At 43.5% G+C, this 136746-nt stretch overlaps 3 long non-coding RNA genes across 3 annotated transcripts; 2 read left to right on the forward strand and 1 right to left on the reverse strand.

The window, feature by feature from the left end:
* The first annotated feature begins 75989 nt into the window (after nucleotides 1-75989).
* LOC311428728 lies at nucleotides 75990-78419 on the forward strand. Its single transcript, XR_014687842.1, has 2 exons — nucleotides 75990-76108; nucleotides 77912-78419. It is a non-coding gene; the product is annotated as an uncharacterized lncRNA (long non-coding RNA).
* A 25547-nt stretch (nucleotides 78420-103966) lies between these two features.
* LOC311428727 lies at nucleotides 103967-104553 on the forward strand. Its single transcript, XR_014687841.1, has 2 exons — nucleotides 103967-104041; nucleotides 104169-104553. It is a non-coding gene; the product is annotated as an uncharacterized lncRNA (long non-coding RNA).
* Nucleotides 104554-110243: 5690 nt separating this feature from the next.
* Nucleotides 110244-110904, reverse strand: LOC311428729. Its single transcript, XR_014687843.1, has 2 exons — nucleotides 110756-110904; nucleotides 110244-110628 (listed from the first exon to the last, which is right to left on the reverse strand). It is a non-coding gene; the product is annotated as an uncharacterized lncRNA (long non-coding RNA).
* Nucleotides 110905-136746: the final 25842 nt, after the last annotated feature.

Consider the following 136746-nt stretch of genomic DNA (forward strand, 5'->3'; position numbering starts at 1 on the left):
AGTATTTACTTAACCGTTCATGATTTTCAGGATGATTCGGGTCTTAGTGGGGGTCGGTCAGGGGAATGCAATTGTCCACAGTTCCCTGAACGGTCCCATCAGCAATCTGAGCTCGCACATGAACTCAGGTTGTTTTAAGAGTGTACCTCTTTTCTGTTTCTGTGACAACTCTCTCGGACCGATCATGGTCCCTTTGCCCTAAAGGGCTAACACCCATGATTTTAAGATCTCTGCCTCGGGCAGAGGCAGAACTATTAACATTCCTACATCCTCTTTCCCTGCTCATTCAACTTCAAACACCTTTAACACTTTCAACAACCCTTTTAACACTTCCTTTATCTTTCTCCAGCCTGTACTTCTCTAATGCCAACATCAAAGGTTCAGTCAGGGGCCAACTTAATTCCCTACCTTTTCCCACCAAGATGCTGAAACATCAGTATACAACATTTCATCCTGTTCTGCTTCTCAAAAAACAACATTAACTGTAGCAAAATATTATAGTTTAAAGTTCCATTTAGGGGCCACTTTTCTCCACATTCCAGCTTATAAAGCGGCCACCACTGATTACGATATTTTATCAATGTTTTCCTGTTCACACTTCCACCGGCAGATCCTCCAATATCCTTCCAGTGACTTAAAACACATCCTAACACACTTTTCTTTAAAATTTCACTGCTTGTTTGCCCCCCCAGTTTCCAGTTTACACTTTCAGAATACACATGTTACTTACAAAAGCGTATCACAAAACGTATCACTCACAAAAATACGGGCACGCAATATCTTTCAGTAGCGATGCCACAAAACTACTATTACCAGCAATATTGCCAAAATCACAGTAACAATAGTCAGAGTCAAATTCCACATGCGATAAGTCAGAAAACCGAACTGTGTAACACCGTAACGATATCTTTCTTATAACAATGCCACGAACCTACTATTACCACCAGGAAAATAGCCAAAATCGCAGTAACAATAACCAGAGTTAAATACCATACTCCATGAGTCAGAAAACCGAAATAGACAACACAATTCCAGATGGACCTTAAAGCGAGCTCCTTCCTTAAGGTCCCCAAACATGTACTTATGGTGCTAACCACAAAGTATATACCAAACACTGCCTCGCAGAAGATCACCTTCTGACTTACAGACAGTTCCAGATGACCGGTCTACCAGAAAACCAAACCAGAATAAAGAATATACTCACTTACAATGATGGGGTCCTTGTCTGCCTCCGCAGTGATCCGGTGAGTCGAGGAGTCCCTCCGGGAAATCCCGGGGGTACCCTAGGGAGTCCTGTTCCCAGCAGGTCCTGCAGTCCGGCAGAGAGGTTGTCCCATCTGGGTCGCCAAATTGATTCAAAGATCGAAGCCGAAATTCCTTTAAGTGGTATATTCTTTATTGCAGCGCTGGATGCACGGGGGATCTCTCCACCTATCGTGCATACCCAAAGCAGAAAGCAGTCTTGAATTTATACAATCAATCTATCAATATTCTACAAGCACCTATACATATGCATTACCTATCCCCGCCTTCCCTCGCTTCTCATGCTAATTAGCCTTTTGGCACCTTGCGCCTGCGCAGAGCCTTCCAAGAATTGTGGGCAGGGGTCTTTGGGACGTGGGCAGGGGTCTTTGGGAGGAAGACCCCGAGTCTTCCTCACAGTGTACTTTTCACCTTTGGTCAGGAATCTGCTGAATTGGCATGTTTCTTAATTGCAAGAGCTGGTTGTTGCCAATTCTCCCGTTTGTTGTATCTTTATAATGAATTCCAATGTCCAGTTTCGAGAGTTATAGTCCTTACATTCGTTTCTCTGTCCGCCTGCCGCTTCCTTATCATGAGTTCCAGTGTCTTGTTTCGAGATATACAGTCCTTGTCTGGGGATTGCCCTTGCCTCCCCAATACCTCCTTAATCAATCCCCCCTTTTCTTTTCCCATGCAAATTCTTTTGCATCAGATACTTTCTTTATTTACAGTAACACAACAAAGCAGGCATCTAAACAACATGCACACAAATATTCCTAACACTACTAATACGATTAGAGCAATGAATACTTGTTTCAACCATTGGAAATTGGGCAACCAGGAGGTTAACTTAGTCCATAGTTCACTAAAACTCCATGAAAGATCATCTTTACTGATCTCATGTAGGATCCTGGTCTGCTTCCATATTTCTTCCAGGTCGGTAGAGATCCTTCCACTCTGATCTACATACATACAACAACTTGTGTTTATTACTGTACAGACTCCCCCTTGAGTGGCCAGTAACAAGTCTAGGGCCATCCGATTTTGGAATACTACCTGTGATAAACTAGATATCTCTTCTTGTTGAGCCTTTATAGCATCCAGAATTTTGTTTTCTAACTTCTCTATAATTGCAGAAATATTAACTATTGCCTTTTCCAATTCACTCACTCCTAACCATGGGATAAACCATCGCACAAAACTATGAAAAGGGGTGTGTCTCTCTACCAATGGATTGTTAATTTTTCATCTGATTCTCCGGATATGATTTCTCAAGTAACCTCGAGGCACTACATCATGTACTGTCATATTGGGGACTACCGCTCCAAGAGTGCAAGTTCCCTTCCAATTCTCAGGCAAGACCTTACGGGCTGTATCATTGCATAGCCAATACCACCCTTTTCCTTCTGGAACCGTCCAGCTGGTTGAATTTGCCCAGCCGCTAGTCGTACTAATATCAATTGTTCAATTACAAGATGTCTGATTTCCCACATAAGTAGTATCCGTATTTATACAATGCTGTTTTCCTATACCCTTAGGCGGGTTACACCTTTGTACACACACATAATAGGATTCTAACGGCAAGAAGCTACTCACTTCTAGTTCCAAAACTGCTTAATATTTTCGACCCCAAGATGTGTTTTCCCACAAATTAGTCCAAGATAAGTTTGCAGGCAAGGGAATCCCAATTAACGATACACCCTTATTCCCATGCTGTGGCAGATGGGTGCATACCCAACAGTTCGTCTTATTAGTTACTTGAGAAATTGTTTGTATTAAGGTCAGGTGTAAGTTCTCATCCCAAGTTGCCCACCCCAAATCCGAGAACCGCACCCCTGCAATCATTAGGATCTGGAAAACCGTAATTTTGTTGGTCCAGTTGGAGTGGTGGTCCATATCCTCGCCGGGGCCTTCTTCACCCTTGAATTGTGGATCCAAGCTGCTTGCTTCTTAATCTTAATGGCGGTGTGTGTTGTCAGTAATACTTGGTGTGGTCCCATCCACTTTCCTTCCATTTTTCCTGCACGGGTTGTCCTGAAAAAGTCTTTATATATATATAATCCCCGAGCTTAAAGGGGTGGATTGGTTGATCCAACCCTCTAGCCCTGGTCCCTAAAACAAATGTATGTACTTTATTTAATTGTTTCTGAAGTTCAGTTATATAAGCATATAAATATTCTGATCCTAACTGCGTTAGGTCCTCTCCACTAAATAGAAATTGCTATGGCCTTCCATATAAGATTTTGAAGGGACTCAAATTTCCTTTTATTCTAGGTTTAACTCTAATTCCAAGTAATGCTAAAGGGAGGGATTGAGGCCATGACAAATTAGCTTCTTATCCAATTTTAGCTATTTATTGTTTAATTAAATGGTTCATTTTTTCTACCTGTCCACTTGCCTGTGGTCTATAAGGAGTATGCAGTTGCCAATCTATCTTTAGAATCTTACTTATCTGGTCTACCACTTGTGCACAAAAATGTGAAACTCTATCAGAAGACATTGCTACTAGAATCCCAAAGCATGGTATTATTTCATTTAACAAGACTTTAACCACTTCTCTTGCTTTGGTTGTTCGACAGGGAAAGGCTTCAGGCCTTCCTGAAAACGTGTCAGTCAGAACCAGTAAATAATGATACCCCCCTTTTCTAGGGAGTTCTGAAAAATCAATTTGCCACTGTTGCCCCGAATAATTTCCTTTACCGATTATTCCAAATTTTATTCTATCCTTGGTATTGGGGTTATTGTGTAAGCAAATGCTACATTGTTGAGTTACTTGTTTTATCATATCGTCCCACTAATGTCTGACTCAGGCTCTTATGCAGTGTGCCAGCTCCCCAATGCGTTTTATTGTGTTCTGTAAGAACTATGGGCCATGTCAAACTAGAGGGTATTACTATGTGGTTATCTTTTAAATATACTCATCCATCTGGTTTCATTTTACCTTTCAAATCTTCAATTAATTTTAAGTCTTCTTTTGTATAATTTGGATATAGTTTGGATTTTACCGTCTGGTATCAAAGACAATGCCTTCACCTCAGTTATTTCAGCTGCCTGCTTAGCCTCTGCCAATCGATTTTCCAATTTCAAAATCGGTGTTCCCCTTTTGGTGTCCCTGACAATGCATGATAGCTACCTTTTCTGGTTGTTTTACAGCCTCTAACAATTTTAAAATTTCTTCAGCATACTTTGTGTTTTCACTGAGCGGTCAGCAATCCATGTTCTTTCCAAATTGCTCCATGAGCATGTACCACGCCGAATGTATATTTAGAATCTGTCCAAATATTTACCCTTTTTCCCGCTGCCAGTTCCAATGCTCTCGTGAGAGCAACTATCTCCGCCTTTTGAGCTGATGTTCCAGGGGGTAAAGGCTTAGACTCGATTACCTGCTGAGTAGTTGTTATAGCATATCCAGCTTTACGTTGTCTTTGCGTAACAAAACTGCTCCCATCCGTGAACCAAGTTTCTTCCGCGTCTTCCATGGGCTCCTCCTTAAGGTCTGGTCGGCTGGAATACACAGTCTCTAGAGTTTCTAAACAATCGTGAATCACAGCTTGTGCCGGAGCATCACTAAGAAAAGAGGCTAGATTCACAATATGAATTATCACAATTTCCACGTCGTCCTGTTCTACCAATATTGCTTGATATTTCAAAATCATCAATTCTTGTTTAAGTTGTTTAAAGACTTTTTGTGCTTCTCCAGTCCAGACTAACTTTGACTGGTTAATCTTTATCAATTCACATAGAGGCTTTACCAATAGTCCATAATTATAAATCCAAAGGCGACACCAACCTGTCATTCCTAAAAAGCTTTGTAGCTCCTTTACCATTTGAGGTTCTGGAGTCCGGCAAATGACTTCCTTATGTTCAGTTCCTAGTTCTCGTTGTCCTTCCGAAATGTCAAATCCCAGATAGGTCACACTTTGTTGAGCCAGCTGGACTTTCTGTCAAGAGACTTGATATCCATTTAAACCCAGAAAATTAAGACGACTTATAGTCCATTGAATCCAACTCCCTTTAGTCTCGGTAGCTATTAAGAGATCATCTACATATTGTAACAAAGCACCTTCAGTGTCCGGAGGTATCCATGTTTCGAGTTCCCTTGCTAATTGGTTTCCAAAATTAGTGGGGCTATTCTTGAATCCTTGAGGTAGTAATGTCCACGTAAGCTGCGTCTTTCTGCCTGAATCGGGATTTTCCCATTCAAAGGCGAATAGGTTTTGGCTTTCTGTGGCTAAGCCTAGGCAGAAGAAGGCATCTTTTAAATCCAGTACGGTAAACCAGACTTGACTATTCTTTAATTTAGTCAGCAAAGTATAAGGGTTTGCCACTACTGGATGTATATCCTCAGTGATTTTATTTATGGCCCTCAAATCCTGAACTAGCCTATAGCTTTTTCATCTGCCTTTTTAATTGGCAATATGGGTGCATTGGATTCTGATTCGCATTCAATCAATAATCCATACTGTAAAAATTGATCAATTATCTCTTTAATTCCTTTCCTATCTTCTGTCCTCAAAGGATATTACTTAACCTTAACGGGTTTCTCTCCTGGCTTTAATTTAATAATTATTAAGGTCACATTTTTAGCTCTTCCAGGGACTTCGGTAGCCCAAACTCCTGGACATACTTGATCTGTGATCTCTAAAGGTATTTCACTTTTAGGGTCAGTTTGTATTAGTGCCAAGCTTAACACATTTATTAGTTGTTCTTCTCCTGTTCTTAATTCCATTTTCCCTTTTTCAAAGACAATTTCTGCTCCTACTTGCTCTAATAAATCTCTACCTAAGAGTGCCCATGAGGAGCTAGGCATAGATAAAAATCTGTGTATGCCCCATTGTTTCCCTAACTTGTACTTCAAAGGTTCACAAAAATAAGCCTTTTCGGTTACACCTTGTCCTGGTTTCAGTTAGAACAGAGTTAATTTTCTTCCTAGTAGCTGGGAGAATGCTATGTTTTGGCTTAGGATGAGAAGAGTGCTGATAACACCCCGATGTTTCAATTGTTGCAGAGCAATGCTTATACCAAGCCAAGGACATCTCAGCTTCTTGCTCTGTCCTGCCAACAGGCAGGCTGGGGGTGCAGTAAGAGCTGGGAGGGGACAGACCCAGGACAGGTGACCCAAACTAGCCAAAGGGGTATTCCATAGCATCTGACGTCAGGCTAAACAATACATAGGGGTGGCTAGCCAGGGGGAGGGGGCCGGACTGCTCGGGGTTAGGCTGGGCATCGGTCAGCGGGTGGTGAGCAATTGCATTGTGCATCACTTGTTTGTACACATTATTAGTAGTGGTACTATTATCATCATTGTATTATTATTATTATTATTATTATTATTATTATTATTATTATTATTATTATTTTGTCTTATTAAACTGTCTTTATCTCAACTCACAGGCTTCACTTTCCATTTCTCTCCCCCGTCCCAGAGAGGGAGGGGGAGGGGGAGCAAACAGCTGCGTGGTGTTTAGCTGCCGGCCGGGTTAAACCACGACACACCTTTTACCCTAACATAATAATTCTGTGAAGGCATTACTGCTTGATTTAGAACTGAATACGTTGCCCCATAGCAATAAGAAATTTCACTTCCATTCCTCCCCTAGCTTCATTATAACCAGTGGAGGATCCGCTAGGGTAGATTCCCCAGGTCCCCGTTATTCCTGTTGAAATCAGGGGTTGATTACCCTAGGAAAAGGCTAGTCAATTTGTCCTCCAAAGCCAGGTCCAAACCGTTTTGTTTGTTTTATTTATTTATTTATTTATTTTCATTACATTTCAGAGTTGGTCCAAAAATTCCATAGGGCTTTCTTTTAGACCTTGTTGGAAGCATATTCTCAATTCCCAATTCATCCAGGTTTTAGTATTTACTTAACCGTTCATGATTTTCAGGATGATTCGGGTCTTAGTGGGGGTCGGTCAGGGGAATGCAGTTGTCCACAGTTCCCTGAACGGTCCCATCAGCAATCTGAGCTCGCACATGAACTTGGTTCAGGTTGTTTTAAGAGTGTACCTCTTTTCTGTTTCTGTGACAACTCTCTCGGACCGATCATGGTCCCTTTGCCCTAAAGGGCTAACACCCATGATTTTAAGATCTCTGCCTCGGGCAGAGGCAGAACTATTAACATTCCTACATCCTCTTTCCCTGCTCATTCAACTTCAAACACCTTTAACACTTTCAACAACCCTTTTAACACTTCCTTTATCTTTCTCCAGCCTGTACTTCTCTAATGCCAACATCAAAGGTTCAGTCAGGGGCCAACTTAATTCCCTACCTTTTCCCACCAAGATGCTGAAACATCAGTATACAACATTTCATCCTGTTCTGCTTCTCAAAAAACAACATTAACTGTAGCAAAATATTATAGTTTAAAGTTCCATTTAGGGGCCACTTTTCTCCACATTCCAGCTTATAAAGCGGCCACCACTGATTACGATATTTTATCAATGTTTTCCTGTTCACACTTCCACCGGCAGATCCTCCAATATCCTTCCAGTGACTTAAAACACATCCTAACACACTTTTCTTTAAAATTTCACTGCTTGTTTGCCCCCCCCAGTTTCCAGTTTACACTTTCAGAATACACATGTTACTTACAAAAGCGTATCACAAAACGTATCACTCACAAAAATACGGGCACGCAATATCTTTCAGTAGCGATGCCACAAAACTACTATTACCAGCAATATTGCCAAAATCACAGTAACAATAGTCAGAGTCAAATTCCACATGCGATAAGTCAGAAAACCGAACTGTGTAACACCGTAACAATATCTTTCTTATAACAATGCCACGAACCTACTATTACCACCAGGAAAATAGCCAAAATCGCAGTAACAATAACCAGAGTTAAATACCATACTCCATGAGTCAGAAAACCGAAATAGACAACACAATTCCAGATGGACCTTAAAGCGAGCTCCTTCCTTAAGGTCCCCAAACATGTACTTATGGTGCTAACCACAAAGTATATACCAAACACTGCCTCGCAGAAGATCACCTTCTGACTTACAGACAGTTCCAGATGACCGGTCTACCAGAAAACCAAACCAGAATAAAGAATATACTCACTTACAATGATGGGGTCCTTGTCTGCCTCCGCAGTGATCCGGTGAGTCGAGGAGTCCCTCCGGGAAATCCCGGGGGTACCCTAGGGAGTCCTGTTCCCAGCAGGTCCTGCAGTCCGGCAGAGAGGTTGTCCCATCTGGGTCGCCAAATTGATTCAAAGATCGAAGCCGAAATTCCTTTAAGTGGTATATTCTTTATTGCAGCGCTGGATGCACGGGGGATCTCTCCACCTATCGTGCATACCCAAAGCAGAAAGCAGTCTTGAATTTATACAATCAATCTATCAATATTCTACAAGCACCTATACATATGCATTACCTATCCCCGCCTTCCCTCGCTTCTCATGCTAATTAGCCTTTTGGCACCTTGCGCCTGCGCAGAGCCTTCCAAGAATTGTGGGCAGGGGTCTTTGGGACGTGGGCAGGGGTCTTTGGGAGGAAGACCCCGAGTCTTCCTCACAGTGTACTTTTCACCTTTGGTCAGGAATCTGCTGAATTGGCATGTTTCTTAATTGCAAGAGCTGGTTGTTGCCAATTCTCCCGTTTGTTGTATCTTTATAATGAATTCCAATGTCCAGTTTCGAGAGTTATAGTCCTTACATTCGTTTCTCTGTCCGCCTGCCGCTTCCTTATCATGAGTTCCAGTGTCTTGTTTCGAGATATACAGTCCTTGTCTGGGGATTGTCCTTGCCTCCCCAATACCTCCTTAATCAATCCCCCCTTTTCTTTTCCCATGCAAATTCTTTTGCATCAGATACTTTCTTTATTTACAGTAACACAACAAAGCAGGCATCTAAACAACATGCACACAAATATTCCTAACACTACTAATACGATTAGAGCAATGAATACTTGTTTCAACCATTGGAAATTGGGCAACCAGGAGGTTAACTTAGTCCATAGTTCACTAAAACTCCATGAAAGATCATCTTTACTGATCTCATGTAGGATCCTGGTCTGCTTCCATATTTCTTCCAGGTCGGTAGAGATCCTTCCACTCTGATCTACATACATACAACAACTTGTGTTTATTACTGTACAGACTCCCCCTTGAGTGGCCAGTAACAAGTCTAGGGCCATCCGATTTTGGAATACTACCTGTGATAAACTAGATATCTCTTCTTGTTGAGCCTTTATAGCATCCAGAATTTTGTTTTCTAACTTCTCTATAATTGCAGAAATATTAACTATTGCCTTTTCCAATTCACTCACTCCTAACCATGGGATAAACCATCGCACAAAACTATGAAAAGGGGTGTGTCTCTCTACCAATGGATTGTTAATTTTTCATCTGATTCTCCGGATATGATTTCTCAAGTAACCTCGAGGCACTACATCATGTACTGTCATATTGGGGACTACCGCTCCAAGAGTGCAAGTTCCCTTCCAATTCTCAGGCAAGACCTTACGGGCTGTATCATTGCATAGCCAATACCACCCTTTTCCTTCTGGAACCATCCAGCTGGTTGAATTTGCCCAGCCGCTAGTCGTACTAATATCAATTGTTCAATTACAAGATGTCTGATTTCCCACATAAGTAGTATCCGTATTCATACAATGCTGTTTTCCTATACCCTTAGGCGGGTTACACCTTTGTACACACACATAATAGGATTCTAACGGCAAGAAGCTACTCACTTCTAGTTCCAGAACTGCTTAATATTTTCGACCCCAAGATGTGTTTTCCCACAAATTAGTCCAAGATAAGTTTGCAGGCAAGGGAATCCCAATTAACGATACACCCTTATTCCCATGCTGTGGCAGATGGGTGCATACCCAACAGTTCGTCTTATTAGTTACTTGAGAAATTGTTTGTATTAAGGTCAGGTGTAAGTTCTCATCCCAAGTTGCCCACCCCAAATCCGAGAACCGCACCCCTGCAATCATTAGGATCTGGAAAACCGTGATTTTGTTGGTCCAATTGGAGTGGTGGTCCATATCCTCGCCGGGGCCTTCTTCACCCTTGAATTGTGGATCCAAGCTGCTTGCTTCTTAATCTTAATGGCGGTGTGTGTTGTCAGTAATACTTGGTGTGGTCCCATCCACTTTCCTTCCATTTTTCCTGCACGGGTTGTCCTGAAAAAGTCTTTATATATATATAATCCCCGAGCTTAAAGGGGTGGATTGGTTGATCCAACCCTCTAGCCCTGGTCCCTAAAACAAATGTATGTACTTTATTTAATTGTTTCTGAAGTTCAGTTATATAAGCATATAAATATTCTGATCCTAACTGCGTTAGGTCCTCTCCACTAAATAGAAATTGCTATGGCCTTCCATATAAGATTTTGAAGGGACTCAAATTTCCTTTTATTCTAGGTTTAACTCTAATTCCAAGTAATGCTAAAGGGAGGGATTGAGGCCATGACAAATTAGCTTCTTATCCAATTTTAGCTATTTATTGTTTAATTAAATGGTTCATTTTTTCTACCTGTCCACTTGCCTGTGGTCTATAAGGAGTATGCAGTTGCCAATCTATCTTTAGAATCTTACTTATCTGGTCTACCACTTGTGCACAAAAATGTGAAACTCTATCAGAAGACATTGCTACTAGAATCCCAAAGCATGGTATTATTTCATTTAACAAGACTTTAACCACTTCTCTTGCTTTGGTTGTTCGACAGGGAAAGGCTTCAGGCCTTCCTGAAAACGTGTCAGTCAGAACCAGTAAATAATGATACCCCCCTTTTCTAGGGAGTTCTGAAAAATCAATTTGCCACTGTTGCCCCGAATAATTTCCTTTACCGATTATTCCAAATTTTATTCTATCCTTGGTATTGGGGTTATTGTGTAAGCAAATGCTACATTGTTGAGTTACTTGTTTTATCATATCGTCCCACTAATGTCTGACTCAGGCTCTTATGCAGTGTGCCAGCTCCCCAATGCGTTTTATTGTGTTCTGTAAGAACTATGGGCCATGTCAAACTAGAGGGTATTACTATGGGGTTATCTTTTAAATATACTCATCCATCTGGTTTCATTTTACCTTTCAAATCTTCAATTAATTTTAAGTCTTCTTTTGTATAATTTGGATATAGTTTGGATTTTACCGTCTGGTATCAAAGACAATGCCTTCACCTCAGTTATTTCAGCTGCCTGCTTAGCCTCTGCCAATCGATTTTCCAATTTCAAAATCGGTGTTCCCCTTTTGGTGTCCCTGACAATGCATGATAGCTACCTTTTCTGGTTGTTTTACAGCCTCTAACAATTTTAAAATTTCTTCAGCATACTTTGTGTTTTCACTGAGCGGTCAGCAATCCATGTTCTTTCCAAATTGCTCCATGAGCATGTACCACGCCGAATGTATATTTAGAATCTGTCCAAATATTTACCCTTTTTCCCGCTGCCAGTTCCAATGCTCTCATGAGAGCAACTATCTCCGCCTTTTGAGCTGATGTTCCAGGGGGTAAAGGCTTAGACTCGATTACCTGCTGAGTAGTTGTTATAGCATATCCAGCTTTACGTTGTCTTTGCGTAACAAAACTGCTCCCATCCGTGAACCAAGTTTCTTCCGCGTCTTCCATGGGCTCCTCCTTAAGGTCTGGTCGGCTGGAATACACAGTCTCTAGAGTTTCTAAACAATCGTGAATCACAGCTTGTGCCGGAGCATCACTAAGAAAAGAGGCTAGATTCACAATATGAATTATCACAATTTCCACGTCGTCCTGTTCTACCAATATTGCTTGATATTTCAAAATCATCAATTCTTGTTTAAGTTGTTTAAAGACTTTTTGTGCTTCTCCAGTCCAGACTAACTTTGACTGGTTAATCTTTATCAATTCACATAGAGGCTTTACCAATAGTCCATAATTATAAATCCAAAGGCGACACCAACCTGTCATTCCTAAAAAGCTTTGTAGCTCCTTTACCATTTGAGGTTCTGGAGTCCGGCAAATGACTTCCTTATGTTCAGTTCCTAGTTCTCGTTGTCCTTCCGAAATGTCAAATCCCAGATAGGTCACACTTTGTTGAGCCAGCTGGACTTTCTGTCAAGAGACTTGATATCCATTTAAACCCAGAAAATTAAGACGACTTATAGTCCATTGAATCCAACTCCCTTTAGTCTCGGTAGCTATTAAGAGATCATCTACATATTGTAACAAAGCACCTTCAGTGTCCGGAGGTATCCATGTTTCGAGTTCCCTTGCTAATTGGTTTCCAAAAATAGTGGGGCTATTCTTGAATCCTTGAGGTAGTAATGTCCACGTAAGCTGCGTCTTTCTGCCTGAATCGGGATTTTCCCATTCAAAGGCGAATAGGTTTTGGCTTTCTGTGGCTAAGCCTAGGCAGAAGAAGGCATCTTTTAAATCCAGTACGGTAAACCAGACTTGACTATTCTTTAATTTAGTCAGCAAAGTATAAGGGTTTGCCACTACTGGATGTATATCCTCAGTGATTTTATTTATGGCCCTCAAATCCTGAACTAGCCTATAGCTTTTTCATCTGCCTTTTTAATTGGCAATATGGGTGCATTGGATTCTGATTCGCATTCAATCAATAATCCATACTGTAAAAACTGATCAATTATCTCTTTAATTCCTTTCCTATCTTCTATCCTCAAAGGATATTACTTAACCTTAATGGGTTTCTCTCCTGGCTTTAATTTAATAATTATTAAGGTCACATTTTTAGCTCTTCCAGGGACTTCGGTAGCCCAAACTCCTGGACATACTTGATCTGTGATCTCTAAAGGTATTTCACTTTTAGGGTCAGTTTGTATTAGTGCCAAGCTTAACACATTTATTAGTTGTTCTTCTCCTGTTCTTAATTCCATTTTCCCTTTTTCAAAGACAATTTCTGCTCCTACTTGCTCTAATAAATCTCTACCTAAGAGTGCCCATGAGGAGCTAGGCATAGATAAAAATCTGTGTATGCCCCATTGTTTCCCTAATTTGTACTTCAAAGGTTCACAAAAATAAGCCTTTTCGGTTACACCTTGTCCTGGTTTCAGTTAGAACAGAGTTAATTTTCTTCCTAGTAGCTGGGAGAATGCTATGTTTTGGCTTAGGATGAGAAGAGTGCTGATAACACCCCGATGTTTCAAGTGTTGCAGAGCAATGCTTATACCAAGCCAAGGACATCTCAGCTTCTTGCTCTGTCCTGCCAACAGGCAGGCTGGGGGTGCAGTAAGAGCTGGGAGGGGACAGACCCAGGACAGGTGACCCAAACTAGCCAAAGGGGTATTCCATAGCATCTGACGTCAGGCTAAACAATACATAGGGGTGGCTAGCCAGGGGGAGGGGGCCGGACTGCTCGGGGTTAGGCTGGGCATCGGTCAGCGGGTGGTGAGCAATTGCATTGTGCATCACTTGTTTGTACACATTATTAGTAGTGGTACTATTATCATCATTGTATTATTATTATTGTTATTATTATTATTATTATTATTATTATTATTATTTTGTCTTATTAAACTGTCTTTATCTCAACTCACAGGCTTCACTTTCCATTTCTCTCCCCCGTCCCAGAGAGGGAGGGGGAGGGGGAGCGAACAGCTGCGTGGTGTTTAGCTGCCGGCCGGGTTAAACCATGACACACCTTTTACCCTAACATAATAATTCTGTGAAGGCATTAATGCTTGATTTAGAACTGAATACGTTGCCCCATAGCAATAAGAAATTTCACTTCCATTCCTCCCCTAGCTTCATTATAACCAGTGGAGGATCCGCTAGGGTAGATTCCCCAGGTCCCCGTTATTCCTGTTGAAATCAGGGGTTGATTACCCTAGGAAAAGGCTAGTCAATTTGTCCTCCAAAGCCAGGTCCAAACCGTTTTGTTTTATTTATTTATTTATTTATTTATTTATTTATTTATTTATTTTCATTACATTTCAGAGTTGGTCCAAAAATTCCATAGGGCTTTCTTTTAGACCTTGTTGGAAGCATATTCTCAATTCCCAATTCATCCAGGTTTTAGTATTTACTTAACCATTCATGATTTTCAGGATGATTCGGGTCTTAGTGGGGGTCGGTCAGGGGAATGCAATTGTCCACAGTTCCCTGAACGGTCCCATCAGCAATCTGAGCTCGCACATGAACTCAGGTTGTTTTAAGAGTGTACCTCTTTTCTGTTTCTGTGACAACTCTCTCGGACCGATCATGGTCCCTTTGCCCTAAAGGGCTAACACCCATGATTTTAAGATCTCTGCCTCGGGCAGAGGCAGAACTATTAACATTCCTACATCCTCTTTCCCTGCTCATTCAACTTCAAACACCTTTAACACTTTCAACAACCCTTTTAACACTTCCTTTATCTTTCTCCAGCCTGTACTTCTCTAATGCCAACATCAAAGGTTCAGTCAGGGGCCAACTTAATTCCCTACCTTTTCCCACCAAGATGCTGAAACATCAGTATACAACATTTCATCCTGTTCTGCTTCTCAAAAAACAACATTAACTGTAGCAAAATATTATAGTTTAAAGTTCCATTTAGGGGCCACTTTTCTCCACATTCCAGCTTATAAAGCGGCCACCACTGATTACGATATTTTATCAATGTTTTCCTGTTCACACTTCCACCGGCAGATCCTCCAATATCCTTCCAGTGACTTAAAACACATCCTAACACACTTTTCTTTAAAATTTCACTGCTTGTTTGCCCCCCCAGTTTCCAGTTTACACTTTCAGAATACACATGTTACTTACAAAAGCGTATCACAAAACGTATCACTCACAAAAATACGGGCACGCAATATCTTTCAGTAGCGATGCCACAAAACTACTATTACCAGCAATATTGCCAAAATCACAGTAACAATAGTCAGAGTCAAATTCCACATGCGATTAGTCAGAAAACCGAACTGTGTAACACCGTAACGATATCTTTCTTATAACAATGCCACGAACCTACTATTACCACCAGGAAAATAGCCAAAATCGCAGTAACAATAACCAGAGTTAAATACCATACTCCATGAGTCAGAAAACCGAAATAGACAACACAATTCCAGATGGACCTTAAAGCGAGCTCCTTCCTTAAGGTCCCCAAACATGTACTTATGGTGCTAACCACAAAGTATATACCAAACACTGCCTCGCAGAAGATCACCTTCTGACTTACAGACAGTTCCAGATGACCGGTCTACCAGAAAACCAAACCAGAATAAAGAATATACTCACTTACAATGATGGGGTCCTTGTCTGCCTCCGCAGTGATCCGGTGAGTCGAGGAGTCCCTCCGGGAAATCCCGGGGGTACCCTAGGGAGTCCTGTTCCCAGCAGGTCCTGCAGTCCGGCAGAGAGGTTGTCCCATCTGGGTCGCCAAATTGATTCAAAGATCGAAGCCGAAATTCCTTTAAGTGGTATATTCTTTATTGCAGCGCTGGATGCACGGGGGATCTCTCCACCTATCGTGCATACCCAAAGCAGAAAGCAGTCTTGAATTTATACAATCAATCTATCAATATTCTACAAGCACCTATACATATGCATTACCTATCCCCGCCTTCCCTCGCTTCTCATGCTAATTAGCCTTTTGGCACCTTGCGCCTGCGCAGAGCCTTCCAAGAATTGTGGGCAGGGGTCTTTGGGACGTGGGCAGGGGTCTTTGGGAGGAAGACCCCGAGTCTTCCTCACAGTGTACTTTTCACCTTTGGTCAGGAATCTGCTGAATTGGCATGTTTCTTAATTGCAAGAGCTGGTTGTTGCCAATTCTCCCGTTTGTTGTATCTTTATAATGAATTCCAATGTCCAGTTTCGAGAGTTATAGTCCTTACATTCGTTTCTCTGTCCGCCTGCCGCTTCCTTATCATGAGTTCCAGTGTCTTGTTTCGAGATATACAGTCCTTGTCTGGGGATTGTCCTTGCCTCCCCAATACCTCCTTAATCAATCCCCCCTTTTCTTTTCCCATGCAAATTCTTTTGCATCAGATACTTTCTTTATTTACAGTAACACAACAAAGCAGGCATCTAAACAACATGCACACAAATATTCCTAACACTACTAATACGATTAGAGCAATGAATACTTGTTTCAACCATTGGAAATTGGGCAACCAGGAGGTTAACTTAGTCCATAGTTCACTAAAACTCCATGAAAGATCATCTTTACTGATCTCATGTAGGATCCTGGTCTGCTTCCATATTTCTTCCAGGTCGGTAGAGATCCTTCCACTCTGATCTACATACATACAACAACTTGTGTTTATTACTGTACAGACTCCCCCTTGAGTGGCCAGTAACAAGTCTAGGGCCATCCGATTTTGGAATACTACCTGTGATAAACTAGATATCTCTTCTTGTTGAGCCTTTATAGCATCCAGAATTTTGTTTTCTAACTTCTCTATAATTGCAGAAATATTAACTATTGCCTTTTCCAATTCACTCACTCCTAACCATGGGATAAACCATCGCACAAAACTATGAAAAGGGGTGTGTCTCTCTACCAATGGATTGTTAATTTTTCATCTGATTCTCCGGATATGATTTCTCAAGTAACCTCGAGGCACTACATCATGTACTGTCATATTGGGGACTACCGCTCCAAGAGTGCAAGTTCCCTTCCAATTCTCAGGCAAGACCTTACGGGCTGTATCATTGCATAGCCAATACCACCCTTTTCCTTCTGGAACCGTCCAGCTGGTTGAATTTGCCCAGCCGCTAGTCGTACTAATATCAATTGTTCAATTACAAGATGTCTGATTTCCCACATAAGTAGTATCCGTATTCATACAATGCTGTTTTCCTATACCCTTAGGCGGGTTACACCTTTGTACACACACATAATAGGATTCTAATGGCAAGAAGCTACTCACTTCTAGTTCCAGAACTGCTTAATATTTTCGACCCCAAGATGTGTTTTCCCACAAATTAGTCCAAGATAAGTTTGCAGGCAAGGGAATCCCAATTAACGATACACCCTTATTCCCATGCTGTGGCAGATGGGTGCATACCCAACAGTTCGTCTTATTAGTTACTTGAGAAATTGTTTGTATTAAGGTCAGGTGTAAGTTCTCATCCCAAGTTGCCCACCCCAAATCCGAGAACCGCACCCCTGCAATCATTAGGATCTGGAAAACCGTGATTTTGTTGGTCCAATTGGAGTGGTGGTCCATATCCTCGCCGGGGCCTTCTTCACCCTTGAATTGTGGATCCAAGCTGCTTGCTTCTTAATCTTAATGGCGGTGTGTGTTGTCAGTAATACTTGGTGTGGTCCCATCCACTTTCCTTCCATTTTTCCTGCACGGGTTGTCCTGAAAAAGTCTTTATATATATATAATCCCCGAGCTTAAAGGGGTGGATTGGTTGATCCAACCCTCTAGCCCTGGTCCCTAAAACAAATGTATGTACTTTATTTAATTGTTTCTGAAGTTCAGTTATATAAGCATATAAATATTCTGATCCTAACTGCGTTAGGTCCTCTCCACTAAATAGAAATTGCTATGGCCTTCCATATAAGATTTTGAAGGGACTCAAATTTCCTTTTATTCTAGGTTTAACTCTAATTCCAAGTAATGCTAAAGGGAGGGATTGAGGCCATGACAAATTAGCTTCTTATCCAATTTTAGCTATTTATTGTTTAATTAAATGGTTCATTTTTTCTACCTGTCCACTTGCCTGTGGTCTATAAGGAGTATGCAGTTGCCAATCTATCTTTAGAATCTTACTTATCTGGTCTACCACTTGTGCACAAAAATGTGAAACTCTATCAGAAGACATTGCTACTAGAATCCCAAAGCATGGTATTATTTCATTTAACAAGACTTTAACCACTTCTCTTGCTTTGGTTGTTCGACAGGGAAAGGCTTCAGGCCTTCCTGAAAACGTGTCAGTCAGAACCAGTAAATAATGATACCCCCCTTTTCTAGGGAGTTCTGAAAAATCAATTTGCCACTGTTGCCCCGAATAATTTCCTTTACCGATTATTCCAAATTTTATTCTATCCTTGGTATTGGGGTTATTGTGTAAGCAAATGCTACATTGTTGAGTTACTTGTTTTATCATATCGTCCCACTAATGTCTGACTCAGGCTCTTATGCAGTGTGCCAGCTCCCCAATGCGTTTTATTGTGTTCTGTAAGAACTATGGGCCATGTCAAACTAGAGGGTATTACTATGGGGTTATCTTTTAAATATACTCATCCATCTGGTTTCATTTTACCTTTCAAATCTTCAATTAATTTTAAGTCTTCTTTTGTATAATTTGGATATAGTTTGGATTTTACCGTCTGGTATCAAAGACAATGCCTTCACCTCAGTTATTTCAGCTGCCTGCTTAGCCTCTGCCAATCGATTTTCCAATTTCAAAATCGGTGTTCCCCTTTTGGTGTCCCTGACAATGCATGATAGCTACCTTTTCTGGTTGTTTTACAGCCTCTAACAATTTTAAAATTTCTTCAGCATACTTTGTGTTTTCACTGAGCGGTCAGCAATCCATGTTCTTTCCAAATTGCTCCATGAGCATGTACCACGCCGAATGTATATTTAGAATCTGTCCAAATATTTACCCTTTTTCCCGCTGCCAGTTCCAATGCTCTCATGAGAGCAACTATCTCCGCCTTTTGAGCTGATGTTCCAGGGGGTAAAGGCTTAGACTCGATTACCTGCTGAGTAGTTGTTATAGCATATCCAGCTTTACGTTGTCTTTGCGTAACAAAACTGCTCCCATCCGTGAACCAAGTTTCTTCCGCGTCTTCCATGGGCTCCTCCTTAAGGTCTGGTCGGCTGGAATACACAGTCTCTAGAGTTTCTAAACAATCGTGAATCACAGCTTGTGCCGGAGCATCACTAAGAAAAGAGGCTAGATTCACAATATGAATTATCACAATTTCCACGTCGTCCTGTTCTACCAATATTGCTTGATATTTCAAAATCATCAATTCTTGTTTAAGTTGTTTAAAGACTTTTTGTGCTTCTCCAGTCCAGACTAACTTTGACTGGTTAATCTTTATCAATTCACATAGAGGCTTTACCAATAGTCCATAATTATAAATCCAAAGGCGACACCAACCTGTCATTCCTAAAAAGCTTTGTAGCTCCTTTACCATTTGAGGTTCTGGAGTCCGGCAAATGACTTCCTTATGTTCAGTTCCTAGTTCTCGTTGTCCTTCCGAAATGTCAAATCCCAGATAGGTCACACTTTGTTGAGCCAGCTGGACTTTCTGTCAAGAGACTTGATATCCATTTAAACCCAGAAAATTAAGACGACTTATAGTCCATTGAATCCAACTCCCTTTAGTCTCGGTAGCTATTAAGAGATCATCTACATATTGTAACAAAGCACCTTCAGTGTCCGGAGGTATCCATGTTTCGAGTTCCCTTGCTAATTGGTTTCCAAAAATAGTGGGGCTATTCTTGAATCCTTGAGGTAGTAATGTCCACGTAAGCTGCGTCTTTCTGCCTGAATCGGGATTTTCCCATTCAAAGGCGAATAGGTTTTGGCTTTCTGTGGCTAAGCCTAGGCAGAAGAAGGCATCTTTTAAATCCAGTACGGTAAACCAGACTTGACTATTCTTTAATTTAGTCAGCAAAGTATAAGGGTTTGCCACTACTGGATGTATATCCTCAGTGATTTTATTTATGGCCCTCAAATCCTGAACTAGCCTATAGCTTTTTCATCTGCCTTTTTAATTGGCAATATGGGTGCATTGGATTCTGATTCGCATTCAATCAATAATCCATACTGTAAAAACTGATCAATTATCTCTTTAATTCCTTTCCTATCTTCTATCCTCAAAGGATATTACTTAACCTTAATGGGTTTCTCTCCTGGCTTTAATTTAATAATTATTAAGGTCACATTTTTAGCTCTTCCAGGGACTTCGGTAGCCCAAACTCCTGGACATACTTGATCTGTGATCTCTAAAGGTATTTCACTTTTAGGGTCAGTTTGTATTAGTGCCAAGCTTAACACATTTATTAGTTGTTCTTCTCCTGTTCTTAATTCCATTTTCCCTTTTTCAAAGACAATTTCTGCTCCTACTTGCTCTAATAAATCTCTACCTAAGAGTGCCCATGAGGAGCTAGGCATAGATAAAAATCTGTGTATGCCCCATTGTTTCCCTAATTTGTACTTCAAAGGTTCACAAAAATAAGCCTTTTCGGTTACACCTTGTCCTGGTTTCAGTTAGAACAGAGTTAATTTTCTTCCTAGTAGCTGGGAGAATGCTATGTTTTGGCTTAGGATGAGAAGAGTGCTGATAACACCCCGATGTTTCAAGTGTTGCAGAGCAATGCTTATACCAAGCCAAGGACATCTCAGCTTCTTGCTCTGTCCTGCCAACAGGCAGGCTGGGGGTGCAGTAAGAGCTGGGAGGGGACAGACCCAGGACAGGTGACCCAAACTAGCCAAAGGGGTATTCCATAGCATCTGACGTCAGGCTAAACAATACATAGGGGTGGCTAGCCAGGGGGAGGGGGCCGGACTGCTCGGGGTTAGGCTGGGCATCGGTCAGCGGGTGGTGAGCAATTGCATTGTGCATCACTTGTTTGTACACATTATTAGTAGTGGTACTATTATCATCATTGTATTATTATTATTGTTATTATTATTATTATTATTATTATTATTATTATTTTGTCTTATTAAACTGTCTTTATCTCAACTCACAGGCTTCACTTTCCATTTCTCTCCCCCGTCCCAGAGAGGGAGGGGGAGGGGGAGCGAACAGCTGCGTGGTGTTTAGCTGCCGGCCGGGTTAAACCATGACACACCTTTTACCCTAACATAATAATTCTGTGAAGGCATTAATGCTTGATTTAGAACTGAATACGTTGCCCCATAGCAATAAGAAATTTCACTTCCATTCCTCCCCTAGCTTCATTATAACCAGTGGAGGATCCGCTAGGGTAGATTCCCCAGGTCCCCGTTATTCCTGTTGAAATCAGGGGTTGATTACCCTAGGAAAAGGCTAGTCAATTTGTCCTCCAAAGCCAGGTCCAAACCGTTTTGTTTGTTTTATTTATTTATTTATTTATTTATTTATTTATTTATTTTCATTACATTTCAGAGTTGGTCCAAAAATTCCATAGGGCTTTCTTTTAGACCTTGTTGGAAGCATATTCTCAATTCCCAATTCATCCAGGTTTTAGTATTTACTTAACCGTTCATGATTTTCAGGATGATTCGGGTCTTAGTGGGGGTCGGTCAGGGGAATGCAATTGTCCACAGTTCCCTGAACGGTCCCATCAGCAATCTGAGCTCGCACATGAACTCAGGTTGTTTTAAGAGTGTACCTCTTTTCTGTTTCTGTGACAACTCTCTCGGACCGATCATGGTCCCTTTGCCCTAAAGGGCTAACACCCATGATTTTAAGATCTCTGCCTCGGGCAGAGGCAGAACTATTAACATTCCTACATCCTCTTTCCCTGCTCATTCAACTTCAAACACCTTTAACACTTTCAACAACCCTTTTAACACTTCCTTTATCTTTCTCCAGCCTGTACTTCTCTAATGCCAACATCAAAGGTTCAGTCAGGGGCCAACTTAATTCCCTACCTTTTCCCACCAAGATGCTGAAACATCAGTATACAACATTTCATCCTGTTCTGCTTCTCAAAAAACAACATTAACTGTAGCAAAATATTATAGTTTAAAGTTCCATTTAGGGGCCACTTTTCTCCACATTCCAGCTTATAAAGCGGCCACCACTGATTACGATATTTTATCAATGTTTTCCTGTTCACACTTCCACCGGCAGATCCTCCAATATCCTTCCAGTGACTTAAAACACATCCTAACACACTTTTCTTTAAAATTTCACTGCTTGTTTGCCCCCCCAGTTTCCAGTTTACACTTTCAGAATACACATGTTACTTACAAAAGCGTATCACAAAACGTATCACTCACAAAAATACGGGCACGCAATATCTTTCAGTAGCGATGCCACAAAACTACTATTACCAGCAATATTGCCAAAATCACAGTAACAATAGTCAGAGTCAAATTCCACATGCGATAAGTCAGAAAACCGAACTGTGTAACACCGTAACAATATCTTTCTTATAACAATGCCACGAACCTACTATTACCACCAGGAAAATAGCCAAAATCGCAGTAACAATAACCAGAGTTAAATACCATACTCCATGAGTCAGAAAACCGAAATAGACAACACAATTCCAGATGGACCTTAAAGCGAGCTCCTTCCTTAAGGTCCCCAAACATGTACTTATGGTGCTAACCACAAAGTATATACCAAACACTGCCTCGCAGAAGATCACCTTCTGACTTACAGACAGTTCCAGATGACCGGTCTACCAGAAAACCAAACCAGAATAAAGAATATACTCACTTACAATGATGGGGTCCTTGTCTGCCTCCGCAGTGATCCGGTGAGTCGAGGAGTCCCTCCGGGAAATCCCGGGGGTACCCTAGGGAGTCCTGTTCCCAGCAGGTCCTGCAGTCCGGCAGAGAGGTTGTCCCATCTGGGTCGCCAAATTGATTCAAAGATCGAAGCCGAAATTCCTTTAAGTGGTATATTCTTTATTGCAGCGCTGGATGCACGGGGGATCTCTCCACCTATCGTGCATACTCAAAGCAGAAAGCAGTCTTGAATTTATACAATCAATCTATCAATATTCTACAAGCACCTATACATATGCATTACCTATCCCCGCCTTCCCTCGCTTCTCATGCTAATTAGCCTTTTGGCACCTTGCGCCTGCGCAGAGCCTTCCAAGAATTGTGGGCAGGGGTCTTTGGGACGTGGGCAGGGGTCTTTGGGAGGAAGACCCCGAGTCTTCCTCACAGTGTACTTTTCACCTTTGGTCAGGAATCTGCTGAATTGGCATGTTTCTTAATTGCAAGAGCTGGTTGTTGCCAATTCTCCCGTTTGTTGTATCTTTATAATGAATTCCAATGTCCAGTTTCGAGAGTTATAGTCCTTACATTCGTTTCTCTGTCCGCCTGCCGCTTCCTTATCATGAGTTCCAGTGTCTTGTTTCGAGATATACAGTCCTTGTCTGGGGATTGTCCTTGCCTCCCCAATACCTCCTTAATCAATCCCCCCTTTTCTTTTCCCATGCAAATTCTTTTGCATCAGATACTTTCTTTATTTACAGTAACACAACAAAGCAGGCATCTAAACAACATGCACACAAATATTCCTAACACTACTAATACGATTAGAGCAATGAATACTTGTTTCAACCATTGGAAATTGGGCAACCAGGAGGTTAACTTAGTCCATAGTTCACTAAAACTCCATGAAAGATCATCTTTACTGATCTCATGTAGGATCCTGGTCTGCTTCCATATTTCTTCCAGGTCGGTAGAGATCCTTCCACTCTGATCTACATACATACAACAACTTGTGTTTATTACTGTACAGACTCCCCCTTGAGTGGCCAGTAACAAGTCTAGGGCCATCCGATTTTGGAATACTACCTGTGATAAACTAGATATCTCTTCTTGTTGAGCCTTTATAGCATCCAGAATTTTGTTTTCTAACTTCTCTATAATTGCAGAAATATTAACTATTGCCTTTTCCAATTCACTCACTCCTAACCATGGGATAAACCATCGCACAAAACTATGAAAAGGGGTGTGTCTCTCTACCAATGGATTGTTAATTTTTCATCTGATTCTCCGGATATGATTTCTCAAGTAACCTCGAGGCACTACATCATGTACTGTCATATTGGGGACTACCGCTCCAAGAGTGCAAGTTCCCTTCCAATTCTCAGGCAAGACCTTACGGGCTGTATCATTGCATAGCCAATACCACCCTTTTCCTTCTGGAACCGTCCAGCTGGTTGAATTTGCCCAGCCGCTAGTCGTACTAATATCAATTGTTCAATTACAAGATGTCTGATTTCCCACATAAGTAGTATCCGTATTCATACAATGCTGTTTTCCTATACCCTTAGGCGGGTTACACCTTTGTACACACACATAATAGGATTCTAACGGCAAGAAGCTACTCACTTCTAGTTCCAGAACTGCTTAATATTTTCGACCCCAAGATGTGTTTTCCCACAAATTAGTCCAAGATAAGTTTGCAGGCAAGGGAATCCCAATTAACGATACACCCTTATTCCCATGCTGTGGCAGATGGGTGCATACCCAACAGTTCGTCTTATTAGTTACTTGAGAAATTGTTTGTATTAAGGTCAGGTGTAAGTTCTCATCCCAAGTTGCCCACCCCAAATCCGAGAACCGCACCCCTGCAATCATTAGGATCTGGAAAACCGTGATTTTGTTGGTCCAATTGGAGTGGTGGTCCATATCCTCGCCGGGGCCTTCTTCACCCTTGAATTGTGGATCCAAGCTGCTTGCTTCTTAATCTTAATGGCGGTGTGTGTTGTCAGTAATACTTGGTGTGGTCCCATCCACTTTCCTTCCATTTTTCCTGTACGGGTTGTCCTGAAAAAGTCTTTATATATATATAATCCCCGAGCTTAAAGGGGTGGATTGGTTGATCCAACCCTCTAGCCCTGGTCCCTAAAACAAATGTATGTACTTTATTTAATTGTTTCTGAAGTTCAGTCACATAAGCATATAAATATTCTGATCCTAACTGCGTTAGGTCCTCTCCACTAAATAGAAATTGCTATGGCCTTCCATATAAGATTTTGAAGGGACTCAAATTTCCTTTTATTCTAGGTTTAACTCTAATTCCAAGTAATGCTAAAGGGAGGGATTGAGGCCATGACAAATTAGCTTCTTATCCAATTTTAGCTATTTATTGTTTAATTAAATGGTTCATTTTTTCTACCTGTCCACTTGCCTGTGGTCTATAAGGAGTATGCAGCTGCCAATCTATCTTTAGAATCTTACTTATCTGGTCTACCACTTGTGCACAAAAATGTGAAACTCTATCAGAAGACATTGCTACTAGAATCCCAAAGCATGGTATTATTTCATTTAACAAGACTTTAACCACTTCTCTTGCTTTGGTTGTTCGACAGGGAAAGGCTTCAGGCCTTCCTGAAAACGTGTCAGTCAGAACCAGTAAATAATGATACCCCCCTTTTCTAGGGAGTTCTGAAAAATCAATTTGCCACTGTTGCCCCGAATAATTTCCTTTACCGATTATTCCAAATTTTATTCTATCCTTGGTATTGGGGTTATTGTGTAAGCAAATGCTACATTGTTGAGTTACTTGTTTTATCATATCGTCCCACTAATGTCTGACTCAGGCTCTTATGCAGTGTGCCAGCTCCCCAATGCGTTTTATTGTGTTCTGTAAGAACTATGGGCCATGTCAAACTAGAGGGTATTACTATGGGGTTATCTTTTAAATATACTCATCCATCTGGTTTCATTTTACCTTTCAAATCTTCAATTAATTTTAAGTCTTCTTTTGTATAATTTGGATATAGTTTGGATTTTACCGTCTGGTATCAAAGACAATGCCTTCACCTCAGTTATTTCAGCTGCCTGCTTAGCCTCTGCCAATCGATTTTCCAATTTCAAAATCGGTGTTCCCCTTTTGGTGTCCCTGACAATGCATGATAGCTACCTTTTCTGGTTGTTTTACAGCCTCTAACAATTTTAAAATTTCTTCAGCATACTTTGTGTTTTCACTGAGCGGTCAGCAATCCATGTTCTTTCCAAATTGCTCCATGAGCATGTACCACGCCGAATGTATATTTAGAATCTGTCCAAATATTTACCCTTTTTCCCGCTGCCAGTTCCAATGCTCTCGTGAGAGCAACTATCTCCGCCTTTTGAGCTGATGTTCCAGGGGGTAAAGGCTTAGACTCGATTACCTGCTGAGTAGTTGTTATAGCATATCCAGCTTTACGTTGTCTTTGCGTAACAAAACTGCTCCCATCCGTGAACCAAGTTTCTTCCGCGTCTTCCATGGGCTCCTCCTTAAGGTCTGGTCGGCTGGAATACACAGTCTCTAGAGTTTCTAAACAATCGTGAATCACAGCTTGTGCCGGAGCATCACTAAGAAAAGAGGCTAGATTCACAATATGAATTATCACAATTTCCACGTCGTCCTGTTCTACCAATATTGCTTGATATTTCAAAATCATCAATTCTTGTTTAAGTTGTTTAAAGACTTTTTGTGCTTCTCCAGTCCAGACTAACTTTGACTGGTTAATCTTTATCAATTCACATAGAGGCTTTACCAATAGTCCATAATTATAAATCCAAAGGCGACACCAACCTGTCGTTCCTAAAAAGCTTTGTAGCTCCTTTACCATTTGAGGTTCTGGAGTCCGGCAAATGACTTCCTTATGTTCAGTTCCTAGTTCTCGTTGTCCTTCCGAAATGTCAAATCCCAGATAGGTCACACTTTGTTGAGCCAGCTGGACTTTCTGTCAAGAGACTTGATATCCATTTAAACCCAGAAAATTAAGACGACTTATAGTCCATTGAATCCAACTCCCTTTAGTCTCGGTAGCTATTAAGAGATCATCTACATATTGTAACAAAGCACCTTCAGTGCCCGGAGGTATCCATGTTTCGAGTTCCCTTGCTAATTGGTTTCCAAAAATAGTGGGGCTATTCTTGAATCCTTGAGGTAGTAATGTCCACGTAAGCTGCGTCTTTCTGCCTGAATCGGGATTTTCCCATTCAAAGGCGAATAGGTTTTGGCTTTCTGTGGCTAAGCCTAGGCAGAAGAAGGCATCTTTTAAATCCAGTACGGTAAACCAGACTTGACTATTCTTTAATTTAGTCAGCAAAGTATAAGGGTTTGCCACTACTGGATGTATATCCTCAGTGATTTTATTTATGGCCCTCAAATCCTGAACTAGCCTATAGCTTTTTCATCTGCCTTTTTAATTGGCAATATGGGTGCATTGGATTCTGATTCGCATTCAATCAATAATCCATACTGTAAAAATTGATCAATTATCTCTTTAATTCCTTTCCTATCTTCTATCCTCAAAGGATATTACTTAACCTTAACGGGTTTCTCTCCTGCTTTAATTTAATAATTATTAAGGTCACATTTTTAGCTCTTCCAGGGACTTCGGTAGCCCAAACTCCTGGACATACTTGATCTGTGATCTCTAAAGGTATTTCACTTTTAGGGTCAGTTTGTATTAGTGCCAAGCTTAACACATTTATTAGTTGTTCTTCTCCTGTTCTTAATTCCATTTTCCCTTTTTCAAAGACAATTTCTGCTCCTACTTGCTCTAATAAATCTCTACCTAAGAGTGCCCATGAGGAGCTAGGCATAGATAAAAATCTGTGTATGCCCCATTGTTTCCCTAATTTGTACTTCAAAGGTTCACAAAAATAAGCCTTTTCGGTTACACCTTGTCCTGGTTTCAGTTAGAACAGAGTTAATTTTCTTCCTAGTAGCTGGGAGAATGCTATGTTTTGGCTTAGGATGAGAAGAGTGCTGATAACACCCCGATGTTTCAAGTGTTGCAGAGCAATGCTTATACCAAGCCAAGGACATCTCAGCTTCTTGCTCTGTCCTGCCAACAGGCAGGCTGGGGGTGCAGTAAGAGCTGGGAGGGGACAGACCCAGGACAGGTGACCCAAACTAGCCAAAGGGGTATTCCATAGCATCTGACGTCAGGCTAAACAATACATAGGGGTGGCTAGCCAGGGGGAGGGGGCCGGACTGCTCGGGGTTAGGCTGGGCATCGGTCAGCGGGTGGTGAGCAATTGCATTGTGCATCACTTGTTTGTACACATTATTAGTAGTGGTACTATTATCATCATTGTATTATTATTATTGTTATTATTATTGTTATTATTATTATTATTATTATTATTATTATTATTATTATTATTATTATTATTATTATTATTATTATTTTGTCTTATTAAACTGTCTTTATCTCAACTCACAGGCTTCACTTTCCATTTCTCTCCCCCGTCCCAGAGAGGGAGGGGGAGGGGGAGCGAACAGCTGCGTGGTGTTTAGCTGCCGGCCGGGTTAAACCATGACACACCTTTTACCCTAACATAATAATTCTGTGAAGGCATTAATGCTTGATTTAGAACTGAATACGTTGCCCCATAGCAATAAGAAATTTCACTTCCATTCCTCCCCTAGCTTCATTATAACCAGTGGAGGATCCGCTAGGGTAGATTCCCCAGGTCCCCGTTATTCCTGTTGAAATCAGGGGTTGATTACCCTAGGAAAAGGCTAGTCAATTTGTCCTCCAAAGCCAGGTCCAAACCGTTTTGTTTGTTTTATTTATTTATTTATTTATTTATTTATTTATTTATTTTCATTACATTTCAGAGTTGGTCCAAAAATTCCATAGGGCTTTCTTTTAGACCTTGTTGGAAGCATATTCTCAATTCCCAATTCATCCAGGTTTTAGTATTTACTTAACCGTTCATGATTTTCAGGATGATTCGGGTCTTAGTGGGGGTCGGTCAGGGGAATGCAATTGTCCACAGTTCCCTGAACGGTCCCATCAGCAATCTGAGCTCGCACATGAACTCAGGTTGTTTTAAGAGTGTACCTCTTTTCTGTTTCTGTGACAACTCTCTCGGACCGATCATGGTCCCTTTGCCCTAAAGGGCTAACACCCATGATTTTAAGATCTCTGCCTCGGGCAGAGGCAGAACTATTAACATTCCTACATCCTCTTTCCCTGCTCATTCAACTTCAAACACCTTTAACACTTTCAACAACCCTTTTAACACTTCCTTTATCTTTCTCCAGCCTGTACTTCTCTAATGCCAACATCAAAGGTTCAGTCAGGGGCCAACTTAATTCCCTACCTTTTCCCACCAAGATGCTGAAACATCAGTATACAACATTTCATCCTGTTCTGCTTCTCAAAAAACAACATTAACTGTAGCAAAATATTATAGTTTAAAGTTCCATTTAGGGGCCACTTTTCTCCACATTCCAGCTTATAAAGCGGCCACCACTGATTACGATATTTTATCAATGTTTTCCTGTTCACACTTCCACCGGCAGATCCTCCAATATCCTTCCAGTGACTTAAAACACATCCTAACACACTTTTCTTTAAAATTTCACTGCTTGTTTGCCCCCCCAGTTTCCAGTTTACACTTTCAGAATACACATGTTACTTACAAAAGCGTATCACAAAACGTATCACTCACAAAAATACGGGCACGCAATATCTTTCAGTAGCGATGCCACAAAACTACTATTACCAGCAATATTGCCAAAATCACAGTAACAATAGTCAGAGTCAAATTCCACATGCGATTAGTCAGAAAACCGAACTGTGTAACACCGTAACGATATCTTTCTTATAACAATGCCACGAACCTACTATTACCACCAGGAAAATAGCCAAAATCGCAGTAACAATAACCAGAGTTAAATACCATACTCCATGAGTCAGAAAACCGAAATAGACAACACAATTCCAGATGGACCTTAAAGCGAGCTCCTTCCTTAAGGTCCCCAAACATGTACTTATGGTGCTAACCACAAAGTATATACCAAACACTGCCTCGCAGAAGATCACCTTCTGACTTACAGACAGTTCCAGATGACCGGTCTACCAGAAAACCAAACCAGAATAAAGAATATACTCACTTACAATGATGGGGTCCTTGTCTGCCTCCGCAGTGATCCGGTGAGTCGAGGAGTCCCTCCGGGAAATCCCGGGGGTACCCTAGGGAGTCCTGTTCCCAGCAGGTCCTGCAGTCCGGCAGAGAGGTTGTCCCATCTGGGTCGCCAAATTGATTCAAAGATCGAAGCCGAAATTCCTTTAAGTGGTATATTCTTTATTGCAGCGCTGGATGCACGGGGGATCTCTCCACCTATCGTGCATACCCAAAGCAGAAAGCAGTCTTGAATTTATACAATCAATCTATCAATATTCTACAAGCACCTATACATATGCATTACCTATCCCCGCCTTCCCTCGCTTCTCATGCTAATTAGCCTTTTGGCACCTTGCGCCTGCGCAGAGCCTTCCAAGAATTGTGGGCAGGGGTCTTTGGGACGTGGGCAGGGGTCTTTGGGAGGAAGACCCCGAGTCTTCCTCACAGTGTACTTTTCACCTTTGGTCAGGAATCTGCTGAATTGGCATGTTTCTTAATTGCAAGAGCTGGTTGTTGCCAATTCTCCCGTTTGTTGTATCTTTATAATGAATTCCAATGTCCAGTTTCGAGAGTTATAGTCCTTACATTCGTTTCTCTGTCCGCCTGCCGCTTCCTTATCATGAGTTCCAGTGTCTTGTTTCGAGATATACAGTCCTTGTCTGGGGATTGTCCTTGCCTCCCCAATACCTCCTTAATCAATCCCCCCTTTTCTTTTCCCATGCAAATTCTTTTGCATCAGATACTTTCTTTATTTACAGTAACACAACAAAGCAGGCATCTAAACAACATGCACACAAATATTCCTAACACTACTAATACGATTAGAGCAATGAATACTTGTTTCAACCATTGGAAATTGGGCAACCAGGAGGTTAACTTAGTCCATAGTTCACTAAAACTCCATGAAAGATCATCTTTACTGATCTCATGTAGGATCCTGGTCTGCTTCCATATTTCTTCCAGGTCGGTAGAGATCCTTCCACTCTGATCTACATACATACAACAACTTGTGTTTATTACTGTACAGACTCCCCCTTGAGTGGCCAGTAACAAGTCTAGGGCCATCCGATTTTGGAATACTACCTGTGATAAACTAGATATCTCTTCTTGTTGAGCCTTTATAGCATCCAGAATTTTGTTTTCTAACTTCTCTATAATTGCAGAAATATTAACTATTGCCTTTTCCAATTCACTCACTCCTAACCATGGGATAAACCATCGCACAAAACTATGAAAAGGGGTGTGTCTCTCTACCAATGGATTGTTAATTTTTCATCTGATTCTCCGGATATGATTTCTCAAGTAACCTCGAGGCACTACATCATGTACTGTCATATTGGGGACTACCGCTCCAAGAGTGCAAGTTCCCTTCCAATTCTCAGGCAAGACCTTACGGGCTGTATCATTGCATAGCCAATACCACCCTTTTCCTTCTGGAACCATCCAGCTGGTTGAATTTGCCCAGCCGCTAGTCGTACTAATATCAATTGTTCAATTACAAGATGTCTGATTTCCCACATAAGTAGTATCCGTATTCATACAATGCTGTTTTCCTATACCCTTAGGCGGGTTACACCTTTGTACACACACATAATAGGATTCTAACGGCAAGAAGCTACTCACTTCTAGTTCCAGAACTGCTTAATATTTTCGACCCCAAGATGTGTTTTCCCACAAATTAGTCCAAGATAAGTTTGCAGGCAAGGGAATCCCAATTAACGATACACCCTTATTCCCATGCTGTGGCAGATGGGTGCATACCCAACAGTTCGTCTTATTAGTTACTTGAGAAATTGTTTGTATTAAGGTCAGGTGTAAGTTCTCATCCCAAGTTGCCCACCCCAAATCCGAGAACCGCACCCCTGCAATCATTAGGATCTGGAAAACCGTGATTTTGTTGGTCCAATTGGAGTGGTGGTCCATATCCTCGCCGGGGCCTTCTTCACCCTTGAATTGTGGATCCAAGCTGCTTGCTTCTTAATCTTAATGGCGGTGTGTGTTGTCAGTAATACTTGGTGTGGTCCCATCCACTTTCCTTCCATTTTTCCTGTACGGGTTGTCCTGAAAAAGTCTTTATATATATATAATCCCCGAGCTTAAAGGGGTGGATTGGTTGATCCAACCCTCTAGCCCTGGTCCCTAAAACAAATGTATGTACTTTATTTAATTGTTTCTGAAGTTCAGTCACATAAGCATATAAATATTCTGATCCTAACTGCGTTAGGTCCTCTCCACTAAATAGAAATTGCTATGGCCTTCCATATAAGATTTTGAAGGGACTCAAATTTCCTTTTATTCTAGGTTTAACTCTAATTCCAAGTAATGCTAAAGGGAGGGATTGAGGCCATGACAAATTAGCTTCTTATCCAATTTTAGCTATTTATTGTTTAATTAAATGGTTCATTTTTTCTACCTGTCCACTTGCCTGTGGTCTATAAGGAGTATGCAGCTGCCAATCTATCTTTAGAATCTTACTTATCTGGTCTACCACTTGTGCACAAAAATGTGAAACTCTATCAGAAGACATTGCTACTAGAATCCCAAAGCATGGTATTATTTCATTTAACAAGACTTTAACCACTTCTCTTGCTTTGGTTGTTCGACAGGGAAAGGCTTCAGGCCTTCCTGAAAACGTGTCAGTCAGAACCAGTAAATAATGATACCCCCCTTTTCTAGGGAGTTCTGAAAAATCAATTTGCCACTGTTGCCCCGAATAATTTCCTTTACCGATTATTCCAAATTTTATTCTATCCTTGGTATTGGGGTTATTGTGTAAGCAAATGCTACATTGTTGAGTTACTTGTTTTATCATATCGTCCCACTAATGTCTGACTCAGGCTCTTATGCAGTGTGCCAGCTCCCCAATGCGTTTTATTGTGTTCTGTAAGAACTATGGGCCATGTCAAACTAGAGGGTATTACTATGGGGTTATCTTTTAAATATACTCATCCATCTGGTTTCATTTTACCTTTCAAATCTTCAATTAATTTTAAGTCTTCTTTTGTATAATTTGGATATAGTTTGGATTTTACCGTCTGGTATCAAAGACAATGCCTTCACCTCAGTTATTTCAGCTGCCTGCTTAGCCTCTGCCAATCGATTTTCCAATTTCAAAATCGGTGTTCCCCTTTTGGTGTCCCTGACAATGCATGATAGCTACCTTTTCTGGTTGTTTTACAGCCTCTAACAATTTTAAAATTTCTTCAGCATACTTTGTGTTTTCACTGAGCGGTCAGCAATCCATGTTCTTTCCAAATTGCTCCATGAGCATGTACCACGCCGAATGTATATTTAGAATCTGTCCAAATATTTACCCTTTTTCCCGCTGCCAGTTCCAATGCTCTCGTGAGAGCAACTATCTCCGCCTTTTGAGCTGATGTTCCAGGGGGTAAAGGCTTAGACTCGATTACCTGCTGAGTAGTTGTTATAGCATATCCAGCTTTACGTTGTCTTTGCGTAACAAAACTGCTCCCATCCGTGAACCAAGTTTCTTCCGCGTCTTCCATGGGCTCCTCCTTAAGGTCTGGTCGGCTGGAATACACAGTCTCTAGAGTTTCTAAACAATCGTGAATCACAGCTTGTGCCGGAGCATCACTAAGAAAAGAGGCTAGATTCACAATATGAATTATCACAATTTCCACGTCGTCCTGTTCTACCAATATTGCTTGATATTTCAAAATCATCAATTCTTGTTTAAGTTGTTTAAAGACTTTTTGTGCTTCTCCAGTCCAGACTAACTTTGACTGGTTAATCTTTATCAATTCACATAGAGGCTTTACCAATAGTCCATAATTATAAATCCAAAGGCGACACCAACCTGTCATTCCTAAAAAGCTTTGTAGCTCCTTTACCATTTGAGGTTCTGGAGTCCGGCAAATGACTTCCTTATGTTCAGTTCCTAGTTCTCGTTGTCCTTCCGAAATGTCAAATCCCAGATAGGTCACACTTTGTTGAGCCAGCTGGACTTTCTGTCAAGAGACTTGATATCCATTTAAACCCAGAAAATTAAGACGACTTATAGTCCATTGAATCCAACTCCCTTTAGTCTCGGTAGCTATTAAGAGATCATCTACATATTGTAACAAAGCACCTTCAGTGTCCGGAGGTATCCATGTTTCGAGTTCCCTTGCTAATTGGTTTCCAAAAATAGTGGGGCTATTCTTGAATCCTTGAGGTAGTAATGTCCACGTAAGCTGCGTCTTTCTGCCTGAATCGGGATTTTCCCATTCAAAGGCGAATAGGTTTTGGCTTTCTGTGGCTAAGCCTAGGCAGAAGAAGGCATCTTTTAAATCCAGTACGGTAAACCAGACTTGACTATTCTTTAATTTAGTCAGCAAAGTATAAGGGTTTGCCACTACTGGATGTATATCCTCAGTGATTTTATTTATGGCCCTCAAATCCTGAACTAGCCTATAGCTTTTTCATCTGCCTTTTTAATTGGCAATATGGGTGCATTGGATTCTGATTCGCATTCAATCAATAATCCATACTGTAAAAATTGATCAATTATCTCTTTAATTCCTTTCCTATCTTCTATCCTCAAAGGATATTACTTAACCTTAACGGGTTTCTCTCCTGCTTTAATTTAATAATTATTAAGGTCACATTTTTAGCTCTTCCAGGGACTTCGGTAGCCCAAACTCCTGGACATACTTGATCTGTGATCTCTAAAGGTATTTCACTTTTAGGGTCAGTTTGTATTAGTGCCAAGCTTAACACATTTATTAGTTGTTCTTCTCCTGTTCTTAATTCCATTTTCCCTTTTTCAAAGACAATTTCTGCTCCTACTTGCTCTAATAAATCTCTACCTAAGAGTGCCCATGAGGAGCTAGGCATAGATAAAAATCTGTGTATGCCCCATTGTTTCCCTAATTTGTACTTCAAAGGTTCACAAAAATAAGCCTTTTCGGTTACACCTTGTCCTGGTTTCAGTTAGAACAGAGTTAATTTTCTTCCTAGTAGCTGGGAGAATGCTATGTTTTGGCTTAGGATGAGAAGAGTGCTGATAACACCCCGATGTTTCAAGTGTTGCAGAGCAATGCTTATACCAAGCCAAGGACATCTCAGCTTCTTGCTCTGTCCTGCCAACAGGCAGGCTGGGGGTGCAGTAAGAGCTGGGAGGGGACAGACCCAGGACAGGTGACCCAAACTAGCCAAAGGGGTATTCCATAGCATCTGACGTCAGGCTAAACAATACATAGGGGTGGCTAGCCAGGGGGAGGGGGCCGGACTGCTCGGGGTTAGGCTGGGCATCGGTCAGCGGGTGGTGAGCAATTGCATTGTGCATCACTTGTTTGTACACATTATTAGTAGTGGTACTATTATCATCATTGTATTATTATTATTGTTATTATTATTGTTATTATTATTATTATTATTATTATTATTATTATTATTATTATTATTATTATTTTGTCTTATTAAACTGTCTTTATCTCAACTCACAGGCTTCACTTTCCATTTCTCTCCCCCGTCCCAGAGAGGGAGGGGGAGGGGGAGCGAACAGCTGCGTGGTGTTTAGCTGCCGGCCGGGTTAAACCATGACACACCTTTTACCCTAACATAATAATTCTGTGAAGGCATTAATGCTTGATTTAGAACTGAATACGTTGCCCCATAGCAATAAGAAATTTCACTTCCATTCCTCCCCTAGCTTCATTATAACCAGTGGAGGATCCGCTAGGGTAGATTCGCCAGGTCCCCGTTATTCCTGTTGAAATCAGGGGTTGATTACCCTAGGAAAAGGCTAGTCAATTTGTCCTCCAAAGCCAGGTCCAAACCGTTTTGTTTGTTTTATTTATTTATTTATTTATTTATTTATTTATTTATTTATTTATTTTCATTACATTTCAGAGTTGGTCCAAAAATTCCATAGGGCTTTCTTTTAGACCTTGTTGGAAGCATATTCTCAATTCCCAATTCATCCAGGTTTTAGTATTTACTTAACCGTTCATGATTTTCAGGATGATTCGGGTCTTAGTGGGGGTCGGTCAGGGGAATGCAATTGTCCACAGTTCCCTGAACGGTCCCATCAGCAATCTGAGCTCGCACATGAACTCAGGTTGTTTTAAGAGTGTACCTCTTTTCTGTTTCTGTGACAACTCTCTCGGACCCATCATGGTCCCTTTGCCCTAAAGGGCTAACACCCATGATTTTAAGATCTCTGCCTCGGGCAGAGGCAGAACTATTAACATTCCTACATCCTCTTTCCCTGCTCATTCAACTTCAAACACCTTTAACACTTTCAACAACCCTTTTAACACTTCCTTTATCTTTCTCCAGCCTGTACTTCTCTAATGCCAACATCAAAGGTTCAGTTAGGGGCCAACTTAATTCCCTACCTTTTCCCACCAAGATGCTGAAACATCAGTATACAACATTTCATCCTGTTCTGCTTCTCAAAAAACAACATTAACTGTAGCAAAATATTATAGTTTAAAGTTCCATTTAGGGGCCACTTTTCTCCACATTCCAGCTTATAGAGCGGCCACCACTGATTACGATATTTTATCAATGTTTTCCTGTTCACACTTCCACCGGCAGATCCTCCAATATCCTTCCAGTGACTTAAAACACATCCTAACACACTTTTCTTTAAAATTTCACTGCTTGTTTGCCCCCCCAGTTTCCAGTTTACACTTTCAGAATACACATGTTACTTACAAAAGCGTATCACAAAACGTATCACTCACAAAAATACGGGCACGCAATATCTTTCAGTAGCGATGCCACAAAACTACTATTACCAGCAATATTGCCAAAATCACAGTAACAATAGTCAGAGTCAAATTCCACATGCGATAAGTCAGAAAACCGAACTGTGTAACACCGTAACGATATCTTTCTTATAACAATGCCACGAACCTACTATTACCACCAGGAAAATAGCCAAAATCGCAGTAACAATAACCAGAGTTAAATACCATACTCCATGAGTCAGAAAACCGAAATAGACAACACAATTCCAGATGGACCTTAAAGCGAGCTCCTTCCTTAAGGTCCCCAAACATGTACTTATGGTGCTAACCACAAAGTATATACCAAACACTGCCTCGCAGAAGATCACCTTCTGACTTACAGACAGTTCCAGATGACTGGTCTACCAGAAAACCAAACCAGAATAAAGAATATACTCACTTACAATGATGGGGTCCTTGTCTGCCTCCGCAGTGATCCGGTGAGTCGAGGAGTCCCTCCGGGAAATCCCGGGGGTACCCTAGGGAGTCCTGTTCCCAGCAGGTCCTGCAGTCCGGCAGAGAGGTTGTCCCATCTGGGTCGCCAAATTGATTCAAAGATCGAAGCCGAAATTCCTTTAAGTGGTATATTCTTTATTGCAGCGCTGGATGCACGGGGGATCTCTCCACCTATCGTGCATACTCAAAGCAGAAAGCAGTCTTGAATTTATACAATCAATCTATCAATATTCTACAAGCACCTATACATATGCATTACCTATCCCCGCCTTCCCTCGCTTCTCATGCTAATTAGCCTTTTGGCACCTTGCGCCTGCGCAGAGCCTTCCAAGAATTGTGGGCAGGGGTCTTTGGGACGTGGGCAGGGGTCTTTGGGAGGAAGACCCCGAGTCTTCCTCACAGTGTACTTTTCACCTTTGGTCAGGAATCTGCTGAATTGGCATGTTTCTTAATTGCAAGAGCTGGTTGTTGCCAATTCTCCCGTTTGTTGTATCTTTATAATGAATTCCAATGTCCAGTTTCAAGAGTTATAGTCCTTACATTCGTTTCTCTGTCCGCCTGCCGCTTCCTTATCATGAGTTCCAGTGTCTTGTTTCGAGATATACAGTCCTTGTCTGGGGATTGTCCTTGCCTCCCCAATAGCTCCTTAATCAGCCTGCACACAATTATCTGAGAATGAAAGCTGCTTTCCAGTAATTCAGAAAGCCAAGTTACGTCTCAGCCTTGAGCATCTCGGGCTTTTGGGCCTGTCTGTAACATTTGGCACCAGCACTAATACTTTTTTTGGCATATGTTTAGCGTTTGGGGCCTGTGTCTGGGATTTGGGCCCTGTCTCGAACCACTGGGGCTTTGTCCTGGGTTTTGGAGCCTGCCTCTAGAGTTCAGGGCCTGTGATTAGGCTTTTGGGGTCTGTGTCTGGGGGCCGGTATCTGGGGGCAAGGGGGGAGCTGCTTGTAGACCCTAGGGGCCAGCATTGAGGGGGTTGGGAGCTGACTCTACACCTTTGGGGCCTCCCTCGGGGGGGGGGGGGGGGGAGGGTTGGGAGCTGCTTGTATAGGGTAGGGGGCCTGCCTGGCAGGGGTTGGGAGCTGCTTGTAGAATTTGGGTCGCTGTGTCTGGGGGGGCGGTTGGGGCCTGTGTCTCAGGGGTGTTGGGAACTGGTTGTACACCTTTGGGTCCTGTCTCTGGGGGGGGAGCTACTTGTACCCTTACCATAAGCCGTACTCTAACACATACTTCTACCAGTACCCTTACCCTTACCGTAACCCTTACCTTTACCCTTACTCTTACCCTTACCAAAGCATTACCCTTACCCTTAACGTAAGCCTAAACCTTAACCTTATCCTTACACTTACACTTACCGTAACCCTTACCCTTTCTGCTACACTTACCCTTAGCCTAAATCTAAACCTTACACTTACCCTAACCCTAACACTTACCCTTACCATTACCCATATACTTACTCTTACCCTAACCCTAAATCTTACCCAAACACTTACCCTGACCCTTACATTAACCCTAAACCGTACCCTAAAACTTACACTTACTCTTAACCTTAACCTTACGCTTAACCTTAACCTACTACTTACCCTTTCTTATCCGTCACCATACACCTAAAATTAACCCTAACCATTACCCTAACACTTACCCTTACCCTAACCCAAACCCTAATCCTAACTCTAAACCTTACCCTGACTTGTACACTTATCCTTATCCTTACACTTACCCTAACACTTACCCTTACACTTATCCTTATACATATAACTTACCCTTACCCTAAACCTTAACCTTAACCTAACTCTAACCCTAAACCTTACCTTAACCCTTACCCTGACCCTTACATTAACCCTTACCCTTACCCTAAAACTTACACTTACTCTTAACCTTAACCTTACCCTTAACCTTAACCTAATACTTACCCTTCCGTTTCCCTCACCCTAACCCTAAAATTAACCCTAACCATTACCCTAACACCTACCCTTACCCTAACCCTTACTCTAACCCTTACAATGACCCGTACCCTTACACATACACTTACACTTACTCTTACCCTAAACCTTACCCTTACCATAAGCCATATTCTAACAAATTCTACCCGTACCCTTACCCTTACCGTAATCCTTACCCTTTATGTTACCCTAAACCTTACCCTTACCCTAACACTTACCCTTATCGTAAACCTTACCCTTTCTGCTACATTTACCATTAGCCTAAATCTAAACCTTACACTTACCCTTACCTTAACCCAATACTTACCCTTACGTTTCCCTCACCCTAACCCTAAAATTAACCCTAACCATTATTCTAACACTTACCCTTACCCTAACCCTAACCCTTACTCTAACCCTTACCCTGACCCATACCCTTACACTCACCCTTACCCTTACATTACCCTAACTCTTACCCATACCATAACCCATACCCTAACACATATTTTTACCCTTAACCTTACCGTTACCCTTACCCTTACGCTATCTGTTACCCTTACGCTTACCCTTAACATAAACCTTACCATTAATCTTACCCTTACGCTAACCCTTACCCTTACCCTATCCCTTACACTTATCCTTATCCATACCCTTAACCTTACCCCAACCCTTACCCTTAAGCTGAACCTAACCCTAAACCTTACCCCAAACCTTTCCCTGAACCTTACATTAACCCTAACCCTTAACCTAAACCTTACACTTACTCTTAACCTTAACCTTACCCTTAACCTTAAGCTAGTACTTAACCTTACATTTTTCTCACCCTAATCCTAAAATTAACCCTAACCATTACCCTAACACTTAACCGTTACACTTACCCTTATTCTATCCGTTACTCTTACACTTTCCCTTAACATAAACCTTACCCTTTACCTTACCCTTACCATAAGCCATACATCAACACTTACATGTACACTTACGCTTACACTTATCCTAGTAATTACTCGTACAATTACCCTTAACCTAACCATAAACATTAAGGATAAGCTTAAGGGTCACCCTTAAGGTTACCGTTATCCTAACACTTACACTTAAGTTCAGGGTAAGGGTTAGAGTAAGGGTAAGTGTTAGGGTAATGGTTAGGCTAATTTTAGGTTTAGGGTGAGGGAAACGTAAGAGTAAGTATTAGGTTACAGCTAAGGTTAAGGTTAAGAGTAAGTGTAAGGTTTAGTGTAAGGATTAGGGTTAATGTAAGGGTCAAGGTAAGGGTTGGGGTAAAGGTTTAGGTAAAGGGTAAAAATATGTATATTGTAAGGGTGAGGGGTTAGGGTAAGGTTTAGAATTAGGGAAAGGGTAAGTGTAGCAGAAAGGGTAAGGTTTAGGATAAGGGTAAGTGTTAGGATAAGGGTAAGGTTTAGGGTTAGCTTAATAGTAAGGTTAAGGGTAATTGTACGAGTAATTGCTAGGATAAGTGCAAGCGTAAGTGTACATGTAAGTGTTGTTGTATGGCTTATGGTAAGGGTAAGGTCAAGGGTAAGGTTTATGTTAAGGGTAAGCGTAAGGGTAACGGATAGAGCAAGGGTAAGGGTAAGGTTAAGGGTAACGGTAAGGTTAAGGGTACAAATATGTGTTAGGGTATGGGTTATGGTATGGGTAAGAATTAGGGTGAGTATAAGGGTAAGGGTAAGGGTAAGGGTACAGGTCAGGGTAAGGGTTAGAGTAAGGGTTAGGGTTAGGGTAAGGTTAAGTGTTAGGGTAATGGTTAGGGTTAGTTTTAGGGTTAAAGTCAGGAAAATGTATGCGTAAGTATTAGGTGAATGTTAAGGGTAAGGTTAAGGTTAAGAGTAAGGGTAAGGTTTAGGGTAAGGGTTAGGGTTAATGTAAGGGTCAGGGTAAGGGTTGGGGTAAGGTTTAGGGTAAGGGTTAGGTTAAGGATAAGTGTTAGGGTAAGGGTAAGGTTAATGGTAACCGTAAGTGTAAAGGTAAGGGTTACGGTAAGGGTAAGAATAAGGGTATGGGTAACGGTAAGGGCGAGGGTTAGGCTAAGGGTAAGTGTAAGGTTTAGATTTAGGCTAAGGGTAAGTGTAGCAGAAAGGGTAAGGTTTACGGTAAGGGTAAGTGTTAGGATAAGGGTAAGGTTTAGGGTTAGGTTAAGGGTAATGGTAAGGGTAACGGTAAGGGTAAGGGTAACGGTAACGGTAAGGGTAAGGGTAACGGTAACGGTAAGGGTAAGGGTTACGGTAAGGGTACGGTTACGGGTAGAAGTATGTGTTAGAGTATGGGTTATGGTAAGGGTAAGGGTTAGAGTAAGGGTTAGGGTAAGGGTAATGGTTAGGGTTAATTTTAGGGTTAGGGTGAGGGAAAAGTAAGGGTAAGTATTAGGTTAAGGTTAAGGGTAAGGTTAAGGTTAAGTTTTAGGGTTAGGGTTAATGTAAGGGTCAGGGTAAGGGTTCAGGTAAGGTTTAGGGTTAGGGTTAGGTTAAGGTTAAGTGTTAGGGTAAGGGTAAGGTAAATGGTAACCGTAAGTGTAAGGGTAAGGGTTAGGGTAAGGGGAAGAGTAAGGGGAAGGGGAAGGGGAAGTCTAAGGGTCCGGGTCCGGGTAAAAGTTAGAGTAAGGGTTAGGGTTAGGTAAGGATAAGTGTTCAGGTAATGGTTACGGTTAATTTTAGGGTTATGGTGAGGGAAAGGTAAGAGTATGTATTAGTTTAAGGGTAAGGTTAAAGGTAAGATTAAGTGTAAGGTTTAGGTTAAGGGTTAGGATTAGAGTAAGGGTTAGGGTAAGGGTTAGGGTTAATGTAAGGGTCAGGGTAAGGATTGGGGTAAGGTTTAGGTCAAGGGTAAAAGTAAGTATAATGGTAAGGGTAAGGGTGAGGGTTAGGCTAAGGTTTAGAATTAGGCAAAGGGTAAGTGTAGCAAAAAGGGTAAGGTTTAGGATAAGGGTAAGTGTTAGGATAAGGGTAAGGTTTAGGGTTAGCTTAATAGTAAGGTTAAGAGTAATTGTACGAGTAATTGCTAGGGTAAGTGCAAGCGTAAGTGTACATGTAACTGTTGTTGTATGGCTTATGATAAGGGTGTGAGGAATGTTTTAACAATTCGTGTCCATAAAGAACAATTCTGTTTGAATCCTGTCTGCCTCTGGGCCCTGCACTGCCAATTTAATTCTTGAACCTCAGCTGCAGTGTGTCCCAGTCTCCCCCTCATTCTAGTCAATTTATCACTCCTTAAATTTATGAACCTGTTTGCTTTTGTTATTCCGGACTTCTATTTCTAACACTGCTATAGATGTGTCTGTGAATGGCTGGGGAAGAATGTTTTAATTACTCGTGAAGCTGTTTGTGTTTGATGTCTGGGAGTTTCAGAACAACTGATAACAACTAGTGACTGTTATGGGATACTATGCGGATCTTTGGTATCTGGTTAGGGGGGCCGAGAGATTAAGAGGAAGGAAAAAGAAGCTGAAGGACAGCTGGGAGACAAGTCTTGAAGAGAATGTTCTATAAACTTGGTATGGTGCCAAGTAAGTACAAAGGGGGAGAGGAAGACTACGAGCCTTCAGCATGAAAGACCCCTAGAGACCCCCAGAAGAGACCCCAGAGGAGACTGCGCATGCTCCAGTAGGAGAGACTGCACCCCGGAAGCTAATTTTAATAATCTATTTTTTTTAGAAGTAGTAATGAATATGTATTAGTCTAGGAGCATAAAAATCAGCTGCTTGATGTAACTGGTGTGCGTCCTGGTGGAGCGGAGACTCCCGGTGCACCCAGCGCTGTTTGCTTACCTCTATTCCTTTATATTCTTTCAATAAATCCTATTTTTTTATTTAATCCTAATTTGAATCCTGAGCCATTTATAACAATTTTGGGGCTCGTCCGGGATGGCTATAGTTCCTGAATTCTGATTTAATCTAGGAGAGGCGCCCCACCATTTGGTGGCTCCTGTTTGAGTCAGATCGGGACTAATGCCATCCTGAACCTGAATAAAGGTAAGCAAAGAATTTGTTTTCGTTTTTTTTTGAGCTCCCTTGCTGGCTGTTTTTTGCCTGTAATTCTGCGCGCGAAGATCCGGACGAAGACGACAAGGTCGTTTGGATACCGTTCGGTTGGATTCCGGTGTCCGGAATCGAACCGGATGAAGACGACAGTCGTTTGTGGATACCGTCTGGTTCGATCCCAGACGAAGACAGCAGAGATGCTTGTGGATACCGTCCAGTTGGATTCTGGATGAATACGACTGATTCGTAAGATACCGTCCGGTTGGGTAAAGGTGCGGTTGCTAGTGTTTGTGTGTGAGAGTGTAACTGAGACTTCTAAAGTCCGTGTGGAGGTCTTTTTGTTTTCTCACCAGTTCTAATCTCATACATTGGTATGGTGCCAAGTAAGTACAAAGGGGGAGAGGAAGACTACGAGCTGATTAAGGAGGTACTGGGGAGGTATTGGGGAGGCAAGGGCAATCCCCAGACATGGACTGTATATCTCGAAACAAGACACTGGAACTCATGATAAGGAAGCGGCAGACGGACAGAGAAACAAACGTAAGGACTATAAATCTCAAAACTGGACATTGGAATTCATTATAAAGATACAACAAACGGAAGAATTGGCAACAACCAGCTCTCGCAATTAAGAAACATGCCAATTCAGCAGATTCCTGACCAAAGGTGAAAAGTACACTGTGAGGAAGACTCGGGGTCTTCCTCCCAAAGACCCCTGCCCACGTCCCAAAGACCCCTGCCCACAATTCTTGGAAGGCTCTGCGCAGGCGCAAGGTGCCAAAAGACTAATTAGCATGAGAAGCGAGGGAAGGCGGGGATAGGTAATGCATATGTATAGGTGCTTGTAGAATAATGATAGATTGATTGTATAAATTCAAGACTGCTTTCTGCTTTGAGTATGCACGATAGGTGGAGAGATCCCCCGTGCATCCAGCGCTGCAATAAAGAATATACCACTTAAAGGAATTTCGGCTTCGATCTTTGAATCAATCTGGCACCCCAGATGGGACGACCTCTCTGCCGGACCGCAGGACCTGCTGGGGACAGGACTCCCTAGGGTACCCCCGGGATTTCCCGGAGGGACTCCTCGACTCACCGGATCACTGCGGAGGCAGACAAGGACCCCATCATTGTAAGTGAGTATATTCTTTATTCTGGTTTGGTTTTCTGGTAGACCGGTCATCTGGGACTGTCCAGTAAGTCGGAAGGTGACTTCTGCAGGACAGTATTTGGTATATACTTTGTGGTTAGTACCACAAGTATATCTGGGGACCTTGGGGTCAATCTGTATCTGGAACTGTCTGTAAGTCAGAAGGTGATCTTCTGCGAGGCAGTGTTTGGTATATACTTTGTGGTAAGCACCATAAGTATATTTGGGGACCTTAAGGAAAGAGCTCGCTTTAAGGTCCATCTGGAATTGTGTTGTCTATTTCGGTTTTCTGACTCATGGAGTATGGTATTTAACTCTGGTTCTTGTTACTGCGATTTTGGCTATTTTCCTGGTGGTAATAGTAGGTTCGTGGCATTGTTGTAAGAAAGATATCGTTACGGTGTTACACAGTTTGGTTTTCTGACTTATCGCATGTGGAATTTGACTCTGACTATTGTTATTGTGATTTTAGCAATATTGCTGGTAATAGTAGCTTTGTGACATCGCTACTGAAAGATATTGCGTGCCTGTAATTTTATGAGTGATACATTTTTGTGATACGCTTTTGCAAGTAACATGTGTATTCTGAAAGTGTAAACTGGAAAATGGGGGGGCAAACAAGCAGTGAAATTTTAAAGAAAAGTGTGTTAGGATGTGTTTTAAGTCACTGGAAGGATATTGGAGGATCTGCCGGTGGAAGTGTGAACAGGAAAACATTGATAAAATATCGTAATCAGTGGTGGCCGCTTTATAAGCTGGAATGTGGAGAAAAGTGGCCCCTAAATGGAACTTTAAACTATAATATTTTGCTACAGTTAATGTTGTTTTTTGAGAAGCAGAACAGGATGAAATATTGTATACTGATGTTTCAGCATCTTGGTGGGAAAAGGTACAGAATTAAGTTGGCCCCTGACTGAGCCTTTGATGTTGGCATTAGAGAAGTACAGGCTGGAGAAAGATAAAGGAAGTGTTAAAAGGGTTGTTGAAAGTGTTAAAGGTGTTTGAAGTTGAATGAGCAGGGAAAGAGGATGTAGGAATGATAATAGTTCTGCCTCTGTCCGAGGCAGAGATCTTAAAATCATGGGTGTTAGCCCTTTGGGGCAAAGGGACCATGATCGGTCCGAGAGAGTTGTCACAGAAACAGAAAACCAGTTAACTCTTAAAACAACCTGAGTTCATGTGCGAGCTCAGATTGCCGATGGGACCGCTCAGGGAACTGTGGACAATTGCATTCCCCTGACCGACCCCCACTAAGACCCGAATCATCCTGAAAATTATGAACGGTTAAGTAAATACTAAAACCTGGATGAATTGGGAATTGAGAATATGCTTCCAACAAGGTCTAAAAGAAACCCCTATGGAATTTTTGGACCAACTCTGAAATTTAATGAAAATAAATAAATAAATAAATAAAACAAAACGGTTTGGACCTGGCTTCGGAGGACAAATTGACTAGCCTTTTCCTAGGGTAATCGACCCCTGATTTCAACAGGAATAACGGGGACCTGGGGAATCTACCCTAGCGGATCCTCCACTGGTTATAATGAAGCTAGGGGAGGAATGGAAGTGAAATTTCTTATTGCTATGGGGCAACGTATTCAGTTCTAAATCAAGCATTAATGCCTTCACAGAATTATTATGTTAGGGTAAAAGGTGTGTTGTGGTTTAACCCGGCCGGCAGCTAAACACCAAGCAGCTGTTCGCTCACCCTCCCCCTCCCTCTCTGGGACGGGGGAGAGAAATGGAAACTGAAGCCCGTGAGTTGAGATAAAGACAGTTTAATAAGACAAAATAATAATAATAATAATAATAATACAATGGTGATAATAGTACCACTACTAATAATGTGTACAAACAAGTGATGCACGGTGCGGTTGCTCGCCGCCCGCTGACCGATGCCCGGCCTGGCCCCGAGTGGTCCGGCCCCCTCCCCCCGGCTAGCCACCCCTATGTATTGTTTGGCCTTGCGTCGGATGGTATGGAATGCCCCTCTGGCTGGTTTGGGTCGCCTGTCCTGGGTCTGTCCCCTCCCGGCTCTTGCTGCGCCCCCAGCCTGCCTGTTGGCAGGACGGGGCGGGGGGGGCTGAGGTGTCCTTGGCTTGGTATGGGCACTGCTCTTTAACAATTAAAACATCGGGGTGTTATCAGCACTCTTCTCATCCTAAGCCAAAACACAGCATTCTACCAGCTACTAGGAAGAAAATTAACTCTGTTCTAACTGAAACCAGGACAAGGTGTAACCGAAAAGGCTTATTTTTGTAAACCTTTGAAGTACAAGTTACGGAAAAAATGGGGCATACACAGATTTTTATATATGCCTAGCTCCTCATGGGCACTCTTAGGTAGAGATTTATTAGAGCAAGTAGGAACAGAAATTGTCTTTGAAAAAGGGAAAATGGAATTAAGAATAGGAGAAAAGCAACTAATAAATGTGTTAAGCTTGGCACTAATACAAACTGACCCTAAAAGTGAAATACCTTTAGAGATCACAGATCAAGTATGTCCAGGAGTTTGGGCTACTGAAACCCCTGAAAGAGGTAAAACTGTGACCTTAATAATTATTAAATTAAAGCCAGGAGAGAAACCCATTAAGGTTAAGTAATATCCTTTGAGGATAGAAGATAGGAAAGGAATTAAAGAGATAATTAATAAATTTTTACAGTATGGATTATTGATTGAATGCGAATCAGAATACAATGCACCCATATTGCCAATTAAAAAGGCAGATGAAAAAGCTATAGGCTAGTTCAGGATTTGAGGGCCATAAATAAAATCACTGAGGATATACATCCAGTAGTGGCAAACCCTTATACTTTGCTGACTAAATTAAAGAATAGTCAAGTCTGGTTTACCGTACTGGATTTAAAAGATGCCTTCTTCTGCCTAGGCTTAGCCACAGAAAGCCAAAACCTATTTGCCTTTGAATGGGAAAATCCCGATTCAGGCAGAAAGACGCAGCTTACGTGGACATTACTACCTCAAGGATTCAAGAATAGCCCCACTATTTTTGGAAACCAATTAGCAAGGCAACTCGAAACATGGATGCCTCCGGACACTGAAGGTGCTTTGTTACAATATGTAGATGATCTCTTAATAGCTACTGAGACTAAAGGGAGTTGTATTCAATGGACTATAAGTCGTCTTAATTTTCTGGGTTTAAATGGATATCAAGTCTCTTGACAGAAAGTCCAGCTGGCTCAACAAAGTGTGACCTATCTGGGATTTGACATTTCGGAAGGACAACGAGAACTAGGAACTGAACATAAGGAAGTCATTTGCCAGACTCCAGAACCTCAAATGGTAAAGGAGCTACAAAGCTTTTTAGGAATGACAGGTTGGTGTCGCCTTTGGATTTATAATTATGGACTATTGGTAAAGCCTCTATGTGAATTGATAAAGATTAACCAGTCAAAGTTAGTCTGGACTGGAGAAGCACAAAAAGTCTTTAAACAACTTAAACAAGAATTGATGATTTTGAAATATCAAGCAATATTGGTAGAACAGGACGACGTGGAAATTGTGATAACTAATATTGTGAATCTAGCCTCTTTTCTTAGTGATGCTCCAGCACAAGCTGTGATTCACGATTGTTTAGAAACTATAGAGACTGTGTATTCCAGCCGACCAGACCTTAAGGAGGAGCCCATGGAAGATGCGGAAGAAACTTGGTTCACGGATGGGAGCAGTTTTGTTATGCAAAGACAACATAAAGCTGGATATGCTATAACAACTACTCAGCAGGTAATCGAGTCTAAGCCTTTACCCCCTGGAACATCAGCTCAAAAGGCGGAGATAGTTGCTCTCATGAGAGCATTGGAACTGGCAGCAGGAAAAAGGGTAAATATTTGGACAGATTCTAAATATACATTCGGCGTGGTACATGCTCATGGAGCAATTTGGAAAGAACATGGATTGCTGACCGCTCAGTGAAAACACAAAGTATGCTGAAGAAATTTTAAAATTGTTAGAGGCTGTAAAACAACCAGAAAAGGTAGCTATCATGCATTGTCAGGGACACCAAAAGGGGAACACCGATTTTGAAATTGGAAATCGATTGGCAGAGGCTAAGCAGGCAGCTGAAATAACTGAGGTGAAGGCGTTGTCTTTGATACCAGACGGTAAAATCCAAACTATATACAAATTATACAAAAGAAGACTTAAAATTAATTGAAGATTTGAAAGGTAAAATGAAACCAGATGGATGAGTATATTTAAAAGATAACCACATAGTAATACCCTCTAGTTTGACATGGCCCATAGTTCTTACAGAACACAATAAAACGTATTGGGGAGCTGGCACACTGCATAAGAGCCTGCGTCAGACATTAGTGGGACGATATGATAAAACAAGTAACTCAACAATGTAGCATTTGTTTATACAATAACCCCAATACCAAGAATAGAATAAAGTTTGGAATAATCGGTAAAGGAAATTATTCGGGGCAACAGTGGCAAATTGATTTTTCAGAACTCCCTAGAAAAGGGGGGTATCATTATTTACTGGTTCTGACTGACACGTTTTCAGGAAGGCCTGAAGCCTTTCCCTGTCGAACAACCAAAGCAAGAGAAGTGGTTCACACACACACACACACACAGAATTTTCTAGGTTGGAAGAGACCTCAAGGTCATCGAGTCCAACCTCCAACCTAACGCTAACAGCCCTCCACTAAACCATATCCCTATTTAAAGTCTTGTTAAATGAAATAATACCATGCTTTGGGATTCTAGTAGCAATGTCTTCTGATAGAGTTTCACATTTTTGTGCACAAGTGGTAGACCAGATAAGTAAGATTCTAAAGATAGATTGGCAACTGCATACTCCTTATAGACCACAGGCAAGTGGACAGGTAGAAAAAATGAACCATTTAATTAAACAATAAATAGCTAAAATTGGATAAGAAGCTAATTTGTCATGGCCTCAATCCCTCCCTTTAGCATTACTTGGAATTAGAGTCAAACATAGAATAAAAGGGAATTTGAGTCCCTTCAAAATCTTATATGGAAGGCCGTAGCAATTTCTATTTAGTGGAGAGGACCTAATGCAGTTAGGATCAGAATATTTATATGCTTATATAACTGAACTTCAGAAACAATTAAATAAAGTACATAAATTTGTTTTAGGGACCAGGGCTAGAGGGTTGGATCAACCAATCCACCCCTTTAAGCTCGGGAATTATATATATATAAAGACTTTTTCAGGACAACCCCTACAGGAAAAATGGAAGGAAAGTGGATGGGACCATACCAAGTATTACTGACAACACACACCGCCATTAAGATTAAGAAGCAAGCAGCTTGGATCCACAATTCAAGGGTGAAGAAGGTCCCGGTGAGGATATAGACCACCACTCCAATTGGACCAACAAAATTACGGTTTTCCAGATCCTAATGATTGCAGGGGTGCGGTTCTCGGATTCAGGGTGGGCAACTTGGGATGAGAACTTACACCTGACCTTAATACAAACAATTTCTCAAGTAACTAATAAGACGAACTGTTGGGTATGCACCCATCTGCCACAGCATGGGAATAAGGGTGTATCGTTAATTGGGATTCCCTTGCCTGCAAACTTATCTTGGACTAATTTGTGGGAAAACACATCTTGGGGTCGAAAATATTAAGCAGTTTTGGAACTAGAAGTGAGTAGCTTCATGCCATTAGAATCCTATTATGTATGTGTACAAAGGTGTAACCCGCCTAAGGGTATAGGAAAACAGCATTGTATAAATACGGATACTACCTATGTGGGAAATCAGACATCTTGTAATTGAACAATTGATATTAGTACGACTAGCGGCTGGGCAAATTCAACCAGCTGGACGGTTCCAGAAGGAAAAGGGTGCTATTGGCTATGCAATGATACAGCCTGTAAGGTCTTGCCTGAGAATTGGAAGGGAACTTGCACTCTTGGAGCGGTAGTCCCCAATATGACAGTACATGATGTAGTGCCTCGAGGTTACTTGAGAAATCATATGCGGAGAATCAGACGAAAAATTAACAATCCATTGATAGAGAGACACACCGCTTTTCATAGTTTTGTTTGATGGTTTATCCCATGGTTAGGAGTGAGTGAATTGGAAAAGGCAATAGTTAATATTTCTGCAATTATAGAGAAGTTAGAAAACAAAACTCTGGATGCTATAAAGGCTCAACAAGAAGAGATATCTAGTTTATCACAGGTAGTATTCCAAAATCGGATGGCCCTAGACTTGTTACTGGCCGCTCAAGGGGGAGTCTGTACAGTAATAAACACAAGTTGTTGTGTGTATGTAGATCAGAGTGGAAGGATCTCTACCGACCTGGAAGAAATATGGAAGCAGACAAGGGTCCTACATGATATCAGTAAAGATGATCTTTCGTGGAGTTTTAGTGAAATATGGAATAAGTTAACCTCCTGGTTGCCCAATTTCCAATGGTTGAAACAAGTGTTCATTGCTCTAATCGCATTAGTAGTATTAGGAATATTTGTGTGCATGTTGTTTAGATGCCTGCTTTGTTGTGTTACTGTAAATAAAGAAAGTATCTGATGCAAAAGAATTTGCATGGGAAAAGAAAAGGGGGGATTGATTAAGGAGGTATTGGGGAGGCAAGGACAATCCCCAGACATGGACTGTATATCTCGAAACAAGACACTGGAACTCATGATAAGGAAGCGGCAGACGGACAGAGAAACAAATGTAAGGACTATAAATCTCAAAACTGGACATTGGAATTCATTATAAAGATACAACAAACGGAAGAATTGGCAACAACCAGCTCTCGCAATTAAGAAACATGCCAATTCAGCAGATTCCTGACCAAAGGTGAAAAGTACACTGTGAGGAAGACTCGGGGTCTTCCTCCCAAAGACCCCTGCCCACGTCCCAAAGACCCCTGCCCACAATTCTTGGAAGGCTCTGCGCAGGCGCAAGGTGCCAAAAGACTAATTAGCATGAGAAGCGAGGGAAGGCGGGGATAGGTAATGCATATGTATAGGTGCTTGTAGAATATTGATAGATTGATTGTATAAATTCAAGACTGCTTTCTGCTTTGAGTATGCACGATAGGTGGAGAGATCCCCCGTGCATCCAGCGCTGCAATAAAGAATATACCACTTAAAGGAATTTCGGCTTCGATCTTTGAATCAATAGTACCACTACTAATAATGTGTACAAACAAGTGATGCACAATGCAATTGCTCACCACCTGCTGACCGATGCCCAGCCTAACCCCGAGCAGTCCGGCCCCCTCCCCCTGGCTAGCCACCCCTATGTATTGTTTAGCCTGACATCAGATGGTATGGAATACCCCTTTGGCTAGTTCGGGTCACCTGTCCTGGGTCTGTCCCCTCCCAGCTCTTGCTGCACCCCCAGCCTGCCTGTTGGCAGGACAGAGCAAAAGGCTGAGGTGTCCTTGGCTTGGTATAAGCACTGCTCTGCAACAATTAAAACATCAGGGTGTTATCAGCACTCTTCTCATCCTAAGCCAAAACATAGCATTCTATCAGCTACTAGGAAGAAAATTAACTCTGTTCTAACTGAAACCAGGACAAGGTGTAACCGAAAAGGCTTATTTTTGTGAACCTTTGAAGTACAAGTTAGGGAAACAATGGGGCATACACAGATTTTTATCTATGCCTAGCTCCTCATGGGCACTCTTAGGTAGAGATTTATTAGAGCAAGTAGGAACAGAAATTGTCTTTGAAAAAGGGAAAATGGAATTAAGAATAGGAGAAAAGCAACTAATAAATGTGTTAAGCTTGGCACTAATACAAACTGACCCTAAAAGTGAAATACCTTTAGAGATCACAGATCAAGTATGTCCAGGAGTTTGGGCTACTGAAACCCCTGAAAGAGGTAAAACTGTGACCTTAATAATTATTAAATTAAAGCCAGGAGAGAAACCCATTAAGGTTAAGTAATATCCTTTGAGGATAGAAGATAGGAAAGGAATTAAAGAGATAATTAATAAATTTTTACAGTATGGATTATTGATTGAATGCGAATCAGAATACAATGCACCCATATTGCCAATTAAAAAGGCAGATGAAAAAGCTATAGGCTAGTTCAGGATTTGAGGGCCATAAATAAAATCACTGAGGATATACATCCAGTAGTGGCAAACCCTTATACTTTGCTGACTAAATTAAAGAATAGTCAAGTCTGGTTTACCGTACTGGATTTAAAAGATGCCTTCTTCTGCCTAGGCTTAGCCACAGAAAGCCAAAACCTATTCGCCTTTGAATGGGAAAATCCCGATTCAGGCAGAAAGACGCAGCTTACGTGGACATTACTACCTCAAGGATTCAAGAATAGCCCCACTATTTTTGGAAACCAATTAGCAAGGCAACTCGAAACATGGATGCCTCCGGACACTGAAGGTGCTTTGTTACAATATGTAGATGATCTCTTAATAGCTACCGAGACTAAAGGGAGTTGGATTCAATGGACTATAAGTCGTCTTAATTTTCTGGGTTTAAATGGATATCAAGTCTCTTGACAGAAAGTCCAGCTGGCTCAACAAAGTGTGACCTATCTGGGATTTGACATTTCGGAAGGACAACGAGAACTAGGAACTGAACATAAGGAAGTCATTTGCCGGACTCCAGAACCTCAAATGGTAAAGGAGCTACAAAGCTTTTTAGGAACGACAGGTTGGTGTCGCCTTTGGATTTATAATTATGGACTATTGGTAAAGCCTCTATGTGAATTGATAAAGATTAACCAGTCAAAGTTAGTCTGGACTGGAGAAGCACAAAAAGTCTTTAAACAACTTAAACAAGAATTGATGATTTTGAAATATCAAGCAATATTGGTAGAACAGGACAATATGGAAATTGTGATAATTCATATTGTGAATTTAGCCTCTTTTCTTAGTGATGCTCCAGCACAAGCTGTGATTCACGATTGTTTAGAAACTCTAGAGACTGTGTATTCCAGCCGACCAGACCTTAAGGAGGAGCCCATGGAAGATGCGGAAGAAACTTGGTTCACGGATGGGAGCAGTTTTGTTATGCAAAGACAACATAAAGCTGGATATGCTATAACAACTACTCAGCAGGTAATCGAGTCTAAGCCTTTACCTCCTGGAACATCAGCTCAAAAGGCGGAGATAGTTGCTCTCACGAGAGCATTGGAACTGGCAGCGGGAAAAAGGGTAAATATTTGGACAGATTCTAAATATACATTCGGCGTGGTACATGCTCATGGAGCAATTTGGAAAGAACATGGATTGCTGACCGCTCAGTGAAAACACAAAGTATGCTGAAGTAATTTTAAAATTGTTAGAGGCTGTAAAACAACCAGAAAAGGTAGCTATCATGCATTGTCAGGGACACCAAAAGGGGAACACCGATTTTGAAATTGGAAATCGATTGGCAGAGGCTAAGCAGGCAGCTGAAATAACTGAGGTGAAGGCATTGTCTTTGATACCAGACGGTAAAATCCAAACTATATCCAAATTATACAAAAGAAGACTTAAAATTAATTGAAGATTTGAAAGGTAAAATGAAACCAGATGGATGAGTATATTTAAAAGATAACCACATAGTAATACCCTCTAGTTTGACATGGCCCATAGTTCTTACAGAACACAATAAAACGCATTGGGGAGCTGGCACACTGCATAAAAGCCTGAGTCAGACATTAGTGGGACGATATGATAAAACAAGTAACTCAACAAGACGTTTAGATGTAGAGCTTAGGGATATGGTTTAGTGGAGGGCTGTTAGCGTTAGGTTGGAGGTTGGACTCGATGACCTTGAGGTCTCTTCCAACCTAGGAAATTCTGTGATTCTGTGATTCTGTGATTTGCTTACACAATAACCCCAATACCAAGGATAGAATAAAATTTGGAATAATCGGTAAAGGAAATTATTCGGGGCAACAGTGGCAAATTGATTTTTCAGAACTCCCTAGAAAAGGGGGGTATCATTATTTACTGGTTCTGACTGACACGTTTTCAGGAAGGCCTGAAGCCTTTCCCTGTCAAACAAACAAAGCAAGAGAAGTGGTTAAAGTCTTGTTAAATGAAATAATACCATGCTTTGGGATTCTAGTAGCAATGTCTTCTGATAGAGGTTCACATTTTTGTGCGCAAGTGGTACAACAGATAAGTAAGATTCTAAAGATAGATTGGCAACTGCATGCTCCTTATAGACCACAGGCAAGTGGACAGGTAGAAAAAATGAACCATTTAATTAAACAATAAATAGCTAAAATTGGATAAGAAGCTAATTTGTCATGGCCTCAATCCCTCCCTTTAGCATTACTTGGAATTAGAGTTAAACCTAGAATAAAAGGGAATTTGAGTCCCTTCAAAATCTTATATGGAAGGCCATAGCAATTTCTATTTAGTGGAGAGGACCTAACGCAGTTAGGATCAGAATATTTATATGCTTATATAACTGAACTTCAGAAACAATTAAATAAAGTACATACATTTGTTTTAGGGACCAGGGCTAGAGGGTTGGATCAACCAATCCACCCCTTTAAGCTCGGGAATTATATATATATAAAGACTTTTTCAGGACAACTCCTACAGGAAAAATGGAAGGAAAGTGGATGGGAGCATACCAAGTATTACTGACAACACACACCGCCATTAAGATTAAGAAGCAAGCAGCTTGGATCCACAATTCAAGGGTGAAGAAGGTCCCGGCGAGGATATAGACCACCACTCCAATTGGACCAACAAAATTACGGTTTTCCAGATCCTAATGATTGCAGGGGTGCGGTTCTCGGATTTGGGGTGGGCAACTTGGGATGAGAACTTACACCTGACCTTAATACAAACAATTTCTCAAGTAACTAATAAGACGAACTGTTGGGTATGCACCCATCTGCCACAGCATGGGAATAAGGGTGTATCGTTAATTGGGATTCCCTTGCCTGCAAACTTATCTTGGACTAATTTGTGGGAAAACACATCTTGGGGTCGAAAATATTAAGCAGTTTTGGAACTAGAAGTGAGTAGCTTCATGCCGTTAGAATCCTATTATGTATGTGTACAAAGGTGTAACCCGCGTAAGGGTATAGGAAAACAGCATTGTATAAATACGGATACTACCTATGTGGGAAATCAGACATCTTGTAATTGAACAATTGATATTAGTACGACTAGCGGCTGGGCAAATTCAACCAGCTGGACGGTTCCAGAAGGAAAAGGGTGGTATTGGCTATGCAACGATACAGCCCGTAAGGTCTTGCCTGAGAATTGGAAGGGAACTTGCACTCTTGGAGCGGTAGTCCCCAATATGACAGTACATGATGTAGTGCCTCGAGGTTACTTGAGAACTCATATCCGGAGAATCAGACGAAAAATTAACAATCCATTGATAGAGAGACACACCGCTTTTCATAGTTTCGTTCGATGGTTTATCCCATGGTTAGGAGTGAGTGAATTGGAAAAGGCAATAGTTAATATTTCTGCAATTATAGAGAAGTTAGAAAACAAAATTCTGGATGCTATAAAGGCTCAACAAGAAGAGATATCTAGTTTATCACAGGTAGTATTCCAAAATCGGATGACCCTAGACTTGTTACTGGCCACTCAAGGGGGAGTCTGTACAGTAATAAACACAAGTTATTGTATGTATGTAGATCAGAGTGGAAGGATCTCTACCGACCTGGAAGAAATATGGAAGCAGACCAGGATCCTACATGAGATCAGTAAAGATGATCTTTCATGGAGTTTTAGTGAACTATGGACTAAGTTAACCTCCTGGTTGCCCAATTTCCAATGGTTGAAACAAGTATTCATTGCTCTAATCGTATTAGTAGTGTTAGGAATATTTGTGTGCATGTTGTTTAGATGCCTGCTTTGTTGTGTTACTGTAAATAAAGAAAGTATCTGATGCAAAAGAATTTGCATGGGAAAAGAAAAGGGGGGATTGATTAAGGAGGTACTGGGGAGGTATTGGGGAGGCAAGGGCAATCCCCAGACATGGACTGTATATCTCGAAACAAGACACTGGAACTCATGATAAGGAAGCGGCAGGCGGACAGAGAAACGAATGTAAGGACTATAAATCTTGAAACTGGACGTTGGAATTCATTATAAAGATACAACAAACGGAAGAATTAGCAACAACCAGCTCTTGCAATTAAGAAACATGCCAATTCAGCAGATTCCTGACCAAAGGTGAAAAGTACACTGTGAGGAAGACTCGGGGTCTTCCTCCCAAAGACCCCTGCCCACGTCCCAAAGACCCCTGCCCACAATTCTTGGGAGGCTCTACGCAGGCGCAAGGTGCCAAAAGGCTAATTAGCATGAGAAGCGAGGGAAGGCGGGGATAGGTAATGAATATGTATAGGCACTTGTAGAATATTGATAGATTGATTGTATAAATTCAAGACTGCTTTCCGCTTTGGGTATGCACGATAGGTGGAGAGATCCCCCGTGCATCCAGCGCTACAATAAAGAATATACCACTTAAAGGAATTTCGGCTTCGATCTTTGAATCAGAGCCTTCAGCATGAAAGACCCCTAGAGACCCCCAGAAGAGACCCCAGAGGAGACTGCGCATGCTCCAGTAGGAGAGACTGCACCCCGGAAGCTAATTTTAATAATCTATTTTTTTTAGAAGTAGTAATGAATATGTATTAGTCTAGGAGCATAAAAATCAGCTGCTTGATGTAACTGGTGTGCGTCCTGGTGGAGCGGAGACTCCCGGTGCACCCAGCGCTGTTTGCTTACCTCTATTCCTTTATATTCTTTCATAGAAGACAGCAGAGATGCTTGTGGATACCGTCCAGTTGGATTCTGGATGAATACGACTGATTCGTAAGATACCGTCCGGTTGGGTAAAGGTGCGGTTGCTAGTGTTTGTGTGTGAGAGTGTAACTGAGACTTCTAAAGTCCGTGTGGAGGTCTTTTTGTTTTCTCACCAGTTCTAATCTCCTGTCGGGGGTGCTGGGCTGGTGAAGAGAGGGATACGTGGGTGGGTGATAGGTCCTAAACCCCCTGCAAGACACTCTCACTAGGGGCAACCAAGGACTGTGGGAATTGCCACTAGTAAAATTCCCGGATGGGTCAGATAAAATCGAAGACCAAGGACCAGAAAGGGAGCAAATTACCAGATATATGACCAAAAAGTCCATTACGAATAATGATTAGAAATTGGAACAATAGGGGCCCCAGAAAATTAAAGAGGAAATTAAAAATGATCCTGTATTATATGATAGAATGACCAAAAGAACTCTTAAGACCCCATGTATTTTGATCCACGGAGGACGGGGTCTGTCAGGCTTTGAACATTAATAGTAGAATACCCATGGATCCAGAAAAGAGCAAGCTGAAACATTGGAATTAGAAATTTGAGAGCAATTGATTAAGAATGAATATGTGCTACATTTGTGCCTGTGCTGCACTTATACCACCAGATAACAGGAGCCTCTCGGACCCCGAGAACCAGATCAAAAACAACCTCATGGTTCGGACTTTAATCAAGGGGTCTGAGATAAGGAGGACTGCTCACAAAGGGACAGCTTAGGAATATGTATATGTATAGGAATGTTCATGTATATGTAACTCTTTACTAGAGCAATTTGCCACGTTAGGCGTGCACGACTTTGGTGGGACTACCCGCCCCGTGCTGCATGGAACTGAGTAAACATACCTACTTTACAATCTTACTGATTGTGGAGTCAGCTTTCTGTGAGTCATTTTGGTGAGCCAGGCAGGAGACACTCTGCTCGGCTGCGGGATCGGCTGCAGCGTGGACGCCCCTAGGTGCACCCTGAGCGTTTTTGCTCGGAGGGGACTCCACTCTCAGCTGCTCACCGCAGGAGCAAAGATCTCCTGAAACTGCAGACAAACGGTATGTTTTCAGCTGCTGGAGGGATACTAACTGGAGTGTTAATAATTGTATGTGTTTTTATGTATGTATTTTGTGTTGACATTTTGTATATTGTAATATTTGCATATTGTATGTATTTTGTGTTGAAAGTATTTGTGTAAATGTAAGGGTTTGAAACAAAGTGTTACAAGTCACTTCACGAAGAACACAGTCAGAGACAATACTTGTTTGGTTGGTTATCATTCTAAATTATATTCCTGTGGTATGAATGAGATGTGCTGGAGGCCTCCGTGTGCGATTGTGCTGTGTGAGTGAGACGCAGCGTTGCTGCAAAGCGAGTGCAGAGTTCCGATCCGTTGTTCCGTACTCTCCACAAGGGGAGTGGGCAGAGACGAACGAAGTGCTTGACAGACTGAAAAGAAGTGCTGTTTTATCCAAGTTTTGAGTGGTGGTGCCCAGTGTATCTTGTGTATCTTGTGTATCCTATTTTTGCTCTTAAATGTTTTGACTGTGACAAGAAAAAGGCAGGAGCATGATATGACATGCTTTCTGCAACATATGAGGCCTGCACAGGCCGAGACCTGGACTCGCTGAGACCTGAACAGGCCGAGAGACCGGAGCGGTGCCGAGAGACTGGAGTGGCGCTGGGAGACCCGAGACACTACGGAGGGACTACCACTGGACGGAGAGAGCCCTGAGAGACGCTGCAGAGCCACGGACGGCTCTGAGAGACACAGAATAGACCGGACAGAAGCCGGAAAACGCGGGGAATTGAAGTAATTGCGGGACATCCAAGATCGAGTTGCTACGGGAGACCAGAGGCGTCAGTGGACACCGGTAGCCGACCCTCACTGTGTGGCCAGTCGGCACAGAGCAGAGGGGCGGACATCAGGACCCTGCAGCCTGTCTGACGGAACCATGGAGGCAGCGGCAGCAGCGGCTGTGCTGCTTCACTCTAGCATTCTTTTTATAAAAGGTTTATCTTGCAATGCAAAAAAGACTATTAGTCCCCAGATTGGTGTTATAACTGTTACTAATGACGACTAAGCTCTATTGCAGGGCAGGAGTGCAGAGACGCAGATTACACTGCCAAATGACCACCAGCAGGCTCTTTCACAAACCTAAGGTTGCAGCTGGCACTGCCTGCAGCCATATAGCAGACGTTACACTCTCTTTCCTAACTAGTAATCATGTGTCTCATCCATTTGTGGTGAATGGTCAGTGGCAAAAAGAAAAGGAGGATGCCACTGACACTAACAGCATGGGTAATAGGAGTAGTATAAGTGACACAGGTGACGGTGCGAGGCGAGGCGCTCTGCCTGCTGCTCGCCTTCGCCTGACTGTGCACTGCTGCCGACGGTGCTAGAGTAAAATGTGAAGACTGCTCAGATGGCAGTGATGAGAGTGTTTGTGTGAAGAAGATGTGTGAAGAAGATGTGTGCTGAATCTGACTTTGTGTGCAACGGTGGTCAGTGTGTGCCAAACAGATGGCAGTGTGATGGGGATCTGGATTGTGAAGATGGGTCTGATGAAAGTGCTGAGCTGTGTCATATGAGAACAGTGTCATGGAAATGTGATGGTGAAAAAGACTGTGACAGTGGAGAAGATGAAGAGAATTGTGGCGATGTGATAGAGATCCTTACTGTAAGGATGGAAGAGATGAAATTAACTGCCCTTCCTGGACCTGTAGGCCAGACCAGTTCAGATGTGAACTGTGTCCATGGGAGTAGGCAGTGCAGTGGTGTGAGAGACTGTCTGGATGGCACTGATGAAGCAAACTGTAACAATGTTATTCAGTGCTCTGGACCTGGCAAATTCAAGTGCAGAAGTGGAGAATGCATAGATATCAATAAAGTGTGTAACCAGCAGAGAGACTGCAAGGACTGGGGTGATGAGCCCCTGAAGGAATGCAACATAAATGAATGTGACTGTCCAGCTGTGAAACTGTGGAGATAGTGATGAATGCCAAAACCCTGTAGTCAAATCTGTATCAACCTGAAAGGCTATCAGATGAATCCTGCTACAGGAACCTGGAAAGGGCCATACGGCAAAGCAAATTAAATAACTGCTATTTAACTTGTCAGAAGATAAAAAATAAAGTGTTTCAACAAGCAGCCACGGGAGGGAAGAATCACTGAACCCTCGATGTGAGGGACTGTACCTTGTTTTACTGACTACTGAAACAGCTGTGAGAACTGCAGAAAGGGACCCACGCATCCAGAATAAAAGGACCAGTAACTACTGAAACTTGGAGGGTTGAGTCCGCTCCTGGGAAACTGAAACTCAAGCTAAGGGAGAACTAATATTCTGGCAACGAGGCTCTGCATGAATTAAGGATGCCAAATAAAAAGGACAAGCCTAAAGGGAGAAAAGGGAGAAGGCAAGACTGGGGCAGGACCCTCCACTGTGGTGTGTATGGTCTACCGAGGGAGGCAACCCCTATCGGTATTGACTGCCGAATGAGAGGGCCTCGACCGGACTTCTCCCACACTAAGATCAGGTTGTCCCGAGAAAATAACATAAAAAACCTCTTTTTTAAACCTATATAAAATTGTGATTCGTTTTACAGGAGCTGGATCACCCTGACAGGCCGAACGGTAACACAAGCCTGAATCGACCCTGAAGGCGTTTGCCTATTATGATCCAGCTACATGGGCAGAAGACAGATCCTGGGGCTATAGGACCTCAGTATATATACTTAATAGAATAATTAGGTTATTAGCTGTAATAGAAATAGTTATAAATGATGAGAACTGATCTAAATGAGTTATAAAGATGAGAACTGCTTTGTATCAAAATTGCCTAGCTTTGGATTGTTTGCTAGCACAAGAAGGAGAAGTCTGTGGAAAATTTAACTTTAGTAATTACTGTTTAAAGATTGATGAAAAGGTGTTTCTTCCTAGTAACTGATAGAATGTTATGTTCTGGTTTAGGATGAGAAGAATGTTAATAATATGCTGATGTTTTAATTGTTTTTAATTGTTACAGAGCAGTGCTTACACCAAGCCAAGGACCAAGCCAAATTCAGCTTCTCACTGTCCTGCCAGCAGGCAGGCTGGGAGGAGGGCCGGACTGCTCGGGGTAAGGTTGGGCATCGGACAGCAGGTGGTGAGCAATTGCATTGTGCATCACTTGTTTCGTACACATTATTACTAGTAGTACTATTATCATCATTATTGTTATTATCTTCTTGTTTTTAACTCAACTCACAGGCTTCACTTTCCCATTTCTCTCTCCCATCCCAGAGAAGGAGGGGGGAGGTGAGCGAGCAAACACAAACCTGGAAGGATATGGAATGGGATTTATTTTCATGGCTGCCTGGTGGACCATGGGTCAAAAGAGTGTTATTTTTATTGTTATGTGGTGTAATTACGTTATTATTTGTACCTTGTATGATACCTTGTCTTACATTATTAATACACCGGGTGATAAATAGTACATTTGTAATAACTTCATTAAAAAAAGAAGGGAATATGTCAATTATGATGCTTAAGAATTGGACCCTCCAAGAACAAACTGATGAAATCCAATTATTAATAACAGAAGAGACACGAATTGGGGATGTTAAAAAGAAGATAAGGGATTGTGAGGAATGTTTTAACAATTCGTGTCCATAAAGAACAATTCTGTTTGAATCCTGTCTGCCTCTGGGCCCTGCACTGGCAATTTAATTCTTGAACCACAGCTGCAGCGTGTCCCAGTCTCCCCCTCATTCTAGTCAATTTATCACTCCTTAAATTTATGAACCTGTTTGCTTTTGTTATTCCGGACTTCTATTTCTAACACTGCTATAGATGTGTCTGTGAATGGCTGGGGAAGAATGTTTTAATTACTCGTGAAGCTGTTTGTGTTTGATGTCTGGGAGTTTCAGAACAACTGATAACAACTAGTGACTGTTATGGGATACTATGCGGATCTTTGGTATCTGGTTAGGGGGGCCGAGAGATTAAGAGGAAGGAAAAAGAAGCTGAAGGACGTCTGGGAGACAAGTCTTGAAGAGAATGTTCTATAAACTTGGTATGGTGCCAAGTAAGTACAAAGGGGGAGAGGAAGACTACGAGCCTTCAGCATGAAAGACCCCTAGAGACCCCCAGAAGAGACCCCAGAGGAGACTGCGCATGCTCCAGTAGGAGGGACTGCACCCCGGAAGCTAATTCTAATAATCTATTTTTTTTAGAAGTAGTAATGAATATATATTAGTCTAGGAGCATAAAAATCAGCTGCTTGATGTAACTGGTGTGCGTCCTGGTGGAGCGGAGACTCCCGGTGCACCCAGCGCTGTTTGCTTACCTCTATTCCTTTATATTCTTTCAATAAATCCTATTTTTTTATTTAATCCTAATTTGAATCCTGAGCCATTTATAACAAGGGTTAGGTTAACTTTAAGGTTTATGTTAAGTGTAAGTGTAAGGGTAACGGAGACAGTAAAGGTAAGGGTAAGGGGAATGGTAAAGTTAAGGCTACAAGTACGTGTTAGGGTATGGGTTATGGTAAGGGTAAGTGTTAGGGTAATGGTTAGGGTTAATTTTAGGGTTAGGGTGAGGGAAACATAAGGGTAAGTGTTAGGGTAATAGTTAAGGGTAAGGTTAAGGTTAAGAGTAAGTGTAAGTTTTAGGGTAAGGGTTAGGGTTAATGTAAGGGTCAGGGTAAGGGCTGGGGTAAGGTTTAGGGTTAGGGTTAGGTTAAGGGTAAGGATTAGGGTAAGGGTAAGGGTATGGATAAGGATAAGTGTAAGTGTTAGGGTAAGGGTAATGTTAAAGGTAACAGTAAGTGTAAGGAGAAGGGTTAGGGTAAGGGTAAGAGTAAGGGTATTGGCAACAGTAAGGGTGAGGGTTACAGTAAGGGTAAGTGTAAGGTTTAGATTTAGGCTAAGGGTAAGTGTAGCAGAAAGGGTAAGGTTTACTGTAAGGTTTAAGGTTTCGGCTTAGGTTAAGGGTAAGGGTAAGGGTAAGGGTAATTGTACGAGTAATTGCTAGGGTAAGTGTAAGCGTAAGTGTACATGTAAGTGTTGTTGTAGGGCTTATGGTAAGGGTAAGGTCAAGGGTAAGGTTTATGTTAAGGGTAAGCGTAAGGGTAACAGATAGAGTAAGGGTAAGGGTAAGGTTAAGGGTACAAATATGTGTTAGGGTATGGGTTATGGTATGGGTAAGAATTAGGGTGAGTATAAGGGTAAGGGTAAGTGTAAGGGTACAGGTCAGGGTAAGGGTTAGAGTAAGGGTTAGGGTTAGGGTTAGGGTAAGTGTAAGGGTTAGGGTAAGGGTTAGTTTTAGGGTTAAAGTCAGGAAAATGTATGCGTAAGTATTAGGTTAATGTTAAGGGTAAGGTTAAGGTTAAAAGTAAGTGTAAGGTTTAGGGTAGAGGTTAGGGTTAATGTAAGGGTCAGGGTAAGGGTTGGGGTAAGGTTTAGGGTAAGGGTTAGGTTCAGGATAAGTGTTAGGGTAAGGGTAAGGTTAATGGTAACCGTAGGGTTACAGTAAGGGTAAGAATAAGGGTACGGGTAATGGTAAGGGCGAGGGTTAGGCTAAGGGTAAGTGTAAGGTTTAGATTTAGGCTAAGGGTAAATGTAGCAGAAAGGGTAAGGTTTACGGTAAGGGTAAGTGTTAGGATAAGGGTAAGGTTTAGGGTTAGGTTAAGGGTAAGGGATAGGGTAAGGGTAAGGGTTACGGTAACGGTAAGGGTAAGGGTTACGGTAAGGGTACGGGTACGGGTAGAAGTATGTGTTAGAGTATGGGTTATGGTAAGGGTGAGGGTTAGGGTAAGGGTAAGTGTTGGGGTAATGGTTAGGGTTAATTTTAGGGTTAGGGTGAGGGAAAAGTAAGGGTAAGTATTAGGTTAAGGTTAAGGGTAAGGTTAAGGTTAAGTTTTAGGGTTAGGGTTAATGTAAGGGTCAGGGTAAGGGTTCAGGTAAGGTTTAGGGTTAGGGTTAGGTTAAGGTTAAGTGTTAGGGTAAGCGGAAGTTGTATGGATAAGGATTAGTGTAAGGGATAGGGTAAGGTTAAGTGTTCGGGTAAGGGTAAGGTTAATGGTAACCGTAAGTGTAAGGGTAAGGGTTAGGGTAAGGGGAAGAGTAAGGGTAAGGGTAGGGGAAGTCTAAGGTTATGGGTCAGGGTTAAAAGTTAGACTAAGGGTTAGGATTAGGGTTAGGTAAGGATAAGTGTTAGGGTAATGGTTACGGTTAATTTTAGGGTTATGTTGAGGGAACATAGCAACAGTGCGCGCAGTCGCAGAATATACCAGGATGTGCTGAGTAATCCCAGAATTAGCAAGGTATAAAAAGGGACCCTGGCAGGGGTGAGGTGCGTGCCGTTGGCGGAGCTGAGACTCCCCGGCTGCCCAGTGCTGTTTTGCTTGATGTTTGCTTACTCAATAAATTCCTTTCTATGATTAATACAATGCTCTCTGAAAATTAATTAAGGGGGCAACTTATAACACTTTGGACGCTCAAAACCCAAACCCAAAAACTTTGGACGCTCAAAACCCTATCCCGAAAACAGGACGCTCAAAGCCCTAACCCAAAATCATTAGGATGCTCCAAGCCCTAACCCAAAAACATTCGGACGCTCAAAACCCAAACCCAAAACATTAAGATGCTCCAAACCCTATCCTGAAAACTGAGGATGCTCATTACCCAGACCCAAAATATTAAGATGCTCAAAACCCTAACCCAACTACTTAGGATGCTTGAAAGCCGATCCCAAAAAATTAGGGCACACAAAAGCCTAACCCCCAAAATTAAGATGCTCAAAATCCAAACCCCCAAAATTAGGATACTCAAAACCCTGGCCCTGGAGAACCTAACCTGAAAAAAAAAAAAAAAAAAAAAAAAAAAAAAAGATCTTAAAACCCTAACCGTAAATAACTGACCAAAAATAAAACCTTAAGACTCTAACCCTAAAAAACATATCAACACTACAACCCAAAAAACTCTAATACCCTAACACGCTAACCCTGAAACCCTTAAAACCCTAACCCCCAAATCCTTAAAACCCTAACCGTTAAAACTCCAACCCTAAAAACCTTAAAATCCTAAACATAAACCCTGAAACCTCTTACCCTGCAACCCAACCCTAGTGCCCAATCCCTGAAACCTTAAAACCCTGAATCAATCTGTAGCAAATAGCATAGGCTGAGTCGAGGATCTCAGTACAGTAGCATTATTATTCGAGATTACAATGGCGGGTGTCCCACAAGCAGGAGGGTGCCTACTAATTCCATACACAGTTTATACACTTTTTTTTTCTGCTGAGGACCGGGACCCTCCCGACCCTCCCCTGTTTCCCCTTTAACTGTGCTATTCAAGGTTCATAATCTAGCTGGTGCTTCACAGAAAATACACAGCTGCTGGCCTGTTACAAGTCACATTTCTTTTGAGGTTTTTACTCTTTGAGGTGGTAACGTTTCTTACGCCGTGATTTCCACCTAATTGCTGTAAGGATTCTGGTTGTCTGCGTTTTACAAGGTTGTCTGTTATAATAAATAAAAGTCCCAAATAGGATTACAATCAAAGTTTACAATTCACTGAATGAATAGAGGTAAGCAAACAGTGCTGGGTACACCGGGAGTCTCTGCTCCACCAAGACGCGCACCAGTTATACACCAGTTACCTCCCTTAAGGGATATAGAGAAGCCCTCTCAGATACATCCGTCCTACTTCTCCTGCATGCGGCCGGAGGTCGGTCTAATTCTGGTGCTGTTGGTGGTGGAAGCTGGGGCAACGGTGGTACTGGTGGCGATACCACAGCCACCGGAGGGGGAGCCGCCGGGAGTGGATTGTTAGGATATGGAGGTGGTAGCTTATCCAACGGCTCACGTTTATCTTCTTTTTCTTTTTCATGTTCTTCTTGTTCTTCAAATTTCTTACCTGCTTTTAGTGTAAATATTGAGGCTGGAAAAGGACGTGAAGTCCTCCTGATCCATAATCCTGCATAATCACTTTCTTCCTGGCTAAAAGGTTCCTTTGAATTAACATGGATATTTAAGGCCTGGCAAATCCAGTCTTTGAAGGATCCAAAAACAGGCCAAAAGACATGTAGTCTTAAAGGCTCCTTTGGCCATTCTGTCACACAATACTGGACCATTTTTAATTTACTTTTTCCTTTTCTGGGGTCCCTATCATTCCAATTTCGAATCGTTATTCCTAATGGACTTTCTGGTGGTATGACTGGTAATTTGCTCCCTTTCTTCTGGTCTCTGGTCTTCGATTTTGTCTGACCCATCTAGGAATTTTACTCTGGCAATTCCCACAGCCCTTGGTTACCTTAGTAAGAGTGTCTTGCAGGGGGTCGAGGACCTATCACACACCCACAAATCCTATAGGAATCCCTTCGGTCCTTCACCGGCCAAGTCCCTCACGGGAGATTGGAACCGCGGTTAGAAGACCTCCACAATCGCTTCAGAACTAAGTTCCATCTCAGTCACACTCTTACACACACAGGCAACCGAACCCCACCCAACCGAACGGTATACGCTTTAAATGCTTACGACTCCGTCATCTTCGTTCGGATCTTCACACACACAATTATGGGCAAAATATAGTGCTGCAGCTGGCAAGGGAGCTGAAAAAAAGAATCAGAAACTTTGCTTACCTTTATTCAGGTTCAAGATGCCATTAGTTCCGACCTGACTCAAACAGCAGCCACCAAATGGTGGGGGTGCCTCTCCTAGATCAAACCAGAAATCAGGAACCAAAGCCCTCCCGGACGAGCGCCCGCTTGTAATAAATGACTGGGTCCCAAATAGGATTGCAATTGAAATTTACAATTTATTAATTGAATAGAGGTAAGCAAGCAGCGCTGGGTGCGCCAGGAGTCTCTGCTCCACCAAGACGCACACAAGTTACATCAGGCGGCTGGTTTTTATGCTGCTAGGCTAATACATATTCATTACTACTTCTACAAAAGGCAGGGTTATTCTAATTAGTTCCCAGAATCCAAACCCTCCCACTGGTGCAGGCGTTATCAGTCTCCGGTGGTCCCTCTGGGGGCCGCTCGTACTGAAGGCTCGTAGTCTTCCTCCCAGGCTTTTCTCTTGTCCATCTCCTTTGTCCATCTTGGCTGGATGGCAGACACTTGCATAGTGTCCCATGCAACAGTTGTAATAGTTAGCAGTTATTCTGAAACCCCTTTGTTCTCTTATCCCCTATTGACCCGAATTGATGGACCATTCCTTTGCAAGATTCAAGAACTATATATATTAACCACTCTGGTTTTCTCAGACTTTTCATCATATCATGCGGCCCTAGCATTGTTCCATATTGACACGAATCAGATGAACTCCTTTCACACTGTTAAGCTGTCTTATCACTGCAAGCATATCTCAATACCACCTTCCTTCCCTCTACAGGATGTAACTGCGCAAAAACAACATTTTTATTCCCACAACCTTGATCCCCTTACCCTGAAATCCTTATTCCCCTTAAACCTAACAACTCTAACCACAACCCTAACCCTTATTATCAACCCCCTAACGCTAATGACACTGACTTTAATCCAAACCCCAACCTGCCCCTAACCCCAGACAACCAACAACGAAACACACACACACAAAGATGGAAACTACAAAAAAGGCAAAACCCACGATACAGGCCCCAAATCACAAATACGCAACCAAAATGCTACAGAAAAGCCCCAGATGCAGGCCCCAAATGCTACTGCTAGGCCTCAAAAGCTCAAGATGCATCCCAAAGCAAAAATGCAGACCCCAAACGTTACAGAAAAGCCCCCAAACCCAGGCTGCACAAGTCTACAAGCAGGCCCCAAACTGCCAACAGAAGCAGGCACCAACCACACCCAGATGCAGACCCCAACTGCCCACAAGCAGCTCCTACCCCACCACCCCCTCCCAAGAACTGGACTCCACCCAGACACTGGCCCAAGACCCGGACCCGACCCCCGCCAACCCCCCTACCCTCCCCCCGACACAGGTGTACAAGCAGCTCACAACCCGCCCCTTCAGAGACCGGTCCCACTCACCCCACCCCCCGCAAGACACGGGATGCGGAGGTGTACAACCAACTCCCAACTCCCTCCCCCTCAAAGGGAGGCCCCAAAGACCCCCAAATGGAGGCTCCTAGAGTGAACAAACAGCTCCCAACTTCCCCAGGCACAGGCCCACCCCCCCCCCCCCAAACACAGGCCACAAAGGTGTATAAACAGCCCAGACCCCCCTCCAAGACCATGGCCCCTATAGTGTACAAGCAGCTCCCAACCACCCACAGATGCAGGCCCCAACCCTTCTCAAAAGGGAGGCACCTAGAATGCATGAGCAACTCCCAACCAGCCTAAACATAGGTCCAAAAGTGCACAAGCAGCTCCCAACCCCCCTCAAATACAGACCCCAAAAGTGTACAAGTAGCTCCCCCCCTGAGACAGGACCCAAAGGTGTACAACCAGTTCCCAACACCCCTGAGACACAGGCCCCAACCCCCCCCCCCCAGACACAGCGACCCAAATTCTACAAGCAGCTCCCAACCCCTGCCAGGCAGGCCCCCTACCCTATACAAGCAGCTCCCAACCCTCCCCCCCCCCCCCGAGGGAGGCCCCCAAGCCCCCCACAAACACAGGCCCCTACAGTGTACAGGCAGCTCCCAGCCACCCCCAGATGCTGGCCCCAAAGTTGTACAAACAGCTCCCAGCTACCCTGCAGAAACAGATTCCTACATTGTACAAGCAGTTCCCAGCCCGCTAGACACAGGCCCTGACCCCCCACACATGCAGGCCCCAAAGGTGTACAAGCAGCTCCCACCCCTCCCCCAGACGCAGGTCCCAAGCCCCCCCCCCAAACACAGGCCCCTACAACCAGCACCCAACCCCCTACCCCCGATGCCAGGCCCAAAGGTGTAGAAGCAGCTCCAAACCTCCTCCCTCAACCCAGGCTCCAACAGTGTACAAGCACCTCCCAACCAACCCTCCCCTTCCCCCCCCCCCCGCCCCCCGCCCCCTGACACAGGCTCCAAAGGAATACAAAGAGCTCCCACCCCTCCCCCAGATGCAGGTCTCAACCCCCCCCCGCCCCCAGAAGCAGGCCCCAAAGGTGTAGAGTCAGCTCCCAACCCCCTCAATGCCGGCCCCTAGGGTCTACAAGCAGCTCCCCCCTTGCCCCCAGATACCGGCCCCCAGACACAGACCCCAAAAGCCTAATCAAAGGCCCTGAACTCTAGAGGCAGGCTCCAAAACCCAGGACAAAGCCCCAGTGGTTCGAGACAGGGCCCAAATCCCAGACACAGGCCCCAAACGCTAAACATATGCCAAAAAAAGTATTAGTGCTGGTGCCAAATGTTACAGACAGGCCCAAAAGCCCGAGATGCTCAAGGCTGAGACGTAACTTGGCTTTCTGAATTACTGGAAAGCAGCTTTCATTCTCAGATAATTGTGTGCAGGCTAGATAGGATGGGGCTTCAGGCACCTCTTCACCTGAGGAAACACATTGCCATCAGGCACCGCTGTGCCAGACAAGCTTGTTCTGCTAGAACACCCTACTCAGATGCACTGTGGCATTCAAGTGAACTGCTTTCATGCAAATATAACGACTGATGTTACAACCCACCTTGCCTGTGGCACCTGATGAACAGAAGAGTAAGCCACCGCAGCGCTTCAAAACCATCCCTGCACGTGCCGCTCCTTGTCGCTCTCTGGCCTTATCTCATATCCTTATCCACTTCTGTGGAGAGCCTGCCACGGCACCTGCAAAGCAAGACGGACACCTTTCATAGTCACCTTGTGCTACTTGGTCGTTCTGCTCCAACCCAGCTCATGACCAGCCCCTCTTCTTACACAGCTCTTCAGAGTGCAGTTTGCTCCTTTGAGCCTGTGCGAGACACCTGTGAAAGAAAAAGAAACACATAGGCCGATGCAGCATCCAAAGACACAGCACAACTAGGTAAGTTACTCTCATCTGCTCCCTTACCTCTGCCGCTTACCAGCCCCCGAGGCAGATGCTTCAATCTACCCTCTTCAAACAGTTACAACACCTCTAAAAGACAAAGAGGGGATGCTTAGAGGAACAGTGAGACCTACAACACAACAACTGCTACATCTGTTCCTCACTCACCTTGCCAGAGGCAGCTCTGCGCGTGACATCCCAGGTTGTACACTGCGTTACCTAACCCTTACCGTAACCCTTACCCTAAACCTTCTCACCCTTACCATTACCCAAATCCTTACCTTTACTTTTTCCTTACCCTTACTCTTTCCTTTAACCATAACCTTACCCTTACCCTATACCTTACTCCAACCCTTCCCCTTACCTTCCCCTCCCCCTTACACTTAACCTAACCCTTACCCTTCTGCTTCCCCTAAAACATATCCTAACACATTCCCTTACCCTTACACTTTCCCTAACCCTTTCTATTACCCTTACACTTACTCTTGCCCTAATCCTTGCTTGCACCCTTACACTTATGCTAACCCTTACCCTTACCCATACTCAAACCCTTACTCTAACCCTTACCCTGACCCGTACCCTTACCCTTACCCTTAACCTAAGCCTAAACCTTAAACCTTACTTTAAAGCTTACCCTTTCTGCTACACTTACCCTTAGCCAAAATCTAAACCTTACACTTACCCTTAGCATAACCCTCGCCCTTACCATTACCCATACCCTTATTCTTACCCTTACCGTAACCCTTACCTTTACACTTACGGTTACCATTAACCTTACCCTTACCCTAACATTTATCCTTAACCTAACCCTTACCCTAAACCTTACCCCAACCCTTACCCTGACCCTTACATTAACCCTAACCCTTACCCTAAAACTTACACTTACTCTTAACCTTAACCTTACCCTTAACATTCACCTAATACTTACGCATACGTTTTCCTGACTTTAACCCTAAAACTAACCCTAACCATTACCCTAACATTTAACCTTACCCTAACCCTAACCCTTACTCTAACCCTTACCCTGACCTGTACCCTTACCCTTACCCTTGCCCTTATACTTACCCTAATTCTTACCCATACCCTAACACATATTTGTACCCTTAACCTTACCGTTACCCTTAACCTTACCCTTACCCTTACTCTATCTGTTACCCTTACGCTTACCCTTAACATAAACCTTACCCTTGACCTTACCCTTACCATAAGCCATACAACAACACTTACATGTACACTTACGCTTGCACTTACCCTAGCAATTACTCGTACAATTACCCTTAACCTTACTATTAAGCTAACCCTAAACCTTACCCTTATCCTAACACTTACCCTTATCCTAAACCTTACCCTTTCTGCTACACTTACCCTTTGCCTAATTCTAAACCTTACCCGAACCCTCACCCTTACCTAAATCTAACTAAAATCTAACCATTACCCTAACCCCTCACCCTTACAATATACATATTTTTACCCTTTACCTAAACCTTTACCCCAACCCTTACCTTGACCCTTACATTAACCCTAATCCTTACACTAAACCTTAAACTTACTCTTAACCTTAACCTTAGCTGTAACCTAATACTTACTCTTACGTTTCCCTCACCCTAACCCTAAAATTAACCCTAACCATTACCCTAACACTTACCCTTACCCTAACCCTTACTCTAACCCTTACAATTACCCGTACTTTTACACATACCCTTACACTTACCCTTACTCTTAAACTTACACTAACCCTTACCCTTAACTAAATCTAACCCTTACACTAAACATCATCCTTACCCTTACCATTATCCCTTCTCTTACCCTTATCCTAAACATTTCCCAAACCCTTACCCTTACATTAAACCTAACCCTTACCATAACTCTTAACCTTATCCTTAAACTTAACCTAATACTTACCCTTCCGTTTCCCTCACCCTAAACCTAAAATTAGCCTAACCATTACCCTAACACTTACCCTTACTCTAACCCTTACCATGAACTTAAGTGTAAGTGTTAGGATAACGGTAACCTTAAGGGTGACCCTTAAGCTTATCCTTAATGTTTATGGTTAGGTTAAGGGTAATTGTACGAGTAATTACTAGGATAAGTGTAAGCGTAAGTGTACATGTAAGTGTTGATGTATGGCTTATGGTAAGGGTAAGGTAAAGGGTAAGGTTTATGTTAAGGGAAAGTGTAAGAGTAACGGATAGAATAAGGGTAAGTGTAACGGTTAAGTGTTAGGGTAATGGTTAGGGTTAATTTTAGGATTAGGGTGAGAAAAATGTAAGGTTAAGTACTAGCTTAAGGTTAAGGGTAAGGTTAAGGTTAAGAGTAAGTGTAAGGTTTAGGTTAAGGGTTAGGGTTAATGTAAGGTTCAGGGAAAGGTTTGGGGTAAGGTTTAGGGTTATGTTCAGCTTAAGGGTAAGGGTTGGGGTAAGGTTAAGGGTATGGATAAGGATAAGTGTAAGGGATAGGGTAAGGGTAAGGGTTAGCGTAAGGGTAAGATTAATGGTAAGGTTTATGTTAAGGGTAAGCGTAAGGGTAACGGATAGAGTAAGCGTAAGGGTAACGGTAAGGTTAAGGGTAAAAATATGTGTTAGGGTATGGGTTATGGTATGGGTAAGAGTTAGGGTAATGTAAGGGTAAGGGTGAGTGTAAGGGTATGGGTCAGGGTAAGGGTTAGAGTAAGGGTTAGGGTTAGGGTAAGGGTAAGTGTTAGAATAATGGTTAGGGTTAATTTTAGGGTTAGGGTGAGGGAAACGTAAGGGTAAGTATTGGGTTAAGGTAAGGGTAAGTGTAAGGTTTAGATTTAGGCTAATGGTAAATGTAGCAGAAAGGGTAAGGTTTACGATAAGGGTAAGTGTTAGGGTAAGGGTAAGGTTTAGGGTAACATAAAGGGTAAGGATTACGGTAAGGGTAAGGGTACGGGTAGAATTTGTTAGAATATGGCTTATGGTAAGGGTAAGGTTTAGGGTAAGAGTAAGTGTAAGTGTATGTGTAAGGGTACGGGTCATTGTAAGGGTTAGAGTAAGGGTTAGGGTAAGGGTAGGTGTTAGGGTAATGGTTAGGGTTAATTTTAGGGTTAGGGTGAGGGAAACGGAAGGGTAAGTATTAGGTTAAGGTTAAGGGTAAGGTTAAGGTTAAGAGTAAGTGTAAGTTTTAGGGTAAGGGTAAGGGTTAATGTAAGGGTCAGGGTAAGGGTTAAGGTAAGGTTTAGGGTTAGAGTTAGGTTAAGGTTAAGGTTTAGGGTAAGGGTAAGTTATATGTATAAGGATAAGTGTAAGGGTAAGTGTTAGGGTAAGTGTAAGGATAAGGATAAGTGTACAAGTCAGGGTAAGGTTTAGAGTTAGGATTAGGGTTTGGGTTAGGGTAAGGGTAAGTGTTAGGGTAATGGTTAGGGTTAATTTTAGGTGTATGGTGACGGATAAGAAAGGGTAAGTAGTAGGTTAAGGTTAAGCGTAAGGTTAAGGTTAAGAGTAAGTGTAAGTTTTAGGGTACGGTTTAGGGTTAATGTAAGGGTCAGGGTAAGTGTTTGGGTAAGATTTAGGGTTAGGGTAAGAGTAAGTATATGGGTAATGGTAAGGGTAAGTGTTAGGGTTAGGGTAAGTGTAAGGTTTAGATTTAGGCTAAGGGTAAGTGTAGCAGAAAGGGTAAGGGTTACGGTAAGTGTAAGTGTAAGGATAAGGTTAAGGTTTAGGCTTACGTTAAGGGTAAGGGTAATGCTTTGGTAAGGGTAAGAGTAAGGGTAAAGGTAAGGGTTACGGTAAGGGTAAGGGTACTGGTAGAAGTATGTGTTAGAGTACGGCTTATGGTAAGGGTACAAGTAGCTCCCCCCCCAGAGACAGGACCCAAAGGTGTACAACCAGTTCCCAACACCCCTGAGACACAGGCCCCAACCGCCCCCCCAGACACAGCGACCCAAATTCTACAAGCAGCTCCCAACCCCTGCCAGGCAGGCCCCCTACCCTATACAAGCAGTTCCCAACCCTCCTCCCCCCCCCCCCCGAGGGAGGCCCCCAAGGCCCCCACAAACACAGGCCCCTACAGTGTACAGGCAGCTCCCAGCCACCCCCAGATGCTGGCCCCAAAGTTGTACAAACAGCTCCCAGCCACCCTGCAGAAACAGATTCCTACATTGTACAAGCAGTTCCCAGCCCGCTAGACACAGGCCCTGACCCCCCACACATGCAGGCCCCAAAGGTGTACAAGCAGCTCCCACCCCTCCCCCAGACGCAGGTCCCAAGCCCCCCCCCAAACACAGGCCCCTACAACCAGCACCCAACCCCCTACCCCCGATGCCAGGCCCAAAGGTGTAGAAGCAGCTCCAAACCTCCTCCCTCAACCCAGGCTCCAACAGTGTACAAGCACCGCCCAACCAACCCTCCCCTTCCCCCCCCCCCCCCCCCCCCGCCCCCTGACACAGGCTCCAAAGGAATACAAAGAGCTCCCACCCCTCCCCCAGATGCAGGTCTCAACCCCCCCCCCGCCCCCAGAAGCAGGCCCCAAAGGTGTAGAGTCAGCTCCCAACCCCCTCAATGCCGGCCCCAAGGGTCTACAAGCAGCTCCCCCCTTGCCCCCAGATACCGGCCCCCAGACACAGACCCCAAAAGCCTAATCACAGGCCCTGAACTCTAGAGGCAGGCTCCAAAACCCAGGACAAAGCCCCAGTGGTTCGAGACAGGGCCCAAATCCCAGACACAGGCCCCAAACGCTAAACATATGCCAAAAAAAGTATTAGTGCTGGTGCCAAATGTTACAGACAGGCCCAAAAGCCCGAGATGCTCAAGGCTGAGACGTAACTTGGCTTTCTGAATTACTGGAAAGCAGCTTTCATTCTCAGATAATTGTGTGAAGGCTGATTAAGGAGCTATTGGGGAGGCAAGGACAATCCCCAGACAAGGACTGTATATCTCGAAACAAGACACTGGAACTCATGATAAGGAAGCGGCAGGCGGACAGAGAAACGAATGTAAGGACTATAACTCTCGAAACTGGACATTGGAATTCATTATAAAGATACAACAAACGGGAGAATTGGCAACAACCAGCTCTTGCAATTAAGAAACATGCCAATTCAGCAGATTCCTGACCAAAGGTGAAAAGTACACTGTGAGGAAGACTCGGGGTCTTCCTCCCAAAGACCCCTGCCCACGTCCCAAAGACCCCTGCCCACAATTCTTGGAAGGCTCTGCGCAGGCGCAAGGTGCCAAAAGGCTAATTAGCATGAGAAGCGAGGGAAGGCGGGGATAGGTAATGCATATGTATAGGTGCTTGTAGAATATTGATAGATTGATTGTATAAATTCAAGACTGCTTTCTGCTTTGGGTATGCACGATAGGTGGAGAGATCCCCCGTGCATCCAGCGCTGCAATAAAGAATATACCACTTAAAGGAATTTCGGCTTCGATCTTTGAATCAATTTGGCGACCCAGATGGGACAACCTCTCTGCCGGACCGCAGGACCCGCTGGGAACAGGACTCCCTAGGGTACCCCCGGGATTTCCCGGAGGGACTCCTCGACTCACCGGATCACTGCGGAGGCAGACAAGGACCCCATCATTGTAAGTGAGTATATTCTCTATTCTGGTTTGGTTTTCTGGTAGACCGGTCATCTGGAACTGTCTGTAAGTCAGAAGGTGATCTTCTGCGAGGCAGTGTTTGGTATATACTTTGTGGTTAGCACCATAAGTACATGTTTGGGGACCTTAAGGAAGGAGCTCGCTTTAAGGTCCATCTGGAATTGTGTTGTCTATTTCGGTTTTCTGACTCATGGAGTATGGTATTTAACTCTGGTTATTGTTACTGCGATTTTGGCTATTTTCCTGGTGGTAATAGTAGGTTCGTGGCATTGTTATAAGAAAGATATCGTTACGGTGTTACACAGTTCGGTTTTCTGACTTATCGCATGTGGAATTTGACTCTGACTATTGTTACTGTGATTTTGGCAATATTGCTGGTAATAGTAGTTTTGTGGCATCGCTACTGAAAGATATTGCGTGCCCGTATTTTTGTGAGTGATACGTTTTGTGATACGCTTTTGTAAGTAACATGTGTATTCTGAAAGTGTAAACTGGAAACTGGGGGGGCAAACAAGCAGTGAAATTTTAAAGAAAAGTGTGTTAGGATGTGTTTTAAGTCACTGGAAGGATATTGGAGGATCTGCCGGTGGAAGTGTGAACAGGAAAACATTGATAAAATATCGTAATCAGTGGTGGCCGCTTTATAAGCTGGAATGTGGAGAAAAGTGGCCCCTAAATGGAACTTTAAACTATAATATTTTGCTACAGTTAATGTTGTTTTTTGAGAAGCAGAACAGGATGAAATGTTGTATACTGATGTTTCAGCATCTTGGTGGGAAAAGGTAGGGAATTAAGTTGGCCCCTGACTGAACCTTTGATGTTGGCATTAGAGAAGTACAGGCTGGAGAAAGATAAAGGAAGTGTTAAAAGGGTTGTTGAAAGTGTTAAAGGTGTTTGAAGTTGAATGAGCAGGGAAAGAGGATGTAGGAATGTTAATAGTTCTGCCTCTGCCCGAGGCAGAGATCTTAAAATCATGGGTGTTAGCCCTTTAGGGCAAAGGGACCATGATCGGTCCGAGAGAGTTGTCACAGAAACAGAAAAGAGGTACACTCTTAAAACAACCTGAGTTCATGTGCGAGCTCAGATTGCTGATGGGACCGTTCAGGGAACTGTGGACAATTGCATTCCCCTGACCGACCCCCACTAAGACCCGAATCATCCTGAAAATCATGAACGGTTAAGTAAATACTAAAACCTGGATGAATTGGGAATTGAGAATATGCTTCCAACAAGGTCTAAAAGAAAGCCCTATGGAATTTTTGGACCAACTCTGAAATGTAATGAAAATAAATAAATAAATAAATAAATAAATAAATAAATAAATAAAACAAAACGGTTTGGACCTGGCTTTGGAGGACAAATTGACTAGCCTTTTCCTAGGGTAATCAACCCCTGATTTCAACAGGAATAACGGGGACCTGGGGAATCTACCCTAGCGGATCCTCCACTGGTTATAATGAAGCTAGGGGAGGAATGGAAGTGAAATTTCTTATTGCTATGGGGCAACGTATTCAGTTCTAAATCAAGCATTAATGCTTTCACAGAATTATTATGTTAGGGTAAAAGGTGTGTCGTGGTTTAACCCGGCCGGCAGCTAAACACCACGCAGCTGTTCGCTCACCCTCCCCCTCCCTCTCTGGGACGGGGGAGAGAAATGGAAAGTGAAGCCCGTGAGTTGAGATAAAGACAGTTTAATAAGACAAAATAATAATAATAATAATAATAATAATAATAATAATAATAATAATAATAATACAATGATGATAATAGTACCACTACTAATAATGTGTACAAACAAGTGATGCACAATGCAATTGCTCACCACCCGCTGACCGATGCCCAGCCTAACCCCGAGCAGTCCGGCCCCCTCCCCCTGGCTAGCCACCCCTATGTATTGTTTAGCCTGACGTCAGATGCTATGGAATACCCCTTTGGCTAGTTTGGGTCACCTGTCCTGGGTCTGTCCCCTCCCAGCTCTTGCTGCACCCCCAGCCTGCCTGTTGGCAGGACAGAGCAAGAAGCTGAGATGTCCTTGGCTTGGTATAAGCATTGCTCTGCAACAATTGAAACATCGGGGTGTTATCAGCACTCTTCTCATCCTAAGCCAAAACATAGCATTCTCCCAGCTACTAGGAAGAAAATTAACTCTGTTCTAACTGAAACCAGGACAAGGTGTAACCGAAAAGGCTTATTTTTGTGAACCTTTGAAGTACAAGTTAGGGAAACAATGGGGCATACACAGATTTTTATCTATGCCTAGCTCCTCATGGGCACTCTTAGGTAGAGATTTATTAGGGCAAGTAGGAGCAGAAATTGTCTTTGAAAAGGGGAAAATGGAATTAAGAACAGGAGAAGAACAACTAATAAATGTGTTAAGCTTGGCACTAATACAAACTGACCCTAAAAGTGAAATACCTTTAGAGATCACAGATCAAGTATGTCCAGGAGTTTGGGCTACCGAAGTCCCTGGAAGAGCTAAAAATGTGACCTTAATGATTATTAAATTAAAGCCAGGACAGAAACCCGTTAAGGTTAAGTAATATCCTTTGAGGATAGAAGATAGGAAAGGAATTAAAGAGATAATTGATAAATTTTTACAGTATGGATTATTGATTGAATGCGAATCAGAATACAATGCACCCATATTGCCAATTAAAAAGGCAGATGAAAAAGCTATAGGCTAGTTCAGGATTTGAGGGCCATAAATAAAATCACTGAGGATATATGTTGCGAGGACATTTGTTGTCGACGGAAGGAAGACACAGACGCTCAATATGAGTGATCAGTGAACTTCGATTTATTGGATAGCTCAGTCGTCTTTTATCTAATTCAATATAATTAGCTCATACATATTGCAAAAGCTAAGCTCATGATTGGTTAGTGCATTTCTCTATTCTATCAGCTAGTTTCCCACCAAAGTAACACAGTTAGTACTTTCCCAGCATACCAACAGATATCATGTTCTTGTACCTGAAACCTCCCTGAAACCTCCCTAAAACCTCCCAGAACTTACATTCCTTCCCAGGCCGCATTCACGTATTTTCTCAGGCTTATTTACGTACTTTCTCAGGCTCATTTGAGCTGTGTTCGATACTTTGTTAACTTGCGGCCTCCTAGCTGTGCAATGTTCACATGGCCTACTTCGCTTAACCATTCCTCCACAATTCCCCCGTTTTTATTTTGGGCTACAAACACCTTCTCTGTGAGTTGTTCTAGTTTCCTAGATAAGCAGCTAAAGACTACCCGTGCAGCAATTATAATCAATACAATTATAAGCAAAAGGCGAAGTCCCTCTTTGATTAAGTTAAAAACCCATCCCCTTACATTTCCAAAGACAGATTTAAGCCAATCATCAAACCAATTATTCTGTATCGTAATTTTTTGTGTATGATCCATTAACCATTTCAATTGATTGTGAATTGATTGCCCATGATCAGAGAGATTAAAGCAACACATTCCTTCTACATCTTCACACCCATGTCCTTGAGCTAATAACAAGAAATCAATAGCGGCCCTATTTTGTAACACAGCATGTCTTATGCTCTCCATATCTTGCGACATTTCAGAAAGAACTTGTGTTGTTACATTTGATTGTTTAACAGCCCAACAAGCAAGCTTATTAATGTTAGTCAAAGCATGTGCAGTTCCCACACCAGGCACTAAAGAAGCAAAGAATCTTTCTGCTGGACCCCACAGTTCTACACCATCATTACAGTCAGAACCCAAAGTATTTAGATCTCGTTTAATTCTTCTGCTCCCTGTCGAGTTCTTCCACGAGTGCAAATCTGGAACGAAAAGTGTGCGTCATCCTAGGTAACACGGACCCCCAAAAGCACTAGCTGGTATCCCTTGCCATGCACGGTCCCCACAGATTAAAAACATACCAGGTGGCAAAGCTTTGGCCTGACTTTGAAACCAGATTGAATTGGTATCACCTATTCCATACGCCCCAAATGGTACACTAATATTCCCGGTGTTGTTCCATCCACAGTAATGTCCATTGGCCTCAAATCCAAGGGTCCTCGATGTTATGTTGGTCCAGTGCGTTTTATTTTGTTTCCCTTCATGGAGTACAAAGCATGTTTGTGTCCAGTTACTACTGCTATTCCCTACTACCACAGACCCCAGGAGATCCAGTTCTTGAGGGTCCCATGGCAATGAGTTATTAAGAGCTTGCAGGGCAGCAACTACTCCATCCGAGACATTAGCAGAAAGGGATCTACTAAGTAAAGTAACACTGGCAGAGTATGGTGCTAACATTTCACTCAGTTCCTTTGGATCCCCTATTGGAACCCCAAACAAGCATGTTCTAAAAGGATCAGATGCAGAAGCAAGAAACAGACAAAATGAACTCTGTCTGGTTTCATTAGCCCAGGTGACCCACATATTCTGCTGAGGGTCAATCTTCCCTAAGATAGCATTACCATGTCCAGCCATTATTATAACTGATAGCATAATCAAAGTCCCTTGTTCTGTTACTTCAGCCATGATCGTTGTCATCCTCTTCTTTCTTCGATGGCTGGCTTTACACACCGACTAGGCACCCAGGTCGGACCTGTAGGGGAAGAGACACATACATAACCTCGTCCCACATAAATCACATCAGCAGGCCCTAACCATTGCCCTGTTTTCATATCTCTGTACAATACTCTCATAGCACATTTGTTATCATTTTCAGATTTGGTATAATGACGTGCTACAGGTGGTTCGTCATGTTCCCCAAAAACACACAAATGATTCAGAACAAATAGAGTCTTGTCTACCCTTTCTCTAACATCAATAATGTCTTTAAACCTTTCTAAATATTGTTTAACTGTTCCATTAGCCCTTTCCACAATAGCCTGACCAGTTGGTGAATGTGGAATACCAGTAATATGTTTAATGTCCCATAGTTCCATGAATCGCTTGAATGGCCCACTAACATAGGCTGGACCATTATCAGTCTTTATAGTCTGTGGTACTCCCATTACTGCAAAACAACTGGCAAGATGACGTCGTACATCCCGAACTTTTTCTCCAGGCTGCGGTGTAGCCCAGATCATGTGACTATAAGTGTCTATTGTTACATGCAGATATTTCAATCGTCCAAATGCTGGAACATGAGTAACATCCATTTGCCACACTTCATTGGCTTTAAGCCCTCTGGGGTTTGTCCCGACTCCGAGTCCCACCCCTGAATTATAATTACTACATATTGGACAAGCTTTTACTATCGCTTGTGCATCAGCTCTAGACAGTTTGTAAGCCCGCGCAAGTCCCTTAGCATTCTGGTGAAAAATAGCATGAGCCTCCCTAGCTCTACAGAAGGGAGATAATGGCGCTTCAGTGGCTGGAGCGGCAACTAATTTATCCGCCCGAGCATTGCCTTCTCCCAGTCCCTCCACCCATTGGTGACTTCGTATATGTATCACCGCATAGGATTTGCTTCTCTGCGCTATAGCAAGCTGTAAGCTAGTTAATAATTCTGCAAGGCGTTCATTTTTTACATCTCTTAAAGCAGAGTCCTCTATACGATTAGCTATACCTACTACATACAGAGAATCAGATACTACATTTAAAGGGGCATCTTTCCATTTTATAAATGCCCATACAACCGCATAGAGCTCTAATGTCTGTAATGAATCGTTGTCCTGGCCCTTTAAAATTTGGTGTTGCCAGCCTTGTTCGTCTTTCCATGTTATTGCAGCAGACTTGGAGCGCTTTCCAGCGTCCGTGAAAACAGTTACTGCATCTGCTAACGGAGAATCCGACCGCTTGGGCTGGGTTATCCATGCTTGGTTTTCCATCCATGACAATATAGTTGATTGTAATGTCTTTGCCACTATTGTGGCGCCATCCTGTAATAATGCAGCTTGTAGTTTTTCGGAATTCTGTATGTACCATTCCAAGTCACCTGGCTTTATTGGTACCCAGATTGTACTTGGTGGAACTCCGTCTATTTGTAGTATCCGATTTCTTCCTTTCTTTATTAATTCTGACAGCGTGTCAATTTTTTCTTGAATTGTTCTTCGGGGTTGCAATGGGGGAGCTATCCACTCCAATACCACAGTTTCCATTTCCTTTTCCCCCGTTTTTATTTTTTGCTGTGTGATAGCACCCATCAAGTGTTGTGGACCACACAAAACAGTAAAATCCAGTGGCCTGTCAGGTATGCGTCGATGTGTGACACGCGTTGTGATCAGTGATGCAATTTGTTGTAATATTTCCGATTGTTGTTCTGATAATGTCACCTTTGCGGCAGGATCAGTTCCTTTTAATAAAGGTCGAAGGGAATTCAACAGTTCATTTGGAATTCCGACCACTGGCCTAATCCACTGTAAATCTCCCAGCAGTTTTTGAGCATCATTGAGAGTTGTGATGTTCGATTGGATAGTAAGTTTCTGAGGCGGAATAGTAGAATCTGTGATTTTCCACCCTAAGTACTTCCAAGGGCTTGTCTCCTGAATTTTTTCTGGTGCAATTACCAGTCCCATTTGTTTAAGAGCAACTGCCAGCGCATTTTTCTGTTGTAAGGAAAATATCTCCTCCTGAGCTAGCAAAATATCGTCCATGTAATGGTAAATAATCGTTTTTGGCCATGTGCGGCGAATTGGTTGAAGTGCTGCATCAACATAGAGCTGACATAAGGTAGGTGAATTACGCATGCCCTGAGGTAACACAGTCCATTCAAATCTCTGATATGGTCCTTCACGATTTATAGCAGGAAGTGTAAAAGCAAACCTCTGTCTATCATTGTCATGTAATGCAATTGTAAAAAAGCAGTCTTTGAGATCCACAATTAGTAATTTCCACCCTTCTGGTATCATAGCAGGATTAGGTAATCCAGGTTGCAGTGCTCCCATAGCACACATCTGGTTATTAACTGCTCGTAAGTCATGTAGCAAACGGTATTTCCCTGATTTTTTGGGAATCACAAAAATCGGAGTATTCCAAGGGCTTGTTGACAGTCTCAAATGCCCTTGTTGATACTGTTCCTGTACTAATTTATGAGCATGTAAAAGACTTTCCCGTTTCAGTGGCCACTGCTCAACCCATACAGGTTCATCAGTTTTCCATTTAAGTGGGATCGGGAAAGTCCAAGCAATGGCCACACCTAAAAATTTTGATGATCTGTCGTGAGAACTGCTCCCATTTGGGCAAGGATATCTCGCCCCACCAGCGCTTGTACTCCTTCAGGTAGTGATAAGATGGAGACACTGCATTGTACCACCTTATCACCTATTGTCCATTGTAGCACTGGTGACCGACGAGCAAGAGTCACACCTCCTACTCCCGAAACTGTAGCATTAGACTCAAATGTAGGCCAATGTGAGGGCCAATCCTTTGTGCTGATTATAGATACATCAGCACCAGTGTCCAACAATGCCTCAATCTGTATTTTCTCATCCTTTAAACACACAGTGACATTTTGTCGTGGTCTGTGTCGCATACCAAGTGTCAATAAAGCCACTTTTCCCGTGGAGCCAAATGCTCCCAGTCCTCGATCCTTTGCAGATTCCGATGCTAATGATTCAGCAAGATGAGGCAAAGGAATTAACTGTGCCATTTTTGTGCCTTTCGGCACATGAATTGGAGGAAACATTGCAGAAACCATAATTTGTATTTCCCCAAAGTAATCCTTGTCAATAAGTCCAGTTAATATTTGTAATCCATTCATGGTGGCAGACGATCTCCCTATTAACAAAGCTCCCACAGGTTCCTTATTAACAACAACTGGTCCAATAAGTCTTGTTTTTACCCTGGTGGGTCTCGAATCCAATAAAGTCACATCGACTGCGGTTGCCAAATCCAGGCCGAGGCTCCCTCTGGTGGCTGGTCGGAGAAAAAAGGATTCGTCGCAGTTGGTGCTGGTGCTGTTGCCGTCGCTGCCGTTGTCGTAAAAGCCACTTTTTGTGTCGTCGCGGGGCGGCTCCTCCCGCTGCTCCGGCCGTTTCCCGACGCATTTCGGCGGCATGCTGAAGTGCTGTGAGTATTTGTTTGACAATTTTGGCACCACACAGATTCTATTTTGCAATTCCGTCTAATGTGTCCCGCAACACCACATCGAAAACAACGATATTGCGGTGTCGATACTCGGCTAATAGGACGTCCACTGGGGGTTTGCAAAGGAGCAAGGGCTGCAAACACTTTTGACTGTTCTTTCATGTTATCACCTAATTGTTTTACTGCTTCTACTAACATAGTCTGTGGACCTACAGGTACCTGAGACATTCTTTCCAATCCTTCCTCTATTGTCCAAGTACTCGGTAACGTAGCTAATATACTACGAGTTGAAGGGTTACAATTTTGGAGTGCACATTGCTTTAATATAGTGTCTTTAAGATAATCAGGAACTCCCGCTGCTTGTATCGCATTTGCTACCCGATCGATAAACAACCCGAATGGTTCCTCTCTGCCCTGTTTAATTCCCATGTAGGACGGCATTCCCCCCGGCTCTCTAATTTGTTCTAATGCTCTTCTGGCTAGATTCATTGATACCTTAGCTTTGTCTGGTCCCAAGAGTGCCTGCGCCTCTGTTCTAAAATATGGTCCCACACCCAGTAATTCGTCTAATGTAACACCATACAAGGGATCCCCAGGCGCGCGTATTATCGCTACCTCTTCTTGACAGATACCGTGCCAATATGCATTAAACAAAAGTTGTTGATGCTGTGTCAAGATTAGTTTCATTATGCTACGAATATCTCCTGGGAGCAGAATATTTGTCCCCCAAATATAGTCTAACATTTGACGAGTAGGTTCTCCCTTTAATCCAGACTCATTTACTGTAGATCGTAATTGTGTTAATAATTTCCAATCTAAATTAGTCAACTGAACCTGTACATTTCCCTGTGCATCTGGAGGTGAATACACCACCGGATAGGCTGTTGTTATTTGTGCTGCTATTTCAAGATTCCCTTCCTTCATTGCTTCATGCGCTATTTTTTTCCATGTCTCCTCCCTGTCCTGTACATTGATTCTAAATGGACTTGTTGAATATGAATTTGTACCTGACTCCTCACCCACCCTTTCTCTGTTCTCTGATTGTACGGGCGAGGGTGCAGGCGGGGCTGTCGGTGGCTGTGACTGTGAGGGTTCTTCTTCCCCTGATATGGGTACCGAAGTCCCTTTTGGAATTGTAATTGTTCTATATGATGGTGGAGAGGGGTAAGCTTGTTCCTCAGCTCTTTGCTGAGTAGAGGAAGAAGCAGAAGCCCCCCCCTTCTGACTGGATGATCCTAATCGTTCTGTTGCAGCAGCAGCTATTTTTTGTTCAGCTTGATGTGTTGCTAATGCATTAGTTACCGCCCTCCATGGCTTCATCAATTTCTTTGCTATTTTATTATCACTAATTACTTCATCAAATAATTTATCCCCAAACTTCCTCCACTCTGCTTGTTCAAACACAGTATCAGGATCTAAAAAACAACCCTTAACTACCCCATAAGCTAATAACTTTGGTAATTCCTTTTTACAACATATATCCTGTGTGCCCCGCTTTTCTAAAAAGCATTTGAGCAAATCATACGCCGCTTGTCTCTCCATACCTTTATATACGTCGGTACCGTTGCAGCCTTTGCAAAGACCTCGGCGACGCTTTCCGGCGGGACCCTCTATAGGCTCATCCCGGGTGCGAGGACTCCCTTTCCGAGCTGCGGGTGCGGGTGTGGGTATTCCAGGTTTCTTTTCCATTCACCTTTCAGGCCTCGGGTACGGGGATTCAGCAATTTGTAATCCTTTTCACCTCCTGAGCTGCGTTGCAGGACCGGTCCTTGTATTCCGTCCAACCGTGGCTCGCAGGTACAATTCCAGCGCAGGTTCAACTCCAGCGAAGTCCCTGTTCCTGTATTGCAGGTCCCTGTTCGGGCGCCATTTGTTGCGAGGACATTTGTTGTCGACGGAAGGAAGACACAGACGCTCAATATGAGTGATCAGTGAACTTCGATTTATTGGATAGCTCAGTCGTCTTTTATCTAATTCAATATAATTAGCTCATACATATTGCAAAAGCTAAGCTCATGATTGGTTAGTGCATTTCTCTATTCTATCAGCTAGTTTCCCACCAAAGTAACACAGTTAGTACTTTCCCAGCATACCAACAGATATCATGTTCTTGTACCTGAAACCTCCCTGAAACCTCCCTAAAACCTCCCAGAACTTACATTCCTTCCCAGGCCGCATTCACGTATTTTCTCAGGCTTATTTACGTACTTTCTCAGGCTCATTTGAGCTGTGTTCGATACTTTGTTAACTTGCGGCCTCCTAGCTGTGCAATGTTCACATGGCCTACTTCGCTTAACCATTCCTCCACAGATATACATCCAGTAGTGGCAAACCCTTATACTTTGCTGACTAAATTAAAGAATAGTCAAGTCTGGTTTACCGTACTGGATTTAAAAGATGCCTTCTTCTGCCTAGGCTTAGCCACAGAAAGCAAAAACCTATTCGCCTTTGAATGGGAAAATCCCGATTCAGGCAGAAAGACGCAGCTTACGTGGACATTACTACCTCAAAGATTCAAGAATAGCCCCACTATTTTTGGAAACCAATTAGCAAGGGAACTTGAAACATGGATACCTCCGGACACTGAAGGTGCTTTGTTACAATATGTAGATGATCTCTTAATAGCTACCGAGACTAAAGGGAGTTGGATTCAATGGACTATAAGTCGTCTTAATTTTCTGGGTTTAAATGGATATCAAGTCTCTTGACAGAAAGTCCAGCTGGCTCAACAAAGTGTGACCTATCTGGGATTTGACATTTCGGAAGGACAACGAGAACTAGGAACTGAACATAAGGAAGTCATTTGCCGGACTCCAGAACCTCAAATGGTAAAGGAGCTACAAAGCTTTTTAGGAATGACAGGTTGGTGTCGCCTTTGGATTTATAATTATGGACTATTGGTAAAGCCTCTATGTGAATTGATAAAGATTAACCAGTCAAAGTTAGTCTGGACTGGAGAAGCACAAAAAGTCTTTAAACAACTTAAACAAGAATTGATGATTTTGAAATATCAAGCAATATTGGTAGAACAGGACGACGTGGAAATTGTGATAATTCATATTGTGAATCTAGCCTCTTTTCTTAGTGATGCTCCGGCACAAGCTGTGATTCACGATTGTTTAGAAACTCTAGAGACTGTGTATTCCAGCCGACCAGACCTTAAGGAGGAGCCCATGGAAGACGCGGAAGAAACTTGGTTCACGGATGGGAGCAGTTTTGTTACGCAAAGACAACGTAAAGCTGGATATGCTATAACAACTACTCAGCAGGTAATCGAGTCTAAGCCTTTACCCCCTGGAACATCAGCTCAAAAGGCGGAGATAGTTGCTCTCACGAGAGCATTGGAACTGGCAGCGGGAAAAAGGGTAAATATTTGGACAGATTCTAAATATACATTCGGCGTGGTACATGCTCATGGAGCAATTTGGAAAGAACATGGATTGCTGACCGCTCAGTGAAAACACAAAGTATGCTGAAGAAATTTTAAAATTGTTAGAGGCTGTAAAACAACCAGAAAAGGTAGCTGTCATGCATTGTCAGGGACACCAAAAGGGGAACACCGATTTTGAAACTGGAAAATCGATTGGCAGAGGCTAAGCAGGCAGCTGAAATAACTGAGGTGAAGGCATTGTCTTTGATACCAGACGGTAAAATCCAAACTATATCCAAATTATACAAAAGAAGACTTAAAATTAATTGAAGATTTGAAAGGTAAAATGAAACCAGATGGATGAGTATATTTAAAAGATAACCCCATAGTAATACCCTCTAGTTTGACATGGCCCATAGTTCTTACAGAACACAATAAAACGCACTGGGGAGCTGGCACACTGCATAAGAGCCCGAGTCAGACATTAGTGGGACGATATGATAAAACAAGTAACTCAACAATGTAGCATTTGCTTACACAATAACCCCAATACCAAGAATAGAATAAAATTTGGAATAATCGGTAAAGGAAATTATTCGGGGCAACAGTGGCAAATTGATTTTTCAGAACTCCCTAGAAAAGGGGGGTATCATTATTTACTGGTTCTGACTGACACGTTTTCAGGAAGGCCTGAAGCCTTTCCCTGTCGAACAAACAAAGCAAGAGAAGTGGTTAAAGTCTTGTTAAATGAAATAATACCATGCTTTGGGATTCTAGTAGCAATGTCTTCTGATAGAGTTTCACATTTTTGTGCACAAGTGGTAGACCAGATAAGTAAGATTCTAAAGATAGATTGGCAGCTGCATACTCCTTATAGACCACAGGCAAGTGGACAGGTAGAAAAAATGAACCATTTAATTAAACAATAAATAGCTAAAATTGGATAAGAAGCTAATTTGTCATGGCCTCAATCCCTCCCTTTAGCATTACTTGGAATTAGAGTTAAACCTAGAATAAAAGGAAATTTGAGTCCCTTCAAAATCTTATATGGAAGGCCATAGCCATTTCTATTTAGTGGAGAGGACCTAACGCAGTTAGGATCAGAATATTTATATGCTTATATAACTGAACTTCAGAAACAATTAAATAAAGTACATACATTTGTTTTAGGGACCAGGGCTAGAGGGTTGGATCAACCAATCCACCCCTTTAAGCCCGGGGATTATATATATATAAAGACTTTGTCAGGACAACCCGTGCAGGAAAAATGGAAGGAAAGTGGATGGGAGCATACCAAGTATTACTGACAACACACACCGCCATTAAGATTAAGAAGCAAGCAGCTTGGATCCACAATTCAAGGGTGAAGAAGGCCCCGGCGAGGATATGGACCACCACTCCAATTGGACCAACAAAATTACGGTTTTCCAGATCCTAATGATTGCAGGGGTGCGGTTCTCGGATTTGGGGTGGGCAACTTGGGATGAGAACTTACACCTGACCTTAATACAGACAATTTCTCAAGTAACTAATAAGACGAATTGTTGGGTATGCACCCATCTGCCACAGCATGGGAATAAGGGTGTATCGTTAATTGGGATTCCCTTGCCTGCAAACTTATCTTGGACTAATTTGTGGGAAAACACATCTTGGGGTCGAAAATATTAAGCAGTTTTGGAACTAGAAGTGAGTAGCTTCTTGCCGTTAGAATCCTATTATGTGTGTGTACAAAGGTGTAACCTGCCTAAGGGTATAGGAAAACAGCATTGTATAAATACGGATACTACTTATGTGGGAAATCAGACATCTTGTAATTGAACAATTGATATTAGTACGACTAGCGGCTGGGCAAATTCAACCAGCTGGACGGTTCCAGAAGGAAAAGGGTGGTATTGGCTATGCAATGATACAGCCCGTAAGGTCTTGCCTGAGAATTGGAAGGGAACTTGCACTCTTGGAGCGGTAGTCCCCAATATGACAGTACATGATGTAGTGCCTCGAGGTTACTTGAGAACTCATATGCGGAGAATCAGACGAAAAATTAACAATCCATTGATAGAGAGACACACCCCTTTTCATAGTTTTGTGCGATGGTTTATCCCATGGTTAGGAGTGAGTGAATTGGAAAAGGCAATAGTTAATATTTCTGCAATTATAGAGAAGTTAGAAAACAAAATTCTGGATGCTATAAAGGCTCAACAAGAAGAGATACCTAGTTTATCACAGGTAGTATTCCAAAATCGGATGGCCCTAGACTTGTTACTGGCCACTCAAGGGGGAGTCTGTACAGTAATAAACACAAGTTGTTGTATGTATGTAGATCAGAGTGGAAGGATCTCTACCGACCTGGAAGAAATATGGAAGCAGACCAGGATCCTACATGAGATCAGTAAAGATGATCTTTCATGGAGTTTTAGTGAACTATGGACTAAGTTAACCTCCTGGTTGCCCAATTTCCAATGGTTGAAACAAGTATTCATTGCTCTAATCGTATTAGTAGTGTTAGGAATATTTGTGTGCATGTTGTTTAGATGCCTGCTTTGTTGTGTTACTGTAAATAAAGAAAGTATCTGATGCAAAAGAATTTGCATGGGAAAAGAAAAGGGGGGATTGATTAAGGAGGTATTGGGGAGGCAAGGACAATCCCCAGACAAGGACTGTATATCTCGAAACAAGACACTGGAACTCATGATAAGGAAGCGGCAGGCGGACAGAGAAACGAATGTAAGGACTATAACTCTCGAAACTGGACATTGGAATTCATTATAAAGATACAACAAACGGGAGAATTGGCAACAACCAGCTCTTGCAATTAAGAAACATGCCAATTCAGCAGATTCCTGACCAAAGGTGAAAAGTACACTGTGAGGAAGACTCGGGGTCTTCCTCCCAAAGACCCCTGCCCACGTCCCAAAGACCCCTGCCCACAATTCTTGGAAGGCTCTGTGCAGGAGCAAGGTGCCAAAAGGCTAATTAGCATGAGAAGCGAGGGAAGGCGGGGATAGGTAATGCATATGTATAGGTGCTTGTAGAATATTGATAGATTGATTGTATAAACTCAAGACTGCTTTCTGCTTTGGGTATGCACGATAGGTGGAGAGATCCCCCGTGCATCCAGCGCTGCAATAAAGAATATACCACTTAAAGGAATTTCGGCTTCGATCTTTGAAGCAAGGCTAGATAGGATGGGGCTTCAGGCACCTCTTCACCTGAGGAAACACACTGCCATCAGGCACCGCTGTGCCAGACAAGCTTGTTCTGCTAGAACACCCTACTCAGATGCACTGTGGCATTCAAGTGAACTGCTTTCATGCAAATATAACGACTGATGTTACAACCCACCTTGCCTGTGGCACCTGATGAACAGAAGAGTAAGCCACCGCAGCACTTCAAAACCATCCCTGCACGTGCCGCTCCTTGTCGCTCTCTGGCCTTATCTCATATCCTTATCCACTTCTGTGGAGAGCCTGCCACGGCACCTGCAAAGCAAGACGGACACCTTTCATAGTCACCTTGTGCTACTTGGTCGTTCTGCTCCAACCCAGCTCATGACCAGCCCCTCTTCTTACACAGCTCTTCAGAGTGCAGTTTGCTCCTTTGAGCCTGTGCGAGACACCTGTGAAAGAAAAAGAAACACATAGGCCGATGCAGCATCCAAAGACACAGCACAACTAGGTAAGTTACTCTCATCTGCTCCCTTACCTCTGCCGCTTACCAGCCCCCGAGGCAGATGCTTCAATCTACCCTCTTCAAACAGCTACAACACCTCTAAAAGACAAAGAGGGGATGCTTAGAGGAACAGTGAGACCTACAACACAACTGCTACATCTGTTCCTCACTCACCTTGCCAGAGGCAGCTCTGCGTGTGACGTCCCAGGTTGTACACTGCGTTACCTAACCCTTACCGTAACCCTTACCCTAACCCTTCTCACCCTTACCATTACCCAAATCCTTACCTTTACTTTTTCCTTACCCTTACTCTTTCCTTTAACCATAACCTTACCCTTACCCTATACCTTACTCCAACCCTTCCCCTTACCTTCCCCTTCCCCTTACACTTAACCTAACCCTTACCCTTCTGCTTCCCCTAAAACATATCCTAACACTTTCCCTTACCCTTAAACTTACCCTAACCCTTTCTATTACCCTTACACTTACTCTTGCCCTAATCCTTGCTTGCACCCTTACACTTATGCTAACCCTTACCCTTACCCTTACTCAAACCCTTACTCTAACCCTTACCCTGACCTGTACCATTTCCCTTACCCTTACCCTTATTCATACCATTACCCTTACCCTTAACCTTACCCTTACCCTAACACTTACCCTCACCCTTAACCTTTCTGCTACACTTACCCTTTTCCTAAACCTAAACCTTACTCTTACCCTTACCCTTAACCTAAGCCTAAACCTCAAACCTTACCGTAAAGCTTACCCTTTCTGCTACACTTACCCTTAGCCTAAATCTAAACCTTACGTTTACCCTTAGCCTAACCCTCACCCTTACCATTACCCATACCCTTATCCTTACCCTAACCCTTACCTTTACACTGACGGTTACCATTAACCTTACACTTACCCTAACACTTATCCTGAACCTAACCCTTACCCTAAACCTTACGCCAACCCTTACATTAACCCTAACCCTTACCCTAAACCTTACACTTACTCTTAACATTAACCTTACCCTTAACCTTTAGCTAATACTTAACCTTACGTTTTTCTCACCCTAACCCTATAATTAACCATAACCATTACGCTAACACTTAACCTTACCCTATCCCTTACACTTTTCCTTATCCATACCCTTAACCTTACCCCAACCCTTACCCTTAAGCTGAACCTAACCCTAAACCTTACCCCAAACCTTTCCCTGAACCTTACATTAACACTAACCCTTAACCTAAACCTTACACTTACTCTTAACCTTAACCTTACCCTTAACCTTACCCTTAACCTTAAGCTAGTACTTAACCTTACATTTTTCTCACCCTAATCCTAAAATTAACCCTAACCATTACCCTAACACTTAACCGTTACACTTACCCTTATTCTATCCATTACCCTTACGCTTTCCCTTAACATAAACCTTACCCTTGACCTTACCCTTACCATAAGCCATACAACAACACTTAAATGTACACTTACGCTTACACTTACCCTAGCATTTACTCGTACAATTACCCTTACCCTTAACCTAAGCTGAAACTTTAAACCTTACAGTAAACCTTACCCTTTCTGCTACACTTACCCTTAGCCTAAATCTAAACCTTACACTTACCCTTACTGTAACCCTCACCCTTATCATTACCAATACCCTTACTCTTACCCTTACCCTAACCCTTACAATTACCCGTACTTTTACACATACCCTTACACTTACCCTTACTCTTAAACTTACACTAACCCTTACCCTTAACTAAATCTAACCCTTACACTAAACATCATCCTTACCCTTACCATTATCCCTTCTCTTACCCTTATCCTAAACATTTCCCAAACCCTTACCCTTACATTAAACCTAACCCTTACCATAACTCTTAACCTTATCCTTAAACTTAACCTAATACTTACCCTTATGTTTCCCTCACCCTAAACCTAAAATTAGCCTAACCATTACCCTAACACTTACCCTTACTCTAACGCTTACCCTGAACTGTACCCTTACACTTCCACTTACCCACTTAAGTGTAAGAGTTAGGATAACGTTAACCTTAAGGGTGACCCTTTAGCTTATCCTTAATGTTTATGGTTAGGTTAAGAACAAGGGTAATGGTTTGGTAAGGGTAAGGTTAAGGGTAATTTTACGAGTAATTGCTAGGGTAAGTGTAAGCGTAAGTGTACATGTAAGTGTTGTTGTATGGCTTATGGTAAGGGTAAGGTCAAGGGTAAGGTTTATGTTAAGGGTAAGCGTAAGGGTAAGGGATAGAGTAAGGGTAAGGGTAAGGTTAAGGGTAACGGTAAGGTTAAGGGTACAAATATGTGTTAGGGTATGGGTTATGGTATGGGTAAGAATTAGGGTGAGTATAAGGGTAAGGGTAAAGGGTAAGGGTACAGGTCAGGGTAAGGGTTAGGGTAAGGTTAAGTGTTAGGGTAATGGTTAGGGTTAGTTTTAGGGTTAAAGTCAGGAAAATGTATGCGTAAGTATTAGGTGAATGTTAAGGGTAAGGTTAAGGTTAAGAGTAAGTGTAAGGTTTAGGGTAAGGGTTAGGGTTAATGTAAGGGTCAGGGTAAGGGTTGGGGTAAGGTTTAGGGTAAGGGTTAGGGTACGAATAAGTGTTAGGGTAAGGGTAAGGTTAATGGTAACCGTAAGTGTAAGGGTAAGGGTTAGGGTAAGGGGAAGAGTAAGGGGAAGGGGAAGTCTAAGGGTCCGGGTCAGGGTAAAAGTTAGAGTAAGGGTTAGGGTTAGGGTTCGGTAAGGGTAAGTGTTAGGGTAATGGTTACGGTTAATTTTAGGGTTATGGTGAGGGAAACGTAAGGGTATGTATTAGTTTAAGGGTAAGGTTAAAGTTAAGATTAAGTGTAAGGTTTAGGTTAAGGGTTAGGGTTAGAGTAAGGGTTAGGGTTAGGGTTAGGGTAAGGGTTAGGGATAATGTAAGGGTCAGGGTAAAGGTTGGGGTAAGGTTTAGTTTAAGGGTAAAAGTAAGTATAATGGTAAGGGTAAGAGTGAAGGTTAGGGTAATGGTTAGATTTAGGTAAGGGTGAGGGTTAGGGTAAGGTTTAGAATTAGGCAAAGGGTAGTAGGGTGTAGCAGAAAGGGTAAGGTTTAGGATAAGGGTAAGTGTTAGGATAAGGGTAAGGTTTAGGGTTAGCTTAATAGTAAGGTTAAGGGTAATTGTACGAGTAATTGCTAGGATAAGTGCAAGCGTAAGTGTACATGTAAGTGTTGTTGTATGGCTTATGGTAAGGGTAAGGTCAAGGGTAAGGTTTATGTTAAGGGTAAGCGTAAGGGTAACGGATAGAGTAAGGGTAAGGGTAAGGTTAAGGGTAACGGTAAGGTTAAGGGTACAAATATGTGTTAGGTTATGGGTTATGGTATGGGTAAGAATTAGGGTAAGTATAAGGGTAAGGGTAAGTGTAAGGGTACAGGTCAGGGTAAGGGTTAGAGTAAGGGTTAGGGTTAGGGTTAGGGTAAGGTTAAGTGTTAGGGTAATGGTTAGGGTTAGTTTTAGGGTTAAAGTCAGGAAAACGTATGCGTAAATATTAGGTTATTGTTAAGGGTAAGGTTAAGGTTAAGAGTAAGTGTAAGGTTTAGGGTAAGGGTTAGGGTTAATGTAAGGGTCAGGGTAAGGGTTGGGGTAAGGTTTAGGGTAAGGGTTAGGTTCAGGATAAGTGTTAGGGTAAGGGTAAGGTTAATGGTAACCGTAAGTGTAAAGGTAAGGGTTACGGTAAGGGTAAGAATAAGGGTATGGGTAATGGTAAGGGTGAGGGTTAGTCTAAGGGTAAGTGTAAGGTTTAGATTTAGGCTAAGGGTAAGTGTAGCAGAAAGGGTAAGGCTTACGGTAAGGGTAAGTGTTAGGATAAGGGTAAGGTTTAGGGTTAGGTTAAGGGTATGGGATCGGGTAAGGGTAAGGGTAAGGGTAAGGGTAAGGGTTACCGTAAGGGTACGGGTACGGGTAGAAGTATGTGTTAGAGTATGGGTTATGGTAAAGGTAAGGGTTAGGGTAAGGGTAAGTGTTGGGGTAATGGTTAGGGTTAATTTTAGGGTTAGGGTGAGGGAAAAGTAAGGGTAAGTATTAGGTTAAGGTTAAGGGTAAGGTTAAGGTTAAGTGTAAGTTTTAGGGTAAGGGTTAATGTAAGGGTCAGGGTAAGGGTTCAGGTAAGGTTTAGGGTTAGGGTTAGGTTAAGGTTAAGTGTTAGGGTAAGCGTAAGTAGTATGGATAAGTATAAGTGTAAGGGATAGGGTAAGGGTAAGTGTTAGGGTAAGGGTAAGGTTAATGGTAACCGTAAGTGTAAGGGTAAGGGTTAGGGTAAGGGGAAGAGTAAGGGGAAGGGGAAGTCTAAGGGTCCGGGTCAGGGTAAAAGTTAGAGTAAGGGTTAGGGTTAGGGTTCGGTAAGGATAAGTGTTAGGGTAATGGTTACGGTTAATTTTAGGGTTATGGTGAGGGAAACGTAAGGGTATGTATTAGTTTAAGGGTAAGGTTAAAGTTAAGATTAAGTGTAAGGTTTAGGTTAAGGGTTAGGGTTAGAGTAAGGGTTAGGGTTAGGGTAAGGGTTAATATAAGGGTCAGGGTAAGGGTTGGGGTAAGGTTTAGTTTAAGGGTAAAAGTAAGTATAATGGTAAGGGTAAGAGTGAAGGTTAGGGTAATGGTTAGATTTAGGTAAGGGTGAGGGTTAGGGTAAGGTTTAGAATTAGGCAAAGGGTAAGTGTAGCAGAAAGGGTAAGGTTTAGGATAAGGGTAAGTGTTAGGATAAGGGTAAGGTTTAGGGTTAGCTTAATAGTAAGGTTAAGAGTAATTGTACGAGTAATTGCTAGGGTATGTGCAAGCGTAAGTGTACATGTAAGTGTTGTTGTATGGCTTATGATAAGGTTTAGGTTAAGGTTAAGGTTTATGTTAAGTGTAAGTGTAAGGGTAACGGAGACAGTAAAGGTAAGGGTAAGGGGAACGGTAAGGTTAAGGCTACAAGTACGTGTTAGGGTATGGGTTATGGTAAGGGTAAGGGTTAGGGTAAGGGTAAGTGTAAGGGTAGGGGTCAGGGTAAGGGTTAGAGTAAGGGTTAGAGTTACGGTTAGGGTTAGGGTAAGGGTAAGTGTTGGGGTAATGGTTAGGGTTAATTTTAGGGTTAGGGTGAGGGAAACGTAAGGGTAAGTGTTAGTGTAATGGTTAAGGGTAAGGTTAAGAGTAAGTGTAAGTTTTAGGGTAAGGGTTAGGGTTAATGTAAGGTTCAGGGTAAGGGTTGGGGTAAGGTTTAGGGTTAGGGTTAGGTTAAGGGTAAAGATTAGGGCAAGGGTAAGGGCATAGATAAGGATAAGTGTAAGTGTTAGGGTAAGGGTAATGTTAAAGGTAACAGTAAGTGTAAGGAGAAGGGTTAGGGTAAGGGTAAGGGTAAGAGTATTGGTAATGATAAGGGTGAGGGTTACAGTAGGGGTAAATGCAAGGTTTAGATTTCGGCTAAGGGTAAGTGTAGCAGAAAGGGTAAGGTTTACTGTAAGGTTTCGGCTTAGGTTAAGGGTAAGGGTAATTGTACGAGTAATTTTAGGGTTAGGGTAAGGTCAAGTGTTAGGGTAATGTTTAGGGTTAATTTTAGGGTTAGGGTGAGGGAAACGTAAGGGTAAGTATTAGGTTACAGCTAAGGTTAAGGTTAAGAGTAAGTGTAAGGTTTAGGGTAAGGGTTAGGGTTAATTTAAGGGTCAGGGTAAGGGTTGGGGTAAGGTTTAGGGTAAGGGTTAGGTTAAGGGTAAGTGTTAGGGTAAGAGTAAGGTTAATGGTAACCGTAAGTGTAAAGGTAAGGGTTACGGTAAGGGTAAGAATAAGGGTATGGGTAATGGTAAGGGTGAGGGTTAGGCTAAGGGTAAGTGTAAGGTTTAGATTTAGGCTAAGGGTAAGTGTAGCAGAAAGGGTAAGGTTTACGGTAAGGGTAAGTGTTAGGATAAGGGTAAGGTTTAGGGTTAGGTTAAGGGTAAGGGATAGGGTAAGGGATAGGGTAAGGGATAGGGATAGGGTAAGGTAAGGGTAAGGGTTAGGGTAACAGTAAGGGTAAGGGTACGGGTAGAAGTATGTGTTAGAGTAGGGGTTATGGTAAGGGTAAGGGTTAGGGTAAGAGTAAGTGTAAGGGTATGTGTAAGTGTACGGGTCACTGTAAGTGTTAGAGTAAGGGTTATGTTAGGGGTAACTGTTAGGGTAATGGTTAGGGTTAATTTTAGGGTTAGTGTGAGGAAAACGAAAAGGTAAGTATTAGGTTAAGGTTAAGAGCAAGTGTAAGGTTTAGGTTAAGGGTAAGGGTTAATGTAAGCGTCCTGGAAAGGGTTCAGGTAAGGTTTAGGGTTAGAGTTAGGTTAGGGTTAAGTGTTAGGAAAAGGGTAAGTTGTATGTATAAGAATAAGTGTGAGAGTAAGGGTATTGGTAATGATAAGGGTGAGGGTTAAGGATAAGGTATAAGGATAAGAGTATTTTAATTTTTTAATTCAATTAATTTTAAATTAAATTTTTTTAATTTAATTAATTAATATTTTAATTGTACGAGTAATTGTTAGGGTAAGTTTAAGCGTAAGTGTACATTTAAGTGTTGTTGTATGGCTTATTTTAAGGGTAAGGTTAAGTGTTAGCGTAATGGTTATGGTTAATTATAGGGTTAGGGTGAGAAAAACGTAAGGTTAAGTATTAGCTTAAGGTTAAGGGTAAGGTTAATGTTAAGAGTAAGTGTAAGGTTTAGGGTAAGGGTTAGGGTTAATGTAAGGGTCAGGGTAAGGGTTGGGGTAAGGTTTAGGGTAAGGGTTAGGTTCAGGATAAGTGTTAGGGTAAGTGTAAGGTTAATGGTAACCGTAAGTGTAAAGGTAAGGGTTAGGGTAAGGATAAGGGTATGGGTAATGGTAAGGGTGAGGGTTATGCTAAGAGTAAGTGTAAGGTTTAGATGTAGGCTAAGGGTAAGTGTAGCAGAAAGGGTAAGGTTTACGGTAAGGTTTAAGGTTTAGGGTTAGGTTAAGGGTACGGGTCAGGGTAAGGGTTAGAGTAAGGGTAAGGGTAAGGGTTAGGATAAGTTTAAGGGTGCAAGCAAGGATTAGGGCAAGAGTAAGTGTAAGGGTAATAGAAAGGGTTAGGGTAAGTTTAAGGGTAAGGGAAAGTGTTAGGATATGTTTTAGGGAAAGCAGAAGGGTAAGGGTTAGGTTAAGTGTAAGGGGAAGGGGAAGGTAAGGGGAAGGGTTGGAGTAAGGTATAGGGTAAGGGTAAGGTTATGGTTAAAGGAAAGAGTAAGGGTAAGGAAAAAGTAAAGGTAAGGATTTGGGTAATGGTAAGGGTGAGAAGGGTTAGGGTAAGGGTTACGGTAAGGGTTAGGTAACGCAGTGTACAACCTGGGACGTCACACGCAGAGCTGCCTCTGGCAAGGTGAGTGAGGAACAGATGTAGCAGTTGTTGTGTTGTAGGTCTCACTGTTCCTCTAAGCATCCCCTCTGTCTTTTAGAGGTGTTGTAGCTGTTTGAAGAGGGTAGATTGAAGCATCTGCCTCGGGGGCTGGTAAGCGGCAGAGGTAAGGGAGCAGATGAGAGTAACTTACCTAGTTGTGCTGTGTCTTTGGATGCTGCATCGGCCTATGCGTTTCTTTTTCTTTCACAGGTGTCTCGCACAGGCTCAAAGGAGCAAACTGCACTCTGAAGAGCTGTGTAAGAAGAGGGGCTGGTCATGAGCTGGGTTGGAGCAGAATGACCAAGTAGCACAAGGTGACTATGAAAGGTGTCCGTCTTGCTTTGCAGGTGCCGTGGCAGGCTCTCCACAGAAGTGGATAAGGATATGAGATAAGGCCAGAGAGCGACAAGGAGCGGCACGTGCAGGGATGGTTTTGAAGTGCTGCGGTGGCTTACTCTTCTGTTCATCAGGTGCCACAGGCAAGGTGGGTTGTAACATCAGTCGTTATATTTGCATGAAAGCAGTTCACTTGAATGCCACAGTGCATCTGAGTAGGGTGTTCTAGCAGAACAAGCTTGTCTGGCACAGCGGTGCCTGATGGCAGTGTGTTTCCTCAGGTGAAGAGGTGCCTGAAGCCCCATCCTATCTAGCCTGCACACAATTATCTGAGAATGAAAGCTGCTTTCCAGTAATTCAGAAAGCCAAGTTACGTCTCAGCCTTGAGCATCTCGGGCTTTTGGGCCTGTCTGTAACATTTGGCACCAGCACTAATACTTTTTTTGGCATATGTTTAGCGTTTGGGGCCTGTGTCTGGGATTTGGGCCCTGTCTCGAACCACTGGGGCTTTGTCCTGGGTTTTGGAGCCTGCCTCTAGAGTTCAGGGCCTGTGATTAGGCTTTTGGGGTCTGTGTCTGGGGGCCGGTATCTGGGGGCAAGGGGGGAGCTGCTTGTAGACCCTTGGGGCCGGCATTGAGGGGGTTGGGAGCTGACTCTACACCTTTGGGGCCTGCTTCTGGGGGCGGGGGGGGGTTGAGACCAGCATCTGGGGGAGGGGTGGGAGCTCTTTGTATTCCTTTGGAGCCTGTGTCGGGGGGCGGGGGGGGAAGGGGAGGGTTGGTTGGGAGGTGCTTGTACACTGTTGGAGCCTGGGTTGAGGGAGGAGGTTTGGAGCTGCTTCTACACCTTTGGGCCTGGCATCGGGGGTAGGGGGTTGGGTGCTGGTTGTAGGGGCCTGTGTTTGGGGGGGGGGGCTTGGGACCTGCGTCTGGGGGAGGGGTGGGAGCTGCTTGTACACCTTTGGGGCCTGCATGTGTGGGGGGTCAGGGCCTGTGTCTAGCGGGCTGGGAACTGCTTGTACAATGTAGGAATCTGTTTCTGCAGGGTGGCTGGGAGCTGTTTGTACAACTTTGGGGCCAGCATCTGGGGGTGGCTGGGAGCTGCCTGTACACTGTAGGGGCCTGTGTTTGTGGGGGCCTTGGGGGCCTCCCTCGGGCGGGGGGGGGAGGAGGGTTGGGAACTGCTTGTATAGGGTAGGGGGCCTGCCTGGCAGGGGTTAGGAGCTGCTTGTAGAATTTGGGTCGCTGTGTCTGGGGGGGCGGTTGGGGCCTGTGTCTCAGGGGTGTTGGGAACTGGTTGTACACCTTTGGGTCCTGTCTCGGGGGGGAGCTACTTGTACACTTTTGGGGTCTGTATTTGAGGGGGGTTGGGAGCTGCTTGTGCACTTTTGGACCTATGTTTAGGCTGGTTGGGAGTTGCTCATGCATTCTAGGTGCCTCCCTTTTGAAAAGGGTTGGGGCCTGCATCTGTGGGTGGTTGGGAGCTGCTTGTACACTATAGGGGCCATGGTCTTGGAGGGGGGTCTGGGCTGTTTATACACCTTTGTGGCCTGTGTTTGGGGGGGGGGGGGGTGGGCCTGTGCCTGGGGAAGTTGGGAGCTGTTTGTTCACTCTAGGAGCCTCCATTTGGGGGTCTTTGGGGCCTCCCTTTGAGGGGGAGGGAGTTGGGAGTTGGTTGTACACCTCCGCATCCCGTGTCTTGGGGGGGGTGGGGGGAGTGGGACCGGTCTCTGAAGGGGCGGGTTGTGAGCTGCTTGTACACCTGTGTCGGGGGGAGGGTAGGGGGGTTGGCGGGGGTCGGGTCCGGGTCTTGGGCCAGTGTCTGGGTGGAGTCCAGTTCTTGGGAGGGGGTGGTGGGGTAGGAGCTGCTTGTGGGCAGTTGGGGTCTGCATCTGGGTGTGGTTGGTGCCTGCTTCTGTTGGCAGTTTGGGGCCTGCTTGTAGACTTGTGCAGCCTGGGTTTGGGGGCTTTTCTGTAACGTTTGGGGCCTGCATTTTTGCTTTGGGATGCATCTTGAGCTTTTGAGGCCTAGCAGTAGCATTTGGGGCCTGCATCTGGGGCTTTTCTGTAGCATTTTGGTTGCGTATTTGTGATTTGGGGCCTGTATCGTGGGTTTTGCCTTTTTTGTAGTTTCCATCTTTGTGTGTGTGTGTTTCGTTGTTGGTTGTCTGGGGTTAGGGGCAGTTTGGGGTTTGGATTAAGGTCAGTGTCATTAGCGTTAGGGGGTTGATAATAAGGGTTAGGGTTGTGGTTAGAGTTGTTAGGTTTAAGGGGAATAAGGATTTCAGGGTAAGGGGATCAAGGTTGTGGGAATAAAAATGTTGTTTTTGCGCAGTTACATCCTGTAGAGGGAAGGAAGGTGGTATTGAGATATGCTTGCAGTGATAAGACAGCTTAACAGTGTGAAAGGAGTTCATCTGATTCGTGTCAATATGGAACAATGCTAGGGCCGCATGATATGATGAAAAGTCTGAGAAAACCAGAGTGGTTAATATATATAGTTCTTGAATCTTGCAAAGGAATGGTCCATCAATTCGGGTCAATAGGGGATAAGAGAACAAAGGGGTTTCAGAATAACTGCTAACTATTACAACTGTTGCATGGGACACTATGCAAGTGTCTGCCATCCAGCCAAGATGGACAAAGGAGATGGACAAGAGAAAAGCCTGGGAGGAAGACTACGAGCCTTCAGTACGAGCGGCCCCCAGAGGGACCACCGGAGACTGATAACGCCTGCACCAGTGGGAGGGTTTGGATTCTGGGAACTAATTAGAATAACCCTGCCTTTTGTAGAAGTAGTAATGAATATGTATTAGCCTAGCAGCATAAAAACCAGCCGCCTGATGTAACTTGTGTGCGTCTTGGTGGAGCAGAGACTCCTGGCGCACCCAGCGCTGCTTGCTTACCTCTATTCAATTAATAAATTGTAAATTTCAATTGCAATCCTATTTGGGACCCAGTCATTTATTACAAGCGGGCGCTCGTCCGGGAGGGCTTTGGTTCCTGATTTCTGGTTTGATCTAGGAGAGGCACCCCCACCATTTGGTGGCTGCTGTTTGAGTCAGGTCGGAACTAATGGCATCTTGAACCTGAATAAAGGTAAGCAAAGTTTCTGATTCTTTTTTTCAGCTCCCTTGCCAGCTGCAGCACTATATTTTGCCCATAATTGTGTGCGTGAAGATCCGAACGAAGATGACGGAGTCGTAAGCATTTAAAGCGTATACCGTTCGGTTGGGTGGGGTTCGGTTGCCTGTGTGTGTAAGAGTGTGACTGAGATGGAACTTAGTTCCGAAGCGATTGTGAAGGTCTTCTAACCGCGTTTTCAATCTCCCACGAGGGACGTGGCCGGTGAAGGACCGAAGGGATTCCTATAGGATTTGTGGGTGTGTGATAGGTCCTCGACCCCCTGCAAGACACTCTTACTAAGGTAACCAAGGGCTGTGGGAATTGCCAGAGTAAAATTCCTAGATGGGTCAGACAAAATCGAAGACCAGAGACCAGAAGAAAGGGAGAAATTACCAGTCATACCACCAGAAAGTCCATTAGGAATAACGATTCGAAATTGGAATGATAGGGACCCCAGAAAAGGAAAAAGTAAATTAAAAATGGTCCAGTATTGTGTGACAGAATGGCCAAAGGAGCCTTTAAGACTACATGTCTTTTGGCCTGTTTTTGGATCCTTCGAAGACTGGATTTGCCAGGCCTTAAATATCCATGTTAATTCAAAGGAACCTTTTAGCCAGGAAGAAAGTGATTATGCAGGATTATGGATCAGGAGGACTTCACGTCCTTTTCCAGCCTCAATATTTACACTAAAAGCAGGTAAGAAATTTGAAGAACAAGAAGAACATGAAAAAGAAAAAGAAGATAAACGTGAGCCGTTGGATAAGCTACCACCTCCATATCCTAACAATCCACCCCCGGCGGCTCCCCCTCCGGTGGCTGTGGTATCGCCACCAGTACCACCGTTGCCCCAGCTTCCACCACCAACAGCACCAGAATTAGACCGACCTCCGGCCGCATGCAGGAGAAGTAGGACGGATGTATCTGAGAGGGCTTCTCTATATCCCTTAAGGGAGGTAACTGGTGTATAACTGGTGCGCGTCTTGGTGGAGCAGAGACTCCCGGCGTACCCAGCACTGTTTGCTTACCTCTATTCATTCAGTGAATTGTAAACTTTGATTGTAATCCTATTTGGGACTTTTATTTATTATAACAGACAACCTTGTAAAATGCAGACAACCAGAATCCTTACAGCAATTAGGTGGAAATCACGGCGTAAGAAACATTACCACCTCAAAGAGTAAAAACCTCAAAAGAAATGTGACTTGTAACAGGCCAGCAGCTGTGTATTTTCTGTGAAGCACCAGCTAGATTATGAACCTTGAATAGCACAGTTAAAGGGGAAACAGGGGAGGGTCCCGGTCCTCGGCAGAAAAAAAAAAGTGTATAAACTGTGTATGGAATTAGTAGGCACCCTCCTGCTTGTGGGACACCCACCATTGTAATCTCGAATAATAATGCTACTGTACTGAGATCCTCGACTCAGCCTATGCTATTTGCTACAGATAAGACAATGAACAAACATTTATGGTGTATTACCCTAAGTTTTTGGGTTAGGGTTTTTTGTGTCTTAATGTTTTGGGGTTAGGGTTTGGAGCGCCCTAAGTTTTTGGGCTAGGGCTTTGAGCATTCCTAACGTTTTGGGTTGGGTTTGGGTTTTGAGCATCCTAAGATTTTGGGTTGGGGGTTTTAGGCATAGGTCTTCAGGGGTTTAGTGTGGTAAATAGTTTGGGTTAGGTCTGTAGGGGTTTCGAGGTTTTTTTGGATGTTAGGGCTTGAGGCTTTTTTCGTAAGGGCGGTGAGGGTTCCAGTGAGTGCTGGTAAATGCAGTTCTCGAGCACTCGGCCTGTGATTGGCCATGCTGGCTGTGCGGGGAATGCTGGTAGGTGTAGTTTTCCGGCACTGGGAGGCCATGTTGTGTGCCCAGAGCATTCCGGGAGATGTAGTTCTCGGGACTCCGGACTTCCGGGAGGCCATGTTGCGTACCCAGAGTATGCCGGGAAATGTAGTTTTCAGATTCGGGACTTACGGAAGGCCATGATGAATGCCCAGAGCATACCGGGAGATGTAGTTCTCGGGAACTAGGGTTAGGGGCTAGGGCTGGGGCTAGAGTTAGGGTTTCGGGTGAAGGTTGGGGTTGGGGGTTATTGTTAGGCTTAGAGGGTTAGGGTTAGGCTTAGAGGGTTAGGGTTAGGGATAGGTTAGGGGTAGGTTTAGAGGGTTAGGGTGAGGGTTAGGGGTTAGGGGTTGGGGTTGTGGTTAGGGTTAGAGTAAGGGTTAGGGTGAGAGTATTAGGGTTAGGGTTTGGGTTCAGATTAGGGTACGGGTAAGGGTTAGGGCAAGGGTAAGTGTTAGGGTAAGGCTAAGGGTAAGGGTTAGGGTAAGGCTGAGGGTGAGGATAAGGTTTAGGGAAAGGGTTAGGTTTAGGGTAAGGATTAGGGTAAGGGTAAGGATTAGGGTTAGGTTTGGGGTAAGAATAAGGGTAAGCTAATGGTTAGGATAAGGGTAAGGGTTAGGGTAAAGGTTTTCATTTGTAAAAGCTGAAGCAGATGTTCTACTCCTAGTTTTTTCTTTATACGTAAATAAAAGTTTGAGCTAATTCCAGTTGGAAGAGTTCCAATTACTTGCTTGGTCATAATGTCTTTTAATATTGAAAGCTGCAGCAAAAGCATGGGGATTTTTGCTTCTAGAAACACCTTACTTCTCTTGTCTGCACTATGTATGCTTTTGAGCTAAAACTAATTAAAAAATGAAAAGAAAAATCACACACACACCAAAAAAAAAAAAAAACAAACACAGCTGCTGCTGCTGCTGCTCTCTTCCTACTTCCTTGTGCTTTGCCCCTTCCCTTCCCAGGTGATTGGATTTGGGTGCTAGTCGGGGCCAAATGGTATGTGAGTCCCAGGCATCCCCTCAGAGAGCTCATTCTGCTTGGGCTGCTCTTTGGGGTGTTTGTTTTTCCTTCGGTCAGTTGCAGGCTTCTTCAGGTGGATGAGAGTTTATGGACTGATGCGTTTCCAAGTAGCGAGGGGTACGCACATCTTTTTGAGGTAACAGCTAGTAGGATCTGTTAGAATAATGTAGTACTTGGTGCCTTTATTGCATGCAGTTCTTTATCAGGTGAGTAACTGTTGCGAGTAACTGAAGTCAATGTTACTTGGTGTGTTTGCTATGCAGTGCCTGTGCGGACTATTGCACGAGACACAGCTTTCTGACATCTGGCCCAGCAACTACTAAATAAGGGGAGGGGAGAAGCTGAAGAACGACCAAAGGACAAAGCCTGGGAGGAAGACTACGAGCCTTCAGTACGAGCGGCCCCCAGAGGGACCACCGGAGACTGATAACGCCTGCACCAGTGGGAGGGTTTGGATTCTGGGAACTAATTAGAATAACCCTGCCTTTTGTAGAAGTAGTAATGAATATGTATTAGCCTAGCAGCATAAAAACCAGCCGCCTGATGTAACTTGTGTGCGTCTTGGTGGAGCAGAGACTCCTGGCGCACCCAGCGCTGCTTGCTTACCTCTATTCCTTTAATAAATCATAAACATTAATTGTAAGCCTATTTGGGACTCGGTCATTTATTACAAGTGGGACCTCCCGATGGGTGGAAGCTGTCGGGATAGCTCGGGATGCTGAGGCGTGGTGCTGCAAGGAGGTTGGTGGTCGGTGGCGCCCTGGGGCAGGCCGAATTGGGAGGGGGCGAGGCGGCGGGTGGTCGGTGGCTTCTGTGGAAAAGGCGCTTGTATGGGGGGGCTGCGCATTCAGAGGAACCTTGACAGGCTGCAGATAGGGGCAGGCAGGAACCTTTTGAAGTTCAGGAGAGGGAAATGCCAAGCCCTACCCCTAGGGAGAAACACCTCTGTTTACCAGCACTGGCTAGCTCGATACTGAATAAGCATTTCTTCATGGAAGGGGTGCTTTGCTATTAGAACAGGCTGCCCGGGGAAGTGGTAAGAGACCCGATCCTTAAAAGTATTGAAGAGACATGTGGACATAGCCCGGGAGTCCGGCCTCCGGCAGGGCGGGAGCTGGCTCTTCCGAGCCCCTGTGCTCCGGTCTTGTGCGACGCGTTTGCAAGCAGCACCGGGTGCCGGGTCCGACATCGGACGGTTCGGGGACGGCGATTCCGGGGCCGTCGGCTAGCGGGGGCCGGCTATGTCGTGTCCCGGGGATCCGACTTCAGGGGGCGTGGGGGCCGGCCGTGCAGTGAAGCGGGGGGCTGGCGTCCGCCGGCTTCCCAGAGAGCGGGCTTTCGGTGCCGTGCGGTTCGGTGGCCGGCCGTCCCGAAACCCTGGGCACCGGTCTTGTGCTAGACTCCGCGGGCTCCGGGGCCGAACTCGGCTTCTCGGGGCCGGCGGTCGCGGTGTCCAGGTGTCCCGCCTCGGGCGGCGCGGGGCCGGCTGTCCCTAGCAGCTGGGTTCCCAAGAGCTTCTGGGCTCCCAAGCGTCGCCCAAGACCGGATCCCAGAGAATCGGGACGGCCGGCCGCACCGCTGCGACTAGCACAAGCGTCTCCCGACAACGGAGCCCAGGAGCTTGCGAGGGTCAGATTCCGCGCCCCGGGATAGAGAAACGGGGAGCGCGGGTCGGCCGGCCGCAGCTTCGCACGGGACCGAACCCCCTGTCTCCGGCACGGCCAGACCCCGAGCCGGCAGACAGCAGCCTCCCGCTTCACGGCACAGTCGGCCCCCAACCCGCCCGAGTTCTGATCGCCGGGACACGGGACAGCCGGCCGCGCCGCCCGAGGCCGGACACCTGGAGCCCGGGACCGCCGTCCCTGACAAAGCCAAAGTCGGACCCGGACCCCGCTGCGGCTAGCACACGCGTCGCCCAGGACCGCAGCCTACGACCTCGGGACGGTCGCATCCCGCGCCTCCGGCAGGAGCTACCCGGGAGGGCAGGACGGCCTGCCGCAGCTCCGCAAGAGACCGAACCTGCTGGATTCCGGGACGGCCAGAGCCCGAGCCGGTGGGCAGCAGCCTCCCGCTTCACGGCTCGGCAGGCACCCACGTCGCCCGACTTCGGACCCACGGGACAGCCGGCACCCGCGCCGCCGGAGGCCGGACACACGGGCCTCGGCATCGCCGTCCCCGAACCGCACGAAGTCACACACGGTCTCCGGTGCGTCCAGCACACGCATCGCAAAGACCGGAGCCCAGATTATAGGATCAGCCAGCCCCGCGCCGCCCGAGGTCGGACCGGGAACCCGGTGCGCTTGGCACATGCGTCGCCCAAGAACGGCACCCAGGGCCGCGGGATGGTCGTGCGTCACTCAGCCCGAGTTCGGACCCCCGGAACACAGGACAACTGGCACCCGCGCCACCGGAGGACAGAATCCCGTGCCCCGGGATTGTGTTGTATTTTCTCCCCCTCCCTCTTTGACGAGAGGGGGAGTGAGGGAGCGCTTGTGGTGGAGCTCGGCTGCCCACCTGAGTAAAACCACCACTGTCCTTTTTGGCGCCCAACGTGGGGCTCGAGGGTTGAGATAACAGTAGTATTGATTGAAGTATTTACAACTAACATATTGGTTGTCATAATGCTCGGTTTTCTGGTAATACTTTTCTGTGTGGATATGTTGTATGTAGCCCACTCTGTTTTCTTTTTTCCTTTACATCCGATCGGAGAAAATGTTGAAGTCTGTGCTTGTTTTTTTAACATGTTGTGCTGTAACATACTGGCCTTCAGTTTGGTTTGGTATTCAAGCCCGGCATTGTTATCCTCCTGGTCTCCTGGAGATTATATTATTGACAATATTAAGAATTACAGTGCCTTCTTTTTTGCTCCCAGCAGTCAATCAGTGAATAATATCGGGTGTGGTGCCTTCTACTTTTCTCCCTGTGGGCTAATTACAGCAGCCTTTCAGTATCTTGGATACCCCTGGTGAGATATTATCCTCATATACTAGGTGTAGTGTTTGTCTTCTTCCCCAAGGCAAAGCAGTTTATTAAGAATATTATCCAGGGACCTGTCCCCAGACAAAGTTGTGGGTGGCAAGGTGTGTGGGGGGATTTGGGCAGGTACCTATCACGGTTTTCTCCTCCAATGGTTCTAAATTTCACCCCTGAACAAGTACAAAATCCAAGAAAGTTGTTAGAATGTTTGAAAGATGTATGCCCTGACCCTGGCAATACTAGAGAACTCCTCTAGCTGGCTGCTCTCTGCTGGGGTCTGGCTTACGCCTATCAGATGTCAATTAACATTGCCCAGCACCCTCAAGGGGATAGGGAGGTTCTTGAATTTGATGATGAGACAGCACACACTGTGATCACCCCAGAGGACCGACCATCTTTGGTATCAGTCGCCCCCGTAGTAAAGACAAAACAGTGGAAACGGAGATCAGGTCGTTTAGTAAGGGAAGGAGCGCCTCCTATGGATGAGGGAGAAGAGGAAAAGGCAAGCGGCTCTAAAGCAGCGTTATCACGGCAACATCACGAAGAAGAGACTGAAATCATAGATGAATCAGAAACTACTCGGTCTCTATCCTTGAGTGAGCTGCGAGAAATACGAAAAGCCTTCAGTCGCCGTCCAGGTGAGCACATCCTCACTTGGCTGCTTCGACGCTGGGATAGTGGGGCCAATACCCAACAGCTAGAAGGCAACGAAGCCAAGCAGCTGGGATGCCACAAGCCTCTGGGAAGATTGAGAGGTACAATGGACTGTTAAAAACTATGCTGCGAGCATTGGGTGCTGCGACATGGAAATATTAGGATATAAACCTACCAGAGGCCACTTGCTTAGTTAACAACAGGGGGTCTGAAAGCCGTGCTGGTCCTGCTGAAACAAAACCACTACACACTGTGGGAGAAGCTAAAGTCACTGTAGTGCATGTGGGGAAGTGGATGGGGAAGGCGGTGTGGGTTGCCCCTGCCATGGGAAAAGGCAAACCCACTCGTGGGATTGTCTTTGCCCAAGGTCCAGGGTATACCTGGTGGGTGATGCAGAAAGATGGGGATATCAAGTGTGTGCCTCAAGGAGATTTAACACTGGGAGAAAATTAATCTGTCATCCAAGTTATGTGTTGTAGGAGGACACTGCAGAACCAATGAAAGGTCAAATTTGCAAGGAACCAGGCAAGTGCAACAGTGATGTGAGCTAAGCTGGTGCTGGTGTCAAGAAAACCAACTTCGCCTGCCCTGAGTGACCACTTTGACAGATGATGGTGAAACCATCAACAGTTTTTTATGAGCATTTTGGGAAAATACCTATAGAATAAAGAGAAGTACAGACATAAAAATGCTTCAATGGACAGAAAACTATGGTGATGAGACCATCTATATACTAAACTGTACCTGATTGTGACACAAATGTTATGGAATAAGGGGTGGAAGTTGTGTTGCGTCTGTCTGAGCTGGAGTCACCGTTTCCCTGCAGCAGCCCGCACAGTGCTGTACTCTGCACTCGTAGCTGGAACAACACTGAAATCACTCCAGTGTTGTGCCTATTGCTGCATAGTGCTGGCACAGCATCAGGACTCTTTCCAAGTCCCTAAGAGCCAGGCACGAGTGCCGGCTGTCCCGTGTTCCGGGGGTCCGAACTCGGGCTGCGTGACGCACGACCATCCCGCGGCCCTGGGTGCCGTTCTTGGGCGACGCATGTGCCAAGCGCACCGGGTTCCCGGTCCGACCTCGGGCGGCGCGGGGCTGGCTGATCCTATAATCTGGGCTCCGGTCTTTGCGATGCGTGTGCTGGACGCACCGGAGACCGTGTGTGACTTCGTGCGGTTCGGGGACGGCGATGCCGAGGCCCGTGTGTCCGGCCTCCGGCGGCGCGGGTGCCGGCTGTCCCGTGGGTCCGAAGTCGGGCGACGTGGGTGCCTGCCGAGCCGTGAAGCGGGAGGCTGCTGCCCACCGGCTCGGGCTCTGGCCGTCCCGGAATCCAGCAGGTTCGGTCTCTTGCGGAGCTGCGGCAGGCCGTCCTGCCCTCCCGGGTAGCTCCTGCCGGAGGCGCGGGATGCGACCGTCCCGAGGTCGTAGGCTGCGGTCCTGGGCGACGCGTGTGCTAGCCGCAGCGGGGTCCGGGTCCGACTTTGGCTTTGTCAGGGACGGCGGTCCCGGGCTCCAGGTGTCCGGCCTCGGGCGGCGCGGCCGGCTGTCCCGTGTCCCGGCGATCAGAACTCGGGCGGGTTGGGGGCCGACTGTGCCGTGAAGCGGGAGGCTGCTGTCTGCCGGCTCGGGGTCTGGCCGTGCCGGAGACAGGGGGTTCGGTCCCGTGCGAAGCTGCGGCCGGCCGACCCGCGCTCCCCGTTTCTCTATCCCGGGGCGCGGAATCTGACCCTCGCAAGCTCCTGGGCTCCGTTGTCGGGAGACGCTTGTGCTAGTCGCAGCGGTGCGGCCGGCCGTCCCGATTCTCTGGGATCCGGTCTTGGGCGACGCTTGGGAGCCCAGAAGCTCTTGGGAACCCAGCTGCTAGGGACAGCCGGCCCCGCGCCGCCCGAGGCGGGACACCTGGACACCGCGACCGCCGGCCCCGAGAAGCCGAGTTCGGCCCCGGAGCCCGCGGAGTCTAGCACAAGACCGGTGCCCAGGGTTTCGGGACGGCCGGCCACCGAACCGCACGGCACCGAAAGCCCGCTCTCTGGGAAGCCGGCGGACGCCAGCCCCCCGCTTCACTGCACGGCCGGCCCCCACGCCCCCTGAAGTCGGATCCCCGGGACACGACATAGCCGGCCCCCGCTAGCCGACGGCCCCGGAATCGCCGTCCCCGAACCGTCCGATGTCGGACCCGGCACCCGGTGCTGCTTGCAAACGCGTCGCACAAGACCGGAGCACAGGGGCTCGGAAGAGCCAGCTCCCGCCCTGCCGGAGGCCGGACTCCCGGGCTATGTCCACATGTCTCTTCAATACTTTTAAGGATCGGGTCTCTTACCACTTCCCCGGGCAGCCTGTTCTAATAGCAAAGCACCCCTTCCATGAAGAAATGCTTATTCAGTATCGAGCTAGCCAGTGCTGGTAAACAGAGGTGTTTCTCCCTAGGGGTAGGGCTTGGCATTTCCCTCTCCTGAACTTCAAAAGGTTCCTGCCTGCCCCTATCTGCAGCCTGTCAAGGTTCCTCTGAATGCGCAGCCCCCCCATACAAGCGCCTTTTCCACAGAAGCCACCGACCACCCGCCGCCTCGCCCCCTCCCAATTCGGCCTGCCCCAGGGCGCCACCGACCACCAACCTCCTTGCAGCACCACGCCTCAGCATCCCGAGCTATCCCGACAGCTTCCACCCATCGGGAGGTCCCACTTGTAATAAATGACCGAGTCCCAAATAGGCTTACAATTAATGTTTATGATTTATTAAAGGAATAGAGGTAAGCAAGCAGCGCTGGGTGCGCCAGGAGTCTCTGCTCCACCAAGACGCACACAAGTTACATCAGGCGGCTGGTTTTTATGCTGCTAGGCTAATACATATTCATTACTACTTCTACAAAAGGCAGGGTTATTCTAATTAGTTCCCAGAATCCAAACCCTCCCACTGGTGCAGGCGTTATCAGTCTCCGGTGGTCCCTCTGGGGGCCGCTCGTACTGAAGGCTCGTAGTCTTCCTCCCAGGCTTTGTCCTTTGGTCGTTCTTCAGCTTCTCCCCTCCCCTTATTTAGTAGTTGCTGGGCCAGATGTCAGAAAGCTGTGTCTCGTGCAATAGTCCGCACAGGCACTGCATAGCAAACACACCAAGTAACATTGACTTCAGTTACTCGCAACAGTTACTCACCTGATAAAGAACTGCATGCAATAAAGGCACCAAGTACTACATTATTCTAACAGATCCTACTAGCTGTTACCTCAAAAAGATGTGCGTACCCCTCGCTACTTGGAAACGCATCAGTCCATAAACTCTCATCCACCTGAAGAAGCCTGCAACTGACCGAAGGAAAAACAAACACCCCAAAGAGCAGCCCAAGCAGAATGAGCTCTCTGAGGGGATGCCTGGGACTCACATACCATTTGGCCCCGACTAGCACCCAAATCCAATCACCTGGGAAGGGAAGGGGCAAAGCACAAGGAAGTAGGAAGAGAGCAGCAGCAGCTGTGTTTGTTTTTTTTTTTTTTTGGTGTGTGTGTGATTTTTCTTTTCATTTTTTAATTAGTTTTAGCTCAAAAGCATACATAGTGCAGACAAGAGAAGTAAGGTGTTTCTAGAAGCAAAAATCCCCATGCTTTTGCTGCAGCTTTCAATATTAAAAGACATTATGACCAAGCAAGTAATTGGAACTCTTCCAACTGGAATTAGCTCAAACTTTTATTTACGTATAAAGAAAAAACGAGGAGTAGAACATCTGCTCCATCTTTTCCTCTTTCACCTTGCCATAGGCAGCTCTGGCTGTGACGTCCCAGATTGCATACTGTGTTTCAGCTTTAACAAATGAAAACCTTTACCCTAACCCTTACCCTTATCCTAACCATTAGCTTACCCTTATTCTTACCCCAAACCTAACGCTAATCCTTACCCTTACCCTAATCCTTACCCTAAACCTAACCCTTTCCCTAAACCTTATCCTCACCCTAACCCTTACCCTTAGCCTTACCCTAACACTTACCCTTGCCCTAACCCTTACCCGTACCCTAATCTGAACCCAAACCCTAACCCTAATACTCTCACCCTAACCCTTACTCTAACCCTAACCACAACCCCAACCCCTAACCCCTAACCCTCACCCTAACCCTCTAAACCTACCCCTAACCTATCCCTCACCCTAACCCCCTAAGCCTAACCCTAACCCTCTAAGCCTAACAATAACCCCCAACCCCAACCCTCACCCGAAACCCTAACTCTAGCCCCAGCCCTAGCCCCTAACCCTAGTTCCCGAGAACTACATCTCCCGGTATGCTCTGGGCATTCAACATGGCCTCCCGGAAGTCCCGAATCCGAAAACTACATTTCCCGGCATACCATGGGTACGCAACATGGCCTCCCGGAAGTCCGGAGTCCCGAGAACTACATCTCCCGGCATGCTCTGGGCACACAACATGGCCTCCCAGTGCCGGAAAACTACACCTACCAGCATTCCCCGCACAGCCAGCATGGCCAATCACAGGCCGAGTGCTCGAGAACTGCATTTACCAGCACTCACTGGAACCCTCACCGCCCTTACAAAAAAAGCCTCAAGCCCTAACATCCAAAAAACCTCAAAACCCCTACAGACCTAACCCAAACTATTTACCACACTAAACCCCTGAAGACCTATGCCTAAAACCCCCAACCCAAAATCTTAGGATGCTCAAAACCCAAACCCAACCCAAAACGTTAGGAATGCTCAAAGCCCTAGCCCAAAAACTTAGGGCGCTCCAAACCCTAACCCCAAAACATTAAGACGCAAAAAACCCTAACCCAAAAACTTAGGGTAATACACCATAAATGTTTGTTCATTGTCTTTTGCATTATAAAAACAAGGAGTTCTGTTTGAGGAGCGGGAGTTGCGAAAGCTCCCTGCTGAAGTAAGGAGCTGCATAATGCTTGCCTAGACACTATGAAAATACTTTTGCTTAATTTTCTTAAAACCGTTGGGTTTCGTTGGGTTTTCCATGGTCATCATGGTGGAAAAGGGTAAATTGTGGGTTTTGGAGAACATCAGGTAGGTTTAGGGGGACTTTTGGGGTGGATTCATGGTATTTATTTTTTTTTTTCTGTTTTTTTTTTTTTTTTTTTGGGGGGTGATCCCGTTCTTTTTTGGTGTGTTTTTGATGTGTTTTTGGGTCTCCATTAGGTTTTGTTGGGTTCTTGTTGGTCATCATGTTGGAAAAGTGTAAATTGTGGGTTTTGGAGAATATCAGGTGTTTTTAAGTTTTTTTGGGTGGTGTATCTATGGTTTTGGGGGGATTCTTCTGTTTTTTTTTTAGCGTTTTCTTCTGTTTTTGGGGTGGTCCCGTTCTTTTTTGGGGTGTTTTGGACGTGTTTTGGGTTCTCCGTTGGGTTTCGTTGGGTTTTCCATAGTCATCATGGTGGAAAAGGGTAAATTTGTGGGTTTTGGAGAACATCAGGTAGGTTTAGGCTGGTTTTGGGATTGGATCTGTGCTTTTTGGGGATTTTCTTCCAGTTTATGGGTGATCCCTTTCTTTTTTGGGGTGTTTTTGACGTGTTTTGGTGTCTCCTTTTGGGTTTTCGTTTGGTTCATGTTGGTCATCATGGTGAAAATTGTAAATTTTGGGGGGGGGGAATTTTCTTCCAGTTTTGGGGGTGATCCCGTTCTTTTTTGGGGTGTTTTTGACATGTTTTGGGGTCTCTGTTGGGTTTTGTTGGGTTCTTGTTTTTCATCATGTTGGAAAAGTTTAACTTGCATGTTTTGGAGAACATCAGGTAGGTTTAGTGTCGTTTTGGGGTGGATCTATTTTTTTGGGGTTTTCTTTCGTTTTGGGGGGTTATCCCATTCTTTTTTGGGGTGTTTTTGACTTGTTTTGGGGTCTCCGTTGGGTTTTAGTTGGATTCTCGTTGGTCCTTAAGGGAAATGGGAGTGGATTGTGGGTTTTGAAGAAGATCAGGTGAGTTTAGGGTGGTTTTGCGGGGAAATTCATAGTTTTTGGTGTTTTTTCTTCTGATTCAGTTCTTTTTTGGGGTGTTTTTGATGTGTTTTGGGGTCTCCGTTGGTTTTTGTTGTGTTCTTGTTGTTCATCATGGTGAAAACGGGTAAATTGTGGGTATTGGAGAACATCAGGTAGGTTTAGGGGGACTTTTGGGGTGGATCAACGGCTTTTAGGGTTTTCTTCCAGTTTTGGGGGTGATCCCGCTTTTTTTTGTGGTGTTTTTGACGTGTTTTGGGGTTTCCGTTGTGTTTTGTTGATTTCCTAATGTGTTTTAAGTTTGTTGGGAGTGGACTTTGGGATTTGGAGAACATCAGGTAGGTTTAGTGTGGTTTTGGGGTGGATCTATGTTTTTTTGGGGTTTTCTTTCTTTTTTAGGGGTTATCCTGTTCTTGTTTGGGGTGTTTTTGACTTGTTTTGGGGTCTCCGTTGGGTTTTAGTTGGTCCTTAAGGGAAATGGGAGTGGATTGTGGGTTTTGAAGAAGATCAGGTGAGTTTAGGGTGGTTTTGCGGGGAAATTCATAGTTTTTGGTGTTTTTTCTTCTGATTCAGTTCTTTTTTGGGGTGTTTTTGACGTGTTTTGGGGTTTCCGTTGGGTTTCGTTGAGTTCCTAATGGGTTTTATGGTGGTTGGGAGTGGACATTTGGATTTGGAGAACATCAGGTACGTTTAGAGTGTTTTGGGGGTGGATCTATGGTTTTGGGGGATTTTGTTCCAGTTTTGGGGTGATCGAATTCATTTTTGGGGTGTTTCTGACGTGTTTTGGGTTCTTCGTTGGGTTTCGTTGGGTTTTCTGTTGGCATCTTGGTGGAAAAGGGTAAATTGTGGGTTTTGGAGAACTTCAGGTAGGTTTAGGGGGACTTTTGGGGTGGATTCATGGTATTTGGGGTTTTCTTCTGTTTTTTGGGGTGATCCTGTTCTTTTTTGGGCTGTTTTTGACGTGTTTTGGGGTTGTCCGTTGGGTTTTGTTGGGTTCTCGTTGGTCATCATTGTGAAAAAGGGTAAATTGTGGGTTTTGGAGAACATCAGGTAGGCTTAGGGGGACTTTTGGGGTGGATCTATGGCATTTGGGTTTTTCTTCTGTTTTTGGGGGAGATCCTGTTCTTTTTTGTTTTTTGTTTTTTGTTTTTTTTTTTTTTTGACATGTTTTTTGTCTCCATTGGGTTTCGTTGGGTTTTCCATGGTCATCATGGTGGAAAAGGGTAAATTTGTGGGTTTTGGAGAACATCAGGTAGGTTTAGGCTGGTTTTGGGATTGGATCTGTGCTTTTTGGGGATTTTCTTCCAGTTTATGGGTGATCCCTTTCTTTTTTGGGGTGTTTTTGACGTGTTTTGGTGTCTCCTTTTGGGTTTTCGTTTGGTTCATGTTGGTCATCATGGTGAAAATTGTAAATTTTTTGGGGGGGAATTTTCTTCCAGTTTTGGGGGTGATCCCGTTCTTTTTTGGGGTGTTTTTGACATGTTTTGGGGTCTCTGTTGGGTTTTGTTGGTTTCTTGTTTTTCATCATGTTGGAAAAGTTTAACTTGCGTGTTTTGGAGAACATCAGGTAGGTTTAGTGTCGTTTTGGGGTGGATCTATTTTTTTGGGGTTTTCTTTCGTTTTGGGGGGTTATCCCATTCTTTTTTGGGGTGTTTTTGACTTGTTTTGGGGTCTCCGTTGGGTTTTAGTTGGATTCTCGTTGGTCCTTAAGGGAAATGGGAGTGGATTGTGGGTTTTGAAGAAGATCAGGTGAGTTTAGGGTGGTTTTGCGGGGAAATTCATAGTTTTTGGTGTTTTTTCTTCTGATTCAGTTCTTTTTTGGGGTGTTTTTGATGTGTTTTGGGGTCTCCGTTGGTTTTTGTTGTGTTCTTGTTGTTCATCATGGTGAAAACGGGTAAATTGTGGGTATTGAAGAACATCAGGTAGGTTTAGTGTGGTTTTGGGGTGGATCTATGTTTTTTTGGGGTTTTCTTTCTTTTTTAGGGGTTATCCTGTTCTTGTTTGGGGTGTTTTTGACTTGTTTTGGGGTCTCCGTTGGGTTTTAGTTGGATTCTCGTTGGTCCTTAAGGGAAATGGGAGTGGATTGTGGGTTTTGAAGAAGATCAGGTGAGTTTAGGGTGGTTTTGCGGGGAAATTCATAGTTTTTGGTGTTTTTTCTTCTGATTCAGTTCTTTTTTGGGGTGTTTTTGACGTGTTTTGGGGTTTCCGTTGGGTTTCGTTGAGTTCCTAATGGGTTTTATGGTGGTTGGGAGTGGACATTTGGATTTGGAGAACATCAGGTACGTTTAGAGTGGTTTTGGGATTGGATCCGTGCTTTTTGGGTTTTCTTTGGTTTTGGGGGTGATCCTGTTCTTGTTTGGGGTGTTTTTGACGTGTTTTGGGTTCTCCGTTGGGTTTCGTTGTGTTTTCCGTGGTCATCATGGTGGAAAAGTGTAAATTGTGGGTTTTGGAGAACATCAGGTAGGTTTATGAGGACTTTTGGGGCAGATTCATGGTTTTTAGGGTTTTCTTCTGTTTTTTCTAGTGATCCAGTTGGTTTTCGGCGTGTTTTTGACGTGTTTTGTGGTCTCCGTTGGGTTTCGTTGGGTTTTCCGTGGTCATCATGGTGGAAAAGTGTAAATTGTGGGTTTTGGAGAACATCAGGTAGATTTAGGGTGTTTTGGGGGTGGATCTATGGTTTTGGGGGATTTTGTTCCAGTTTTGGGGTGATCGAATTCATTTTTGGGGTGTTTCTGACGTGTTTTGGGTTCTTCGTTGGGTTTCGTTGGGTTTTCTGTTGGCATCTTGGTGGAAAAGGGTAAATTGTGGGTTTTGGAGAACTTCAGGTAGGTTTAGGGGGACTTTTGGGGTGGATTCATGGTATTTGGGGTTTTTTTCTGTTTTTTGGGGTGATCCTGTTCTTTTTTGGGCTGTTTTTGACGTGTTTTGGGGTTGTCCGTTGGGTTTTGTTGGGTTCTCGTTGGTCATCATTGTGAAAAAGGGTAAATTGTGGGTTTTGGAGAACATCAGGTAGGCTTAGGGGGACTTTTGGGGTGGATCTATGGCATTTGGGTTTTTCTTCTGTTTTTGGGGGAGATCCTGTTCTTTTTTTTTTTTTTTTTTTTTTTTTTTTTTTTTTTTTTTGACATGTTTTTTGTCTCCATTGGGTTTCGTTGGGTTTTCCATGGTCATCATGGTGGAAAAGGGTAAATTTGTGGGTTTTGGAGAACATCAGGTAGGTTTAGGCTGGTTTTGGGATTGGATCTGTGCTTTTTGGGGATTTTCTTCCAGTTTATGGGTGATCCCTTTCTTTTTTGGGGTGTTTTTGACGTGTTTTGGTGTCTCCTTTTGGGTTTTCGTTTGGTTCATGTTGGTCATCATGGTGAAAATTGTAAATTTTTGGGGGGGGAATTTTCTTCCAGTTTTGGGGGTGATCCCGTTCTTTTTTGGGGTGTTTTTGACATGTTTTGGGGTCTCTGTTGGGTTTTGTTGGTTTCTTGTTTTTCATCATGTTGGAAAAGTTTAACTTGCGTGTTTTGGAGAACATCAGGTAGGTTTAGTGTCGTTTTGGGGTGGATCTATTTTTTTGGGGTTTTCTTTCGTTTTGGGGGGTTATCCCATTCTTTTTTGGGGTGTTTTTGACTTGTTTTGGGGTCTCCGTTGGGTTTTAGTTGGATTCTCGTTGGTCCTTAAGGGAAATGGGAGTGGATTGTGGGTTTTGAAGAAGATCAGGTGAGTTTAGGGTGGTTTTGCGGGGAAATTCATAGTTTTTGGTGTTTTTTCTTCTGATTCAGTTCTTTTTTGGGGTGTTTTTGATGTGTTTTGGGGTCTCCGTTGGTTTTTGTTGTGTTCTTGTTGTTCATCATGGTGAAAACGGGTAAATTGTGGGTATTGGAGAACATCAGGTAGGTTTAGGGGGACTTTTGGGGTGGATCAACGGCTTTTAGGGTTTTCTTCCAGTTTTGGGGGTGATCCCGCTTTTTTTTGTGGTGTTTTTGACGTGTTTTGGGGTTTCCGTTGTGTTTTGTTGATTTCCTAATGTGTTTTAAGTTTGTTGGGAGTGGACTTTGGGATTTGGAGAACATCAGGTAGGTTTAGTGTGGTTTTGGGGTGGATCTATGTTTTTTTGGGGTTTTCTTTCTTTTTTAGGGGTTATCCTGTTCTTGTTTGGGGTGTTTTTGACTTGTTTTGGGGTCTCCGTTGGGTTTTAGTTGGATTCTCGTTGGTCCTTAAGGGAAATGGGAGTGGATTGTGGGTTTTGAAGAAGATCAGGTGAGTTTAGGGTGGTTTTGCGGGGAAATTCATAGTTTTTGGTGTTTTTTCTTCTGATTCAGTTCTTTTTTGGGGTGTTTTTGACGTGTTTTGGGGTTTCCGTTGGGTTTCGTTGAGTTCCTAATGGGTTTTATGGTGGTTGGGAGTGGACATTTGGATTTGGAGAACATCAGGTACGTTTAGAGTGGTTTTGGGATTGGATCCGTGCTTTTTGGGGTTTTCTTTGGTTTTGGGGGTGATCCTGTTCTTGTTTGGGGTGTTTTTGACGTGTTTTGGGTTCTCCGTTGGGTTTCGTTGTGTTTTCCGTGGTCATCATGGTGGAAAAGTGTAAATTGTGGGTTTTGGAGAACATCAGGTAGGTTTATGAGGACTTTTGGGGCAGATTCATGGTTTTTAGGGTTTTCTTCTGTTTTTTCTAGTGATCCAGTTGGTTTTCGGCGTGTTTTTGACGTGTTTTGTGGTCTCCGTTGGGTTTCGTTGGGTTTTCCGTGGTCATCATGGTGGAAAAGTGTAAATTGTGGGTTTTGGAGAACATCAGGTAGATTTAGGGTGTTTTGGGGGTGGATCTATGGTTTTGGGGGATTTTGTTCCAGTTTTGGGGTGATCGAATTCATTTTTGGGGTGTTTCTGACGTGTTTTGGGTTCTTCGTTGGGTTTCGTTGGGTTTTCTGTTGGCATCTTGGTGGAAAAGGGTAAATTGTGGGTTTTGGAGAACTTCAGGTAGGTTTAGGGGGACTTTTGGGGTGGATTCATGGTATTTGGGGTTTTCTTCTGTTTTTTGGGGTGATCCTGTTCTTTTTTGGGCTGTTTTTGACGTGTTTTGGGGTTGTCCGTTGGGTTTTGTTGGGTTCTCGTTGGTCATCATTGTGAAAAAGGGTAAATTGTGGGTTTTGGAGAACATCAGGTAGGCTTAGGGGGACTTTTGGGGTGGATCTATGGCATTTGGGTTTTTCTTCTGTTTTTGGGGGAGATCCTGTTCTTTTTTGTTTTTTTTTTTTTTTTTTTTTTTTTTTTTTTTTGACATGTTTTTTGTCTCCATTGGGTTTCGTTGGGTTTTCCATGGTCATCATGGTGGAAAAGGGTAAATTTGTGGGTTTTGGAGAACATCAGGTAGGTTTAGGCTGGTTTTGGGATTGGATCTGTGCTTTTTGGGGATTTTCTTCCAGTTTATGGGTGATCCCTTTCTTTTTTGGGGTGTTTTTGACGTGTTTTGGTGTCTCCTTTTGGGTTTTCGTTTGGTTCATGTTGGTCATCATGGTGAAAATTGTAAATTTTTGGGGGGGGAATTTTCTTCCAGTTTTGGGGGTGATCCCGTTCTTTTTTGGGGTGTTTTTGACATGTTTTGGGGTCTCTGTTGGGTTTTGTTGGTTTCTTGTTTTTCATCATGTTGGAAAAGTTTAACTTGCGTGTTTTGGAGAACATCAGGTAGGTTTAGTGTCGTTTTGGGGTGGATCTATTTTTTTGGGGTTTTCTTTCGTTTTGGGGGGTTATCCCATTCTTTTTTGGGGTGTTTTTGACTTGTTTTGGGGTCTCCGTTGGGTTTTAGTTGGATTCTCGTTGGTCCTTAAGGGAAATGGGAGTGGATTGTGGGTTTTGAAGAAGATCAGGTGAGTTTAGGGTGGTTTTGCGGGGAAATTCATAGTTTTTGGTGTTTTTTCTTCTGATTCAGTTCTTTTTTGGGGTGTTTTTGATGTGTTTTGGGGTCTCCGTTGGTTTTTGTTGTGTTCTTGTTGTTCATCATGGTGAAAACGGGTAAATTGTGGGTATTGGAGAACATCAGGTAGGTTTAGGGGGACTTTTGGGGTGGATCAACGGCTTTTAGGGTTTTCTTCCAGTTTTGGGGGTGATCCCGCTTTTTTTTGTGGTGTTTTTGACGTGTTTTGGGGTTTCCGTTGTGTTTTGTTGATTTCCTAATGTGTTTTAAGTTTGTTGGGAGTGGACTTTGGGATTTGGAGAACATCAGGTAGGTTTAGTGTGGTTTTGGGGTGGATCTATGTTTTTTTGGGGTTTTCTTTCTTTTTTAGGGGTTATCCTGTTCTTGTTTGGGGTGTTTTTGACTTGTTTTGGGGTCTCCGTTGGGTTTTAGTTGGATTCTCGTTGGTCCTTAAGGGAAATGGGAGTGGATTGTGGGTTTTGAAGAAGATCAGGTGAGTTTAGGGTGGTTTTGCGGGGAAATTCATAGTTTTTGGTGTTTTTTCTTCTGATTCAGTTCTTTTTTGGGGTGTTTTTGACGTGTTTTGGGGTTTCCGTTGGGTTTCGTTGAGTTCCTAATGGGTTTTATGGTGGTTGGGAGTGGACATTTGGATTTGGAGAACATCAGGTACGTTTAGAGTGGTTTTGGGATTGGATCCGTGCTTTTTGGGGTTTTCTTTGGTTTTGGGGGTGATCCTGTTCTTGTTTGGGGTGTTTTTGACGTGTTTTGGGTTCTCCGTTGGGTTTCGTTGTGTTTTCCGTGGTCATCATGGTGGAAAAGTGTAAATTGTGGGTTTTGGAGAACATCAGGTAGGTTTATGAGGACTTTTGGGGCAGATTCATGGTTTTTAGGGTTTTCTTCTGTTTTTTCTAGTGATCCAGTTGGTTTTCGGCGTGTTTTTGACGTGTTTTGTGGTCTCCGTTGGGTTTCGTTGGGTTTTCCGTGGTCATCATGGTGGAAAAGTGTAAATTGTGGGTTTTGGAGAACATCAGGTAGATTTAGGGTGTTTTGGGGGTGGATCTATGGTTTTGGGGGATTTTGTTCCAGTTTTGGGGTGATCGAATTCATTTTTGGGGTGTTTCTGACGTGTTTTGGGTTCTTCGTTGGGTTTCGTTGGGTTTTCTGTTGGCATCTTGGTGGAAAAGGGTAAATTGTGGGTTTTGGAGAACTTCAGGTAGGTTTAGGGGGACTTTTGGGGTGGATTCATGGTATTTGGGGTTTTCTTCTGTTTTTTGGGGTGATCCTGTTCTTTTTTGGGCTGTTTTTGACGTGTTTTGGGGTTGTCCGTTGGGTTTTGTTGGGTTCTCGTTGGTCATCATTGTGAAAAAGGGTAAATTGTGGGTTTTGGAGAACATCAGGTAGGCTTAGGGGGACTTTTGGGGTGGATCTATGGCATTTGGGTTTTTCTTCTGTTTTTGGGGGAGATCCTGTTCTTTTTTGTTTTTTGTTTTTTTTTTTTTTTTTTTTTTTTGACATGTTTTTTGTCTCCATTGGGTTTCGTTGGGTTTTCCATGGTCATCATGGTGGAAAAGGGTAAATTTGTGGGTTTTGGAGAACATCAGGTAGGTTTAGGCTGGTTTTGGGATTGGATCTGTGCTTTTTGGGGATTTTCTTCCAGTTTATGGGTGATCCCTTTCTTTTTTGGGGTGTTTTTGACGTGTTTTGGTGTCTCCTTTTGGGTTTTCGTTTGGTTCATGTTGGTCATCATGGTGAAAATTGTAAATTTTTGGGGGGGGAATTTTCTTCCAGTTTTGGGGGTGATCCCGTTCTTTTTTGGGGTGTTTTTGACATGTTTTGGGGTCTCTGTTGGGTTTTGTTGGTTTCTTGTTTTTCATCATGTTGGAAAAGTTTAACTTGCGTGTTTTGGAGAACATCAGGTAGGTTTAGTGTCGTTTTGGGGTGGATCTATTTTTTTGGGGTTTTCTTTCGTTTTGGGGGGTTATCCCATTCTTTTTTGGGGTGTTTTTGACTTGTTTTGGGGTCTCCGTTGGGTTTTAGTTGGATTCTCGTTGGTCCTTAAGGGAAATGGGAGTGGATTGTGGGTTTTGAAGAAGATCAGGTGAGTTTAGGGTGGTTTTGCGGGGAAATTCATAGTTTTTGGTGTTTTTTCTTCTGATTCAGTTCTTTTTTGGGGTGTTTTTGATGTGTTTTGGGGTCTCCGTTGGTTTTTGTTGTGTTCTTGTTGTTCATCATGGTGAAAACGGGTAAATTGTGGGTATTGGAGAACATCAGGTAGGTTTAGGGGGACTTTTGGGGTGGATCAACGGCTTTTAGGGTTTTCTTCCAGTTTTGGGGGTGATCCCGCTTTTTTTTGTGGTGTTTTTGACGTGTTTTGGGGTTTCCGTTGTGTTTTGTTGATTTCCTAATGTGTTTTAAGTTTGTTGGGAGTGGACTTTGGGATTTGGAGAACATCAGGTAGGTTTAGTGTGGTTTTGGGGTGGATCTATGTTTTTTTGGGGTTTTCTTTCTTTTTTAGGGGTTATCCTGTTCTTGTTTGGGGTGTTTTTGACTTGTTTTGGGGTCTCCGTTGGGTTTTAGTTGGATTCTCGTTGGTCCTTAAGGGAAATGGGAGTGGATTGTGGGTTTTGAAGAAGATCAGGTGAGTTTAGGGTGGTTTTGCGGGGAAATTCATAGTTTTTGGTGTTTTTTCTTCTGATTCAGTTCTTTTTTGGGGTGTTTTTGACGTGTTTTGGGGTTTCCGTTGGGTTTCGTTGAGTTCCTAATGGGTTTTATGGTGGTTGGGAGTGGACATTTGGATTTGGAGAACATCAGGTACGTTTAGAGTGGTTTTGGGATTGGATCCGTGCTTTTTGGGGTTTTCTTTGGTTTTGGGGGTGATCCTGTTCTTGTTTGGGGTGTTTTTGACGTGTTTTGGGTTCTCCGTTGGGTTTCGTTGTGTTTTCCGTGGTCATCATGGTGGAAAAGTGTAAATTGTGGGTTTTGGAGAACATCAGGTAGGTTTATGAGGACTTTTGGGGCAGATTCATGGTTTTTAGGGTTTTCTTCTGTTTTTTCTAGTGATCCAGTTGGTTTTCGGCGTGTTTTTGACGTGTTTTGTGGTCTCCGTTGGGTTTCGTTGGGTTTTCCGTGGTCATCATGGTGGAAAAGTGTAAATTGTGGGTTTTGGAGAACATCAGGTAGATTTAGGGTGTTTTGGGGGTGGATCTATGGTTTTGGGGGATTTTGTTCCAGTTTTGGGGTGATCGAATTCATTTTTGGGGTGTTTCTGACGTGTTTTGGGTTCTTCGTTGGGTTTCGTTGGGTTTTCTGTTGGCATCTTGGTGGAAAAGGGTAAATTGTGGGTTTTGGAGAACTTCAGGTAGGTTTAGGGGGACTTTTGGGGTGGATTCATGGTATTTGGGGTTTTTTTCTGTTTTTTGGGGTGATCCTGTTCTTTTTTGGGCTGTTTTTGACGTGTTTTGGGGTTGTCCGTTGGGTTTTGTTGGGTTCTCGTTGGTCATCATTGTGAAAAAGGGTAAATTGTGGGTTTTGGAGAACATCAGGTAGGCTTAGGGGGACTTTTGGGGTGGATCTATGGCATTTGGGTTTTTCTTCTGTTTTTGGGGGAGATCCTGTTCTTTTTTTTTTTTTTTTTTTTTTTTTTTTTTTTTTTTTGACATGTTTTTTGTCTCCATTGGGTTTCGTTGGGTTTTCCATGGTCATCATGGTGGAAAAGGGTAAATTTGTGGGTTTTGGAGAACATCAGGTAGGTTTAGGCTGGTTTTGGGATTGGATCTGTGCTTTTTGGGGATTTTCTTCCAGTTTATGGGTGATCCCTTTCTTTTTTGGGGTGTTTTTGACGTGTTTTGGTGTCTCCTTTTGGGTTTTCGTTTGGTTCATGTTGGTCATCATGGTGAAAATTGTAAATTTTTTGGGGGGGAATTTTCTTCCAGTTTTGGGGGTGATCCCGTTCTTTTTTGGGGTGTTTTTGACATGTTTTGGGGTCTCTGTTGGGTTTTGTTGGTTTCTTGTTTTTCATCATGTTGGAAAAGTTTAACTTGCGTGTTTTGGAGAACATCAGGTAGGTTTAGTGTCGTTTTGGGGTGGATCTATTTTTTTGGGGTTTTCTTTCGTTTTGGGGGGTTATCCCATTCTTTTTTGGGGTGTTTTTGACTTGTTTTGGGGTCTCCGTTGGGTTTTAGTTGGATTCTCGTTGGTCCTTAAGGGAAATGGGAGTGGATTGTGGGTTTTGAAGAAGATCAGGTGAGTTTAGGGTGGTTTTGCGGGGAAATTCATAGTTTTTGGTGTTTTTTCTTCTGATTCAGTTCTTTTTTGGGGTGTTTTTGATGTGTTTTGGGGTCTCCGTTGGTTTTTGTTGTGTTCTTGTTGTTCATCATGGTGAAAACGGGTAAATTGTGGGTATTGGAGAACATCAGGTAGGTTTAGGGGGACTTTTGGGGTGGATCAACGGCTTTTAGGGTTTTCTTCCAGTTTTGGGGGTGATCCCGCTTTTTTTTGTGGTGTTTTTGACGTGTTTTGGGGTTTCCGTTGTGTTTTGTTGATTTCCTAATGTGTTTTAAGTTTGTTGGGAGTGGACTTTGGGATTTGGAGAACATCAGGTAGGTTTAGTGTGGTTTTGGGGTGGATCTATGTTTTTTTGGGGTTTTCTTTCTTTTTTAGGGGTTATCCTGTTCTTGTTTGGGGTGTTTTTGACTTGTTTTGGGGTCTCCGTTGGGTTTTAGTTGGTCCTTAAGGGAAATGGGAGTGGATTGTGGGTTTTGAAGAAGATCAGGTGAGTTTAGGGTGGTTTTGCGGGGAAATTCATAGTTTTTGGTGTTTTTTCTTCTGATTCAGTTCTTTTTTGGGGTGTTTTTGACGTGTTTTGGGGTTTCCGTTGGGTTTCGTTGAGTTCCTAATGGGTTTTATGGTGGTTGGGAGTGGACATTTGGATTTGGAGAACATCAGGTACGTTTAGAGTGGTTTTGGGATTGGATCCGTGCTTTTTGGGGTTTTCTTTGGTTTTGGGGGTGATCCTGTTCTTGTTTGGGGTGTTTTTGACGTGTTTTGGGTTCTCCGTTGGGTTTCGTTGTGTTTTCCGTGGTCATCATGGTGGAAAAGTGTAAATTGTGGGTTTTGGAGAACATCAGGTAGGTTTATGAGGACTTTTGGGGCAGATTCATGGTTTTTAGGGTTTTCTTCTGTTTTTTCTAGTGATCCAGTTGGTTTTCGGCGTGTTTTTGACGTGTTTTGTGGTCTCCGTTGGGTTTCGTTGGGTTTTCCGTGGTCATCATGGTGGAAAAGTGTAAATTGTGGGTTTTGGAGAACATCAGGTAGATTTAGGGTGTTTTGGGGGTGGATCTATGGTTTTGGGGGATTTTGTTCCAGTTTTGGGGTGATCGAATTCATTTTTGGGGTGTTTCTGACGTGTTTTGGGTTCTTCGTTGGGTTTCGTTGGGTTTTCTGTTGGCATCTTGGTGGAAAAGGGTAAATTGTGGGTTTTGGAGAACTTCAGGTAGGTTTAGGGGGACTTTTGGGGTGGATTCATGGTATTTGGGGTTTTCTTCTGTTTTTTGGGGTGATCCTGTTCTTTTTTGGGCTGTTTTTGACGTGTTTTGGGGTTGTCCGTTGGGTTTTGTTGGGTTCTCGTTGGTCATCATTGTGAAAAAGGGTAAATTGTGGGTTTTGGAGAACATCAGGTAGGCTTAGGGGGACTTTTGGGGTGGATCTATGGCATTTGGGTTTTTCTTCTGTTTTTGGGGGAGATCCTGTTCTTTTTTTTTTTTTTTTTTTTTTTTTTTTTTTTTTTTTTTTGACATGTTTTTTGTCTCCATTGGGTTTCGTTGGGTTTTCCATGGTCATCATGGTGGAAAAGGGTAAATTTGTGGGTTTTGGAGAACATCAGGTAGGTTTAGGCTGGTTTTGGGATTGGATCTGTGCTTTTTGGGGATTTTCTTCCAGTTTATGGGTGATCCCTTTCTTTTTTGGGGTGTTTTTGACGTGTTTTGGTGTCTCCTTTTGGGTTTTCGTTTGGTTCATGTTGGTCATCATGGTGAAAATTGTAAATTTTTTGGGGGGGAATTTTCTTCCAGTTTTGGGGGTGATCCCGTTCTTTTTTGGGGTGTTTTTGACATGTTTTGGGGTCTCTGTTGGGTTTTGTTGGTTTCTTGTTTTTCATCATGTTGGAAAAGTTTAACTTGCGTGTTTTGGAGAACATCAGGTAGGTTTAGTGTCGTTTTGGGGTGGATCTATTTTTTTGGGGTTTTCTTTCGTTTTGGGGGGTTATCCCATTCTTTTTTGGGGTGTTTTTGACTTGTTTTGGGGTCTCCGTTGGGTTTTAGTTGGATTCTCGTTGGTCCTTAAGGGAAATGGGAGTGGATTGTGGGTTTTGAAGAAGATCAGGTGAGTTTAGGGTGGTTTTGCGGGGAAATTCATAGTTTTTGGTGTTTTTTCTTCTGATTCAGTTCTTTTTTGGGGTGTTTTTGATGTGTTTTGGGGTCTCCGTTGGTTTTTGTTGTGTTCTTGTTGTTCATCATGGTGAAAACGGGTAAATTGTGGGTATTGGAGAACATCAGGTAGGTTTAGGGGGACTTTTGGGGTGGATCAACGGCTTTTAGGGTTTTCTTCCAGTTTTGGGGGTGATCCCGCTTTTTTTTGTGGTGTTTTTGACGTGTTTTGGGGTTTCCGTTGTGTTTTGTTGATTTCCTAATGTGTTTTAAGTTTGTTGGGAGTGGACTTTGGGATTTGGAGAACATCAGGTAGGTTTAGTGTGGTTTTGGGGTGGATCTATGTTTTTTTGGGGTTTTCTTTCTTTTTTAGGGGTTATCCTGTTCTTGTTTGGGGTGTTTTTGACTTGTTTTGGGGTCTCCGTTGGGTTTTAGTTGGTCCTTAAGGGAAATGGGAGTGGATTGTGGGTTTTGAAGAAGATCAGGTGAGTTTAGGGTGGTTTTGCGGGGAAATTCATAGTTTTTGGTGTTTTTTCTTCTGATTCAGTTCTTTTTTGGGGTGTTTTTGACGTGTTTTGGGGTTTCCGTTGGGTTTCGTTGAGTTCCTAATGGGTTTTATGGTGGTTGGGAGTGGACATTTGGATTTGGAGAACATCAGGTACGTTTAGAGTGGTTTTGGGATTGGATCCGTGCTTTTTGGGGTTTTCTTTGGTTTTGGGGGTGATCCTGTTCTTGTTTGGGGTGTTTTTGACGTGTTTTGGGTTCTCCGTTGGGTTTCGTTGTGTTTTCCGTGGTCATCATGGTGGAAAAGTGTAAATTGTGGGTTTTGGAGAACATCAGGTAGGTTTATGAGGACTTTTGGGGCAGATTCATGGTTTTTAGGGTTTTCTTCTGTTTTTTCTAGTGATCCAGTTGGTTTTCGGCGTGTTTTTGACGTGTTTTGTGGTCTCCGTTGGGTTTCGTTGGGTTTTCCGTGGTCATCATGGTGGAAAAGTGTAAATTGTGGGTTTTGGAGAACATCAGGTAGATTTAGGGTGTTTTGGGGGTGGATCTATGGTTTTGGGGGATTTTGTTCCAGTTTTGGGGTGATCGAATTCATTTTTGGGGTGTTTCTGACGTGTTTTGGGTTCTTCGTTGGGTTTCGTTGGGTTTTCTGTTGGCATCTTGGTGGAAAAGGGTAAATTGTGGGTTTTGGAGAACTTCAGGTAGGTTTAGGGGGACTTTTGGGGTGGATTCATGGTATTTGGGGTTTTCTTCTGTTTTTTGGGGTGATCCTGTTCTTTTTTGGGCTGTTTTTGACGTGTTTTGGGGTTGTCCGTTGGGTTTTGTTGGGTTCTCGTTGGTCATCATTGTGAAAAAGGGTAAATTGTGGGTTTTGGAGAACATCAGGTAGGCTTAGGGGGACTTTTGGGGTGGATCTATGGCATTTGGGTTTTTCTTCTGTTTTTGGGGGAGATCCTGTTCTTTTTTTTTTTTTTTTTTTTTTTTTTTTTTTTTTTTGACATGTTTTTTGTCTCCATTGGGTTTCGTTGGGTTTTCCATGGTCATCATGGTGGAAAAGTTTAACTTGCGTGTTTTGGAGAACATCAGGTAGGTTTAGTGTCGTTTTGGGGTGGATCTATTTTTTTGGGGTTTTCTTTCGTTTTGGGGGGTTATCCCATTCTTTTTTGGGGTGTTTTTGACTTGTTTTGGGGTCTCCGTTGGGTTTTAGTTGGATTCTCGTTGGTCCTTAAGGTAAATGGGAGTGGATTGTGGGTTTTGAAGAAGATCAGGTGAGTTTAGGGTGGTTTTGCGGGGAAATTCATAGTTTTTGGTGTTTTTTCTTCTGATTCAGTTCTTTTTTGGGGTGTTTTTGATGTGTTTTGGGGTCTCCGTTGGTTTTTGTTGTGTTCTTGTTGTTCATCATGGTGAAAACGGGTAAATTGTGGGTATTGGAGAACATCAGGTAGGTTTAGGGGGACTTTTGGGGTGGATCAACGGCTTTTAGGGTTTTCTTCCAGTTTTGGGGGTGATCCCGCTTTTTTTTGTGGTGTTTTTGACGTGTTTTGGGGTTTCCGTTGTGTTTTGTTGATTTCCTAATGTGTTTTAAGTTTGTTGGGAGTGGACTTTGGGATTTGGAGAACATCAGGTAGGTTTAGTGTGGTTTTGGGGTGGATCTATGTTTTTTTGGGGTTTTCTTTCTTTTTTAGGGGTTATCCTGTTCTTGTTTGGGGTGTTTTTGACTTGTTTTGGGGTCTCCGTTGGGTTTTAGTTGGTCCTTAAGGGAAATGGGAGTGGATTGTGGGTTTTGAAGAAGATCAGGTGAGTTTAGGGTGGTTTTGCGGGGAAATTCATAGTTTTTGGTGTTTTTTCTTCTGATTCAGTTCTTTTTTGGGGTGTTTTTGACGTGTTTTGGGGTTTCCGTTGGGTTTCGTTGAGTTCCTAATGGGTTTTATGGTGGTTGGGAGTGGACATTTGGATTTGGAGAACATCAGGTACGTTTAGAGTGGTTTTGGGATTGGATCCGTGCTTTTTGGGGTTTTCTTTGGTTTTGGGGGTGATCCTGTTCTTGTTTGGGGTGTTTTTGACGTGTTTTGGGTTCTCCGTTGGGTTTCGTTGTGTTTTCCGTGGTCATCATGGTGGAAAAGTGTAAATTGTGGGTTTTGGAGAACATCAGGTAGGTTTATGAGGACTTTTGGGGCAGATTCATGGTTTTTAGGGTTTTCTTCTGTTTTTTCTAGTGATCCAGTTGGTTTTCGGCGTGTTTTTGACGTGTTTTGTGGTCTCCGTTGGGTTTCGTTGGGTTTTCCGTGGTCATCATGGTGGAAAAGTGTAAATTGTGGGTTTTGGAGAACATCAGGTAGATTTAGGGTGTTTTGGGGGTGGATCTATGGTTTTGGGGGATTTTGTTCCAGTTTTGGGGTGATCGAATTCATTTTTGGGGTGTTTCTGACGTGTTTTGGGTTCTTCGTTGGGTTTCGTTGGGTTTTCTGTTGGCATCTTGGTGGAAAAGGGTAAATTGTGGGTTTTGGAGAACTTCAGGTAGGTTTAGGGGGACTTTTGGGGTGGATTCATGGTATTTGGGGTTTTCTTCTGTTTTTTGGGGTGATCCTGTTCTTTTTTGGGCTGTTTTTGACGTGTTTTGGGGTTGTCCGTTGGGTTTTGTTGGGTTCTCGTTGGTCATCATTGTGAAAAAGGGTAAATTGTGGGTTTTGGAGAACATCAGGTAGGCTTAGGGGGACTTTTGGGGTGGATCTATGGCATTTGGGTTTTTCTTCTGTTTTTGGGGGAGATCCTGTTCTTTTTTTTTTTTTTTTTTTTTTTTTTTTTTTTTTTTTTGACATGTTTTTTGTCTCCATTGGGTTTCGTTGGGTTTTCCATGGTCATCATGGTGGAAAAGGGTAAATTTGTGGGTTTTGGAGAACATCAGGTAGGTTTAGGCTGGTTTTGGGATTGGATCTGTGCTTTTTGGGGATTTTCTTCCAGTTTATGGGTGATCCCTTTCTTTTTTGGGGTGTTTTTGACGTGTTTTGGTGTCTCCTTTTGGGTTTTTGTTTGGTTCATGTTGGTCATCATGGTGAAAATTGTAAATTTTTGGGGGGGGAATTTTCTTCCAGTTTTGGGGGTGATCCCGTTCTTTTTTGGGGTGTTTTTGACATGTTTTGGGGTCTCTGTTGGGTTTTGTTGGTTTCTTGTTTTTCATCATGTTGGAAAAGTTTAACTTGCGTGTTTTGGAGAACATCAGGTAGGTTTAGTGTCGTTTTGGGGTGGATCTATTTTTTTGGGGTTTTCTTTCGTTTTGGGGGGTTATCCCATTCTTTTTTGGGGTGTTTTTGACTTGTTTTGGGGTCTCCGTTGGGTTTTAGTTGGATTCTCGTTGGTCGTTAAGGTAAATGGGAGTGGATTGTGGGTTTTGAAGAAGATCAGGTGAGTTTAGGGTGGTTTTGCGGGGAAATTCATAGTTTTTGGTGTTTTTTCTTCTGATTCAGTTCTTTTTTGGGGTGTTTTTGATGTGTTTTGGGGTCTCCGTTGGTTTTTGTTGTGTTCTTGTTGTTCATCATGGTGAAAACGGGTAAATTGTGGGTATTGGAGAACATCAGGTAGGTTTAGGGGGACTTTTGGGGTGGATCAACGGCTTTTAGGGTTTTCTTCCAGTTTTGGGGGTGATCCCGCTTTTTTTTGTGGTGTTTTTGACGTGTTTTGGGGTTTCCGTTGTGTTTTGTTGATTTCCTAATGTGTTTTAAGTTTGTTGGGAGTGGACTTTGGGATTTGGAGAACATCAGGTAGGTTTAGTGTGGTTTTGGGGTGGATCTATGTTTTTTTGGGGTTTTCTTTCTTTTTTAGGGGTTATCCTGTTCTTGTTTGGGGTGTTTTTGACTTGTTTTGGGGTCTCCGTTGGGTTTTAGTTGGATTCTCGTTGGTCCTTAAAGGAAATGGGAGTGGATTGTGGGTTTTGAAGAAGATCAGGTGAGTTTAGGGTGGTTTTGCGGGGAAATTCATAGTTTTTGGTGTTTTTTCTTCTGATTCAGTTCTTTTCTGGGGTGTTTTTGACGTGTTTTGGGGTTTCCGTTGGGTTTCGTTGAGTTCCTAATGGGTTTTATGGTGGTTGGGAGTGGACATTTGGATTTGGAGAACATCAGGTACGTTTAGAGTGGTTTTGGGATTGGATCCGTGCTTTTTGGGGTTTTCTTTGGTTTTGGGGGTGATCCTGTTCTTGTTTGGGGTGTTTTTGACGTGTTTTGGGTTCTCCGTTGGGTTTCGTTGTGTTTTCCGTGGTCATCATGGTGGAAAAGTGTAAATTGTGGGTTTTGGAGAACATCAGGTAGGTTTATGAGGACTTTTGGGGCAGATTCATGGTTTTTAGGGTTTTCTTCTGTTTTTTCTAGTGATCCAGTTGTTTTTCGGCGTGTTTTTGACGTGTTTTGTGGTCTCCGTTGGGTTTCGTTGGGTTTTCCGTGGTCATCATGGTGGAAAAGTGTAAATTGTGGGTTTTGGAGAACATCAGGTAGATTTAGGGTGTTTTGGGGGTGGATCTATGGTTTTGGGGGATTTTGTTCCAGTTTTGGGGTGATCGAATTCATTTTTGGGGTGTTTCTGACGTGTTTTGGGTTCTTCGTTGGGTTTCGTTGGGTTTTCTGTTGGCATCTTGGTGGAAAAGGGTAAATTGTGGGTTTTGGAGAACTTCAGGTAGGTTTAGGGGGACTTTTGGGGTGGATTCATGGTATTTGGGGTTTTCTTCTGTTTTTTGGGGTGATCGAATTCTTTTTTGGGCTGTTTTTGACGTGTTTTGGGGTTGTCCGTTGGGTTTTGTTGGGTTCTCGTTGGTCATCATTGTGAAAAAGGGTAAATTGTGGGTTTTGGAGAACATCAGGTAGGCTTAGGGGGACTTTTGGGGTGGATCTATGGCATTTGGGTTTTTCTTCTGTTTTTGGGGGAGATCCTGTTCTTTTTTTTTTTTTTTTTTTTTTTTTTTTTTTTTTGACATGTTTTTTGTCTCCATTGGGTTTCGTTGGGTTTTCCATGGTCATCATGTTGGAAAAGTTTAACTTGCGTGTTTTGGAGAACATCAGGTAGGTTTAGTGTCGTTTTGGGGTGGATCTATTTTTTTGGGGTTTTCTTTCGTTTTGGGGGGTTATCCCATTCTTTTTTGGGGTGTTTTTGACTTGTTTTGGTGTCTCCTTTTGGGTTTTCGTTTGGTTCATGTTGGTCATCATGGTGAAAATTGTAAATTTTTTGGGGGGGGAATTTTCTTCCAGTTTTGGGGGTGATCCCGTTCTTTTTTGGGGTGTTTTTGACATGTTTTGGGGTCTCTGTTGGGTTTTGTTGGTTTCTTGTTTTTCATCATGTTGGAAAAGTTTAACTTGCGTGTTTTGGAGAACATCAGGTAGGTTTAGTGTCGTTTTGGGGTGGATCTATTTTTTTGGGGTTTTCTTTCGTTTTGGGGGGTTATCCCATTCTTTTTTGGGGTGTTTTTGACTTGTTTTGGGGTCTCCGTTGGGTTTTAGTTGGATTCTCGTTGGTCGTTAAGGGAAATGGGAGTGGATTGTGGGTTTTGAAGAAGATCAGGTGAGTTTAGGGTGGTTTTGCGGGGAAATTCATAGTTTTTGGTGTTTTTTCTTCTGATTCAGTTCTTTTTTGGGGTGTTTTTGATGTGTTTTGGGGTCTCCGTTGGTTTTTGTTGTGTTCTTGTTGTTCATCATGGTGAAAACGGGTAAATTGTGGGTATTGGAGAACATCAGGTAGGTTTAGGGGGACTTTTGGGGTGGATCAACGGCTTTTAGGGTTTTCTTCCAGTTTTGGGGGTGATCCCGCTTTTTTTTGTGGTGTTTTTGACGTGTTTTGGGGTTTCCGTTGTGTTTTGTTGATTTCCTAATGTGTTTTAAGTTTGTTGGGAGTGGACTTTGGGATTTGGAGAACATCAGGTAGGTTTAGTGTGGTTTTGGGGTGGATCTATGTTTTTTTGGGGTTTTCTTTCTTTTTTAGGGGTTATCCTGTTCTTGTTTGGGGTGTTTTTGACTTGTTTTGGGGTCTCCGTTGGGTTTTAGTTGGATTCTCGTTGGTCCTTAAGGGAAATGGGAGTGGATTGTGGGTTTTGAAGAAGATCAGGTGAGTTTAGGGTGGTTTTGCGGGGAAATTCATAGTTTATGGTGTTTTTTCTTCTGATTCAGTTCTTTTTTGGGGTGTTTTTGACGTGTTTTGGGGTTTCCGTTGGGTTTCGTTGAGTTCCTAATGGGTTTTATGGTGGTTGGGAGTGGACATTTGGATTTGGAGAACATCAGGTACGTTTAGAGTGTTTTGGGGGTGGATCTATGGTTTTGGGGGATTTTGTTCCAGTTTTGGGGTGATCGAATTCATTTTTGGGGTGTTTCTGACGTGTTTTGGGTTCTTCGTTGGGTTTCGTTGGGTTTTCCGTTGTCATCATGGTGGAAAAGTGTAAATTGTTGGTTTTGGAGAACATCAGGTAGGTTTAGGTTGGTTTTGGGATTGGATCTATGGTTTTGGGGGATTTTCTTTTGTTTTTGGGGGTGATCCCGTTCTTTTTTGGGGTGTTTTTGACGTGTTTTGGGGTCTCCGTTGGTGTTCCTTGGGTTTTATGTGGTCATGGTGGTGGAAAATTGTAAATTGTGGGTTTTGGAGAACTTCAGGTAGGTTTAGGGGAATTTTGGGGTGGATTCATGGTATTTGGTCTTTTCTTCTGTTTTTTTTTGGGTGATCCTGTTCTTTTTTGGGGTGTTTATGATGTGTTTTGGGGTCTCCGTTGGGTTTTAGTTGGGTTCTTGTTGGTCATCATGGTGAAAAAGTGTAAATTGTGGCTTTTGGAGAACATCAGGTAGGTTTAGGGGGACTTTTGGGGCAGAGTCATGTTTTTTGGTGTTTTCTTCTGTTTCTTGGGGTGGTCCCGTTCTTTTTTGGGAAGTTTTTGAGGTGTTTGGGGGTCTCCGTTGGGTTTTGTTGTGTACTCGTTGGTCATCGTGGTGGAAAATGGTAAATTGTGGGTTTTGGAGAACATCAGGTAGGTTTAGGGTGGTTTTGGGATTGGATCCATGCTTTTTGGGGATTTTCTTCCAGTTTATGGGTGATCCCTTTATTTTTGGGGTGTTTTTGACGTGTTTTGGTGTCTCGTTTTGGGTTTTCGTTTGGTTCATGTTGGTCATCCTGGTGAAAAAGTGTAAATTGTGGCTTTTGGAGAACATCAGGTAGGTTTAGGGGGACTTTTGGTGTGGATCTATGGCTTTTGGGGTTTTCTTTCGTTTTTAGGGTTTATCCCGTTCTTGTTTTGGGTGTTTTTGACTTCTTTTGGGGTCTCCGTTGGGTTTCGTTGGGTTTTCCATGGTCATCATGTTGGAAAATTGTAAATTGTGGGTTTTGGAGATCATCAGGTAGGTTTAGGGTGGTTTTGGGGTGGATCTATGATTTTGAAGGATTTTCTTCCAATTTTGGGGGTGATCCCTTTCTTTTTTTTTTTTTTTTTTTTTTTTTTTTGACGTTTTTGGTGTCTCCGTTGGGTTTTGTTGGGTTCTCGTTGGTCGTTAAGCTAAATGGGAGTGGATTGTGGGTTTTGAAGAAGATCAGGTGAGTTTAGGGTGATTTGGGAGGGAAATGCATAGTTTTGTTTTTTTTTTTCTTCTGATCCAGTTCTTTTTTGGGGTGTTTTTGACGTGTTTTGGGGTTTCCGTTGTGGTTTGTTGAGTTCCTAATGGGTTTTATGGTGGGTGGGAGTGGATTTTGGGATTTGGAGAAGATCAGGTAGGTTTAAGGGTTTTCTTGGGGTTAAATCACGTATTTTCTTCTGATCCGGTTTGCTTTTGGGGTGTTTTTGAGGTGTTTTGGGGTTTCTGTTGCGTTTTGTTTAGTTCCTAATGGGTTTTATGGTGGTTGGGAGTGGACTTTGGGATTTGGAGAAGATCAGGTAGGTTTAGGGTGGTTTTGGGATTGGATCCATGCTTTTTGGGGATTTTCTTCCAGTTTTGGGGGTTATCCCGTTCTTTTTTGGGGTGTTTTTGACATGTTTTGATGTCTCTGTTGGGTTTTGTTGGGTTTTCTGTTGGCATCTTGGTGGAAAAGGGTAAATTGTGGGTTTTGGAGAACTTCAGGTAGGTTTAGGGGGACTTTTGGGGTGGATTCATGGTATTTGGGGTTTTCTTCTGTTTTTTGGGGTGATCCTGTTCTTTTTTGGGGTGTTTTTGACGTGTTTTGGGGTTTCCGTTGGGTTTCGTTGAGTTCCTAATGGGTTTTATGGTGGTTGGGAGTGGACATTTGGATTTGGAGAACATCAGGTACGTTTAGAGTGGTTTTGGGATTGGATCCGTGCTTTTTGGGGTTTTCTTTGGTTTTGGGGGTGATCCTGTTCTTGTTTGGGGTGTTTTTGACGTGTTTTGGGTTCTCCGTTGGGTTTCGTTGTGTTTTCCGTGGTCATCATGGTGGAAAAGTGTAAATTGTGGGTTTTGGAGAACATCAGGTAGGTTTATGAGGACTTTTGGGGCAGATTCATGGTTTTTAGGGTTTTCTTCTGTTTTTTCTAGTGATCCAGTTGGTTTTCGGCGTGTTTTTGACGTGTTTTGTGGTCTCCGTTGGGTTTCGTTGGGTTTTCCGTGGTCATCATGGTGGAAAAGTGTAAATTGTGGGTTTTGGAGAACATCAGGTAGATTTAGGGTGTTTTGGGGGTGGATCTATGGTTTTGGGGGATTTTGTTCCAGTTTTGGGGTGATCGAATTCATTTTTGGGGTGTTTCTGACGTGTTTTGGGTTCTTCGTTGGGTTTCGTTGGGTTTTCTGTTGGCATCTTGGTGGAAAAGGGTAAATTGTGGGTTTTGGAGAACTTCAGGTAGGTTTAGGGGGACTTTTGGGGTGGATTCATGGTATTTGGGGTTTTCTTCTGTTTTTTGGGGTGATCCTGTTCTTTTTTGGGCTGTTTTTGACGTGTTTTGGGGTTGTCCGTTGGGTTTTGTTGGGTTCTCGTTGGTCATCATTGTGAAAAAGGGTAAATTGTGGGTTTTGGAGAACATCAGGTAGGCTTAGGGGGACTTTTGGGGTGGATCTATGGCATTTGGGTTTTTCTTCTGTTTTTGGGGGAGATCCTGTTCTTTTTTGTTTTTTTTTTTTTTTTTTTTTTTTTTTTTTTTTGACATGTTTTTTGTCTCCATTGGGTTTCGTTGGGTTTTCCATGGTCATCATGGTGGAAAAGGGTAAATTTGTGGGTTTTGGAGAACATCAGGTAGGTTTAGGCTGGTTTTGGGATTGGATCTGTGCTTTTTGGGGATTTTCTTCCAGTTTATGGGTGATCCCTTTCTTTTTTGGGGTGTTTTTGACGTGTTTTGGTGTCTCCTTTTGGGTTTTCGTTTGGTTCATGTTGGTCATCATGGTGAAAATTGTAAATTTTTGGGGGGGGAATTTTCTTCCAGTTTTGGGGGTGATCCCGTTCTTTTTTGGGGTGTTTTTGACATGTTTTGGGGTCTCTGTTGGGTTTTGTTGGTTTCTTGTTTTTCATCATGTTGGAAAAGTTTAACTTGCGTGTTTTGGAGAACATCAGGTAGGTTTAGTGTCATTTTGGGGTGGATCTATTTTTTTTGGGTTTTCTTTCGTTTTGGGGGGTTATCCCATTCTTTTTTGGGATGTTTTTGACGTGTCTTGAGGTCTCCGTTTGTTTTTTTTTGGGTTTCCATTGGGTTTTCTGGTGGTTGGGAGTGGATTGTACATTTAGGAGAACATCAGGTAGGTTTAAGGGTTTTTTGTGTTGTTAAATCACATTTTTTCTTCTGATTCGGTTCGCTTTTGGGGTGTTTTTGACGTGTTTTGTGGTTTCCGTTGCGTTTCGTTGAGTTTTGACAAATTGACAAATCCTTGAAGTCCCTTTTGATTGCTCACAGGCTATGCGTTGCCACTCCTTCTCCTCCCAGATATAGGACGAGCAATCGGTAATAGTCTGACGGTTGAACCAAGCTGGGAAGCCTCCTTGTGATGTCCTAACCCAGGCCCTAGGAAGGCAGCAGATTTCCCTTAGAGGAGGGTCCCTTCTACATATTGGACCCTCTGTTCCACTGATTGATAAATCACCCACAACTAAAACTCACCTTTTCTTCCTGCTGCCTGTGGTCACTATACGGGGGGGTTGGCTTTTCCAACCCTGCCAATATCTCTGGTGGAGAGGGATTATAGCCTTTTCCATCCATCGATTGCCTTTCGGCCTCCAGGGCCTTATACCTGTTGCGCAGGTCTACCTGATAGTGTGATATGGTTGAGATTTTGATAAAATTGCAAACACAAACATTAAAGTGATTACTGGTATCTACCACAGCATTATCTACGACTATAGAATCACAATGACTTCTCATGCAAACACAACCTTTCCCAATATATACAAGTACAGTATCAAGGGTTTCATTAGGATGTATCTCAACGTGGCAAATATTTTGCTCAGTGTCAAGACAAATGTCTTGGGATTCCAGCGTGTTACTTTCACAGATGGAACTTTT

This window comes from Aythya ferina (assembly GCF_964211825.1).
Source record: "Aythya ferina genome assembly, contig: HAP1_SCAFFOLD_130, whole genome shotgun sequence".
NCBI classification, from domain to species: Eukaryota; Metazoa; Chordata; class Aves; order Anseriformes; family Anatidae; genus Aythya; species Aythya ferina.